Source organism: Nycticebus coucang, chromosome 13 (genome assembly GCF_027406575.1).
Source record: "Nycticebus coucang isolate mNycCou1 chromosome 13, mNycCou1.pri, whole genome shotgun sequence".
NCBI lineage: Eukaryota > Metazoa > Chordata > Mammalia > Primates > Lorisidae > Nycticebus > Nycticebus coucang.
The window spans coordinates 84861002-84984378 of NC_069792.1; the positions used below are offsets into that span (position 1 = coordinate 84861002).

The 123377-nt window shown below is 44.6% G+C and overlaps 2 protein-coding genes and 1 non-coding gene across 6 annotated transcripts; 1 reads left to right on the forward strand and 2 right to left on the reverse strand.

The window, feature by feature from the left end:
• Positions 1 to 10111: 10111 nt before the first annotated feature.
• KLHL38 (kelch like family member 38) lies at positions 10112 to 26089 on the reverse strand. 3 transcript variants are annotated; one of them, XR_008373930.1, is made up of 6 exons: positions 25873 to 26089; positions 23886 to 25449; positions 19318 to 19423; positions 18005 to 18432; positions 14667 to 14798; positions 10112 to 12537 (listed from the first exon to the last, which is right to left on the reverse strand). XR_008373930.1 is itself a non-coding variant. In XM_053559466.1 (4 exons), exons 2-4 carry the CDS (start codon positions 25233 to 25235, stop codon positions 18143 to 18145), a joined length of 1746 nt encoding a protein of 581 aa, XP_053415441.1. In that variant the 5' UTR covers positions 25236 to 25449; positions 25873 to 26089; the 3' UTR covers positions 16803 to 18142. The 3 variants fall into 3 exon arrangements, 1 of the variants encoding a protein (XP_053415441.1); XR_008373929.1 differs by lacking the exons at positions 10112 to 12537; positions 14667 to 14798 and adding an exon at positions 14878 to 17818; XM_053559466.1 differs by lacking the exons at positions 10112 to 12537; positions 14667 to 14798 and having other exon boundaries at positions 16803 to 18432.
• A 20506-nt stretch (positions 26090 to 46595) lies between these two features.
• ANXA13 (annexin A13) lies at positions 46596 to 98779 on the reverse strand. 2 transcript variants are annotated; one of them, XM_053558777.1, is made up of 12 exons: positions 98689 to 98779; positions 97427 to 97549; positions 78034 to 78109; positions 68814 to 68908; positions 64921 to 65091; positions 62529 to 62562; positions 62344 to 62423; positions 60776 to 60844; positions 60253 to 60354; positions 55236 to 55311; positions 50274 to 50386; positions 46596 to 47139 (listed from the first exon to the last, which is right to left on the reverse strand). In XM_053558777.1, exons 1-12 carry the CDS (start codon positions 98701 to 98703, stop codon positions 47020 to 47022), a joined length of 1074 nt encoding a protein of 357 aa, XP_053414752.1. In that variant the 5' UTR covers positions 98704 to 98779; the 3' UTR covers positions 46596 to 47019. The 2 variants fall into 2 exon arrangements, with proteins under 2 accessions (XP_053414752.1, XP_053414753.1); XM_053558778.1 differs by lacking the exon at positions 97427 to 97549 and having other exon boundaries at positions 98689 to 98768.
• Positions 98780 to 110820: 12041 nt separating this feature from the next.
• LOC128564092 (U6 spliceosomal RNA) lies at positions 110821 to 110928 on the forward strand. Its single transcript, XR_008373979.1, has one exon. It is a non-coding gene; the product is annotated as a U6 spliceosomal RNA (small nuclear RNA).
• The last annotated feature ends 12449 nt before the right edge of the window (positions 110929 to 123377 follow it).

Here is a 123377-nt window from a genome sequence, read left to right on the forward strand (position 1 = left end):
GCCAGAAAGTGAGACTCTGTCTCTACAAAAAAAAAAAAAAAAGTCCTCAATGATTACTACAAAACTCTATTCTCAGAAATATGAAAATCTGAAGGAAATGGACCAGTACCTGGAAGCACACCACCTTCCTAGACTCAACCAGAAAGAATTAAAAAATTTAAATAGCACTGAAATAGCATCAACTATACAAAATCTCCCAAAAAAGAAAAGTCCAGGACTAGACTGCTTCACATCAGAATTCTACCAAACCTTCAAAGAAGAACTAGTACCTATATTACATAATCTTTTCCAAAACATAGAAAAAGAAGGAATCTTCCCCAACACCTTCTGTGAAGTAAATATCACCTTGATCCCCAAACCAGGAAGGGACTCAGCAAAGAAGGAGAACTGTAGACAAATATCATTAATGAATATCAAAGCAAAAATATTTAATAAGATCCCAGCAAACAGAATTCAACAACACATCAAAAAAATTATACACCACAATCAAGTTGGTTTTATCCCAGGGTTACAAGCTTAGTTCAACATACATAAAACTATAAATATAGTATACCACATAAATAAAAAGCAAAGACCATATGATTCTATCAATTGATGCAGAAAAATCTTTTGATAATATCCAGCATCCCTTCATTATTAGAACACTAAGCCTAAGAAAATAGGCTTAGATGGGACATTTCTTAAATTGATAGAGGCCATCTACAGCAAACCCATGGCCAATATCATATTTAATGGAGTAAAATTGAAAACATTTCCACTTAGATCTGGAACTAGACAGGATGCCCCTTGTCACTGATGCTATTCAACATAGTAATAGAAGTCCTAGCCATCGCAATCAGACGAGAAGGGGATCAAGCGTATTTAAATGGGGTCAGAGGAGGTCAAACTCTGATTATGTTTGTGGATGACATAATCTAATACCTAGAAAACCCCAGGGACTCTACTCCAAAGCTCTTAGAAGTGATCAACAAGTATAGCAGTGTCTCAGGATACAAAAATCAATACTTACAAATCAGTAGCTTTTATATATACCAAAATAGGCAAGCTAAAAATATAGTCAAGGACTCTATTCCTTTTACAGTTGTACCAAAGAAGATGAAATACCTGGGAATTTATCTAACAAAGGACATGAAAGATCTCTGTAATGAGAATTATGAAACCCTGAGGAAAGAAATAGCTGAAGATGTTAACAAATGGAAAAACATACCATACCTGTGGCTGGGAAGAATGAACATTGTGAAAATGTCCATACTATTCAAAGCAATCTATAGATTTAATGCAATCCCTATCAAAATATCATACTTTAAAGAACTTTAAAAAATAGGACTTCATTTTATATGGAATCAGAAAAAACCTCAAATAAACAATATATTACTTACAAATAAAAACAAATCAGGAGGTATCAGGTTACCAGACTTCAGGTTATACTGCAAATCTACAGTGATCAAAACAGCATGGTACTGGCACAAAAATAGAGATGTAGGTATATGAAACAGAATAGAGAATCTAGGGATGAAATCAGCCACATCCTGTCATTTGATCTTTGATAAGCCTAACAAAAACATACATTGGGGAAAGGATTCCCTGTTTAACAAATGGTGCTGGGCGAACTGGCTAGCAACTTGTACAAAACTGAAACTGTACCCTCACCTTTCACTACTAACAAAAATTGATTCTCACTGGATAAAAGATTTAAACTTAAGGCATGGAACTATAAAAATACTAGAAGAGATAACAGGGAAAACACTTGAAAATATTGGCCTGGGAAAATATTTTATGAGGAGGACTTCCCTGGCAATTGAAGTAATACCAAAAATATATTACTGGGATCTGATCAAGCTAAAAAGTTTCTGCCCAGCCAAGGGCACTGCAAATAAAGCACACAGACAACCTTCAGAATGGGAGAAGATTTTTGAAGGTTATGATTCTGACAAAGATCTGATAACTAGAATCTATGGAGAACTCAAATTAATAAGAAAAGAACAAACAGCTCCACTTCTTTGTGGGCAAGAGATTTGAACAGAAACTTCTCTGAAGATGACAGGCGAATGAATGGCCTATAAACACATGAAAAAATGCTTATCTTTAATCATCAGAGAAATGCAAATCAAAACCACTTGGAGATATCATCTAACCCCAGTAAGATTAGCCCACATAATACAATCCCCAAACTGCAGATGTTGGCATGGATGTGGAGAGAAGGGAACACTTCTACACTGCTGGTGGGATTGCAAACTAATACAGTCTTTTTGGAAAGAAGTATGGGGAATTCTCAAGGAACTAAAAGTTGATCCACCGTTTGATCCTGCAATTCCATTACTAAGTATCTACCCAGATGAACAAAAATCATTTTACAACAAAGACATTTGAACCAGAATGTTTATTGCAGCCCAATTCATAATTGGCAAGGCATGGAAGCAGCCCAAATGCCCATCAACTCATGAATAGATTAACTAATTGTGATATATGTATACCATGGAATACTATGCAGCCATAAAAGATGGAGACTTTACCTGGATGGAGCTGGGACATATTCTTCTTAATAAAGTGTCTCAAGAATGGAAAAAAAGTATCTAATGTACTTAATACCATTATGAAACTAATATAGAATCACTTACACATTCATACCAATGATAAAACACAAATATAGTCCAGAAAGAAGGAGGGATGTGGAGGGAAGGGGGAGAGGAGAGGGCAGGGAGAGGGAAGAAGACGGGGAGGTCAAGTGGAGGGAGGGTGTTTGGTAGGATCTCACCAAAGGTGCACAATGCAAGGGTACATTTCAAAACAACTAAGAATATATTATAAATGTTTTACCACAGGGTCGGCGCCCATAGCACAGTGGTGACAGTGCCAGCCGTGTTCACTGAGGCTGGCGGTTTCGAACCTGGCTTGGGCCAGCTAAAACAACAATGACAACTCCAACAAAAAAAATAGCTGGGTATTGTGGTGGGCATCTGTAGTCCCAGCTACTTGGGAGGCTGAGGTAAGAGAATCTCTTAAGCCCAAGAGTTTGAGGTTGTTGTGAGCTGCGATGCCACGGCACTCTACGAGGGTGACATAGTGAGACTGTCTCAAAAACAAAAGTTCTTACCACAAAAAGTAAGTGAAAAAATTTAAAAGTAAGTGAGGTGATAAGCATTTCACGTTGTATATCAAATTATAACATTGCACCCCATAAGTGTACACAGTTATAATTTAATAAAAATTAAATTAAATAAGGTAAACTTTTTTTCTGAGACACGTCAAACTTGGGTTCTCTTTGGCAACTTTAAAACTTTTTTTATTCTTAATCATTATAGATACATAATAGTTGTATATATCTATGGGGCATGGTGATATTTTGCTATAATCATGCAATGTGCAATGATCAAATCAGGGTAATAGAAATATCTATCACTTCTTTGTGTTAGGAATGTTCATTTCTTAATGAAGGTTTATCATTTCTTTTTTCTTTTTTTTTGAGACAGAGCCTCAAGCTGTCGCCCTGGGTAGAGTGCCATGGCATCACAGCTCACAGCAGCCTCCAACTCCTGGGCTCAAGAGATTCTCTTGCCTCAGCCTCCCAAGTAGCTGGGATTACAAGTGCCCACCACAACACCTGGCTATTTTTTGGTTGTAGTTGTCATTGTTGTTTGGCAGGCCCGGGATGGATTCGAACCTGCCAGCTCTTGGTGTATGTGGCTGGAGCCTTAGCCGTTTGAGCTACAGGCACTGAGCCAAATGTTTATCATTTCTTTATGTTGGGAACATTCCACTTCCACTCTTTTAGTAGTTTTAAAATATATAGTCAATTATTGTTAATTATAGTTGCCCTGACAAATTTTTAATAATTGTTCCTAAATGATTTCTATCCCTTTAGTCGGGGATAGTCTTTGCTATGAAATTGTTTTATAAGTAAGATGCTGCACCAAGGTAGATAACCATTCTTGGTTATCTACTCAACATCCAATTCACTCTTTTTTCTTGGCAACAGGGATGCAATGAACCCTATTAAATGTTCATGTTGTAAGTCTTCCTTTCAATTAAGAATGAATTTGGTTTTAAACAATGAGTTTTATAAACAGATTCACAAGTAGTTACTTGTGAAAATTTTTCTTCTTTACAGAAGGAATGGTGCCACTCTTCCACAGTTTAACTTCTGGTCCTGGTTATGAAAGATATTGTGGCTTCCATTTTGCTTTCTTTTGGATTACTTGTTCTGAAGGACTCCAGCTGCAATGTTGGGAAGGTACTCAAGTAGCCCTATGCAATGGTTAATGCTGCGAGGATCGGAGGCTCCCTGCCTTCTGAGTGAGCCTTCTTGGAAGTGGATCCTCCAGCCTCAGCCAAGCCTTCAGATAAAACACACTGGATGACTCTTGGCTGCAGCCACATGGAAAACCTGGTGCCAGAACCATTCTGCTTGGCCCCTCTCAGATCCCCGGCCTACAGAGATTGTGCAAAGTAATCAGTGTCTATGATTTTAAGCCACTAAATCTTGAAATAATTTGTTACGCAGCAATGGGTAACTAACACATCAACTTATAGGTTGGTCATAAGGATTTGATAATGAAACACTTACAGAATGCTTTGCAAATGTCTCTTAAGGAATAGGTACTTTATATGTTAGCTGTTATTATTAATATTATTTCATAAGCCCACATGATGAAATACGGAGACAATAAAGTGTAAAGAAGTAAACCAGCATGTTAAGTGTCCATATCTCTGGGATGGGATTGGGATAAATTTTTTTTACTGCATTGTTTGATAGTTTCCAAATTCTCAACAATGACTATTTTGCTTTATGTTTATTTAATAATTATATATACTCTCAAAATATTTTCAAAAACAGCTACTCCAAAGACTATTTATGCTTTGCCTGGGTTTGTAGACTATGGACTGAGAGTCTACAAGATTGCTTTCAGGTGGGAGGGAGATGCACGAACTTTGGGTGTCCCAAGAACACAGACTCCCAAACTGATGCAGACTGTAGTCAGCTTTGGTGTTAAAATCCATGGCCAGCCACGTGTTTAGGTCTCAGCATTGTTTCTAGGGTCAAGAAGTGCCCACGCATAAATGCATATGGATATGAGGATAAGCTACTAACCTTCATATCTGAGAGGAAGGTCAACTTGGATGTGAAAAAGCAATTGGGAAACAGAAAGTAATTTGCTGTATGGTGTATGGGGTGGGGGAGATGGTGTATAGAGAAGAACAGAGGGAGGTAGGAGGCTATTAGTTGGGAATATGAATGATTAGGTGCTGGGCACTTTGCATAATTTATCTTTAATGTGTACAGCAACTCTGAAATGTAAGATTATTTTAGGTAACCAGATCCCATTGTAAACACTCTCTATATGTATGTGTATATTTCATATCTGTCTAATCTATCTAATGCACATACATGTGTGTGAGTGTGTGGGTGGGTAATAATCCTTTCCCCATTGGGTAGAAGAAAGTGTAGAGTCCTAGGATCCAGGGGCCTAGTATCTCAGGAATCTTTGTCTGAAAGCAAAAGAAACCACCTCTGATCAATGCACACAAAAAAGGACTTTGTTAGAAGGACCTGGGCTTACCTTAGACTCTAAGGGCAAACTGTGGAGTCAGGCCTTGGAAAGCCCAGGGTGGCATCACCACCAGCTTCTTCAGGGACCATGGCTGGGACCATTGAACTCTGACTCTTGTTGGTTCTTGAATAACTCCTCTGTGGATCCAGTTCTGAGGGAGAGTAAGCGTCTGCTTGACTTAGTTTGGGGTATGTGCCCTTCCCTTGCTTAGGGGGAAGTGGGACACACCAAGCTTGCAGCCTATTGGTCAGTGGTTCATAGTTTTTGGAGGAAAGCTGAGGTGCTGCTACACAAAGACAGGACTGTGGAAGGCCAGCAGGAAAATGATGGATGTTTATAAGGCCAGCAGGAAAATAATTGATGTTCATTCTAACTGGGTCCTAGTTCCAGTTTTGACAAACATGGCCTCCTTCACTCTTGGGAAACCCAGACAGTGGTCCTTTGAAGTGGTAGAAAAGCCAGAGTTCCAATTAGAGGATCTCTCCCCTTAGAATTTAGTTCTCATTTTTGGATCAGCACCTGATAGTCATGACCCCAGAGGAAACCAGTGAATCATCCAGTCATGGGGTTTGGAGATGATTCAGCATGTTGGAAGTAGTGTCAGGAGTGCTTTTGGCTGAAGTTCTCCAAGGTACTGATTACACATCTAATTATGCAACTGGCCCCGAGGCCCACATTGTGGTACAACCTGATTCTCACCCAAACTAAGCATGTGAGACAGGGCCCTCACCTGGTACAGCATGATCTCCTGGTAGGTCTCAGGCCTTTGGAGCCCAAGGAAACTGTTCCTGCCAAGATGGTTCTTTTTCTTCCCTTCATAGGATGGGAGATGGACTTAGGAGTCACCTCTGTCCACATTTCACCTCCCAACATTGTCCTTTTCCTCTGAACCAAGGTCAGGGATGATTTGGGGGACACAAAAATGATTCCCATCTCATATCCTCTTGATGTGTTGTCAGGCTTTGTGGCATGTGGGGGGAATTCTCCAAACTGAACCAATCCCTAATGCCCAACATTCAATAATTAGAGACTCATTTATGTGGAATAAAACTTTGTTTCATGTTCTTTTAGGCAGCATAGTGTACCAAGACTGCGATCATGAGCTTGGGTTCAAACTCCATTTCTATTTCTGACCATTAACTTGGCCAAATCATTCTACCTTTCTGAGCTTCATTTTTTTTTTTTTTATTGTTGGGGATTCATTGAGGGTACAATAAGCCAGTTACACTGATTGCAATTGTTAGGTAAAGTCCCTCTTGCAATCATGTCTTGCCCCCATAAAGTGTGACACACACTAAGGCCCCACCCTCCTCCCTCCATCCCTCTTTCTGCTTCCCCCCCCCATAAACTTAATTGTCATTAATTGTCCTCATATCAAGATTGAGTACATAGGATTCATGCTTCTCCATTCTGAGCTTCATTTTTAACAATTGAGTGGGGGGAGGTTGGAGAGAGGGGGCTCCACTAGCTTTAGTATTTCACAATTATTTTTGAGAATGCTATCTACATTCTCCTTTCCTTTTAGTCTCCATTTACTCAACAAATATTTCCTGTGTTCACTGTTTTAGCCTTTGAAGATACACAGTCACTGCTCTTAGCTTACATTCTAGTGTGATATGACAGAAAAAAAAATCTTAAGAGGAAAGGGGAAGTGGTAGTAGATACTACAAGGTGCCATGACTACAGTAGGTGGCAGTTAGGGAAGGACTTTTGGAGAGAGGTGACATGTGAAAAGACTACATATTTGCAAAGGAAACAGCAAATGCAAAGATCCCAAGCTGGGAATGACCTTGGCATATTTTCATAGCATGAAGAAGGCAGCGGGGTTGAAGCACAGGGAGCAGGCAGTGCTTGGGGAGAAAGTCAGAGGTGACCAGGGCCTTGTTAAGGAGTTGGATTTTATCCTGAGTGTGAAGGGAAACCAATGGCAGAGTAACATAGTTTGATAACGACATCACTCTGTAATGTGATACCACTTCCTACCCACCAAAATGGCTAAAATAAAAAAGGCAGGCAATGCTAAGCATTGCTGAGGATGCGGTGCAACTAGAACACTCACATGCTGGTGGTGGGAGTAGGGGTTGGTGTAACACATTTGGGAAATGCACAATTGGCTGTCTCTGTAAAGCTGGATATAGGTATAGGTATGACTCAGCAACGTCATCCCTAGGTATATACTCAACAGATACACACATATATATGTTCACCAAAAAGCATGCACAAGAATGTTTATAATAACCCCAAATTGGGAACTACACAAATGCTCATTGAGTCAAACATGCACATGATTTATGACGTCATATAGTTCAGTACTATATGGAACAATGAACAAATAACTTCACAACATGGGTGAGTTTTACAAACTTGATGTTGAGCAGAAGAATTCAGTCTGAAGAGTTCAAACTATTTCATTCCATTATATGAAGTTCAAAAACAGGCAGAGTTAGGGCCAGGCACAGTGGCTCATGCCTGTAATCCTAGCACTCTGGGAGGCTGAGGCGGGTGGATGGCCTGAATTCACAGGTTTGAGACCAGCTTGAGGCAGAGCGAGACCCCTTCTCTAAAAATAGCTGGGCGTTATAGCGGGCGCCTGTAGTTTCAGTTACTTCGGAGGCTGAGGCAAGAAAATCGCTTGAGCCCAAGAGTTTGAGGTTACTGTGAGCTATAATGCTATGGCACTCTACTGAGGGTAAAAAAGTGAGATTCTGTCTCAAACAAACAACAATAATAACAAAAAACAGGCACAGTTAAGGTGTTGGAGGTCAAGCTAGTGTCTACCTTTGCAAAGTCTAATGATGTGGGAGGAACGTGAAGGAGCTGTCTGGGATTCTTTAATGTCCTGTGTGTTGATCTGGATGCTGGTGATGTGAGCATGTTCAGGGGCTCTCTCTCATCAACCCTCTATTCCTGTTTCCCCAGGCCAGATAGGCCTGGAGCCTGCAAAGACAGAAGAACGTGAAAGAATATTAACAGTTGGCCATTGTAGACAACTGACTGCCTTCACATGGACAAGTACACAGTTTTTCCTCAGGAGTCTTAGGCAGGTGAGATCCATCCATTTTATAGGCAAGGATATCTTAACTTAGTGACCTGCCGAGGTCCCATGCTTTGTGGGAGAGCTGGAGCACAAGCCCAGGTCCTTGGGTGATGCTTACAAGGGCTGCTGGTGTTTCTCTGTCTTCACGTTCCTGTCCTGACTGGACCAACTGATCTCCAGGCCTCCATTTAGCTCCATGACTCAGAAATACCCTATTTGCATTAGAGAGTTTGAATCTTGAAATAATCCAAGAAACTCCAATGTTTTCTCTTTTCTCTTGGTTTATACAGCTTTATCTCCAATTATTATTTTTTTTAAGCAATGTTTTTGGTGGAGGTAATAAAAATATTTGTAAATTGAAAACCACACCGGTTGAAGACCCATTAAACTCTGGGGAGCAGACGGTGGTTTTCGTCGTCAGGTTTCCCATCTCCTTTGGCGTATGAAATTGTGTGACACATTTTTGTCCTACCCACAGAATTTCATGAATTTTCAGTGGCTGAATAATGAAATAAATCATAAGTAATCACTGCAGAAAAAAAAAAGGGGTGGGGGCAATTTTGAGGGCGAAAGTATTTCCTTGAAAACTTATTGAGGAACCAAGGCCTCGGCCACTTTCACAGGGACTGGGGCATTTGGGGATAAATGTCTTGTGCTTCTCCTTGGAAGAGAAGGTCACTGTGTCCCCATAGGATGAGGAGATGGTGCCCAAACACCCAAGATCTATGTAGTCTGTTTCTCTATGTCTACAGCTCTAGGGAAGAGCGGGGTGTTGTTTATTAGGAGGCCAATCTCAGAGTTCTTTTTCTGGCTTGTTAAAGAGCACAGGAGCGTGAGGGCACAAGAAACACTGCCTTCCCACCCAGCGCCTGGTGGGGAGCCCTCTGCCTTCATTTATTGGTTATCTAATTAAGTGGAGGCTGTTTCTTTTTGTACACATAAAGGAACTCACAGATTTTGCAGTAGCTTGTTTAAGGTGGGAAACCACTGAAGGGATTTAAACAAGGTTGAGATCTGGCCCTGTTTATCTTTTAGAAAGATAGGTGGGTTTATCCCTTCCTGACCCCTGTGGGGATTGGCCCTTCCATCTCTGTTCCTGTGGCAGGGCGAGAGTGAGTAGCAGAGGAGAGGACAGCGCCGGGGAGGGCAGCTGGGGAGGGGTTGTAGAGTTGAGGTAAGAGGTCATTGCATCTCCATCCAACACATCCGTGAAGCGTGGCCACCTCCTCCCGCCCCTCCTTTCTGCTTTCATTGTCATGCCTTTTGCTTCCGTATGGGTCATTACGAACGCCTTTTGTAGTTATTGCTTTTGCTCTAAACATTGATATGGTTGTTGTAAGTACTTCCTCCTCAAGCCTTGAGAAGGAGAATGTTACAATTCCTAAAATGTAATTTGGGTAGCCACATCCTTGTGGGGTTGAATGACTTGCCTGGAGTTGAGTCTTCCATCAGATGGGAAGCCCTGGAGAGTGACTGCCCAGGATGAGGTGGTCACGTCCACTCGTGCCGTGCACTCGCACACTTGCGCCGTGCACTCACACACTTGCACTTGCACACTCGCGCATCCACATGTTCACCATGCACGTGCTGATCACCTGCTGTGCATCAGGACCAGGGAAGCTGATGTGGACAGGGAGCAGGGCATGGAGAGGGACATCAACTATATAAACGCAGGAAAGTAAATAAACAACAAGGAATGATGGAAAAAGTTACAAGGGAAAGGACAAAGGATGAGAGAGAATAATGCAGGGATGGGGTAGGGGCTGCTTTAGATAGGGCGGGCAAGGAAGGGTGCTGGAAGGTTCTCATGATGACCGAGTGGGGTAAGGTAGGAAAGAAAGCCCTTAGCGTGGTGTCTGATGCAGTGGGAATGGGCTATAAATGGCAGCCCTCCTTGCTCACTGATTCCTTCAGTCAGTCGATGTTTTTTGAGGGCTAGATGTTGCACTCCTGTGTATAAATATCTCAGTCCCAGGTGGAGAATGGTCTGATCTGGGCTCCCTCAAATGCATTAGCATTCTTAGTTTTGTCCTTCAGATAAGTAAGCAAAATAAAGTGATATCCAAAGTGGGAATGAATTCTGTTTTCTTCTCCAACATTCCGTGGAAGATAGCTGTCTCAGAGGCCCCGCTAATGAATTCCACCGCTTCCCTCCTCAGTCTTATCTTTGGCATAGATGTCACCGCCGTGCTGCTCTTACAGCCCCTTTCAGAAGGTTTTGATTTGCAGTTGTCCTGAGGTGGCCCTCTTGTCTCTGAATGTGGGTAGGGTTGACAGGGCTTTGGGGGAAACCTCCTAGAAAGCCTCCAGTTTGAACAGGTGCCTGCGTCTTCCTAACTTACAAATGCCTCCGGTCCTTGAAACCCTGTCTGTGTCTTCAAAGCACCGCTTTCTGGACCACTGGCTTGTTATGGGAGGGTTACTGGGGCATTCTGGATCACAGGCCCTGGCATTCTAATTAAGTCAAATAAATGAAATGAAGAGAAAAAGAGACTCATGGATATCTTTAGGAAAAACAAAAACCAAATTCCTCACATGAAGAGAATGACGTGGTATTTGAACAGCAGCCTAGAATTCCTATAAGATTGCGTGCGAGCTGACATTTCAGAAACCACCTCCCTGCCCCCCAGCACCCTCTGTTTGGGATTCTGCTTTAACAAGCAGCCTCTCTTGACAAAACCCAAAGGCGTATGTGGGCAAGACTGAGAACAGGACATTGCGAGTGACACTGAGCTAACGAGATTAGTTCCCTTAGAGAATTGCTTATGCCCAGCCTTGGGCTATTCCTCCTTCTTGATTGGTATTTGGTGAACGTTGCGCCTCTAGGACTTTTGGGGAAGCTGCTCAGAATCTATGTCTTGCATACATTGGCCCTAGTCTTTGGAGTCCATTTAAAAATTGCTAGTCCCTATGAAATGGTTTAGTTTAGTTCAATAGGCATTTACCTAGTATCTTCTCAGGGCCAGGCCCTGTGCTAGGAGTGGGGGATGCAGAGATGAAAGACAGAGTCCCCACCCTCAAGATGCCTCTGATGAAAGGGGGTTAATGGGGGTGAGTCTGTGTCATGGTGGCTCAGGCTGGGGCCGAGCATCGGTAGCAGGTTGAATTCTCCCTAACTCATGTCCACTTGGAACCTCAGAATGTGACATTATTTAGAAATGGAGTCTTTGCAGATATACTAAAGAATCAAGATGAGACCCTACTGGTTTAGGGTGGGCCTTAAATCTGATAAGATGTCTTCATAGAGCAAATGACACATGAAGAGAAGGCTGTGTGAGGATCGAGGCAGAGATGGATGTGATGGAGGTGCAAACTAAGGAATGCTAAGGGTGGCCAGGAACCACCAGAAACTAGGAAGAGGCAGGGATGGCTCCTTCCCTGGAGGCTTCCGAGGCAGCACTTCCCTGCCAATGCCTTGATTGTGAACTTCTAGACTCTAGAGCCGTGAGAGAATAAATTGCCATTGTTTTAAGTCACCCAGTTTGTGATACTTGATAAAAGGAGCTCCAGGAAAAGAGTACGGTATCTCAGTATCTGAGAGGGCCCTGAAGGACAGCTGCTGAAGTCTTGCCATTGCTTTCCTGTCCTGTTTCTGGTGACGTGCATCAAGCTGGGAGACCACCCCGTAACCACTGTCCCTGTGAGTACCATGACCACATGAGCCTCCTTCTCTTCCTGTTTACTCCACCACCCCTACATTTAGTGTGATGCCTGTCACACAGGTGTTTCCGGTCAGTATTTGTTGAGTGAATGAATAGCTGAATGAATGAATGAACAGAGGGGTAGTGCTGTCAGGGGAGACCAGTCAGTAAACTGCAGGAAGTGGGTCAGCAGGTGGGAAAAGGCACAGCAGCCAGAGTGGAAGGGACTGTCCTGGGTTGTCTGGGTGAATTGCCGATCCATGGTAAAGTGGATTTTAGGGAAGTTTTCCTTGGGGACGTGCAGGCCAGCCTGTAATAAGGACAGAGAGAAGGGTCAAACAGGAAGGAGAAGAGAACTGAGCTGTGCTTCCTGCCCGCTCCATGGTAGACACAGTACCAAGCCCAGTAATGTCCATTATCTTTCTTGTCATCCTTGAAACAGTTCATTGGGGAGGTGAAAATGCCCTCATTCTCCAGATGTGAGAGCAGAGGCAGACAGGCAAAGTGACTTGTCAGAGCCTTTACTGCCAGCGAGGGGTGGAACTCGGGTCTCTTACCCGTGTTTGTGTTCTCTGCAGTATATGCTGCTCCCGTCACTGACCAGTTGTTGGGAAGGTAGCTGGAGTCCCTGAGGCTGAAAAAGGCTTTAACACCTTCCAAGTTCAGATGACTGGAGCAAAGGATTCTCTGAACAATGCAGAAGGTGGCACATGGACAGAGTTCTGGGGATGCAGAGCCCCTGAGGGCCACCCGCAGCTGCTCCTGGGGAAAAGTCTATGTCATTTTCTTTCCTGCCACATTTCATAGTACTCTAGGCTGTATTTTTCATTGTTTTTAGACACATCTGCAATATTTTGTTGTTGTTGCAGTTGTCATTGTTGTTTAGCTGGCCCGGGCCGGGTTCAAACCAGCCAGGCTTGGTGTATGTAACTGGCACTGTAACCACTGTGCTATGGGTGCCACATGATGCAATAATTTTTATAGGTTAGACACTATCTGGGTTTCTACCTGATTAAACCCTAATCTATCTAATAATTAAGGCTCCACAGAAGAGATGAGGGTTGAATAAGAGTTCACTGGGCAGGGCAGGGAAAGGCATGATGACAGAGGGACTAGCATGTGCAAAGGCACAGAGGCTTGACATACATGGCGTGCTGGGGTTGGGGGAAGGATAATGTGTTTGAGTAAAACCAGTCACAGTTTTTGTCCTCCGGGACATTACAGATTTTTTTTTTTTAAATAGTTAGTGAAGTTAAATTCAGCCTATGTTGGGACTTTGTGTTGTTCACCAGGGACAGTAGATGCTGATGAGGACGAGGCAGGAGGGGACCATCCTGAGGGAGAGTGGATGTTCCCAGCCAGGAAGCTTCACCCTCAGAATCAGATTCAGGAAGGGTCTGAACAGGGAGGGTGCGGGCTTCCAGCAACTCTGCCCTGCTGGGGACATGTCACCCTGCCAGGGCTCACTGCCTGATGCGGTATCTGGCTGGCCATATTCCAGCCAGTGAATGGTCTAATGGTGGCCTCAGGACAGCCAGGCCTTTCAAGATTCCTGAGATGGCCCACCTTCTCTGGGTTCTGCCCCCACCCCATTCTCCGGGCTGGCTCCTTCTGCTCACTGTTTCACTCTGGGACAGGGTATTTGATCTTTTTGTTAGTGTTTTCTAGCTTAGCTCTTGCTGTGCTTCCTACTTGCTCTTTTCCCACCTTCCCTGTTGAGATGATTGGTCAGTCCATTTGACTTTTTTTCTTACTTAAAATGTTTCATTTTAACTGGTGCTGGCTAAACATGTTTTGGCCTCAGTTATGGACTGTGATACTGTAATCAGCCAAAAAGGCCAAGGAAGCTTCGTGCCAAAACCATCTCTCTTTCTTTTTGGGCTGAGATTGTCCTCAACAGACTAGAAAGGATCCCTTCTATTCTGAGGGTTGTTTTGCAAAAGTTTGGCTGGTGGAAGGCTCAGGTGTGTGGCCCTGTCTGCCACCAGGCATTGGACACACAGAGCTGGCTGGCAGTGTGTTTGGCCCCAGTGCCATCTTTCTTTAGGAATCCTGGGAGGCAATTTACATAGTTCTTTTGTACCTCAGGGAGACTTGGACAAGCTTTGAGCAGCCACAGACTCTGGCAGCTTACTAAATATTGGCCTGAGAGGAAAGGAAGAGAAAGTCAAGGCAATAGCAAGTCTCTAACAAGGGTTTCTGGAGTCACAGAAGGTGTTTATAGATGGGAAGAGTCCCATTTCTAATTCCAGGCAGATCAGGCACACTGGAGAAAGCCCTCTACCCTCGGGCTCACCCAGGTGGGCTGGGCCACTTCAAACCCCATGCAGACTTGCCAGACTCTATTCAGGATGGGGGAGATGGAGGAAAGGGAAAAGGACAGAATGACCCCTTAGTAGAGGATCTGGGGTGCTCGAGCTTGTGCCTTCACACATTTACCTCTGAGTATGAGATGGAGCTCCCAGAGATGATGTACATTCAGCCTCCTCATTCACTTGCTCTTCTTTAATTCATTCATCATGTATTTGCTGAGGATCTGTAATGTTTGTGGCAGATACACTGAGGCCAGCCCTGGGAATGCAGAGGACAATAGGACATCTAGAGGGGAAGACAGTGATCAGAAAATTATAAATAGAATGAGAGGCTCAAAGGGGGAAGTACAGGGGCCATCAGTTATTTAATAAGAGAGCTGACCCAAGCTGGGTTGAGGGTGCACAGAAGGCCTCTTTGATGTAGTGACTTTTAATCTGGTGTATAAGATGTAAGTTGAAACTATGTCAGGTGAAGTGGTCAGAACATCAGGTTGGGCAAATGCATGTGCAAAGGCCCTGAGGCAGGAGAGAGGAGGATGTAGCGTGACAAAGCATGGCTGGAGCAGAGAAGGATGAGACAGAGGGTCAGGTAGGTTCTGGGTCATGGACAGCCCTAGAGGCTACCTTAAGGTTGAAGGGCTTGGTGCAGAGGCCTCTGGGAAGCTATGGATCATTATAAGCAGGAGAGTGAGATAATCAGGTTTGTGTTTTAATAAGATTACTCTGATTATTGTTCTAGGAGGGATCATGGGACAGGAGTGGAAACCAGGAGCTCCTGAAGATACTGGCCAGGGTGCAAGGACGGCTCTTGCTTATGGAAGTGGCAGTGGACACCGAGGGCTGGAGATGTCTATGATTGATTTCAGGGTGGGTCAGACAGGACCTGTGGGTGGACTGGGTGGAAGGTGGTCAGGGAAGGCATCTTCCTGGGGTAGGGAGAGAAGGAAGAGGGTGCAATGTGCAGGGCAACTGTTTTCAGGTGGTGTGGAAACAGAAACAGGGCTTGCTCAGAATGTGGGAGCCAAGAGAGTAGCACAGCTGCAGCTGAGTGAGCGGGATGTGGTGGGAAGGGACCCTAGACATGAGAGCAGAGAGCCGCAGCAGGGTGGGGCATCTCGCAGGCTCCCAGGCCCACCGGAGAGAGCTGGGAAGGCTTTGGTAGGTTTTAAACAGGGAAACAGCCTATCTGACTTATGTTTTTAAAAGATCACATGGCCTGCCAGGTTGAGAAGAGATTCAGAAGGCCAAGGTGAAAGCCAAAAGACACCATCATAACAGCTCAGATGAGAAAAGGTGATGGCCGGACTTGAGTCAGTGCCGGGGATGGTAGGACGTGGGTTGGGCTCTGATGTATCTGGAGCAGACAGAGTGGAGTGTGGGGGGAGAGGAATCAGGAGCAGCCTGCAGCTTTGGGCTGAGAAACTGAAGAAACGGTGTTGTCCCCTGCCTGGGTGGGGAAATCTTGGGAGGAGTGGGTCTGGTGAGGGGAGAGCGGTCTGGAACATGCTGAGTTTGAAGCATCTATTTAACATCACAGCAGACGGGCAGAGTAAGCAGTGAAGTCTGGAATTAGAGAAAACTGAACTCTGGTGTGTGTCTACATTTATTTGCCTGAAAAATGAGGAGAAAAGAGTAAAGCCTGGCTGGGGGTGGTCCAAGGGGAAGCAGGGGCAAGTAATGTCCCAGAGGGAGGTTGAGGAAGGGGTTTCAAGAAGGAAGGCCAGCACTGTCCTCTGCTACTGAACAGTCTAGTAGGATAGGGAAGGAAAATGGGCTCCCACTTTGGGCAGCCAATGGTCACTGGTTGTCTTTCCAAGGTCACCTTCAGGGAAAGCAGGACCAGAGCCTGAATAGAGGCATTCAAAGAGAAGAGTTGGAGTACATTGACAGCCAGCAGCTCGGAAGACAGTGTCCAGGCTGAGCAGCAGGACTGACAACCCTGGTGGGATCCCTGGACCACAGCTAAGTGGTCTGGAAAGCAGGGTGGACCTTCAGACCCCAGCAGGAGAGCCCAAAGTGCAAAACATACAAACTAGGAAGGAAAAGTCCAGAACGTGGACCAGAGAGCAGGTGGGGAGGAAGGCTACAGCTTGGGAGCGGGTAGTCTGGTGCCAGGCTCATGCAGCAAGACTCATTCCAGATGCTTCTATTGGTGGGGAGAGAATTTGGCCTATGTGGCTTAGCTTGGGCGGGCTGGGGGGGACAGGATGGGAATGGAGCCAGCCATAATCTTTGGTGCCCACAGCTAAGCAGGACAGTGGTTCTCGACCCCGTCTGCACATTACAACTATCTGGGAAGCTTTCCAAAAATAGGGAGTTCTGGGTCCCACCTCTAAAAATCTGTCTACCCATCTTGAATGGGGCTCAGCCCGTTTTCAGACATCTTCCTGAGTGATCGTAAAGTGCAGGTAGCTCTGAGAACCTCTGCTCTGCCCTTAGGCTCATCCCTGAGCCGGCATGGGGGTGCCCTGAGATGAAGGCTGCATAGGGACCGTGAACCCTGGCATCCACGGGTGGCGACGGCTGTGAGCTCTGAAGGAATTTGCTGGCTTTCCCCAGAAGAGCAATTCTCATAACATTTACCAAAATGAAAATCCCGATTAATTCTGCAGTTTTATAGCTCCTCGGAGGCTGGAGAAAAACATCATTTGGCACCAGAAACAAACTTTATTCTGGCGGTACAGGATAACTTTACAAACACCAGACACTGAATTGCACATACTTCCCTGGAATTTCAATGTTCTGCATCCACAAAATGTAGAGAAACACAGTCATGGCAAATTTCTCACGCTGCCACCTGGACCATGTGCTTCCAGGGACCCTGCTGGATCCCGCAGGCCTCCCATTCCAGATTTCAGTGGTGTCCCAGGCACATATGGTTTGTGCTTTTTAGCCCTGAATTTCTTCTTTGGGAGAACTGCTGCTATCTGGTTACCTGAGCTGTAGGTCCCAACAGTTAACCCCACCTCCGCTCACGGGGCCGTGATCCAGGATGAGCCAGGGATAGCGGCACAGTCTCTGGCGGCAGTGACCAGCTAGAGAGGTAGGGATGAAGTTCCAAAAGGGCCGTCAGCATTGCTTTTCAGTTTAACATACAGATAAAGTTCTCTCCTGAGATTCAAAGCTAGAGAATGTGAGCCTCTGTTTATCAGTTGTCATTGTCCTCAGGCGTGTGGATGAAGAAGCTTGTTTGTAGAATGAAGCTTAAGAGAAATGAGGTAGAGGGGGAGAAATATGCAGAGAAAGAAAGAGAGGGGAAGAGAGAGCTGGGGGTAGAGGCTAGAGAGGAGAAAGAGAGAGAAGGGAGAAGAGAGAGGAGACGGGAGGCAGAGAGAGAGAAAAGAAGAGAGAGATGGGGAGAGAAGAGAGAAGGGTTTGGCGGAGGGAGAAGAGAGAGACGGGGACTAGACGGAGAGATGGGGGCGGCGGTGGGGAGAGGGAGAATTCATTCTGGGAAGACTACACCTGGTTCCAGGCCTTCCGGCCCTGGTACCCCCGTCCTGTAAGCACTCCCTGTCCTTGATTTTCTCAGGGTTAAGCTCTTGGCAGTTGGTTTCCATCTCTAGCAGCAGAAGGCATCCTGACAGAAGGTTTCCTGCAACCTCATGGAAGGGTGGACGCATGGGGGATACACTGGAGCGTGAGGCAGGCGTGGTCGAAGAGTTTGTGAGGCAGCTGTCCCTGGGATATCCAGGTGTCTGTGTCGGGGTCGTAGCAATCAAAGGAGGCTGAGTCCTCGATGTTGCAGTCCGTGGTCAGCCGCCGCCCGCCTGTCACATACAGCTTGTTCCCCATCACCGTGGCCCCGTGGTGCATCCTACGGTCCTTCATGTCCGCACATTTGACAAATTTGTTGCACTGAGGGTCATAGGCAAGAATCCTCCTTGTGTAACCTGAGAACCAAATGACATGTGGGCAAGCGACTCGGAGCTGATCATCTGAGACAGGGGGTCAACCGTCCTGGGCTGCCTCTGATCTCTGCCACTGCCTAGTGTGGAAGCTAGGGCTCTGGGCTAGAGGGTGCAATGTTGCAGTAACCCGCCAAGGCCCAGCATGTGGGGGAGAGGGGGTTGGCACCCAGCTCTGTCTGACTGTGGCCTGGCATCCTTTACCCTGTGTTGAGGCAGCCTATAAGCCATTCTTAGATTGGGAGCAGCCTCCAGTCCCAGTAACTTTTTCCATCTGTTGGCATTTTCATCTCTCATGTGCCCATCCAAGAGCTGTGATGATCCCAAGAGAGAGCCTTTGGAAACTCAGAAATGGGTCCCCACAAAAGCCCTATCCGGTAAGTAGTTTCAGGATCCCCATTTTACTGATGGGCAAACCGAGGCACAGAAAGATATATACCTTGCTAAGGAGCACACGTGTATAGCCGGTTAATGGCAGCATCTGGATTTGAATGCAGGTCTAACCCCCAAACTAGTCTTCTTACCGTGACACCATAGCCATTATCAATATTAATTATTATCAATAATAATGAACCATTATTATTAACAATAGGAAGAATTTTTTTTTAATTTACCAGCTGTCTGGGATAATATAAAGTACCTTAGATAATAGAGTAATTTATTACCACAACAGCTCTGTGAATTATGTATTATTTCATCCCTTGTTGACAGATAAAGACAGAACTTCCAGGTGAGGAAAGAGTATTGTCAGATGGTCCCTGCTCCCCTGGTAGGGTGGATGTGCTGTAGAAGGACTATTTTATAGACTAACACCTGGCTCTTTGTGCCTTTTGTTTCCATGGGAGGTGCCGAGTTTCTGTTCAAACTCACCTCCTACAATGACAATCCGCTCCCCAAGCACCACTGCAGGGGCACACACGTTCTTGATCATTCTCGTTTCCATTTTGAACCATGTGTTTCTGGAAATGTGATAAACCTGAGGGAGAAATAGAACCATGGCGTTGCATCTTAAATATATTTTTTTGAAGACAGAAGTAGTAGTAATTAATAACATGAACTAGGAGTGAGGTATTTTTTCTTTCTACTTTTCTCCAGTTTAAAAATATATACCTACATTACTATTAATAAACGAAATATTATTGAATACCAGATAAAAGAATATTATTAGCGATTGGGCTTTTTGTAACCCCAGGAGATCAGCAGGTGGATGTCTATGCCGTGGACCACGAGTTCTGCATTGTAGTATATGTTTCACTTACCTTGTTTGAAATGTTTTTTTTTTTTTTTTTTTTTTCTTTTAATGAGGAAGGGAGCAGTTCAGGTATTTGGAAAACCAACTTTAAAAGATCATTTTTATTTCTAGTCCATGTTTACATTGCTGAATGTTCTACATGTATCCAAGAGGGTTTGAGAGCAGAGAATAAATTTGGAGCTAAGTAAGGAAATCTTTTGAACAGTTCATGCCTGAAAGTCATTAGAGTCTTAGAAAAAATGAAGCATGAGAGAGGGAAAAAAGACCAGAGAGGAGAGGGCAGGCTCTGAAGCAGGGTGTCCAATCATCATTCCCAAAATGTGTTTTCTGATTAACGTCCCCAGTTTGAAACCCAAATATCTAATGTGAACTGGTTCATTATGAGCAACATTTAGTACAAGAGATATGAGATGGACTTTACATAAGAAAAGAAGGAACACAGACATTTTTTTTTTTTTGCGATTTTTGGCCAGGGTTGGGTTTGAACCCGCCACCTCCGACATATGAGGCCTGCGCCCTGCTCCTTTGAGCCACAGACACCGCCCAACACAAACATTTATTTATGGAGGAAAATGGTACAGCCTTCTTTGCTGGAAATTCTTTACATATAAAATCTGTGTTAACATTATTAAAGACTTTATATTTGTTAGTTTATCACATTTTACATTTAGAACCATTGTATGAGGCACGTACTACATGGATTACATACCCCCCTGCCCCCCAGCTTCTAGATTAGACCGTTGTCCAATGAGGTTAGGTGACATGCTAAGGTCATACAGCTGCAGTGAATGGGAGAGCTGGTTTGGTTAGAGCCCAGACTTCAGGCTGTTAACCTCCACACCTGGGCCTCTGCCTGGGGCTATAAAAATGTAGCCTTTCTGATGAAGGCTTTTGAAACTGGGGACCTCTTTAGGTCTCTGCCAGTCAGTGAGGCCTGGAAGTGGCCAAGTGCTAGAGACAGGGGTAGTCATAATGGCTATGAAACCTGTTTTCATCTGAAAATTTGCAGGCGATGATCCCTCTGGAAAGTGAGATCCTTGCAAGAAAAGCAAACACTGGTTGCATTTTAGTTGCGTGAGTAATTGCCTCCTGACCTTCTGTTCTCTATCAGCTTTCGGTATGGTTTCAAAAATAGATTAAACATTTGCTCATAATCCTCATAATTCCCCAGAGAGGCTGGGGCAAGGATAACAAAGGATGATCTTTGACCAGTGGAGGAAGTGATACTTTATTATGGTAAAGAACTTGCCTAACGGCATCCAGAGGCAGGTAGAAAGGAGGTCAGGTGGAAAGGGGCATGTACACGTGTAATTTGCACAGTAACCCTATTGCAGTATAATTCTTAAAAGAACGCGTGTGTCAGATGAGCCATCCTGTGAACAAAACTCCCAACCAGTGCCTGAAAAATCCAGCCCGCTCTGTCAAGCAACCCCAAGCATTTCTTTTAAACGATATTTGAATAAGATTTCCATTTCTAAGATAGTGCTCAGTAGATAAGAAAAGCACCCAAATTAATACTTGGCCCTTCTCTCTTCCCATAGCTGCAGTGTAAAAGGCTCACTGGTTGCATTTTGCTCTTAGGAAGTGGGTGATAATTTTGCAATGTGAAATCCAGCATAGTTGTTGACTCTGAAAAATAGTCAAAAAAGAGAGAGGAGCTCTAGTTTTACATAAAAGCACTTTGCTATATTTGTGTTATGTGGTGAGAGCTTGGACAGGATGTCAATCCCAGCTCAAGTAAAGGAGTAGGGTTTGAAACAGTAATTCTGGAAAGACTAAGAATCTGCTTTCATGGTCAGGGAAGAGCTGAAAATATGGGCTGGAGAAGTGAAGGCAAGAACAAAGTCTCTACTGGCACCAACCAAGTGTCACCATCCTCGCCTGGAACTCTAGAAGAGTCTCCCAGTTCTCCTCCTTTTGTCCTTTTGTACCACCCTCCAGTCCCTTTTCTACAGAGTGTCCGGGGGAACTCCTAAAAATACAGATCTAACTGCATCACCCCTAAACCTGAAACCCTTCAATGATATCCACGAACTCTCAGACTAATCCCAATTCCTTGGCAAGGCCCAGAAGCATTGCCAGATCAGCCACATCTCCACAAATACCCATCCCTCAAGAATGTTCTAGAATTTTTATAGGAGGGACTCAGGGGTGACAGTCTGGGTAGAGGAGAGGAGGTTGTTTGGGTAGCTTGGGAAGGGGCTGGTGAAGATCACATGAGGACCAATATCCCCAACCCAGCTACCCTTGGCACACTGCTGCTTCCTGCTCTGGGCTGTTACAGACTGTCATGTTTTTAGTCCCTCCAGGCAGGGGTCTGTGCCCCTCTGTGCCTCAAGGCCTTTAGACAGGCTCTTACCCAGGACCATTCTCTGTCCTCATTCAATAGACAACTCGGATTCCTGCTTCAGGTGGCGAAGAAGCTTCCTCCTCTTGGCCCATGTCGAGCTTCTGCTACCTGCTTTGTTAGCACCTACCCCACCTTCTTCCTCCTCGTTTGTCTTCATCCTCACCTGCTCTCTCTCCTCTGCTGCCTCTCCGCTCAAATCAGCTTCAGCCACCGCCCAGGGCCCCCTCCAGTGTAGGGGGTGATAATTTTGCGATGTGAAATCCAGCATAGTTGTTGACTCTATTTTGAAAAATAGTCAAAAAATACTCTCTCTGATTCCCTCTAGAGTGGTTTAAGCCCCCCATCCGCTTAGAGAACCCCTCTATTTTGCATCTGAATTGCAGTTGTGTCATCAGCTCCTTGAGCTTTAAGTGTAACTGGCCGTTCCCTCCCTGTCCCCAGGCCCTTCACAGTAGTTGGTACTCAGCTTGACTCTTACAAAGGAACAACACACATCTCCTGGGGTCTTCTCCAGGGTCCGTAATGATAAGCTCATTACTCCAGATTTTCATATCATTAGATGAACTACAGAGATTACTAGAAACTCCCGTAGAGTTAATATTCTGAAATGTAGCCCTTAATTGCACGTCTCAGAGAACTTGTTAGTGAAATTAATATCTACCTCTCATTTAAGGGAGGGGCTCCCCATTTGGGATGCACCTTAGAATCTCCTGGAGACTTCTGTAAACGATAAATTTTAGGATCCCACATGGGAGATTTTGAGTCAGCGGACCTGAGGTCAGATCCAGGGCATTTGGTCACAGAGGTGTGGACCAAGATTTGGAATATTTGGAAATCTTCTTTTATGGATTTAGGTTATAAACATATGCCATAGGCCGGGCGCGGTGGCTCATGCCTATAATCCTAGCATGCTGGGAGGCTGAGTAGGGTAGCTTTCCTGAGCTTACAGGTTTGAGACTAGCCTGAGCCAGAGAGAGACCACCTCTCTAAAAATAGCCCGGCTTTGTGGCCGGTGCCTGTAGTCCCAGATACTCTGGAGGCTGAGGCAAGAGAATCACTTGAGCCCAAGAGTTTGAGGTTGCTGTGAGCTATGATGCCATAGCTCTCTATTGGAGGCTGAGGCAAGAGTTTGAGGTTGCTGTCAGCTATGATGCTACAGCACTCTACTGAGAGTGACAAAGTGAGACTCTGTTTAAAAAAAAAAAAAAAAGCCAGATTCCTAGAGGACTATCTGACATTAAATGTGGTCTAGCTTGAATTTTTAGATATGGTTTTTCTCCTTAAATGAAGATAAACTCTTTGTGGGTAGGGATTGTATTTGATATACCTTTGTATGTATTCATCTTGTAAAAAAGAATTCATAAATTAAAAAATATCTTGCTGAAAATTTCTTGCTTCTTCCCTCCTTTCCTTCCTCGCTCCTTCCCTTCCTCCTTTCTTTGCAAATGACAGATGTGTACATGTACTTGTGTACATATGTGCTTGTGTACATGTGTGTATGCCTGCATGTATGGGCTGTGTACATATACATGAATGTATGTGTGTAAATATGCAGGTGTGCACGTTGGGGGTATGTGAAGTACATGCATGCATGCCTATGTGCTTATGTACGTGTGTGTGTGTGCGCTTGTTTGGGTCTATGTGTGTGTATGCGGGTGTGCATGTTAGGGGTATGTGAAAGTGTGTACATTAATGCATATGTGTTTGTGTATGTCTAGGTGTGTGTGTATATGTGTAAATATGTAGGTGTGTGTGGGTGGGCATCTATTGTGTGTGTATGTGTTTGTACATGCACACACTCACGTGCTCACATGATGGGAAGAACTGCCCATTTACCTGGATGAGGCGCACAGGGTTCTGCATGATGTCCTCTCCCCCAAAGAGGTAGAGTCTTTGGTCTTTCACAGCCACTGCAGGATGGAGAACCCCCACTGGCATGCTGGCCATCCTTTCCCAGACATCAAAGACACTGTCGTACCTCTCCACTGAGCCCATGAGCTCCTGCCCTTCCCCGAGCCCCCCGATGGAGAAAATGAAGTTCTTATGGGCAGTGCTTCTGTGAGAGTAGCGGGCCGCCAGCATGGGCTCTCCCAGCCTCCACTGGTTGAGTTTCAGGGAGAAGATGTAGACGCTGTGGCTGACCAGGCTCCTCCCTGAGCTCACAGCCATGCCCCCCAGCACGTAGACGCTGCGGTGCAAGGTGACGGCCGAGGGCTTGTACAGGCGGGCCGGGAGTTTGGCGAGGCTCTGCCACTGGTCGGTCTGTCTGTTGTAGAGCAGGACGTCCCTGGTGGTCTGCTGGCTGTCCTTCCTTCCACCCAGGAGGATGAGAAAGTCTTGGTAGGAGTTTCTTGGAGGGATGTGCAATAGGGGTTTGCAGTCTGGGACGCAGGTGCCATACAAAGAGAACACCTGCCTCCTGGCCATCTCCAAGATGGTCCGGCATGCGGGTGAGGATTGGAGGAGGGCGTCGTTGGCCATGAAGTGGTGGAAGAAGGCAGGGTGGATGTACTGAAGCCGGACCTGCTCGAATAGCTCCTGCACGTATTGTTTCCGGGCCTGGAGGTCATGCTTGATCCAAGCCATGAGGGCCTCAAACACCTTTTCCTCCTCCCCACAGAGCCCGTCATCACTGAGGTAGTTTCTCAACTCCAAGGCACAGAGCTCCTTCAGGTCTGCAGATGCTGCCACCTCCGGGAAATGTGTCAGGGCCACCTCCCTTGCTTTCTTCTTGAGGGTCTGGCAGCTTAAGATTTCTGAGAGCCTGAGCATGCCCAGACAGTTGCTGGGGGTCAGCTGTCTCTGCAGGTATGAGGAGCAGGCCTCAAACAGCTTGGGGTACTGCAGCATGGATGCTGCCTCCATCAGGGGGAGGACGTTTTCACTGGTGATGCTCACCTCCCCCGTGTACACATAGCAGACGATCTGCTCCAGAGTTGGGGCGTCGATGCCTTTCAGTTGGACTTTGGCCTCTCTGTTCTCCCGGAAGCTGCCGCAGAACATGGCCCGGAAGTAGGGGCTGCTGGAGGCCAGCACATTGCGGTGGCAGGGGACCTCCCAGGCACCGGTGCAGATGCTCACGTCCGTCAGGGTCCGGCTTTGTCTCAAGGCATTGAGCTGCCGCAACAAGTCAGAGGAGAAGTCGTGGTCTTTGAAGAGCATTCCATCTGGCGACCCCTCATCCATCCTACAGAGCGAGGAGGGAGCCTGGGGAGGGAGTCCCAGTCAAGCCTCTCTCAGCGGCATGTGCTGGAGGATCCGGAGCCACTATGTCCCTTCACTAAGATGTTTGTGAGTGTCGCCAAGAATATCGCAGACACTCCAGACCTCAGAGTTGACACATCTCTTTTTGGTTATGATTATTATCAAAGGTAATAGGCAAAAAGTATCTTCACTTGATCTGAAAAACAGCAGCAACAACAACAACAACAACAACAACAACAACACAACACAGAGTTGCTGGAAGTTACTTGACTACCAGGGACTGTAATGTTATCTAAGCAAGGTAACAGCCCATGCATTTGACCGGCAGAAGTGCTTGAGACTATTTAATAAAGTCACCCAAACATCTCTTTCTGGGTGTTAATCACTCCCAGTGGATGATATCTGGGGGTGTGGCCCTCTGGTAACCAGACAGAAATGAGGGATGAAAACAGACCTTTGCAATATACATATATTTTTTAAAACATGACTTCATAGAGTCTTTTGGCTTTGTTTTAAAGGTGGAATGAATAGAAAGCAGAGATCAAACAGTATCCTGGTTTATCGGTGATATCTAACAGTCAGTCTACCTGCAGAAGTAGTAAGCATTGGAGGTATTTACCTTGTTTTCCTGTAGTGACATCTGCCGATGCCCAGTTGCACTCGTCCCTCCAGAGAGTTTCAACCTCTGGCTTGGAGAGAAACCATAAACCCCAGGCCTTTCCTTTAGTTGGCAAGTGGTTTGTCCTGGGAGAGTTCTGGATTTGTTTATGCTGAAGGCACTTTCACAGTTTTCTAGAGCTTTGTGCAAGGACTGCTGGGCAGGGAGACAGTGTATACATTCCAGGGCTAAGAATAGTTGCATATGTACTTTCCACTGTTATGACATGTGACTTTCCAGTTGCCTTTTGTAGCAACCAAGGGCCTGCAGGGCCGCGCATGCCCACACGCCTTGTTTCCTTGGCAAGTGTTTACATCGGCAAAAATAGACCGGGAGGAACAGCTTCTCCTAGACAAGACTTGGCTGCCCACTTGGAACCACCTGAGTCCCTTGTCCTAAAAGTGCCTGGGAATTCTAGATGTCTGTAAACAGGCTACTGTGACCTGTGGAGAGTTGCTGAAGAGTCTACTGGGCCATGTTGAAGGTGGCAGGTGGTCATAGGAGAAGCCAGGACGTGGGCTCGTGGGAGATAAGCAGTGGAACTTTACTCCCCACCATCTGCCTGGACGCATCATTGGAGAAGGCTGAGACTGCTTCCTCCAGGCTTAAGATGACAGAATCGTGACATACGTTGTTTTTTTGTCGAGCACCCAGGAGTTTCCAGACTCGTGAAAGACCAAACCTTTGTTGGGCCTCCTTACCCCGGGAGCTTCCACTAAAAGTGGTGAGGCTGGGCTCCTCCTGTCGCGTCTGCCTCTCCCAGACACGTGCTAGTTGCTCTTTGACTAGTTCTTTTTTGTAGTTTAGGCTTCCTTTTCTGTTTTCCTTTTCCATTTTGTCTCGTCTGGCAGGCTTGAGCTAGAAGCAGGAGGCAAGGCATGTCGCTCCAGGGAGAGAGAGAAAGGTGGGGCGGAGGAAGTGGGGAAGGATAAGGAGGGCGGTGGGGTAGGAGGCAGCCTCCAGTGATAAGAATCAGAGCCCTGATGGAGGCTTGAGAGCCAGCAGGAAGAGTGAAAGGGGCCCCAGGTCCGTCCTGCCCCTGCCTTCAGGGAGGTCCATGATTGCACAGGCCCTGAGAGGCAGGGAAGCCTGACTTCCTTTCCTTTTCAAGTCTTGTTCAGACTGTTGCAACAGCCTCTCAGGCCGCTTTTGTTCTTTGTGGCTGGTGTTTCTCCCTCCACAAAGCCATCCTGTCCTCACTGGGAGGCGCTTGGGAAGGCAAGTCAGAATTTGCCGCTTCCCTGCATCATGGTCTTCCATAGCTCCCGTGTCTTTAGGATTCTTTAGCTGGAATTGGACTGGCTCCTGCCTGCTTCCAGAACTATGTTTTCTCCCACTTACATTTTATAGTCTTCTTCCATCAGACAACTGACAGATGCTTGCATGCGGCTGGTCCATATTGGGGAGGCTCAGCTGGCCTGGCCTCCAGGTACCACAGGGCCAGGAGGAAGAAATTGCAGATCATGAGTGGATCCTGTCCCCAAGAGTCTGGAAGGTCAATATCAGGAAAGTGTATCCAAAGCATGTTATTGGGGCCGGAGGACCTGGAGGCCAGAATTAGAAGCAGAAGGCCTGAGCCAAGGGACTCAGGGACCTGTAGAGGTAGGAGTAGGACAAAGGAGCTATCCCTACAGAAGTCGGACCTGGTGACCATTGCTGGGCTTCTGAGCCACGCTGGTGGCGTACCATGCAAGTAGCCAATTCCCTTAAGCAGCCGAGGGGCCATCTGGTTTGTGTTCTGTGCAGCTGCACGAGCTCTTCCCCATGCTATGTCTGTCATTGTCACTGCTCCTGGTCAGCCTCTAAAGCTTAGTTTGAAGATCATGTCTCTGGAAGTTCTCCTGGGCCTCTCGGACCCTCTGTACTTTCCTCCTACACTGCTGATGTCATGTGCATTGCAGATGTTTACTGTCAGTGTCTCTCTTGTGACAGTGGAAGTCTCCAGACTGAAGGAACCTCAACTTACATCTCTCTGGCCCCAGCACCCAGCACTGTACCTGGCACACAGTGGGAGGATTATGTATAGTTCCTGAATCGACCTGTACCAGAGTGGAGAATGGAGGGATCAAGGGAAGCCCGATGGGGGGACTTCACGCCCCCTGCCGTGTGGGTCAGCAGGGCTGCCACAGACAGCGTGGTGTGTAGACTGCAAGGCCAGTGGTGCTTTGGAGCAGCCCTGGATGGCCTTTGTCTGAATCAAATCCAATCATGTGAGGGAGCAAAAAGTAAAACAACTGCTTCACACTGCAAAGCATGAGTTCAGTTCAGGTTGAAAACTAAAGCGAGGTCCTCCCACTTCCAAAGCCAGTGCTTTCTTCCTTGTTGAAAAAATGACTTCTTTCTTGCTCTGAAATGCCTACATCATTTCTCTTCCGGCTGGCAAATGAGCCATGGGTTTTGGTGAGGGTAATAGGTAGGGGCTCCTGGGAGGGAATTAACATAGCACTGGCAGGGATTTTAGATTTCCCAACATTTCCTACATAATTTGACCTTCTGGAATATATCCCTGCCCAGTGTTCAGATGAGCCTTGGTGTGCAATGTCCACACCTGACCAATTTTACTAAATATTTTAGTTTCTAATGTTTAAAGTGGGCCCATTCTGTTGGCCTGGCCTACTAGAATTCTGGCCTTGCATTAAACGTTAGGAAAAACCACAAGGAGAGCTGTGGTGTTTGCCACGTAGCCAACACACACAGAACCCCAAGCCCAACCTAGAAAAAGCCTCTACCACCCACATGTAACCCCAACCAGCCTATTCATGAATCTAGTTGTCTCAGAGAGTTTTATACATTTTGTCTTAACTTATTCTAGAAGATGTCTTGGTCTAGGGTCTGAACATATGGCAACCTGAAATAAACAAGGACATTCACCTCCTTGTCCCTTCTTTTGATGAAAGCCAGTGTCATAACAAATCGATGCCCAGACTTTGGGGGCAGAAGGGCTGGGAATAATCTTGGCATTTTCCTTCAGTATCTGTATGGTCTTAGAGAAGTTATTTACATTCTCCTAGCCTTAGTTTCCCCACCTGAGACAGGTAGATTTGTGGTAAATTATGGTTAGTATTATATTATTACTGTGAAAATAATCCCCCTAAATTCCAGGAGGTCTTGTGCCTGGCTTTCAGAGTCTCATTTGGTCTCCTGTGCACTCTAGCTGTTTCCCTGAGCAATTGCTGTGTTCCCTATGATCCGATCAGTCCCCAGGAGGCCTGGATTTCAGTGCAGGCTCTGCCACCCACTGGCTGTGTGTCTTTGGACAAGTGGCTTAACCTCTCTGCACTTGTTTCCTTGCCTGACCCTTCCAGCTCACCCTCCTGTGGTTTGTGCCCTGGGATGTCCTCTGTGAGCTGTGGTCTGGAGGGGGGCCGTAGAGGCTGAGCTGCAGCGTGAGGCTGCCTCAGAGCTTCCATATGTCTCTGGCACTGGAGCTGCCAGCCTGTCTTCTGTATTATTTTGTCCTTTTAAGTCAGCTCAGAGAGCCTTCCCTCTCCTTGTAGAGTTTCTGAACGACATTCCAGCACTCTTGGACTCAGGAGGCCTCAGTCCCTTGCCTGCCCCGGTGCACTGGCTTCCTGTGGAGAGGGAAGACTGGTTCAGGTTTGACAGCTACAGCCAGAAAGCCACCAAGCATGCTCCACCCCACCCCACCTCATCCTCCCAGCCCCTCTGGGGCTGTGCTCCCTTCCAGCCCCTTCCATAAGCAGTTCCCTCGCACCAAGTGGGGAACCACAATTGCAGCAGCTCTCGTGTTTCAAGGATGAACAAACACACACACAGAGGCCCTTGTGGCAGCTGCCCTCTCACTGGGAGGCTGTTTCCCAGTGGTGTCAGAGCATCTGCTGTTCCCACGGTCGGCAGGTGGAGGAGAAACTTGAGGAGCAGACAACTTAGGTTTCAGTTAGCTGGATCAGGGGAAGCTGTACTAGGAACCTGTCTCTTGATATGAGGTTTAACTTTTTTTCTATACCTGTAAAAGCCTATCTGCCTGCGTCTGTCTTCCAGCTGGATGTGTTTTGTAACTGGCCTGTGGAAAGCTGAACAAGGACTTTGTACTCCAGACAGAGGCCGAATGGGGGCCTGCTCCTTCAGCCCAGGGGTGGCCATGATGACCGTTCTCCAGGAGTGAAGATCTTAATGCTACTTTTACTAGGCCAGTAGTGCAGATGACTGCATTCCCAACTCTTCCTCTGCCCTGCCCCACCAGCAGAAAATATCTTCATATTTTTTCCCTCAGGGCGGGCAAGGAAAAAAAAAGGCCAACAGAGATGACATCAGGACTGCTTGTGGGTTGTTGATATAACCCGGCTGTCTGGCCCCCCTTCTTTCTGCAAACTCAAGTCTGACCTCATCCATCATTTATGCCACAGATCAGCTTTCTGGGCTCTCAATCAAACTGAGAAGAAAGAACAGGACTAGGATGCTTTCTTACACTCCTGTTTTAGCATTGTGAGTCACAAAGAATAATACACAGCCCTGGCCTCTTTGTTTCCCACAACCGGGCGCTCCCTGATGGTAAGAAGGCATTTAGGCTGAAGTGCCACCTCTCCTGGGCTACTCAGGAATGGTTTGGCAATTGGCTGCTTTGGGTTGAAGGTGATTGGGAGGGTGAATTTTACTACCTTAGAAGTGAGTATAGTTAGAATCCATAGGGGAAAAGGGAATTGAGCAAGGAAGGATCTGATTAACTAAGGATCATCCATCCATCCATCCGTCATCCATCCATCCATTCATACATACATCCAACCATCCATCTGTCTATCCATCACCCATCCATCATCTATCCATTAACCATCTATCATCCATCCATCCATCCATCCATCCATCACCCATCCATTTATCCACCCATGCATTAACCATCTAATCATCCATCCATCCATCCTTCTAACCATGTCACCCATCATCAGTCCATTCAGCAAGACACTAGGGAAGAAGACAAAGGCTCTGTTCATGCCTATAATATGATAGGGAAAACAGACGTAAAAATTTAATTGTTCGAAGTGTTCTGAAGGAATGCCTTCTCCAGCCTCCCTCCTGACCACGTCACCCTGCTGCCACCATGAATTCTGGATCCCCATAGAAGGAGAACTTTATATACATCTTTGAAAAGCTCTCATACCAGGCTGAATTTAAATCACATGTTTCCATCTCTCTTGTGTATTAGCTTGTAGCTCCTTGCGGGCAGGATTCAATCTGATCCATCCATCCCTTATTAGTAAAGCAAAGAAGACATACAATGGGGTTTCACAGCAGAGCCTGCCATGGGGTGCCTCTTTTCTTACATCTCCCCTTTTCAGACTGTTTATATTTTTACAGTGCCTCTCTACTAAGTTTTTCCAAAAATATTTTTTAGCTTACGTTTTTCTAATGGTCAGAAATAAAAGCAAAAGAATATTTTTTGATCCTTTGCCAGGTAGGAGAAGGAATATAGGCACTGCCACTTCTTCCATTGTCTGGCTTTTGTAAACGTAGTCTGGGGTTTAAGGCTCAGATTATGATCAAATTATTTTATGTCCTATAGCATTTAAAGATGACTTTGCTCTTTGTTTTTGAACATATGGCTCTCTATTTGGCTGATGTACATTCTAACTGTGCTTTTATGTTGCCGCTTTCTCATCCTTAAATGCTTAACTCTGACTTGCCTTTTGATTAACTAGAGTTCGTTGACTTGCAATATATTTTTAAGAAGAATGTGGGAGAGGTGCATTTTCCAAATCCTTCAGAAATTTCTCTTTCTGTTTCGTACCACCAACGAACAACAACTTGGCTAGGTATAATAGGTCGGGGTCAAAATTTTTTTCTTCACATTTTTCTGGAAATCACACATTTTATTCTGCAAGAGCTGAAGTATTACACAGTGGCAGTTTATGAACTGAGTGATTTATATCTTTCTTTGTTTATTTTTATGCTGAGTGTACTCCACCTTTCAGGATGCAAAGAGTGGTTGGCATGGATTTTCTTCACTGTCTTCCCCATCTGGCCCCCTGAAAGGATACAGAAAGATTTTTGTGCAGAGTGTGTGAGTACATTAACATGTACTCTGGCTGCCTCGAAAGATGTCACCCTGTATAGAAGAGGATCGATGGCCACTTTTAAGATTGGTTTACTCTGTGGGTCTCTGAGTCCAGGGACAGAAGTGTGGGAGAAATGAACGCTTTCTTAGTGATTTTCGGAGAATTGGATCTTCTCCCTTCCATGAGGCAAAGTGTGACTAGGCCATCCACTACCTCTCTGGCCAACTGCACCTGCCTTGTCATGATACCAGTGACTCTCAGATTCAAATAGGGTTTTTATCAGGCCTCATTTTCTGGGGTGTAGTGAGTATTTGCCATTTCTTGTAAATAATTTTTGGTGGGAAATAGATGCTACTTGAGAGACACTAGTTTGTATCAGAGCAGTAGCTTTACACATTATTCTAGAAGTTTCATCCTCAGAACTCACCAGGATTCAGGAGCCCCTTGGATGGATGACGGCTTCCCTTATCATCTCTTTACTTTCTGTGACACCTGAATAATCAACAGATAGAGATAGAGTGGGCAAAGGTAAACATGGTTGACTAACTTCCATTCCTGGGAAAGCTTGCCAAAGTCCCCAGGGCTTTGGGTAAGGAAGTAGGGAGTATCTTTATGTGATTTCCATTCCAATGGGCAGGCCAGTACAGGCCCTGAAGTTTCAGACATGAGCCCAAGGTCAGGAAGTCTGCTATTTAAACTCTTCATCACACCTAGTACGTTGTCAGTTGCCCAGAGGCATTGCACAATATCTTGTAGTAATAATAGCAACCAGGAACTGTCCTTCCCCCTGGGAGATGTGTGCATTATTATCATTATCTCTAGAATTTTCTTCAACACAAGTGCCTGCGGATCCTCAAATCAGAATATTACACAATGGAGGGGGCAGGCGGGGGTAAACCTATGACGCGACTGAGTTTTCCAGGCATCAGTGGCTGTTCCCCCAATGTAGAAGAATGGTAATAAGGATGATTTTTTTGAAGTTGGGAGAGCCATCAGGTCATACTAATTGATTGATTTCAACACAAAAGTATTGAATTTGTCCTACACACCTACTGTATTTGTTGCCCATGGAGGGTATTTGGAAAGACATACCATTTCCACCAGGCCATACCCTGGCCCTCTCTTCAGCCTGATCAGAGCAGGTAATGAGTTAGACAACAGTGGAGGAAAGTGCAGGAGAAAAGGGGGAAAGATTGTTCTAGACAGTGTTATTAAAGTATGAGTTATCCATAGAGAGGATGCTTCAGTCCTGTGATTCGTCTGTCAGAGGAGCTGGTTGGGGTGGATGAGAAGGAGCTCCTGGGACAGGTGAGCAGGTCAGTGGAGAAGCTGGTTTGGAGGTGAGTGTGAAGGTGGTGCTTCCTTTGAACGATGTCTCTGAGGTTTTGGGGGAGTGCAGGGCAGGGAAGGTGGTTACACTAAGTATTGCTGTGGAGTGGGTGGGGACAAACTTGTCCGCTTCGCAGGTGTGCTTGGGGTTGTCTGAGGACCTCTGGGAAACATCTCCCTCCTCCCAGGTGCCCAGACATTCTGATTTAGGCAGAACAGACCTTTCCACCTTGACACATCCCCACAAACTCGCTTTGGGTGTACTCTCCCTAGGCCCTGTTCCCCTTTTATTACCTGCCACCCCCCCAACTTCCCATTTCATTTTCTCCTCTTGCTTAGCCAAGTTATATTTGTTTGCAAAAACCACTATTACCTTTTCCATTATCCCTCCTCATGAGGAACTAACTTTCCTGGACCCAACTGGCTTGGCCCCCTGGCTCTACCCCTCATCCCTCCTTTCCTATTTCCGGTTCCCAAAGCAGGTGGCTGTGTGGAAAGGGCCATTTCTTTAGTTACAGTTCCTCCACGGAAGCTGCCTCTGGCCAAGGCGAAACATCTCAGAGGAGAACTGATGGACTGTCCAGGCAGAGAAAAATTCCCTGGGGGCGGGGAGAGAGCAGCTCCCCACCCTCTGCACTGAGGGAACCCTCTTTCTTTTTTTTTTTTTTTTGTGGTTTTTGGCCGGGGCTGGGTTTGAACCCACCACCTCCGGCATATGGGACCGGCGCCCTACTCCTTGAGCCACAGGCACAGCCCAGGAACCCTCTTTTCTTGAGATAAATTTGCTTATTAAGCCATGAGTCAACATTCTGTGATGGCCAATTTTCTAGTCTGTCTGAGGATCTGGAATTCTCCATGTCCAACTGTTTTATAAATGAAGAAAAGCAGTGTTTGAGCAAAGCTGGGTTCAAGCGCTGCCACTCTTGTCAGGAATATATGGGACTTTACATTCTCTGTGGTGTTTAATCCTCATGATGTCCTGTGGGGTAGTTTCCATCAAACTAGGGTGTTTTGTATAAGTTTGTCCCACATATTGCACCGTACGTGTTTATACTAAAATTTTTCTTATCTGAAATTCAAGTTTACGTGTATGTCCTGTATTTCTATTTGCCAAATCTGGCAGCCCTCCATGAAGCCTATCCTACAAATCAGGCTAAGTGACTTGCTCAGGAGGTGTGATATGTGTTAGCTTCTTGCTGTGTCCTTCCTGATCTCCAACCTTCAACTGGCCAAGAAAGAGAAAGACAGAAAGAAAAATAAAGGTCCTTCCTTAGGTGGAATGCATAAGCTCTGGCCTTCTGCCCACCTGCTCTTTCATTCTGCATTTGCGTGTGGTCAGGAACTCCCTGGCAGCACTTGGAATCAGCAGAGGGCACAGTGATGACTGGATCCTTTGACTGAATTCTGACCAGAATGTTGACCTTTCTGAAAAGGATATGGCATAAGAGAGAGCCAGAGGCCTTGGCACTCACAGCCATGAATCCTGGCCCAGGCTTTGATACCAATCCATCCATGAGTCAGGCCACCTGTTCTAATTCTTTTATGTGTTATAGTTTCTTTATGGAAAAATCGAGGATGGGAACACCAACCTCCATTCTTCATAGGGCTGTGTCATGCTGTGTGGTTGCAGCATCTGATTTAAACCCAGGCAGACCTGGGTTTAAATCCGAGCTCCGTCACTCACCAGATGTGTGACCTGGGGCAAGATCCCTAATCTCTCCGTGCCTTGGTTTCCTCAACTATAAAGCCGAGATACTGATAGTGCAAAATAGAATGAAGGCTGTGTGGTTTTGTGGCAAGTCTTACTAATTAATTCTCTCAGTCAAACAAACACTTATTGACAACCGAGGTGACTTCTCCTATAACCAGTTCTGTCCAGGGGCTGTGGATGAATACCTTGCTCTGTTCCAGGAGAAACTGGGGATACCAGACAGGAACAGAAAACCTGATCTGTGCCCTGAAGGACCAACAATCCTATGGGAGGAGACTGGTTGTAGCCAGGTGAAACAACAAGTCAATCAAATCCAGGGAGTGATGATTCAGTGTGAAGTCAGGTAAGATGCGAAGGAGGCAGGAACAGTAGCGATCATGTCTTACGCTTTATGCAGTTTACCAAGGTCATCATCCCCCTGACACTGGAGGTGAAGTACAGAGTGGTCAGAATGAGGCAGGGCTGGTCATGGAGGGCTTCTTGAAGGAGGGGGTTCTTGAAGAAGTAATAATTTGGATCAGAAGAGGGTACCTCTGGTGGGGCAAATCCAAAGAACTGGCACCCAGCATGGCAGCAGAGAAGATGAGCGGGGCCTCAGGGAGCTGATTTTGAAACTTTGCTGTTCCCTCTGCCAGGGTGCTTTTCCCTGTGGTTTTCACATGGCTGGTTCCTCATATTCAGAACTCAGCTCAGACATTATTTCATCAAACAGACCTTCCCTGAGCACTTAAGGAAGAATATTCCACCACCCACCTGTTTCCTTATGTCATATCACCCTGTTTTTATTTGCTTTATTCACTTTTCAGGTTTTGAAGCGATTTTATGGGTAACAACTCATTGTTATTCTCTGTCTCCTGAACGAAAGCTGCATGAGAACAAGAGTGTTGGGCCCATAATAAGTGCTCAATGAACGTTTGTTGGATGAATAGATGAACAGGTGGGATGGGGTCCTCAGAAAGCTAGTCTGAGGAATTAGGGCTTTATAGGAAATTATGAAGGCCTCAATAAAACCTATATAGAAGGATATTGTATTTTTCAGAAGGACCTTCTAGGGACTGGAGTTGGTGGATGGTCCCTTTCTTTCCTTTCTGCTTTAGAATGAGTCTGGAGGGTAATGGGAGTGGCTGGGGGTATCTGTGGGTGAAAATGGAACCTGGGTTCAGAGCTTCCTCAACCTGAGGCTGGGTTCTCACTCTGGCTTTACATGAAACTCTCTGGGGAGATTTAAAAATTCCCAATTCCCAGACTGCACCCCAATCCAAGTCCAATAAAAAGTGATTCTCTGGTGGGGGGCTGGGGGGCAGGCATCAGAATTCTCTGTGCCTCCCAGGAGGTGGCACTGTGCAGCCAAGGCTGGGGGCCGCTGAGCTGGGTGCCACGCACGGCTCTCAGGGGATAGAGGCATCTCTCATAGGGAAAGCGGAGCAGTGGAGAGTGACTTTTCTTTTTGTCTTCTTCACAGAGACCCCATCTAAAGCTGACGCACCATCAGCTGAGTTCTTGGTCCATTTCCAAACTTGAGAGCTTGTTTGGGATCAGCTTTTTCTGTCCACTGAACCTGTTCTGGCCAGGCCTCTCATGCCATCCTGGTGAGACAACACTTTTGGGGGGCTGGTTGCTGGCAGCCTGAGATGGCTTCTGTTCTGCTGACCTCATGGGTGGGCTCAGTCCTGGTCTCCCCTTTTTCTGCCCTGGTGGTCACCACATCGCCCAACTTCTATTTATCACATCTGTGGCAATGCGGCAGACGTAGGGTGATTAAGTGCGGGTGGCATTATTTACATGTCTGGTTTCACCAGCAGATCCCACCTTCCCACTCTCATGGCTGATGGCCATAAAGAAGGCAGGTGGCCTGAGGGCTCCCTCCTGGAACTGAGGTTGTGGAAACGCCTTTACTCTGCCTGGAATTCGCACTGGAAACCTGTTTTGCTGCCCATCAATACTGATGTTCATCTTCTTGGACTGCACATATAATGTGACCGCTGACGAAATCAAACATCTGGGCAATTATCTATAGGCCTGTTTCTAATTGAACTAGTTGGAAAGAGTTAGTAGAGATGTAGAGAGACCTAGTGCTCCTGGCTGGGCTCTCAAGGCCAAACACAAGAAACTTGAAGTCATTAATTCAGGTGGGGGGTTGCTCTGGAGTTCTTTGGAATACAATTTGCTCATTAGCTGAATCTCTCCTTGACCTCCTCCTCTTCAAACATTTGTTTGAGAATGTGATTTTCATAAATCATGTCCCTGTGTCTTGTTTTGGAAAACATGAGTAACAGCTATAAACATAACATTGAATCTCCCGCTCCTTGGGTACCCTGAGGTTTATGGCGCTCAGTGGTGGCCAATCACTTAATTAGTCCTTTGTTTAACAAACACATTGAATGAGTCATTGGCAAACAAAGCTTTTCTGAGTACCTACTGTGTCTCAGCCTCTGTTCTAGGCACTGGGGATTCTGAGCTGGAGGCAGAACAAATCAATCAATCAATGGAGACAGATGTGACTGGAGGTAAGTGCTGTAAAGGCTGCCCTGGAGAAGGGGTGGGAGGGGATGACCCGCTCAGATCTGGTGTTCAGGAAAGTGAGCAGATGAGAGGTACAGAGAATTCCTGTGTGCATTGTGGTTGGAAGTGTGAGTAAGACGTGGTCCTCGGCCTCGTAGAGCTCTGGGTCTAGTTGGAAATATGGATGAAGAGAATGACAAAGAATTATCTTGTAAGCATCACAATGGAATGGTGTGGAACCGCGCATATGGAGGGAGTGACTCCCTGCATGAGCGTGGGGACAGGTGAGTCTTGGATGTGAAAGGGTCTGATACTTGAGCTGCCACTGAGGAGAAAAGGGGAAGTCACGGGATAGAGTTGGCTGGAGAAAGGGAGGAAGGGCACTGTCAGGCGTGCACCTGTGCAATCCCATTTTATTGAGCATCTGTTATGTGCCCGCCATAGTTGTAGGTGCTGCTGTGTCAGTGATGAACTTGTCTTCTAGTGGGGGAGCAGGGTGGGGTAGACAACACATAAGTAAACATGAGATAATTCTGGAAGTGACAACTGCTGGGCAAACAATACTGGGCAGTGTGAAGGGGAGAGTTGGGTGTGTTCTGAGGGCAGGGACGGGGACAGGACTTGATAGGGTGGCCTGGGAAAGCCTCAGCGATGACATCTAAGCTGGGATTGGCTAATGGAGCTGTCAGAGAGAAGGGAGTTCCAGGCAGGAGGAACTACAAGTGTGTTCTTCCTGAGGCAAGAATAATCATGACAAGTTTGAGGTACAGGAGAAACCAGGTGGCTGGTGCCCAGAGAGCAGGCATCAGACTGACTCCAGAAGGAGTTGGAGACAAAGTAGCAGGGGGCAAGGAGCCCAGCAACGCAGGGTCCAGGCAAGGAAGGATGGAGGCTCAGCCTGGGGTGGTGGCTGGCTGTGCGGGAGGTGAGACGAACTGATGGGACTTTAAATATACATGGTCTCTGATGACCAGGGTGGGAGGAATCAAAGATGCCTGGTAAGCATGTGCCTGGAGCAACTGGGTAGTGGGGGTGGTGACTGCAGCAGGGAAGCCTGGGAAAGGAACTGCGTGTGAGGGGGCATCAGGATGTTTGCTTTGGTGATAACAGGCCATCCCAGCAGAGAGGGAGCAGGTGCCTGGCGACAGTGTGGGGAGGGCTGCAGATAGGAAAGGCAGTGCTGGCCCAGGGATGGCAGGTAGCCTGGGGGTCCCTAGTCAGACCACCCTGGTCTGTTCCGTTAGTCCAGAGGCCATCTGGCATCTGCACCCAGCAAGGAGGATGGGGGAGAGTTGGCCAGACAGCGATACAGCCAACATGCAGGGAACTCTCCCAGCACAGGCCCATCTCTGTGCTAAGGGCGTCTCATACTTTCCCTCATTTAATCCACACCAAGACCCTAGACGGTGGGCTCAGCTCCTCCACTCAGGCATAAATGCAGTTGTTCTTGCTGTTGGCAAGCTCAATATGACACTAAATAAGTGGTTTCAAAAAAACCTCTCCTGTTAGCGGGCAGAATTGCCCTGTTCTGGAAGTTTTGTTCTTATCTCTGCTGCTTTTGATCCCTAAGAAGGGGGAGCTTCTGAACTACCATCACCCCCATTTTACACCCGAGGAAGCTGAGTCTTGGAAGGACGAGGTAGCTTCCCAAAGTGACAAAACCTGTGAGTGGAGCTCCCGGCCTTGGTCCCCGGTGGAGGGTTAGGTGGAGGGAAATGGTGGCAGCTTTGACACACAGGGCTTTGACCAGAAGAGAAGCTGGTGTCATTCATAATCATGCACATATTAGTGTTTCAGAAGGAAGAAAAGATATGTATACGGTAGAACACCCTGATCTGACACCTTTCAGAGGGACGATTGGGCTTTTAAAGCCCAAAGCAGGAAGTCATTAAAATAAAACATGCGATTTTATTTTCCATATGCAACATTCAAATTAGCACGGGCTTACAGAGAAGTTTTCTTAAAGAGCAAGAAACAGATAAGCATTCATCATCTTTTCTTCTTCCTTTCCTCCTCCTCTCTCTCTTTTTTTGTTGTTAATGCAACCCAGCTTTATCTGGTCTTTCCACAGCATTCAATTTAGCTTTCACAGAAACGAGAAGTCTGTTTTTTTGCCCTTAACAATTGATTATGGTGGTGCCTGTGGCTCATTGAGTAGGCCGCTGGCCCCATATACTGAGAGTGCTGGGTTTGAACCTGGGTCCAGCCAAACTGCAACAAAAAATAGCCAGACGTTGTGGTGGGCGCCTGTAGTCCCAGCTACTCAGGAGGCTGAGGCAAGAGAATTGCCTAAGCCCAGGAGTTGGAGGTTGCTGTGAGCTGTGACACCACAGCATTCTACCAAGGGCAACAAAGTGAGACTCTGTCTCTAAAAAAAAACAGTGACAATTACAACAAAAAAATAGCCGGGTGTTGTGGTGGGCCCTTGTAGTCCCACCTACTCGGGAGGCTGAGGCAAGAGAATCACCTAAACCAAGAGCTGGAGGTTGCTGTGAACTATGATGCCACAGCACTCTACGGAGGGTAACAAAGTGAGACTCTGTTTCTAAAAAAGCAAACAACAAACAAACAAATTGATCAACGTATTTAATATTTAATTAAATTATGCAATTGCAATAGTAAGTACAACTGATAGAAACAGGTTTGCAACAAATACAACCCTCTCTTGTGAAGTTCACAGTCCAGCACAAGAGAGGAGCTCCTACCCAGCCTCTGCTAGGTGCCAGTTGTCAGTCATCTGAGCACCCGGGGCATCGACCAACAGGCTTTGCAGAGGGAATGGGGAGTGTTGGTTAATCTAGCAAATAGGTTAAGTCAGATTAGCCCCTTTTAAATAGATTAATAGAAATACGTACAGTAGAGCCTTCATAGTTGACCATCTCCCTCCATTCGCCACCTCCTTAAGTTGACTTAATTTTCAGGGACCAGACATGCACCACATGTATGCATCCGTGCAGTACAGTTGACCTCCCTATGTTGGCCAGTTTGTTACAGCTCCTCAAGTGGTCAACTTACAGAGGTTCTGCTGTGTATATTTGTGTTCGCTGGATACTCGAAGTGAATAAAGTACTTGTGTGGAAATGATTTTGCCTTTCCAATTATTACTTTTTTTCTTCAGGATCAACCTTTTCCAAAGACCGGTTCTAATTTGAACTGGTTCAGTGGGATTTTGAAAACAACTTTGATTGTGTTTTCGATGCAGTAAAAATGTTGATACTTGGGTTGGGTTCAGAGTTCAGAGAATTCATGTAGACCATTTTGGTTTGTGAGTCATATTACCCTGGTCCACATTACTCAGAGTGAGGAATGAGTCAAAACTAGGGCTTTTTTCTTCTAGCTCAGTGTCTAAAAATGCCTTGGGTCTCTTTCTCTTATTCTAAGAAAACCTGAAGTGACACAGTGGATCAAAAGTCATTGATGGGAGGAGACTGATCTAAAACTCCAGTGTTTCTTGAATCTGATGTTAAAGACAGTCACCACACTACTGAGTATAAACCACTAACTCCTCTCATTGAAATGCTCACGAAACAGACAATCCTTCCCAGCTGGGGGCCTGTTTGCTAAGTAGGGGCCCAATCCCGTCATGACAACTGTGCACACTTTCAGGGACTGAGCATGCTCCAGCTTCCTCGGTGTCTCTATTTGCACTCATAGTTCCCCATTTGCTTGCTTTTCCCTTCCTTGTGCAGCATCGGTGTTGGCTGTGCACATTTTGAACTCACTGCAGGTTGCTTAAGTTAGGAGCATTCTCTTCAAAGCCTCAGGACAGCACCAGGGAGTGGAGGCCCAGGAGCTCAGCAGTAGCTGGCCCTTTTTTCCCAGTTCTTGGGCACAAATCCTGCCGTCCAGGGTGGAACCATGCTCAGTGGCACATGCAGGGCCCTTCGTGGTTTGCTTTCACTCTTCTCATGGCCCCTTGGTATTGGGAGATCCCTCCCACTACCTTGTCTCCTTGTGTAGTTTTCAAGATGTCAAAATCCCCCTCCTAGCATGAACCAGGAGGTGTTGGATGAAAGTGGAAGACGTCGTATGGACTCATGTGTAGTTGTATGTAGACACAGATGGACCCACAGCTACATCTGTGTCTGCATCTATGTCGTCTGCCTGCACACACGGAGAAGTATTTATAGCTACGTGTGTGTACATGAGTTAGTATGCACACTTAGAGTTCCTGCTTATTGCTGTGTTGGCCAAGAAGCAAGGATACCCCAGCAATGAATATACCCAGAACCCAGATCTTTTTCTTTTTTTGGGACAGAGTCTCACCAAGTTGCCCTTGGTAGAGTGCTGTGGCATCACAGCTCCCAGCAACCTCAAACTCTTGGGCTTACGTGATTCTCTTGCCTCGGCGTCCCAAGTAGCTGGGACTACAGGCACCTGCCACAACGCCCAGCTATTTTTTTGTTGTTGTTGTGGTTATCATTGTTGTTTAGCTGGCCTAGGACAGGTTTGAACCCACCAGCCCCAAACCCGTCAGTCCTGGTGTATGTGGCTGGTGCCCTAACCACTGTGGACTCAGATCTTGATATGTCATCCAATAAGTAAAACCAGGTTTCTTGGAGAAAAGGTTCATTCTGGGACTGGGAAAAGGAATATGCAAGATGAGCCTGGATTCTCTCATAGTGCCAGAAATTAAAGAGGTACTCAACAGGCAGTAAGAGGAGGTATGTTAATGGGACACAGGAGCCAATGATAAGAGCTCCCAACAGTCAAAACTGCTGGAAAAATTTGAGCAATGAAATAAATAACGTAGCATTGGATTGCAACCCAAAGTATAAAATAAATATTCATTATCCTGATGTAAATGAATTATTGAATGCACAAATTAAATTGGAGAGAACAGACAAACCTCCTGTTTAGAAGAATCCCACATAATTTATGTAAGTTCCCCCCTCCCCCAGAAAGACAAGGCTAATCCCTGTCCCTTAAGTGGGGGCTGCACATGGAGCTTTCTTTAAATGAATGTGGCATAGAATGCGGAACAAAAGGAGCAGCTAAAATGGAAAGACCTCACAGCACTACCTGGGCCAGGTGACCAAAATCAACCTCAACAGTAAGTCATGTGGTAGCGCTACTAGCCTGGTGTGGTGTGATGAGAAGGTACCTCACCTCTGTGATGGTCGTCTCCCAAACCCATGACCCTGTTGTCTGAGAAACATCAGACAAACCCAAATTGAAAGACATTCAATCAGCACTCTTTAAAATGGTCAAGGTCATGAGCAACAAGCAGTCTGAGGAATAGTCACCATCAAGAAAAGCCTTGAGAGACTTAATGACCAAATGCAACATGGTGTCCTGGATGGAGCCTGGAAAGGAGAAACAGCAGCAGGTGGGAAGAAAGTCTGGGTCTCACCCAGTTACAATATATCAATGATAATTTATTATTTTTTTTTTTTATTTTTATTTTTTTGTAGAGACAGAGTCTCACTTTATGGCCCTCAGTAGAGTGCCCTGGCTTCACACAGCTCACAGCAACCTCCAACTCCTGGGCTTAGGCGATTCTCTTGCCTCAGCCTCCCGAGTAGCTGGGACTACAGGTGCCCGCCACAACGCCCGGCTATTTTTTTGTTGTTGCAGTTTGGCCGGGGCTGGGTTTGAACCCGCCACCCTCGGCATATGGGGCCAGCGCCCTACTCACTGAGCCACATAGAAGTTATGGACAATGTGTCTTGTTTACCTTAGTGAGATGGGAAACTGGGAGTGCGGTACCTGGGGACTCTCCAACCCTATTACGACATTTCTGTAAATCTGAACTTTACAGAAATAAAATAAAAGTTTATTTTAAGTAATGCAACCCCTTGCCCCACTGCTGAGGCACGTGTCTCTCTCTCCTGACCCTATGTCTCCTGACACCCTGCGTCCGATGCCCCAGATGTGAGAAATTGCCATGACACAGGCTTTCTTGACATCTCTCTGTGTTAACTGTGGGGGCTCGTACTCCTTGGCATGGGGAGCTGAATACCATTTCTGGTTTTCTGGCGCCCATATTTCTTAGCTTATCTCGTTTCCAAGGCATTTTTATTGGCTGTAACGTGCTTTGAGACACAGTAGTTTGTTTGCAGTCTGGAGGAGTTCTGTGCGTTACTGTCTTGCTATGGAAGGAGCCAGACTGCGTGTGCCCGGCCAGGGCCATGTTGCCCACCGGGAGAGGATGGTGGCCGTTCTAGGCACTGCCCTGTCTGACTTTGACAGGGCTGAGTTCTACCTGACGGCTGCCGTGTGTCTGTCATCACGGTCTGCTTTCCTGCGCTCCTTCACTCTCTATTTCCTTATGTGGCAAAGCTTCTGTCTCATCTGGACTATTACTTTCATCTCCTTTCTCCTCTTAATCTTCACGTTTCAACAGTTTCCTAAGGATAGGTTTATACGGGTTGATTATATGGTTACGTGGGTGCCTAGAGAACCAGAACTTAAAATGTTTAGAATAAGAAACTGGGAATAAAGGACTGGGTGCGGTGGCTCACGCTTGTGATCCCAACACTCTAGGAGGCTGAGGTGGGTGGATTGCCTGAGCTCAGGAGTTCAAGACCAGCCTGAGCAAGAGTGAGACCCTATCTCTAAAAATAGCCAGGCATTGTGGTAGGCTCCTGTACTCCCAGTTACTCAGGAGACTAAGGCAAGAGGATCACTTAAGCCTGGGAGTTTGAGTTTGCTGTGAGCTATGACACCATGGCACTCAACTCCACAGAAAGACTCTGTCTCAAAAAAAAAAAAAAAAAAGAAAAAGAAAGAAAGAAAAGACAGACAGAAAGAAAGAAACTGGTAATAAGGCATCTTGTCCAGAGAAGAGTCTTGTGAATGGCCCCTTCTAGGTCATCAGAGAGTGTTCAATGCCAGCACCAGCCTCTGTGTAGGTTACCAGAAAGAGGCCCCTCTCCATAGCTGGGGTCCTGCAGGTGGTCTTGGGGAGAACCAGGGAATAGAACTTCATGAAGAAATGTAGGCCGAGTTATACATGCACCTGTGCAGCCCTGGAGCTGGGGTTTGGACCCCTCCCCCTCCATCTGACACCTGGGTGGCAAGAGTTGGTGTTCCTGCAGTGGCCCTGGAGAAAGGAGATGGTGTGGAGACAGGGCCGTGTGGTGGGGAGATGACGAAACAGTGTTGCTGTCCCCTCTCTCCATCTTTGTCCTCTTCTTCCCCCCTCCCCACAGGTAGGCCCCCACCCTCTGAGGCTGGGGGCTTGAGGAGAAGAGAGAGAGACCCAGGCAGAGTGGGGCAGGGGTTCGTGGAAGGGAAAAGGAAGACATTCCTGAGCTGCCCTCCTGGGAGCAGGCATGATAGGCCCTTCCTGGGCAGAGCAGACCCCAGCCAAGTATGCAGGTACCAGCTCCTGCCTGCAGGGGGCGAGCAATATTCAGTAGCCACAGGGAGAGGTGCCTCCATGACTCGCTCAGCAACATTTTGGACAAAAATATTCACCGACTATGAGCTAGACTGGCAGAGCTTCCCACTGGCGAACTTGAGCAAGTCACTTTGCATCTCTATCTCATCCAGCCTCAGTTTCTCCACCGTAAAATACCTTTTCATTCTTCCTCATGTGAATTATGGTTCTGTTTTTTTTTTTTTTTTTTGGTAGAGACAGAGTCTCACTTTATGGCCCTCGGTAGAGTGCCGTGGCCTCACACAGCTCACAGCAACCTCCAACTCCTGGGCTTAAGCAATTCTCTTGCCTCAGCCTCCCGAGTAGCTGGGACTACAGGTATGGTTCTGTTTTTAACAGATCTCTTTTCATGCCATCAGTTTGTTTTTCTGCCCTTATCAAGAGCTCAGATCCCAAGAACAGGTTGTTTTGCAAAGACCAGCTTTGGCAACGAAAAAATAAACACAAATATGTTTTTTCGGCTGAGTCTGGCTCTAGAAAATTACATTTTATGTGTTAAATCTCATGATGATGACACTATTAGGTAGATAAACCAGGATGTTGAAGACACCAAGTTTAACATATGTTCACTTGTCAATCACTATTTTATAGCCACTAAAATGACACACAGGGACTTCTGTCCCAAACACTATCTATAGACTGAGTGTTTGGGCTATTTGCTGTATATTGATCAGAAAACCAAAGTGATTTCCCAAGGTCCAAATCTGGTCATGTTCCTCACTCAAACATCTCCAGTGACTGCCAAACCCATGCTTGGCAGGCAAAACCATCCCTGATGTGATCTGAACCTATTTCCAGCAGCCTCATTGCCTGCCTCCCCAGCCCACTCCTTCCTCTTACCACATCTCTGGCCCAGGAGAGGGGATTCACCTCTTCCAGAGCACACACTGCCCACTCACACATCTGAGCCCCTGCATGTGCCCTTCCTCCTTTATTTCTCTGCAGAGCTTCTATGCATTCTCCAAAACCCAGCACAAATGCATCTCTGCAAAGTGTTTTCCAGCTTATATCCCTAGAGCCCAGCACAGTGACAAACAGGCAAGTAAGCAGGTGAGGGAATATAGACCTGTTCCCATGCACTTCAAGTTATTTTTCCAAGAAAGGTGATTATTAGCATGATTTCTGGAGTTAGCCAGTCCTGGATTCACATCCTAATACTATTGCTTGCAAATGAATTTAGCCAGATTACTTACTATCTTGGTTTTCTCAAGTTATACACGAGAGTAGTATTAACTTCACAGATCTGTGGGAAGGATTAAGTATGAATTATGCCCCATAGGAGTGCAGGGACAAATAATCATCCAGTGAATGATAACTACGGTTATTGATCCCTTGCTTCTAGCAACATGGCTATGAGACCAACACCTTGGAACAAAGATTCCACTGGTGCAGAACCAATGCCCTTGAGAGGTAGACCTTTGACCTTGATCCCATTGGCACTTTGCTCAGCCTAATCACATTTAAAGATCAGGAGGAGATCAAATGTCTATAGAAGTGAGAAAACCCAATTAATCAGGTAGCAGATGAATGGATTTTTACCCCTAGTTACGTTTCACATAGCAAGTGAATTGTTTCCTTGCCCTTGGAGATTATTTTAACTGTTCCCAAATATGTCTGAATTTCCCAAGCCATTCATTTTTAGGAAAATAGCCCAAATTTATCAAGCCAATCTTTAGAAAAGCAGCTTATGGAGACATAATGCACAACTTTAATTAATATCAAGGGTTATAAATTCAACACACAGAAGGAAAATTAGCAAATTGTTTAATTTGTCTCTCTTGTACCTTAACCATTCAATTTTTACCCAGAATACACACTCTCCTGTGTGATGCATAGTCTTCTAAATATGCTATTACAAATACATAGCTTTTTCATCAACTGCTGATTTTATTTATGCTTAGAAAGCATTCAGTTACCATGCTAAAAGAAAGTTAAGAGGCAGTCTAGATCCTTGCTAAGCTAAGCCAGTGTTCAAGGTGACCTGCCCAAGCATCTTGACATGGCTGCCCTTGATTTAAACAGCTCAGCCTGGCTGTACAGCTTAAATCGCCAGGGAAACAAACCTGGACACTTGAGGGTTCTTCATGCTAGAGTCTCATTTGCAAGTTTGATTTGGAGGGTGCTCCCGACAGAGGTGATTTCTCCCTGTGTTTCTAATGCTCTGGCTTGGCTCAGTGCAACACGGCCACTAGCAGTTTCTGGAAGTCCCCAGAGGTATCTGAGCAAACCATGTCAGAGAGAGACTTCTGATACTTTTCTTGGAACTTTGCTTTGATCCCTGGAAGGTCCACCTATAAGAAACAACAGCAATGGGGACAAGAACATTTACAGTGTGTTCACCATAAATGGCAGTTCTCGGTACACCGGACTGCACTCCTTTGCTCATTTGTGCTGAAACATAGAGCTATTATTATTATTTGCATTCTGTGGATGAGAAATGGAGAGCTGAATTCAGCTTCCCAGAGCTTGCAGAGGTGTCTGCATGTGGGTATGTTCCACCAAAGCTTGATTAAAAACTAAAACTTGAATTTCATATGGTTTTTTGTGTGTTACAGCATATTTTTCTTTTGAGTTTTTTTTCTTTTTATAATTATTTGAAATGAATTTCCTTAGGTAGCAGGACTGTACAAAAACAGGCAGTGGGTCTGATTTTCCCTGTAGGTCATAGTTAGCTGATCTCTGCCTATAAAGGGAAGAAAATTGTCGGGCGGCGCCTGTGGCTCAACGTGTAGGGCGCCGGTCCCATATGCCGGAGCTGGCGGGTTCAAGCCCAGCCCCGGCCAAAAAAAAAAAAAAAAAAAGGGAAGAAAATTGTCAACACAGAGATTTGAAAGTAAGCATTTCCCCACTTATACTCTGATCAGTGACGATGTTCATGCTAGTCAACAATGTTTGAATCAATGTCAATGTGTAGGACTTATTTTGAATCTAATTCATTGAAAGTTTTGGGGAAAAACCCCCTAAAAAGTCCTGAAAGTGGGATGGGATCCGGAGAAAATCAAATAGACAGATGGCTCTGCCGAAAGATTCTTCCACCCTGGCTCGGGAGGCTAAGGGAACAGCCACATACACCTGAGCTGGCGGGTTCGAATCCAGCCCGGGTCACTAAACAACAATGACAACCACAACCAAAATATATCCAGGCGTTGTGGTGGGCCCCTGTAGTCCCAGCTACTTGGGAGGCTGAGACAGGAGAATCGCTTGAGCCCAGGAGTTGGCGGTTGCTGTGAGCTGTGATGCCACGGCACTCTACCCAGGGCGACAGTTTGAGGCTCTGTCTCAAAAAAAAAGATTCTTCCACCCTACTAAGGGCGGTGATACTTGTACTGGAAAAAATATAGTTCCGGTATGAGTCTCATGAAAGAAGCAAAGAGCTCTCTTTAACCAGGAGCATTTCTTTTCTTTGTAGGTTTAGACCCCACCTTGTACCTGGACCTAGAAAATAAGGCTCAAGTATCTTTCTTCTCCTGCCCCTATTACAGGGCTGAAGGAGAGGACAGGGGGTGTAGGGGATGGTTTGAAGTGAATGCTGAACATGGGGAGAGAGGATACAGGAGGTGAAGGAGTCTGTCCCCCTCTCTCCAGTTCTGGGTGCTCCTGCTTGGGTGCTTACCCAGTGCTGGGGGAGGGGCAGGATGGTGGGGTGCAGAGGTGGGGGTGTACCAGAGCTTTGTTCGATTAAATAGTATTGTGTGGCTTTGCGGATCAGGAGATCCAGCTTAACTGCTTTATCAAGCTGGGCCTGAAGGCCTCCAAGAAAACTGTCCATAGGATGAGATGACACAGGACGTGGGGTCTATTCTGAGGTAGGACAGAGCATCTTGGAATAAAACCCTCCACAGTCGCTTGGTGCCCAAAGCTCAGTGGTTACCACTGAGTGGCCACATATACTGGGGCTTATGGATTTGAACCCAGCCTGGGCCTACTAAACAACAATGACAACTAGAACAAAAAAATAGCTGGGCATTGTGGCGGGTGTCTGTAGTCCCAGCTACTTGGGAGGCTGAGGCAAGAGAATCACTTAAGCCCAAGAGTTTGAGGTTGCTGTGAGCTGTGATACCAAGGCACTCTACCCAGGGTGACATCGTGAGACTTTTTCTATAAAAAAAGAAACCCCTTCCCCAGTGGGGATAGGGATCTTTCCGAATCCTGGGTCAGTCTTGCTGCCAACCCACTCTCTTTAGGACCCTCAGGACCTCCCTGAATTTGGCTGGGGGGGGTGAGGATTTGCTAAGAGGCCGAGGGACAGAGAAGGCAGACACCCAGAGAGATAAGGGAGATCTCGGAGAGAAGCGGAGAGACGGCAAAAGGGAGAGAGGGAGAAAGGGACTTTAATAGAAAAAGATGAGTAGTGAAGGAGGAGGAGAAACTCCAGGAATAGAAATAAAAATGAGAGAACCATCGGGTTTCAAAGTGATATTTAAAAGCCGTGTCAGATGTTAAATATTATTTGTTCAGTAGCCAAGGATCAGATTCTGGGTTGGTACCTCTTCCCCTTCTGAACAGTTTTTTAGGGGAAGATGTCCATGGTTTTCTTTCTTTCTTTCTTTTTTTATTGTTGGGGATTCATGGAGGAGATGTCTGTGGTTTTCAAGCACTTAGTCCCACTTCATTCTCCAAGGCTTCTCCTACTGCAGTCAAAATGCCACATCCCCTTTATTTTGTGTCCTTTTCTATCTGTGGCCCTCTGTCCCAAAACTTCAGCTGAGAATTTTGACAGCTGCTCCCATGCTCGAGGCCCCTTACCCACCCCTGCCCTTTTCTTATACCTGTGTATTCTCTAGAGGGGGTGGGAATTAGATCTTAGGGGATAAAAGCAAACCTTAGCTTTTTAGTGTATGAATCACTGATATGCTTATGGTATGTAAACAGATATATAATATCTGCACTGTTAAAATGTCTTAGCAGGGAGTGGCAATTAGGAAAAACTGTCTAAAAAGGCTCTTTAGGGGGTGATAATGAAAAAAAATGGTCAAGACACATTGTCTTAGGCTGATGTGTTTCTTGTGCAAAATCGTGCCTCTGACGTGAGTTCAAGTAAATAAGGGCCTGGCTCGGGAATTAGGAAATCATTTGCTTGTTGTCTCTGCAGCTGTCCCTGAGACCTCCTGCAAGCGTCTCTGTTTCACCTTCCTTAACTTGGGGCCGTGCATAGCTGTACTCCCTCAGAATGGCTGGGCAGGGTCCCGTCTGTTCTCCAGAGCCACAGAGGACAAAAATAGAAGCAACGGTCATTATTGTATTTTCATAAAAAGAAACAGATTGAAGCAGAGCACAATGTCTTCTACAAGTTCTGGGAAGGCAAGGGACGTCTCTGTTTTACTTTTTCGGTAAATAAGCCCTTAGTAGAAAGTATTTGTCGATAACATCAGCAGCAGAAAAAAGAGAAGTTGCAGCCGCCTCTTTGGAGCTGAGTGCATCTTACCTCGGCCCTGGTCACAAGGATGCGAATCAATGTCTCCTCATCTGTCCCCGCACCCTTCATGGACTTGTACAGACGTTCAGCAAAATAGCCCTCGCAGTCCCGGGCACATCTCACTGTGGGGAAGAGGGGAGGAGACCATGAGACTTTTCACATTTTGCGGGATGACATGGAGACTACTCTGAGTATCACCTGGCTGCCCTGGGAACCAATGGAATGGTGCAGCGGTTGGAAGGGAGCTGGCTTCGCACTGCTGTGGAATGAGATTTGGAGGATTCCCTGGTCAGGGCACTGAGGATCTTTAAGCAGAGCCAGACCAAAGCCACTTCAGATGACTAAGACCCCCTCCTGCTCCCCGAAGACCCTCCAGAGGAGGAGAGCTGTGGTGTCCATGCTTCTCCCTGCAAAGTCTGTGACTCTCGCCAGCAGAAATAACTTTGCCTATCTACGTGAAATCTCTGGTGCTGGAGGGGGGTCTGAGGGGACATGCAGATTGGCCATGAACTGCCTGTAATAAAACTTCATAATCTTGAAAATTTATTCAGTTGGACCTTGGCCTGCTTTCCTGCGCTCAACAACCCCCCTTCCCTTTGTTTTTCCTCACTGGGTTTGTTTTGTGAGCCTCATCTCTGAATCTTTTCCAGGTTCCCCACGATCTTCTTAGCTTGCCATCTGGGAGGTGTGCATGATATATTTGATCCTTTCTACAGATCGCCTTCCCATCCTGCCGCTACACACCCTTTCCTGCCTCCCGTGCCCGCCAGCTGGGATGTGCCCACAGCTTAGTGAAGCGTGGTTTCTACTCATCCGCCAGGACCGGGATGCATCTCTGCTCCTGGGAACGGATTTTTTTTTTGTGAGGTTACGATATAGATATATATTTTTTATTAGATCATAGCTGTGTACATTAATGTGATCATGGGGCACCATACACTAGTTTCATAGACCGTTTGACACATTTTCATCATACTGGTTAACATAGCCTTCCTGGCATTTTCTTAGTTATTGTGCTAAGACATTTACATTCCACATTTACTAAGTTTCACATATACCCTTGTAAGATGCACTGCAGGTGTGATCTTACCAATCACCCTCCCTCTGCCCATCCTCCCCCCTCCTTCCCCTCCCTCTCCCCCTTCCCCCCATTCTTAGGTTGTAACTGGGTTATAGCTTTCATGTGAAAGCCATAAATTAGTTTCATAGTAGGGCTGAGTACATTGGATACTTTTTCTTCCATTCTTGGGATACTTTACTAAGAAGAATATGTTCCAGCTCCACCCATATAAACATGAAAGAGGTAAAGTCTCCATCTTTCTTTAAGGCTGCATAATATTCTATGGTGTACATATACCACAGTTTATTAATCCATTCGTGGATCGATGGGCACTTAGGCTTTTTCCATGACTTAGCAATTATAAATAGGGCTGCAATAAACATTCTGGTACAAATATCTTTGTTATAATGTGATTTTTGGTCTTCTGGGTATATACCTAGTAGAGGGATTATAGGATTGAATGGCAGATCTATTTTTAGATTTCTAAGTGTTCTCCATACATCTTTCCAAAAGGAATGTATTAATTTGCATTCCCCCCAGCAGTGTAGAAGTGTGGGAACGGATTATTATTCCTCTTCCTTCCTGCAGGGCTCATGCGGATCCATCATGACTAACACATCATGGGAATGAGCCATTTACTCTTTAGGTTGTTAACATTTCTCTAGAACACTAAAAGTTTTTTGATGTTCGTGATTAATAATCATAATGTGCAAGCTTAACGTGTCTTGTAACCCGACTCCCATTTTCTAGGTGACTGCCCGTGTGAGTTTTGGTGAGGAGCAGGGAAGCAGAGCTTGGGGGCGGTCAGTCTCCTTTTATAGGCCACATGGCAGCCACCAGAGTTTCCGTGGAAAAGCAAAGCCCACACCCAGATGTCTGGTCTCTTTTCCTGAGAACAAATCCCAAAGCTGCCGGGTTGGTGGTGGTGGTGGGAGCCCGTGTGCTACTTTGGGAAGTAGCATATTTGAGACTCACTGTGGTCCCCAGACAGTTTGAGCTAGTCCCCCACAGAGGTGTCCTGAAGACTCTCCCGAGCAACAGTACTAGGTGCTGAAGTCACAGCCTGCCTAAGGCCAGCGTGTCCCACACCTACACGCTCCATCTTCCTGACATTTTGGGAAGCAAACTCTTCACATTGCTACGTGTATAATCTGTGCCTGGGGAACAGCCTCTGTTATCAGCAGCAGAATCCCCTCAAAACGCTGGGCAGGGATGTCTGGGGAGGATGTGAGATAAACTGTCCATGGCCAGGGGAAGGAAGGGCAGCCAGCGGGGCGCTCTGTCATGCACCTGCTTGCTGTCAGAGCAGGGCTCCTGGAACTTCAGTGAGCACCAGACGATCACCTGGGTGGCTTGTGAAAGTGTGGGCTCCTGGGCCCCATTCCTGGGGGCTCTCGGGGAGTACAGGAGGCAGTATTGTACCAGGTGGTTCTGATGCAGGTGGGCCATGGACCTCACCCTGAGAACTGCTGCTCTGGACACGGCAGGGGGTGGGAGTCATGTGGCCTCAGCCCTCCTCCTAAATGTCGTTATGAGAGTCAGGTGGGAGTAGAGTGGAAAATGCCTAGAAAATATAGTCGTCATGAAGTCATGTCCTATTTTTCGTGTGGCTTATTCTCAAGAGTTTTTTCTGTTTGTTTGTTTTTGAGACAGAGTCTTACTCTGTCACCCTGGGTAGAGTGCCATGGCATCATCATAGTTCACGTCAACCTCAAACTCCCAGGCTCAAGTGATCTTTCTGCTCAGTTTTTCTATTTTTAGAGGAGACAGGGTCTTTCTCTTGCTCAGGCTGGTCTCAAACTCCTGAGCTCAAGCAATCCACCCGCCTCCGCCTCCCAGAGTATTAGGATTACAGGTGTGAGCCACTGCACCCGGCCCTTATTATTATTTTTGAGACAGACTAGGGTGCAGTGGCATGATCATAGGTCACTGTAGCCTTGAAATGCTGGGCTCAAAGAAGCCTCCTGCCTTGCCCTCCCAAATAGCTAGGACAAGCTGCATGCACTATCACTATCACATCTGGCTAATTTTTAATTTTTTTTGAGAGAGGGAGATGTTGCATAGGCTGGTCTCAGACTACTGGCCTCGAGTGATCCTCCAGCCTTGGCCTCTCAAAGTGCTGGGATTACAGGCACGAGCACTTGCACCCTGCCATCAAGGTCCTTCCTAATCCTTTAACTTTTCGAGCACACCCACCTCCTGAGTTCACAGTCCCAGCCTAGCCATGTACCTGCCTTCTTCTGTATCCTCCTTGCTCTGTTTTTTATTGTTCTCTTTAGCTGGATCTGTTGATTTGTGTGTATCCACCATGGACTCTAAGCCCTTTAAGAGTAAGAACTAGGCCTTATGTACCTCTGATCCCCACACCTACTACAACTTCTGAGCCCAGGCAGGTGCTTAAAAAAATGTTAAATTGATAAATGGCTGTATTACCATCTTCTGACTACATTCTGGGGTTTTCCTGACTGTCCGTACCCCAGGTGCAGCACAGCGAGGGTTTGGAGCCTCAGAACCAGGCCAGGCGTGGATGACTCCATCTGTGTAAGAGACTCTTCCTTGAAGTCATAAGGACAATCATCCCACACTAGGGCTCATGTGTATATCCAGGGTGTCCCACGAGCAATGCTAGGGACATATAGGGCTCGGTATATCCCAGTAGAGGTCCAGCTAATATGAATGCAAACTGAGGATGGATAAAAAAAAGTCAATTGCTGACATTGTTCCAATAAATCCCCCTGAAAACCAGACAAAGGAGTTTGGTAACTGCAGTTCATTTTTTAGCTTCCAGGGCTGCTTGTTTGGCTCTTCCTCTTCTGAGGATGTGACTCTCTTTCTTGTGCCATTTGGGATGGTGCCCTGGACTCCTTACCCAGGGGTGTGGACCATGGACAAAGCCTTCATTCCAGGGCTTGCAGAAAGGAAAAGGGAACCTGCCAGGCACAATCCTGTGCCCATCTCTCTGCTATTTCCTGCCTCTGGGCAGCACCTGGAGAGGAGGTCCTGGGGTTTGCTTGGCACTGCCAAGGTCTTACCTCCCTCTGCGCTTTCTAAACAGACCTCATTTTTTGCAACCATTGAAGGGAACCAAATGAAAAAGGAAATGAGTGAGTCATCAGGCTACCTTCAACTAGATAATGCCGGGCTGTTGACAGATGCTCTCAGGCTACAATCCCTGACCCGTGGGATGTGGGCTGGTATTGGTCTGTGGCCTGTTAGGAACCATTGGGAACCAGGCTGCACAGCAGGGGGTGAGCACCTTAAGCTTTGTCTCCTGTCAGGTAAGAGGTGGCATCAGATTTTCATAGGAACACGAACCTACTAAGGGCTACAGGTTACGTGTTCCTTATGAGACTCTAAGGCCAGTTGATCTGATTGAGGCGGAGATGTAATGCACTGGAATCATCCTGAAACCCATCCCCTACCCCTCTGTAGTCCATGGAAAAATTGTCCTCCATGAAACTGGTCCCTGGTGCCAGAAAGGCTGGGGAGCACTGTTCTCAGGGCCCATGATCTTAGTGGAGCTACACTGGACACTGTGGTTTACCACCAGCTGTTCTCTCCAGGATGCAGCCACTCTCTTAAGGGTTGCCTGCTCCCGTTCACACCCAAGTCTTTCCCTAGGGATCTCCCTTCAAGGGAGACAGCTGGCTCACCCAAAGTTGCAATTTCTGGTTGATGTGGGGAGAAAGCGCCTGGCCCCTTTGCTCCACTTTGGGCATTCTGTCTTCAGAGCCATGCTGTGGGCCTGGTGAGCCCCACTTGCAACTACATCACGCTCTCCCCCTTGCCCAAGGCTGCTTAGCGGCGGTGCTCCAAACTCTTCCCTCACATCTTCCTTCATGCAAACCTCTGTCTGAGTCTGGTTCCAGGGAGCCCACCCTAAGACAGAGACTCCCCCAACTCTACTTTACCAAGAGTTAAATAGGCCTTCTGCAAATCTCCTGAAGTCTCTTCTTCAATGGCTTCTTCCATGTCTTTGCCGATGAGCTGGAGAAAAAAAATCAAAGGCCAGCTGTTATTCCAGGTTTGCTTTTGGCCTTGCCATGCTTGGGGCTGTTCCCTTACAAAAAGCACTAAATGTTCTCAGGATTGGGGTGGTTGCCACCAACTTGAGTTAGTCCAGATTTGACCCCTAATGGATCTGACCTCAGTTTCCTCATCTGTAAAACCAGAGAGTGGAAGAACAATTAATAAACATAGTCACTCTAATTCTATATATTGACATAGTACTCCAGTTTCCAGTATGTACTCCATTCTTTCCAGTTTCAATGTCCCAGGAGGCGGTGGTTATAAGAGTCTGACTTGCACCTCCCTCATCTCTCTTGTCTTGGGATTGGGGACTCTCATTCACTTACACTTTGGGTGAAATATGTAGGGCTCGGGAACTTCATGATGGGGACTTGATGTAAAGTTCCTGAGAAGGTGGGTCTGCAAGGGCTGGCAGCTGGGGGGCTGGCTACCTCCCAGTGCTACTTTCCTTCGCTTTGGGGTGACCCTGAATGCCACTGTATTCACACTGGCTCACGTGTCTCTCTGCAAAGCATTACACATTAGGGTTCCTTTCAAATATTTACAGAAGCTGAATTTCAGAGTAAATTGTGACTAACTTTAACACAAATACTGCCTGGGCCAGGCCCAGGGCAGGCAAATAGAAAGGAGAGTGTTTTGCCAGGTTTGAGGAAATGCAGTTAAGCATTAGAAATATTGAAACTTCTTTCTTAGAACCTGTTTTTTGACGCTGTGACACAACTGATTCCATAAATAACTGGGGACTTGGAGTACCTATCAGTGGAGTTTATGTAGTTTATTTTGAAAACACAGGTATCAAATATTTGTGTGATGCCAGCACAACGTATGTGGGGAGAGGAGGGTTCAGATTTAAGGAAGCCCTGGTGGTTGATCGCCTTGGCATTGCTTATGTGTCTAGAGGTCTTGGTGTGTGGCAGGGGGAAGCGGATTAGAAGGAAGTGTCCTTTCTGTCGCTGCCCCGAGCCTTTCTTGGGTTTGATGTGGAGCTGGTATCTTGGAGTGACTGGTATCACTTTCCCAGAAATGGGCTTCTTGTTCTGTTATCTGAGATTGCATTTCAAGAAATTTTGTTCACACGGGTCTTTATTTTTTAAAAAGGCCTCACATTAAACCATTTTCTATTTCTACTATAAACACCAGGCTAGTAAAGGGTTTTTCAATTTTCTGGAGCATCTCAGCCTACAAAGCAGATAAAAGTAGAAAAGCAGAGCCACCTGCTGAAGACAGACGGCAGGCTCCTTACCCTGGCCCAGGCACCAATGCGGGGCTTCTGCCTCTCGGGTCTCCCCCTCGCACCACTGCAGAGGGCGCTGTTCCCATGATCTGACAAGGTAGGATTGGCCCCTCTTCTCTTCCTGCCCACCGCACTCCTGGTAGCTACTTGGGGCACCTCATGACTCCATGAAACACAGTCGGAAAACAATTGACTTGCTCAAGCTGTGGAGACTCTGCTTTGCAAGCATTTTACTTCAGTTACTGGAACACTTAATTCTCAAAGAGCTCTTTGGACAGAACCGGGCTTTCTGATCTCAGTACAAAAGTACATTATGAGGGCAGATTCCAAACAAGTCTCTAAAACTCTAGTTAAACAGGTAGCGATGTCTGTAGGGAGTTTATTGGAAGAACAGAGGAGACATTTCTCTCATTTACAAGCAATTCCCCCAAGTGGACAGCACACCGGCCCCAGTGCCCTGCTCCCTATGCTTTGACAGCAGCAGTTAAAGAGCTGAGGAGCTCGTGTGGGGCAGGGGACAAGTGAGGAGGATGTGACAGGGAGGCAGCAAGGCCAGCTGTGGGCATGTGTACCCACCGCTGGTACCGAGCCCTGTTTAGAGCCCTGTTTACTTTGGCCTTAGAACTAACTCCATAAGTCTTTCATATCTGGTAAAATCGGGGACTGTACTAATCCTGAACTGTGCATTCAGGGAAGCTCTGTTGATTGGCCTGCAATTGCTGAGTGTCCGAAGTTAAGACAGGCTTAGAGGGCAAATGAAGGTCAAAAGTCCAAGTTTTATGGCAAATATTAAAATTTAACTCCAAGCCAGGACAACCTGGGCCACATAGCACACTCTAGTAATCTTGCAATAGCATCTCTATGCTTTTGTTCAGAGACACTCAGAAACCTTGCTCCTAGGAGCAGGGTGAACTAAATAAAATCAGCAGTATGGATCAAGGTGAATTTGCTTGTTTCCAGCTCTTGGAATGGATGTGGAGATAGCATTTTAGGGCTGGTTTCATGTAAAGAATCATCAAACCCATACTTAGTGCATGCTGAGCTTTAGCTCTGATTTTTGGCAGTATTGGTTCACATAGAGAGAGTCCTCACAATTGCTAATGTTTATTTGGCACCTATTGCATGCCAAGTACTGTCTAACCACATCTATTCATTTAATCCTTACTAGCCCTGTGAAGTAGGAACTAGCATCCTCATTTTACAGTTGGGGAAACCAAGGCACAGAAGCTATAGTAACTTGCCAAGGTCATGTAGCTAGTAGCTCTAGAGCTGACTTCTCAAACTATAACATGTGTCAGAATCAGCTGGAAGGCCTCTTAAAACACAGATGGCAAGACTCCAAGCCCAGGGAATCTGATAAATCTAATCCAGTAGGCTGGGGTAGGCACTGAGAATGTTTTCTCTCTCCTTCCTTCCTTCCTTCCTTCCTTCCTTCCTTCCTTCCTTCCTTCCTTCCTTCCTTCCTTCCTTCCTTCTTTTCTTTCTTTTCTTTTTTTTTTTATTGTTGGGGATTCATTGAGGGTACAATAAGCCAGTTACACTGATTGCAATTGTTAGGTAAAGTCCCTCTTGCAATCATGTCTTGCCCCCATAAAGTGTGACACACACTAAGGCCCCACCCCCCTCCCTCCATCCCTCTTTCTGCTTCCCCCCCATAACCTTAATTGTCATTAATTGTCCTCATATCAAGATTGAGTACATAGGATTCGTGCTTCTCCATTCTTGTGATGCTTTACTAAGAATAATGTCTTCCACTTCCATCCAGGTTAATACGAAGGATGTAAAGTCTCCATTTTTTTTAATGGCTGAATACCTTCTTTTCTTTTTTGATACAGAGTCTTACTCTCACTCAGGCTAGAGTGCTATGGTATCAGCCTAGCTTACAGCAACCTCAGACTCCTGGGTTCAAGTGATCCTCCTGCCTCAGCCTCCCAACTACCTGGGACTACAGGCACCATAGTGCCTGGCTAATATTTTTTATTTTTAGTAGAGATGAGATCTCACTTTTCCTAGGCTGGTCTCAAACTCCTGAGCTCAAGAGATTCTTCTGACTCGGACACCCAGAGTACTAGAATTACTCACATGAGCCACCATGCCTGGCCTTAAGGACCCTCATTTTTAACAGGTACTCAAGTCATATGGACGCTGCTATTTGAGATGGTGGCCCATAGAGTGTGCCCCCTTCAGGTAGTCAGTAGTACACACACACACACACACACACACACACACACACACACACTCATAAGTACTCAGAAACTCCACTTGAGACCCTCATAACCTGGGAAGAGGATCTTGGTTACAGAGAAGTCCCCTACCTCAGAGGCTACTTGGCTGCCAGCACAGAGACCAGGGCAGTCTAGGCTCAGCTGCCTTTGATCATGACTCTGGGCATGATATGAAAGCAGGGCCCCAAAGGCTTATATACGGTAATGATAAAATTCCAGAGCTTTATTGTCTTTTTATCTGCTGGCAACACATAGGAAATGCTGTTTCAAGTGAGGAGTGGCCAGCTCCAGCTGAGGTAGGAGCTCCGGCTGGGGAATCTTGGAGTTCTCATCCACTTTTGCTACTGACTTGCTGTGTGGTCCTGATGAGTTGCAGATGGTTGCTTACTCAACAGACTTTGCTTGTCCAGCACTTGTGGGCCACAACAGCCGTTCGGCCTACATTATGAACACTGTGAACGGCTATTGTGAAATTGAAATCAGATAGGAGGCATAGAGATGCTTTGAATAGGGAGGCCCCCCAAATCTGATACTCCACTAACTGCTTTTTGCAATTAAAGACTGTGTTTCAGGGAAGGACTTAACTGCTCAGTGCCTTGAAACAGCTAACTCACCTGGTTGACTTAAAATTATCATGGGATTAAAGAATAAATTATACACATCTTTTCGGGAGTATATATTTTTTTCTTTTTTTCTTTTATTTATTTATTTATTTATTTATTTATTTATTTATTTATTTATTTATTGTTGGGGATTCATTGAGGGTACAATAAGCCAGGTTACACTGATTTGGGAGTATATCTTGGAGGTATATCACATCTGTCTTGAGAGTGATAGGCTACAGTAGGTTAGTCCTATGGTAAACTGGGATAATTATAATAGTGAACATTTGTATGCTTACCACATGCCCGAGACTGTTCTGAGCCTTTATCTTATTGAATTCTTTAACTCTATGAGGGTGTGAGGAGGATTGTGTTCACGGTCCCTGGTTTTACAAAAGAGGTTGGTGAGGTTTGGTTACTTGCCTGTGGTAGGACTGAGATCTGGATGCCCTAGATCCCTTGACTAGGCAGCTTTGCCCCTGACATGACACCTGTCTGCTCCCCCAGCCTCTGCTGTGAAACAGGTCTCCCAGTCTCAGCCATGCACTGGGGGCTGAGTCACTGCTGTGGGGCTGTCCTGTGCACTGTGGGTTTTGCTGTATCCTGGCCTCTGCCCAGTAGATGCTAGCAGCACGGCTTCCTCCACCACCCCCAGTTGTGACAACCCCAAATGTTTCCAGACATCATCAGATATCTCTGGGGGTGGGGAGAGTCACCCCAATTGCAGACTACTGTTGTAAAGAACACCCTAGTTCCATATCCCAGACCTTGGCTTCTTTTGGAAATAGCCCAAGACGCCCCAACGTGAACCCTTTTGCTCCAGTCCTCCTTTACTCACAATCTGATAGGCTTGAAAGGTGGCTCGTAGCTGCTTGTAGCTCCTCTTGGCCAGGACTTCATTGAAGGCAAGCTCATCAGTGCCCCAGCGGCCTTCCCCTGCCTTGAGGGTCAAGTGCAAACATTATGAAAAAGGCATTTGCACAAAGACTAACTGACCAGGCCTCAATTGCAGGAAATTATAAAATATGTCCTGAATAGGAGTCCGATGGATTAGCTAAGCTCTTTAAGCTTCTATCCCATAAACATACTTCACATATTTATTTATATTATTTATACCCTTCTTTGGTCCAGAATGGATCTGATGTGATTAACCCCAGGGTATAAGAGTAGGAATCATTCATTTAGGCTTATGGAGACTGTTAATATGATCTATAAAGACCTAAGGATATCTTTATTTCTTAAAGGTTATACTTATTTTCTTATTTCCTTATTTGCATGAAATAAAGAAGTATTTGCTGGAAATATGCTAATTAATTAAAAAAGAAAAGAATTTGCAGAGACTGGCACATCTGCTCACTTACATCATACAGATCTTTGGCATCCTGACCAGCGAGGTCTTTGTCCACGTTATCTCCTTCATCACGATTAGCCTAGAAAAATCAACACGTTGTTTTCAGCTTGACTTCTTGCTTGACCACAGAAAGCAAATAGAGAAAGTCCTAGACAGCAGGGTGACTTCAGAGGGGCAGCCTGAAGCTCAGCTGGGCCTGGCAAGGCTGCAAGGTCTGCTCTTGGCTGCCATCTTTTGGGCACAGTGGATAAACAGAGTAGCTTCTGTGGCAACACTTTTTTCTTTTTTTTCAGTAGAAACCAGTCACTCACAAACCCCATTAACTTCTGAGCAGGATGACAGCAACCTGTGGTGTCCCCTACAGTGAGTTCATTGGAAAGCAGGCAGTCTTTGTTTCAAAATATCCCATTTCCTCACTCAGGGTCCCAATGATAAAGAACCTGAGGGTTGGTCCTGGATCTCTAACTTAGGCCCTTTGTGGTAGGTGGAATTCTAGGATGGCCCAATGACCCACATCCTTGCATAATCCCCTTCCCATAAGTGTGGGTGAAACCTATGAATGTGATGATTCGTAATGCCTGTGATCACATCATATTCTGTGGCAAAGGGAATTTGTTCAGATGTAATTCAGGATCCTAATCAGTTGAGTTCATCCAAAGGGAAATGATCCTGGGTGGGCCTGACCTAACTGGGTGAGCTCTTAAAAGGTCAGAGATGGAAGAAGTCAGAGAGCTGAGCTCTGGCTGACCTAGAAGAAACCAAACAGCTATACTGTGATTTGTCCATGGTGGGGGGGGGCTTGGCAGGGAGCTGTGGGTGGTGGTCGTTGACAGCAAGAAAACAGGGACATCGGGCATTTGCCTAATTTTACAAAGAGGTGGCTACCCCATAGAGAATATTTTGTAAATATTTTGTGAAATTTTGTAATGAGTTTCTTATAAATAAAGGTGCATTTAGCTACAATTTTTTATTTTCCCATTGTATATAGACATTAGGAGCAACATTTGGGACACTGCACACTAGATCTATGTTGTTTCAAGCTGCTAAGGTTGTGGCAATTTGTTATGCAGCAAGACAAAAGCTATTCTGCTCTCTGCTGTCAGTCTACCCACATGGGGAGGAGCACAGCAGAGGAAATGCACAAAGCTCATTAATATGGGTGTGATGCCGTCTGTCTGGGCCCTGGGAGACTACATCCTAGCAGGGCCAATTCTGAAAGCCCTGATTTCCTGGCCAAGTTCCTTGCAGTTATTCTTGCAGGCCTAGACCTGGGCTGAATCCTGGAAATAAGAGTTGGGCTGTGTCTTACTGATTGTGTGAATGTGGGCAGGTTACCCACCCTCTTGAGGCCTAAGTTTCCTCATTGGCAAAATAAAGAGGTGATGCCCAATGAGCTAATTCGTTAACAAAAAGGGATTGTAAGCTGCAAATGACTAGGTATATTGTTATGATGGGAGAAATCCCAGTGGAACAATTTCACAATAGCTGGGCTGATAAAGCTGGGCCAATAGGACATTTTGAATAAAAGAAGGAAATGTTTGTTTACACTGCCTTTGGGTGAGACCTCTTCACTCTTACCTGTAGCAGAGACACCAGAATTTTTTTAAGGTTTCCATTTGTGTCATCTTTAACATCTGATTCAAGGCTCCTTTCAAATACTTTTGAGGAAGAAAACAGGAGGGAAGAAAGCAGGCTATTTAGTTTTCCACAGTTATTTTGAAAGAAATATACTTTATTCAGAGCCAGAATGAAAGGTCACTTACGTCTTTGGTAGGCCTCCTTAATGGCGATGATTTCCTATGGAAGTTAATAAAAAACATTTAATAGTCCAAGGTGGGGTTTCAATTAACAACACAGAGACATACAGAGAAAAGAGGCAGGAGTCTGTGTCTCACACAGGATGTTTTTGTGACGTCCGCTAGGGACGGTCATTCTTGTGGGTCAGGGCACAGGCCTGGAGGCATAGAGGAACCCTCTCTCTGCAAACATTGCTTACGCAAGTTCCGTTTGTATCTCCCCAAGTATTTTTCTTTGCATTTGCATACTTACATATGTTCTAAGGAAAAGATACAGAATTGATTTGTGTATGGGTTTAGGAAGTGGAATACTATATCATTCTTTGACTTATTTTTTTTTCTTTCAATAATGGTGTCCTGGAGATCCAGCTATGCTTGTACAGAGAAAGTCACCTGCTGTTTTCTAAAGAGGCAAACAATGTTACCTACAATAAGCCACAGTCTACTTAGCCAGCCTCCGACTGATGGATGTTCTGGTTACTTTCGGTGTTTCTCTCCTTCAAATAAGGCTTCATTCAGTGAAATCACTTGCTGTGTGCAAGAGTGCAGGTTTCTCCCCGGGGTAGGGACTCAGAGAAACTGCTTTATATCTCAATGTCTTTTGCCAAGTGGACCACCCCAGGAACTGCCTCAGTTTACACTTGAACCAGCAGCATACCAGAGCAGGCTTTTCCAGGGGTGTAGTGGCTCATGCCTACAACCCCAGCATTTTCAGATGCTGATAGTGGGGGGATCACTTGAGCCCTGCTGTTTGAGACCAGCCTGGGCAATATAGCAAGACTTTGTCTTTACAAAAATTAAAAAAGAAAATTAGCCGGGCATGGTGGCTCACTGCCTATAGTCCCAGCTACTCAGGAAGCGGAGGCAAGAGGATCACTTAAGCCCAGGAATTGGAGGTTATAGTGATCCGTGCTCCAGCCTGGGTGATGGAAGGAGACTCTGTCTTTAAAGACAGGCTTTTCCTCACAGCATGGCCTGCAAACTGGTTAAAATGGCAGTCAGCAGCTGGCAAGAGGGAAGAGGTAGCAGGGAACAGGAGGTGAGGAGCCTGGTGCTGTGCTCTGATGGCTGGAGGGTGGGGAAGGCCAGGTGGCGGGTGGCAGACCACCCGTGTTTGCGCAGCTCCCTCCCCTTCCTCTTTCCCACCCACCGCCAGGATCTGCTTGAACCTGGCACGTGTTCCCTGCTGGTTCTCCTCCTCTGATCTATTTGATTAAAAGAAAGATCTTGCTTGTTTGTTGAAGTTAGGGTCTTAAACTGGGCTAAGACCAAGAAAAGCTATGGTCAAGTAAGATGTCCAAAAAATAATTGAAATTAACCTATTCTCAAAGGCAGGTGCTGACTGCACTGACATTTGCCTCCTCACTACCTGGGGGGTGGGTCAGTCGATGCTGAGGGTGGAAGGTGTGTGATCCTTTTATTATCACATGGGGAAAAACAAGTCCAGGGATGCTCAGGAAAAGGGTTGTGGCTGTGGCTCGGATCCAGGCAGAGCTTTAAGAGAAATGGCCCTATAGAGTGAACTAGGCGGTCGTGCAGGGCTTCCTGTGCCATTTTGGTGTCAGAGCTGTTTCAGTTTTGCCTTGCTGTCTGCTCCAACCACTGCTCCTCTTTCTACCAGGAAGGCCCAAGAAGGTTGGGTTTTTCTGGTAGGTTCCTCACTGGGCTTCCACAGCCTACCAGGGAGAGGGTCTCTTTTGAGATTTGTGGACCCTCTTTACTCTTGATGAATTCCTCGGCCCTCTTGGCTCCTGGAGCTGAATGGACTTCCACTGGGGCCCTAATAAGTGCTCTTCTCAGCTCTAACAGTTGGGGCATGTTCCCGAGGGATAGGGAGATGTCTGCTGAAAGGACACAGAATCCCCAGGGCAGTGCTGGCAGCCACAGAGGGTGTTCCCCAAGATCCCCAGCACCACCCACCTCCCTGCTTTCTTATGGTCTTTTTTTGTACTTTATGCGGGATGACAGGCACGGCCAAGGAGTGACACAAACATTCTTAGATGACTTATTGCATTATTCATGCCAGAGAACCACAAAGTCAGGCTGGGGTCGGAGGGCAGGTAAAGCGGAACCATGCCTCCTGTGCATAAAAACTGTGCTTTGGTTTAGAAGAACAGAAGCAGGGATGATACAGCTCTACTGGAAGGATCCATTCTGTCTAGCCAGGGGCAGCAACACTGACACTGACCTCCAGAAGACTGGAAAAGATGTACCTCCCCCGGGGGACCAGACAGACACATGTCTGCCCAGACGCTTGTTAACCCCACGGGTAGGTTGGTGGGAAGCAGTCCTCTTTCTGGGGGCTGTGACCATCTCTGATGGTGCGTAGATGCTCCCTGGGGGCTTGGCTGGGACTGACCTTGTTGGTTCTTGTGCACAGGACCTCAATGAGCACAGACTCATCCGTGCCCAGACCCTTCATAGCTTTCTGCAGCTGCCGGGCGGCGTACTCGCTGGGGCGGTCCAGAAGGGCCAAGGCTGTCTTCTCAAAGTTTCCACTAAGCTCACTCTTCAACACCTCCTCCAGGGCCTATAGGAAGACAGTGAGAGCTGTGACTGGGAATGGCTCGGGCCAGGAGAGGGACAAGTTCTATTCCCACTACTGCAATGGCTCAGAGTCAGCAGTACAGCTGCCGTGGACACACAGGGAGTGAGCCAGGCACCTGGTCCTGGCTGCCCACCCGTTCCCACCCAAAGCTGGCAGAGAGGCACAGAAGAGCTCCCCTGCTTAGGACTGGAGGCCACAAAGATGAATCACAATCACAGCATCTGCAGAACATGTTAGGGTTCAGAGAGAGCTTTCTCAGATAGCCTTCAAGATCCTCTGTAAAGCTTCTAGGACAGATGTGGGCATCATTCCTATTTCCTGACCATCAGAGATGGAAGGGTTACCTTCAAACATTTGGCTAAAATGCAGGTTTTCTTATCTCTTAGGGGACCAGGTAATTAGTCATCCAAATTGAGATGCTTTTGAGAGTAAAAGGGGGCACGGTTAGTACAGGGGGGACAGCAGGAATAAGCCAGGATTGTCCTAGGAAAACTGGCTGCTTACATAGTCACTTCAGTTATCTTGTTAAATCCTGGAAGAAACACAGGTAAGGAAGAACTCAGGCAGGTGGGAGGGGAAATAGATGGAATTCTTTCCGGCACCTCATTTTGACAAGTGCCTGCCTGCATCTTTTTTTTTGAGTGGCCTCTTATTGCATATGAGCTGCCTACCCTCTCCCACCTCTCTCCTCTGATGAGATGGTTCAACAGGGAAGATATCAGGGCATCAGTCTAACTAGAGGTGTCAATACCCCCACCTAAATGAAGACCTTCATGCACCAGCTGGCATTTCGAGGCCCCAAGCTACAGCATAGGGTGGGCCTGGCGGCTAAGAACACGGCCACAGTAGCTTTGTGACCTTGGAAATGAAGATGATTTTACTAACTGTCAGTTTCCTTCTCTAAAAACTAGAAATAACAATAAGACTTCTCTCACAGGGTTGTTGGGAGAATTAAACACGACGATCCATGTGAACACAGAGCATAGAGCCTGACACACTTAAATATTCAATAAAGGCTGATTATTTTAATCCTGGTCTGAAAGGAATTTTGTGAGAGGAGGCCAATCAGCTTCTCAAATGAGCCTTTGGGGGTTGGCCTGGGAGAAAACTCAGAAGGTTTCTGTCTGAGGCCCTGGGATCTGCAGTCCCCAAACGGAGCTGTAACATTATGCTCCCCCTGAAGGCAGCTGCTGTGTCTATCGCTGTACCTTGAAGGCAGCCTGTGGTCAGCGCACTGGGGTGTGGATCTATCCCCAAACTGGAGATGGTTTTTCAGACCAGGTGGGCCTATACAGAACTGCGGAGAAGAGAAATACCAGCTGTCTACTCTTACAGCATACAAGCCACAAGCACAACAGCCAATCCTGGTGTGTTTACGCTCGCTTTGGGCAGAGGAGCAAGCTCCCAGGATATCTTGGCTCTGTTCCTGGTTTTCCTGCTAACTTGCTCTGTGACCATGAGATAGGTGTTCTCTTTGGAGCTCAGCTGACATGGGGACTTAGATGTGATAATCTTTAGCATCTTCTAGCTTTGTGATGTTGGGATTCTAGACCATCTCTTTGACAGTCTCCGCTCTCTGCAACACAGTTGAGAACCAGAAAGTAAGCAAATGACTGGGAGGCGAAGGCACCTCAAAGCTCTGTGCTGGAACAGCCCACTTTATTTTTAGCAGATCCCCTAGGCCCTCGCTTCAAACCCATTTACTCTTATTTTAGACAAAAGATTAAAAAGCCTTGCGTCTGACTTTCCCCGTTGGCAGGGTGGATATAGACATATGACTTGGGAGGCTGCTAGAATTAGGCACGTGGACAGGGATGGAAATTCAACTTCATTTCATTCAATTGAATGCAGTTGAACCGAAGATTCACTTATTTTCATCAAAATGACAAGCCCGATAATGAGGAGAGAAGCAGAAAAACTAGAAAAGCACACCCATCTGTGCCATTTAGTGTGTGAGGGAATAGCCCCCTTCTTGGCACTGGGTCCTCCAGGAATGGACACACTGGCCTTGAAGACCAGAAGATGCGACGTGAATCGTGGTTCTCTCTTTTTTAAATTAAGTGCATGATTTTACATAAGTCATTTAGACACATGAGCTTTACTTTTCCTGTTTGTAAAATGGAAATAATCATGGCTATCACAGATTTCCTTCATTGGGATGTGCTGGCACTATCTTGTTTGATTCTTCCTGCAACATGAGGAGGGAAGTAAGTGAATATCTTTGTTCTATAAGTGAGGAGAGCAAGGCCTAAGAAAATTGTTCCCTGCCCAGCGTCAAATAAGTAAGAAAAACCATCTTTCTCACTCTATCTGCACATATAGCAATTGAAGCAGTAAAGGTTTTATAAGTATGGATGAATACAGAAAAATAATGGACATTCATTTAGCATAATGATAATTCTAATGACATTAAGGAAAGGTTAAGTGGGCAGTGCCTGAGGCTCAAAGGAGTAGGGGACCAGCCCCATATGCTGGAGGTGGCAGGTTCAAACTGAGCCCTGGCCAAAAAGAAAAAAAAAGAACAGGTTAAGTTGTATTCATTATATATATATATATTTTTTTTTTTTTTCGTTTGTTTGTTTTTGAGACAGAGCCTCAAGCTGTTGCCCTCAGTAGAGTGCTCTTGCATCACATCTCACAGCAACCTCCAACTCCTGGGCTCAAGTGATTCTCCTGCCTCCGCTTCCCAAGTAGCTGGGACTACAGGTGCCTGGCACAATGCCCCGCTATTTTTTGGTTGCAGCCATCATTGTTTGGTGGGCCTGGGCTGGATTCGAACCCACCAGCTCAGGTGTATGTGGTTGGCACCTTAGCTGCTTGAGCCACAGGTGCCAAAACTCATCATGTATTAATAAAGAAACAGGGTTGGGCCCATTGGCTCATGCCTGTAATCATGGTACTTTGGGAGGCTGAGGGGGGAAAATGGTTTGAGGCCAGGAATTCAAGACAAAGCTGGGCAAAAGAGTGGGACTGTATCTTTAAAAATAGTACAAATGGGAGTATATAGTCCCAGTTACTCTGGAGGCTGAGGCAGGAGGATCACTTGAGCTTCGGAGTTCCAGATTACAGTGAGTTGTGATTGTGACACTGCACTCCAGCCTGGGCAACAGAGCAAGACCCTGTCTCAAAGAAGAGGAAGAGAAAGAGGAGGAGGAGGAGAAGAGCCTAACTCAGACTTGAAGCATTCAATACGTTATGGCATCATCAACAAAAATAATAAAGGAAAAGAAAAAATATAAAGAAAGGAGAAAAGGTGTTGATTCTTGATGAAACAGAGGGGTTATTTCTTAGCTTTCTATAATAATCTCTTATGAAGAATATATCATTCTTGAAGATGGATAAATAAATAAAAAATTCCTGTGTAAAGACCCACCTGTGGAAACTGATTTTTTCCCAATCACTAGCCTATCTGTTATATGTGGAATTAGTCCAATTTGAGTGGAAAAAATGGCTAAGGGCTTAAGAGAAAAATGACATCAATTCAAAAAATAATGAGTTAAGAGTATTGATTACGAGCTATTAAGTTCACAAAACAACTTCAGTTTTTCTGAAGTCAATGAAAGATTTTAAGTGGTTGTTTCTGTTTTTCTCCTGGCTTAGTCAACAAAGCTGTACAGATATTCTTGCTGCCTTGGGAACACCGAGGAAGCAGAGAAGATCAAAGCAAGGGCTGTGAGCATGATTGCCGGGACCCCTGGGATCACCTTGCCATATGTCGCCTTGTACTTTTGCTTTATTTGTTGCCTCTCATCGGATGTCCTGCTTGATAGGATTTCAATGATGGTTGCTTCATCAGTTCCTGAAGTGCAGGAGAAAGAAACAAAGCCAAAGTGAACATGAGACAAGATGGAGGCAAAGAACAGAACTTTTATATACCATTGGAGGGACTGCAAGCTAGTGCAACCTCTATGGAACTTTGTATGGCGATACCGCAAAGAACTTGAAGTAGACCTACCATTTGACCCGGCAATCAAACTGCTGCATGTCTATGCCAAGGAAAAAAGGCTACTATATAAAAAAGACACCTGTGCTGGAATGTTTATAGCAGCAAAATTCACGATTGCAAAGATGTGAAAACAACCCAAGTGCTTACCAATACATGAATGGATTAATGCAATGTGGTGTATGCATACTATGGAGAACTACTTAGCGGTAAAAATATATGGCAATCTAGACAATGTCGCTGTTGAAGGAGTAAAGGTTTGGGGACCACCTAGAGGGAACTGAAAACCATTCTTCTAAGTGAACCATCACAAGAGTGGAGAAATAAACAAATTTGGTATTGTACGTAATACCAAATTAGAACTCATCGATCAATACTTCAGTGCGTATATGGAAGTAAATCTCAATGAAAACCAGGCTGGGAGGAGGGTGGAGAAGGGGATGGGTGAATTCACAGCTCCTGGGTAGATTGTACACTAGCTGGGTGAGGGGCATACTTAATGTGTATAAATTTAATTCAATCTGTACCAAAGCAAAGTATGTAAACAAACAACCCCCTAACATTCTGAAATAAAAAAAAATGCTTCAGGGTGGCGCCTATGGCTTAAAGAAGTAGGGCGCCGGCCCCATATACCGGAGGTGGCGGGTTCAAACCCAGCCCCAGCCAAAAACTACAAAAAAGAAAATGCTTCAGGAGGAAAAAAAAAGAAAGAAACAAGATGGAGGTTTATGTTAGTCAAATCTGAGATAGGCAGAACTCGCACCTCAAAGGTGGTCAGATGTTTCCCCAGAACAAAATAGAGCCTTGAGCTTTGTGCTAAAAACTGTGTTCTTTTCACTCTCTCAGATAAATGTCCCTGAGGCCTCATGGAGCACAGAGCACAGTGCCAGGCATTGTGGTAGAAAGAGGAAGGAGCAGGGATGGCCTGTTCTTTAACAGAGAAACGAAAACATACATCCACACAAAACTTGCCCACGAGTGTTTGTAGCAGCATTATCCATGGCTGTCCAAAGGTGGAAACCACCCCGATTGTCCATCAACAGATGAGTGGTTAAGGAAAATGTAGGGTATCCATACAATGGAATGTTATTTGGCCAGAAAAAAAAAGAAAGAAAATACTGATAAATGCTGTCATATAGATAAATCATGAAAAACCAGTCATGGCAGGCCACATATATGATTCTGTTCACATGAAAGTTCAGGATGGGGGCACCTCTAGAGGTAGAAAGTAGACTTGTGGCTAGGGTGTGTGGGGTGACAACTAAGGGACAATATGGGACATGTTTTTTTATTTTTATTTTTTGGAGGTGATGAAAATGTTCTAAAACTGACTATGGTGACAGTTGTACCTATCTGTGAATATACTAAAATCCATTGAGAATCGTACACGTTACATGACATATGGTTTAAATCTCAATAAAACTGCTTTGAAACACTAAAAGTAGGCTATGGCACCAGCCACATATACTGAAGGTGGTGGGTTCGAACCCAGTCCGGGCCAGCAAACCAACAATGACAACTGCAAGAAAAAATAGCCGGGCATTGTGGCGGGTGCCTGTAATCCCAGCTACTTGGGAGTTTGAGGCAAGAGGATCGCTTAAGCCCAAGAGTTTGAGGTTGCTGTGAGCTGTGATGCCACAGCACTCTACCCAGGGCAACAGCTTGAGACTCTGTCACAAACAAACAAACAAAAAAACACTAAAAGTAAAAGGATGGCCTATTCCTTGGCATCCAGTTACTTATGAGCGAGTGGATGAGATTGTAATATAGGCCCCAATAGCTGCAATATCAATCCCACCTAAATTTGTCTCAGGAGAAAAGTCCTAATTGGGACCATGAAGATTGGTTGTCCCTTTAAAGTCTGATTACGCCCGTGAGTAATGCCCTTTTTAAAAAGAGTTTTTTCCCTGCTGCTCAAAGAGTTCCATGCTCATTGCAATTTGACCAGTACTGAAACCTATAATGAGTAAGAAAGGAAGGGATATCCTGGTTTGAACACAGTAATAGGATGCTAAAGATGACCCAGGTATTGCCAGTGTGGGGATGAGAAAGACCATTTACCCATCAATCCCTAAATTAGATTTCTTCAGACCAGACTCAAACCATGGCTCGGCCCTGTACAGACTATATGATGCTGAGCAAGTTATTTCCCTTTAAAGCCCTGGTTTTCCCACCGCCAAGATGAGAGTAACGTTATCTGAGGCTATTGTGAGGATGAGATGAGGGGATGCAGGTAGGGGTCCGTGGCGGCTCTGAGAGTGCACCTGGGAGACCTGGGGCACTGGGGTCTGTGTGCCCGCACTGCCTCACATCCACAGGGGCCCTGGCCGAGGCCACCCTTCCACAATCTGCTCACACAGTGATGCGGCGTGCTGGGACCTGAGCAAAGCTCTCAGCAACCATGGCAGGCCATGGGAGGCCACCTAGTCCAAATTCTCATTTTCAGATGGGGAGATAGAGGCACACCTCGGCACCTGCTCTCAGTTCCTGTGTGTGCCTGGCTGATCTGCAGCATTTGCACTTGTTGGGCATTCTCTGTGTGAGACACCTGTCTTCACGCTTTCCGCCTGTTCTCCTGGTTCTTCCTCCCACCTCCCCACCACCTTCCTCCCAGCATCCTCGACTGGCCTTTTCTTTCACCCGCCCTGTAAAGTCCATTTCAGGTCTCCGTTCTAGTCGCTGTCACTCCTCCTCCAGGTGACCATGGAATGGTGAGGAACCCAGATCAGCACCTCCAGCCCTAATCTTCCCTTTGAATTCAGATCTTGTTTCCAGTTCCTGGAGCTTGGGATCTCCGCAGGCATTTCAACTTCCAGTGTAGCTAAAACTGAACTCGTTTTGTGTATCCGTAAATCCACTCCCCAGCCTGTTCCTGCAGCTCAGGGCATGGCATCACCCAAACTGGGAAATCCGAAGTTACAGTTGAGGTCCCACTTTCTGTCTCCCTTCCTTCCCAACGCCACCAAGTCCATGTGTCTCACTACACAGCAACTCTTTCACCTGCCCCTCTTCATTCCTGTTGCTGGGGCCCCATAGACCCTGAGTGTGTTTAGTCTTCCCGAAGCTCAGCTGTGACTCCACAGTCCACCTCGGAAGCACGCCTGCCCTCATTTCATGCTGTAATTTAAATGCCTTCGGTGATTCCTCATGACACTTGGAATCAGATCAGAGTCCTGTACAGTGCTGTTGAGACTTCCTGAGTTTGGGTTTGAGCTGCTCTCTACACACACTGACACAGGCTCACTCACTTTGTCTCGGCCACGTGTGGAGTAGACCAAGGGATTTTGCAAACTTTTGAAGGGTTAAGTTTCTGCTTCCTCTGATCTTCCGAGCAGGCTGTGTTTGTGTATGTCTAGGATCTCTGCAGCGACCATATCGCACTGCAGGATGGACACCCAGAGTGCTCCCTAAAGGGTAGTGTGTGTTGTTACAGGGCCACTGGCTGCTGCCTGGCCCTGGTCAGCAGGCAGGTGAGCCCAGAACGGGGCAGCTACCCAGCTGAGAGGGCAGGACCCTGAAGGGACAGGGGCGCTACCTTTGGATTTATTTTGAAGGGAAGATTAGGAGGAGGAACAATCCAAGCCATGGAGGTAGGACAGAGATGAGGGGACCTCGCGGGAGATGGGGAAGAGAAGAAAGAGGAACTGGCAAAAACTTGAGGTGTTTTGCCCTTGCCTTGACACGGGCACCAGCCCTCAGAGCCATCTTTGCAAAGACAGAATGGGAACATAGCAAGAGGCCTGAGCAGGGGGTGGAGAGCTGCCTTTTGGTCCTGGCATGGCCACTAGCTTTGCGTCCTTGAACTGTTTGTGTAATCTCAAGGAGTATTTCCACCTCTATCATTCTGGGAAGATGCAGCTGTTTGGTTCCAGTAGCAAATTCTAGGCTAGCTCACTTCCGCAAGCAGCCTCATTCTGGTTTGGTTCCAGTGCTGTTACTGATGCTGCCCCTCCTCACTTCCACCTGAAGCGTCCCCTCTGTCATATGTATCCAATTACTTACTCTGTGATGTTATTATGACACATTTTTTAGACTTCTGAGTTCCAGAAATCTCACCCCAAAGAGATTTCTGTTTCTTGTAACTATCTCTTGCACCTGCCCCTTATTTCCACTTGGGCTGCACCTGCCCCCATTGAGGGCCTTGGCATCCCAGCCCAGGTCCTGGCAGGTGGCAGAAGCAGCTCCCACTTGCCTTTCTAATTCTTGTCCTGCCTACTTATCCTTTCCAGGGCCCCTTTCCACCTACTTTATAAATACTTTGTGGCTCCAGGAGCAAACACCACTTTCTTTCTCACCTCTGGGTCTTTGCTGTTCCCTCCACTGGAGCACCTTTATCTCCAGTCCTCACCTTCACTCCTACATCTTCAGGACTCAGCTCACCAGACTGTTCTAGACAGAACAGCTCCTTCCCTGTGTCCCTCACACTGCCTGTTCTTCCCTTCTCTGCCAGACACATGGCAAGTTCCATTAGGTGCACAGTGTTTTGTTCACTGTTCTGTTTCTCAGATGATTTGCTGAATGTATAAATGATTAACCGCATGCATATGTGAATGAATGAATGGCTGGATGAATGGCTAGAAGTTTGCCCATTCTCATGGAGAACTTTTTCTCTGCACTGGTGAAGGTGCATGTGATGGTCAGATGGGCTGTACATAGCAAGGACTGGTAAAAAACATCCTTTCTACTCTGATGCCATGTGCAACCCACCTCTAGATAACCGGGAAGACAGAGTTAATATTTAAAAGTTAATGTTTTTGAGGTTATCCTTCCCAAAATGCTTTAGACCAGGGGTCCTCAAACTACGGCCTGCGGGCCACATGAGGCTGTGTGATTGTATTTGTTCCCGTTTTGTTTTTTTACTTCAAAATACATGCAGTGTGCATAGGAATTTGTTCACAGTTTTTTTTTTAGTTCAGCCCTCCAACCGTCTGAGGGACAGTGAACTGGCCCCCTGTTTAAAAAGTTCAAGGACCCCTGCTTTAGACAAAGAGAGACACCAGAGAGCAAAGCAGCCAAGGGATGGCCCAGCAACAGCTGGGAGGCGGGAGGAGGGCATGGAAATGAAACTAGATTCCCCTCCAAGGCCTCTGAGTCCAAGTCTCGGGATTATCCAGGAGCCGTTTCCACTCCTGACCACGAAGCGCTTTACTGAACGGTGACCTCACTCTACATTTCACAATACGTGTGTCATATCAGCAGTCAGCGCTGCTGAACGATTGCCTGTGAACATTTACAATGGTTGGAGGCACTGGGGCCAGTCCCCAGTGGTTCTGGGAAAGACTGAAAAAATGAGAAAAGAAGGAACCTTGAGCCTGACTGTGGGTTGAACACTGTAATTACCCAGCAGAGGTCAGAACCAGGTGACAGTCAGCCTCGGGCAATGTCTGCCACCCCCCTTGGTTTGCTTTCCCAGCAACTTTCTGGGAAGATACTGAGCCATGTTTCAGCAGGATGGAAGCCACGGGGTTTGATGGCCCCCAAGCCTGTGTGACAGACAAGTGATCCAGGCCTGCACCAGACTCAGCCTTCCCAGCACCAGCCCGCCTTTCACAGAACCCTGGAGGCTGCAGCTCCTGCTCTGGTGACACCACTGGGCTGCCCAGTCCCCCCTAGATGAAGTAATAAATGGGGGACAATTTTGCCTGCCTACATCATTACGTGTCCCTTGTCCTGTGTCTTAACTTCCTAAGGTGGCTGTATCAATTACCACAATCCCGGTGGCATAAAACAAAGCAATCCGTTCCCTGACAGTTCTGGAGCTGAGGGTCTGAAGTCGCCTGTCTGCAGGGCCACACTCCTCCCCAGAAGCCATCTGGGGCAGAATCTGTCCCTTGCCTCTTCCAGCCTCAGCGAGCTGCCAGTGACCCTGGGTGTCCTTCGGTTCATTGCGAGGCTTTGATCTCTGCTCTGTCTCCACGTGGTCTCCTCTGTGCGTCATTCTCCCCCTTTCTCCTGAAGACGCTTGTCATTGGATTTGGGGCCCACCAAGGTAATCCAGGGTGATGGCTTCTCAGGACCCTTAATTAAATTACATCTGCAAAGACCTTTCCAAATCAGTTCACATTCAGAGATTCTGGGTGAATGTATCTTCTGAAGGCCCCCACCGTTCAGCTCAGTCCAGCCTGAGCAATAGAGGACCGGGTGGGCCTATGCATCGCTCAGCTCATCTAACTGGTTGTGCGGGGATGGTGGATACTATTGAGCAGGAGGAGATCAGCATATAACGAGGGCCACGAGGTCCTGGGCTCAGTGTCGCCTCCTTGCAAAGAGACATTATTAGCCCCATTTTGCAGATGAGAACACTAAGGTCATGGCACCAATAAGGGGCAGAACAAGGGCTGAAGTTCATGCCCATGCCTGGGCCGACAGTCACGATCTGAGTTCAAGTCTGGTCCTCCCTCTCTGTGGCTTGTACAGGGTTGCTTAACCTCCACTTGTCTCAGATGGCCCTGACCTTGCCCCTAAAGGGTGGTCCTGGGATCTACAACAACAGCATTACCTGGAAGCCTATTGAAAATGCAAAAATCTCAGCCCCTCCCCCCACATGCTAATTCAGAATCTGCCTATTAACAAGATAGCAGGATCCCCTGATGACCAGAAGCTGTGGACAACCAGATAATCTTTTTACCTCAAAGAGCCTGTTTCAGTGACAGTGCGGGAGAATGGCAAACATGCTTTTACATTTTAGAGAGTAGACTCAGGATTAAGACTTTCTCTCCAGTAGGACCTTGCTAGAACAATCCAACAAGAGGCAGGTGGGGCCTAGTCTGGTGACGGAGGGCCTGGAAGCCAGGTGGAGACAGCAGAGGGGACAGAGCCCTTCTTGGAAGGGCTGACCCTTCATGGCAGGGAACGGGGGTGGCTGTTCTGGGTTGCTCAGGGCCTTAAGTCACCAAGAATTCATGGGTGCCCCCACAAAAGAAATTAAAAATACCCCCAAATGAAGAAGTCTGCAAGTTTTGTGTCATTTTTAAGGTGTGGCATTATTATTTTCACTTGAGTAGGTGATGAGTGGGTGGGGAGTATATAGGATATTTTACAATATCTCATTAATGGTTTTTATGTTGATTACCTAATGAGGTAATACTCTGATGCAAAATCGAGTTGACTAAAACACATTATTAAAATAATAAATTTTACCTGTTTATTCTTCCTTTAAAATTTGGCTTCTAAAACATTTAACATCATCTGTATGGCTCGCCTTTATGGCTCTTGGATGGTGTGGCCCTGAGTATTTAAATCCACCCTGGCGAGGCTGGTACATCAGTGAGGCGGGAGCATGTTCTTGCAGACAAACTTTTCCAACAATGCAATTGTGGTTCAGCTTGTGGTTATCAATAGAGGGTGGGATCCTAGACCTCAATCCAATCAGAGTTCTTTAAGACAGTCCTAATTTCCAGTTGCCCCACCCTCATTTCATAATGCTATCAACTTGGGCAAGATAGTTAACCTCTGGGTTTAGTCAATATAATAACTCAACTTTGCAGTGTTGTTGGGAAGATTTAACACAATGATGTATGTGCAATGTCCAGCTTAGCACCTGGTGTAGGGAAGGTGATCTGCACAGTCACTAGGACTACCTTGCTGCCACGTTGTGGGCACTTCCAACAGTGGGGCAAGAATTCTGTGTGATTTTGCCATCCAGTAGGTGCTGAACTTGTACGGTGGCTACAAACATGGGATTCATCACTAGCCACAGCTGAATCATTCCCACACCCACCTGGGCTCCTGTCTCCACCCCACTCCCAGATGTCAAGACCTCACATGAGAGCCGCAGGAAGCCTCACCAGGGAAGCACCTGGGAGCCCGGTTCAGCCATAACATCCTGCCAGTTTCATGCACGGCCTGAGCCTGCCTCCTGGTAGTGTCATCCGGGAGTGTGAAATTGGCCAAGTCGGGACGTGAACAGGCCCTCTGATGCCTCCAAACAAGCACCTGTTTGTCATCTTTCCTCTCTACCTCCTTCCCTTCCCCTCCCACTTCTCTCTCTCCTCCCTTCTCTTTCCTCTTTCTCTCTCTCCCTCTCTCTCTGTCTCTCTCTGATTTATTCAAGAATACTTACTATGTAGAAATCCCATCTTCCACTTCCCCACCAACTCTTTCCCCATCCCTGGGACTTGTCAACAATTCTTGGGCAAGGCAGCTATTCTGTGGTTAGATAAGTTTCTTATATTAAAGCAAACTATGTCTCCTTAGAACTTCCACCATGGGTCCAAGATGTTTCCTGTGGAGCAGCGGTTCTCAACCTGTGAGTCGAGACCCACAGGAACTGCATTAAAGAGCCACAGCATTAGAAAGGTTGAGAACCACTGCTCTGGAGTTACACAAAGAATTTATGGCCATATTTTATCATGACACCCATTACCAGGAAAGTAAAGCTCCTCTAATTTATTTCTAAGTAAAAAAACTATTATTTGTTTTAATCAAACATTATACCAAGTAAAAGGAGCCACAAAAGATGCAAAAGTCCAAATATCATATGGTTCTGTTTTTATGAAAGGTCCAGAATGCGCCAATCCTGGGAGATTGTCAGGGGCTGAAGGGAGGGAGGGGCTCCTAATGGGCACAGGGTTTTTTGGGCAAGATAAAAATTTCTGGAATTAGTGAAGATGGTTGCACAGCCCTGTAAATATACTAAAACTCTGACTTGTACACTGAAGAGGAGTGAATTTTATGGTATGTGAATTGTATCGCAAAAGGCAAAAGAATAATTCAATAAAACATCCCATCTGAAACGGTCAAGTTAAATGTCACAATACCCAGCTTCTAACTGTTATATAGAATCCCCCAAATAGGGTCTGATTATAATTTCTAGAACTTTAATAAAGAGATTGTTAGAAGTGATTGACTTGAGTTAGCTTGGAATACAAAAGATAAGTGTATGGGGGGTTTGTCTCCCTAGCACCATGGGGACCAGTTGGATATGAGATCAAGTCTAATCTGCTTTGATGGTAAATTAGCAAACAGCATATCTTTCATACCCATTCCTTTGCAGGCTTTGTTCAGCTTTTTGGTGTCTCGATCCACATCAAAACCCTGATGACTTCTTGCTTTGGCCTAAAGAAAATAATCAAAGAGGTGAGATGACAGAAAAGGCTTTCTTAAATTATTTCGGGCTAAAATTGGTAGCTCATTGGAATAACCAAGTAGTCATCCAAACAGGGGACCTGCTGATAGTCTACATGTGGGTACACGTGGAAATCAGCTGGGGAGACTCTGGCCTTAGGGAGGTGGCTGGTACTCCTTGGGGCCAGCTGGCCTTAGACGGTCACAGGAGTATGGTCCCTTTTGTTCTCCATTCTGACTAACTGTGCTTTGAGGAATTTTCATATCAACCCTACCTTCGTGTGTCTGTCTCTGAAACAAAGAATAATACTCTGTACTAATGTTGGTTCTTCCCCTCTGCCACAAAACATAGCTTTGTAAAGAATAGGCTTTTCTGGCCAGAAGCTGAGGGTTCTAGCATCTTACTACAGATTTGTTTGGTGACCTGAATTTTTGCCAAGGGGAGGCATATACTTGTCAGAGATACTATATGAACCAGCAGGAGCACAGTTTTTGGTTTTTTAGTGCTCCCTGGGGAGAAAAGTCCTGATTGTGTACTGTGCTGAGCTTTTCCCACACTTCATTCCTTGGCCTAATTCATGTGCTAACTTCTTCACAGTTCCCTGTGTGTATATTATTATTTGCTTATTATTTTTCTTTCAAGTGAGCTTTGTTTTTACTTAGTCATTTTTAAAAGGAACCTTTCAATGAACACTAAAATAAAAAAAACCAGTATTTCTTGCATAAACAGAAAGTAAACATGGAAATAAATGCATCACTACAAAAAATTCAAAGCTGTGAGGTTAACTGCAGTTATGCAGCCAGCAGCCTGGAAGATACCCTAAGTTTTCTCAACTGTTTGCCTTTCCTCTTGCAGCTTCTCCTGAGTGACATGTTTGTATATTTCACATCCTTCAGTGAAAGCTGGTTTGGGTGGCAGCACCACCCACTCCTCTCTCCTACCTGTCATTTCCTTGGGTGCTAGTGGGAGTAAACAGTCGGCCACACAGGCCTGGTGGGCATGTTGTGTATCTGCGTGGCATCCCTAGTTGCTGTGCGGGAGTGCCTCTCTCCCCTCCCATGTGGTCTCACTGGGCTGTCCAGTCATGTGGCTTCAGCCCATGGTCACCAACATGGTCATTATGCCAATAAGGACTGACTCAGGAGAGGGGATAAAATTGAAGCAGGGTCACTTAGAGTCTTTCCCTTGGTTGATATTGAAAAAGATACATTATCTCTCTCTAGTGGGCTTGCTAGCCTGAGAGAGTGTGAGTCTAGGGCTGGGGGTGGCCATTTTGATTTTGTCCACTATCTAATGGGAACGAGAGAGAGAGAGAGAGGAGAGAGAGAGAGAGAGAGAAAGATGTAATTACACTGTATAAATCCTCAGATACCCCAGTGCTTGTATCCTCGGACTTCCCAGTTAATTAACAATCACCTCCATTGTTGAAGTTAAATGAATTGTGTTTCTGTCCTTGACACTCACTATCCTGGCCCAATATCTATAGACAGGAGCAGAGCTGAGTTCTAGGCCTTGGTTAATGGAGAATCATAGACTCCTAGAGCAGAGAGATCGTCAGGACTCCCTGGCACACCACGGCCTTGTGGAAGGTGAGGGGATGGCCCATCTTGAGGCATTGGCTCCTGAGACAAACCGGGAGGGAGACTGACATTTGTTGAACACCTGCCACAAGCCAGACAATTAATAGACCTTCATTGTTCACAGGGGAGAGTCGGCATTAGTAGTTTGCCTTGCACATGAGGAACCTGGGCCCAGACAGGGCAGGGAGTTTGAGGTTTGCCTGCTAAAGCTCATGTGCTGCCCAGTGCACCGTCGGCCTCGTGTTCTATGAGTAAAGCCTTCACGTTACAGCAGAGGGGTCACACGTCCCATTTCCTTGTTTAAATTCTTTGTGGGATATAAGAAAGCTATTCTGTGCTTTCAAAGGCAACCGGCGACATCATTTGTGGGACTCAGTACAAATGAAGGTGGAGGGCTCTTTGTTCAAACACTATTAGAATTTCAATATGGTGCTGTCAGAGCATTCGAGCAAACACAGGGCTCTGCACACTTGGGAAGTCCTCTTGCTTTTTTATTTGAGACGGAGTCTCAATCTGTTGCCCTGGGTAAAGTGCTATGGCGTCACAGCTCACAGCAACATCCAACTCTTGGGCTCAAGTGATCCTCTTGCCTCGGTTTTGCTATTTTAGTAGAGTCAGGATCTCGCTTTTGCTCAGGCTGGTCTTGAACTCATGAGCTCAAGCTATCCACCCACCTCGGCTTCCCAGAGTGCTAGGATGACAAGCGTGACCACTGTGCTGGGCCCCACCTGCTTTTTGATCAATTTCTGAAGGAGATTGTTCTGTGGATGCAGCAATCTTAAATGAGTAAACGGCATCTTTGCTTTTCATGGGAAATATTATGGAGGGCTTGGGGAGTGAGGTAGAATGGAACCCAGGAGGCAGAAACCTCCTCCTAACAGGCCAATTCACAAGCCGTTCTAGATGGCATTTTAGCCTCATCAGTGCAGAGAATTTGGTGGAGACATTTCCTGTCTGTCCCACTTCACAACTGTCACATTGAAACGGAGACAGAGCTCTGGGGATGGCTGTGCCCTACCTGAGGGCCCTGGCCAGGGGACCTAGGTGGGCTCCAGGTAGGGGGCACTTGCCAAGCCAAGTGCTGGTGGGGCTGCTTCCTGCCAAGAGGCACCTTTTCTCCTTTGAGCAGAGAAGCTTCCAGGGCTTGCAGAGGCCATGTGGAGACTTGTCTACAACCAGCTGGCCAGGCAATGTCTGGGTGGGTGTCAGAACTAGACCCAGGACTTTCTGACTTTGGCAGATATAAAATGACATTCCAGCTCCTCATCCTCTTCCTGTTTAATGAGGTCATTTCGTGATACAAATATCATAGAGTTACGGGAGCTGAGGGATGGGACAAAAGAATCCTCTGAACATGTCCAGTTGGCTTATCCAGGAACAAAAAGTAAAAATTAATAAACTACTGTCATTTGATCTGAAATAACTCTGGTATCTGGGGTGTAGTGGGGGAGGGTTGAAACACGTGTTAGGAATAGAGATGATAAGGGAGCTTTTTTTTTTTTTCTTTTTTGCTGAACAAATAATGTGGGGCCAGGTCTACGTCAGAGGCACAGCCATCATCAGGGCGGGGGGAAGTCACAGACCCCGGCCCCTTGTGGGACCCATGGTTAGCCATGTGGGTTATCCTTCCTAACTGCTTGAGAAGAGAATCCAAGTTCCTTCCTTGTAAGAGCAGTGTATCTGATGTTGAGCAAAATAAAACAGTCTGTGTGGCACTTTCCCCTCTATATGGCTGGGGTGGCCCCCACAATGAACATATTCACCAGGGATGCCCAGCGCTGATGGAAGGGGCATCGTGTGGCTTGTTCCTGTGAGCTGCCGGCCACTTTCTCCAGAGTGTACAGAACCGACATTCCACATCCGTTGCTCATTGTTAGCGGTAAAGGCAGCTGACCTCAGGGCCTCCAGCCTGCTTGCCAATCAGGAGACTCAGTTTTTGAAACCTGTGGCCACTGAGCAGACCTGCCACACAAAATGGGTCTGTGAGTCAGGTACAGGATGGGTACACGGGGCCCAGGGTGGGGTCAGACACCCTCCGGAGGTTCCAGGTGAAAACACGGGTATTCTGCTTGTTTTCTCTACAACATTGCTTGTTTTGTGTTCTTTCAATTCATTTTTTTTTTGAGACAGAGCCTCAAGCTGTTGCCCTGGGTAGAGTGCCATAGCATCACAGCTCACAGCAACCTCCAACTCCTGGGCTCAAGCGAGTCTCCTGTCTCCGCTTCCCGAGTAGCTGGGACCGCAGGTGCCCGCCACAACGCCTGGCTATGTTTTGGTTGCAGCCGTCTTTCGATTCATTTTTTATCAGCACTTGCACTGACACTCAGGAAACAGGTGAAGACAGCACAAGATGTTAAATGTCAATAAAAATGATTCGGACGTCTAGACTTTGAGCCCACAGGAATCGTGGTTTAAACGTAGCCATATCCCTTAGCAGCCATATGAACTCGGGCCATTAACCTCTAAGCTACCCTTTCATCATCTGGGCGGTGGAGGCTGTCCCTACCTTGCCAGGTTGGAAGCTTACATGAAATAGTTTTCCAGGTGTCGGTTATATGGGGAGCTCCACAAATGTTTGCCCTTCCCCTACCACGTTGGGCCCTCTCTTGGCTTTTTTTCTTATATTGGTATTTATCAATATAAAATTTTGTAAAGTGACATTTATGCAGATTACAATTTTGGTATTTAAATTTAATAAGTTTGAAAGATACAAATATATATGAAGATACTATGTGTATATATGTATTATATGTAACTCAGAGGCTCTTAATTCTGCATATTTTGGTTCGGTCAAAAAAATGTGTATACATTATAAACGATCTTTTTGGAAGTAAAATAGATCATTCCCCAAAAGTAGATTGCAGGGAAAATGGATGTGTGTAGTATGTCTAGATACACATGACCGGTGATGGAACTTTAGTTCAACTTATAAAAGTAATACATAGGGCGGCGCCTGTGGCTCAAAGGGGTAGGGCGCTGGCCCCATATGCCGGAGGTGGTGGGTTCAAACTTAGCCCCGGCCAAAAACTGCAAAAATAAATAAATAAATAAAATTAATACATAGATAACATCTCTTAAAATGTGTATGCATACTTTTGGTACCCTCTGTATATCTCACAATGCCCCCAAACAACTTACTATTTATAATAGTTGGCCATTGAAGTTATCTTATTCACATTTAAGAACACAGCTGGATTTGCATTCCAGCACCCCTGCTTTTTAGCTATGCCCTGGGCAAGTTAGGGAACCTCTCTGTGCTGTGGTGTGTTTATGATAAATGGGGATAATAATAGTGCCTACCTTGTAAGGCTCTTGGAAGAATTCAGCGACGCCTAGCAGGGAGCATGGGCTCAGTAAAGGTAAACGATATTTGTTGAAGGCAGATAAAAAATGAACTTTGCAGAATATGTCAAAATCCTTTCCTGCTTCAGGAATTTTCACCTTATAAATGGCTCTCTAAGGATCGATTTTTCATCTGTCATCTGCTGCTTGGATCTGGAGTTCCAGATACATATTTAACACCGGCACTCACGTGGTTTAAAATTTAGGCTGTGGAGTCCAGGAGGCCTTGTTAACACCTTGCTAACTGTCTTCTTTGACAAGTATGCTAATTCACACCTCATAGGTTGTGAGCATCTCCTTGGGATACTGCCCTTCTCCAGTGATTGCCATCACGCCCTACCCAGGGCACAGCCTGCTGCGTGAATGAGGCATGCAGGGCTTTCCACCTTGGTTCTCCTTCCTTCTAGTGTGCCTACATAACATTCTGTGTCTCTTGTGTTCCTTCATTTATACAAGGAAGTGAATGAGCCATTTCTCTAGAGGGAGGAGGCATAGAAAAGACATAGAGAAGCTCTGATCCCAGGAAGCTGCGTCATCTGGGCAGAGGCATTTGACATGACTCAGATGCCTTCCTGTTTCAGCATGACAGTTGCCTACAAGGAAGGTCATCTCCTGTAAACAGTTTCTAATAACCCCAGCCAGAAGGACCAGAGTGGAAAGACAGACTCCTGATCAAGCACCTTCTGTCCCAGTCTAATTCAAGGAAATCTTAACTCTTATTATATTATAGAAATGTAACATTCTAGAAAAATGCTCTTCCAGGTTGGCTGTGGCAAACTCTGGGGATGGAGTTTGTGAAGTAGTTTGCCAAGGTATTCGGTTTGCAGCCATAACCACTTATTATATAGTAACCAGGATTTTCCAGAACAGAGACGTAAATACGCTCAGACTTCAGTACGACCGTACCCATCAGCCCTCATGATCCAATTTTCATTTGAATAGCTTCAAGACTGGACAATAAGAAGAGACTGTCCCAAGGGACATATGTGAGTTAATTAAGAAGAAATATGTCTCAGGCAAATTAGACTCTCCTCTGAATAGTTCCTCCCTCTCTCCCTCCTTCCTCTTCTTTCTCTTGTTCCTCCTCTTTGCTCCTTCCTCCTCCTTTCTTTCCCCCCTTCCTTTCCTTCAACAGCGTCTTGAAGGTCTATTGCGCGCTAAGCACTACCCAGGCGAGGGGACACCATGGCCTATGAAGCACAGTCCTTGGCCCTAGAGGAATAAACATGTAAATAGGCACCTGACAGTTGCATTATGATACAGAAAGCACTTTGGGTACAAGTAGTTGAGAGGAGAAAGAAGAATCTTCATAGAGGAGTTGATGCTTATGCTCATTCTAGAAAGGTGAATAGGAGTTAGCCATGTAGTGCAACAGACAGGAGGGGTGGAGGTGGGGGAGGCCAAGCCAGGCAGAGCCCACAGCATGATGCTTTCAGGGTCTGGGTGCTTGTATCCATGATGGAATCTAAAGGTACCATAGAAGTCCACCCACTGCGTTCCGTTACTGCTTTGCCCTTTGCTGGTCATACCCCCTTGGGCAAGTTAATCCATCTCTCTGAGACTTAGTTGTCTAATCTTTAAAGTGGACACCTGCTCGTGGGGTTGTGCGGGGTTTAGATGCGGTTGTGTTTGTGAAGCAGTAGCACAGGTAGGATTACAGTGAGCACACGGTGGTGGCACGTAGGAGGTGGGATGCTGGTGACACAAGGATGTACGGGTCACTTGTAAACTCTGGAAGTATTATCCAAATGCAATGGGAGTGGCATCCTGCTTGTTTTATATTTCCACAGCAGCTCCTCAGAGACTCTGCCTCCCTGTACTCTGCTCAGTAAATATTTGAAAGTAGTTGCTTGGTATTCAGGCTGTGCGCCAGGAGGGCCCTCAGGAAGTGTTGGGGAGCAGAGGGCAGAGGTCTCACAGCATACTGAGCCAACAGAGCTGCTGTTTGAGCTGGCACGAAATAAGCAGGAGGCTGATGAGAGCAAAAACAAGGGCCAGGATTAGATCCAGGTAGTGGCCTGGGTTTAGGAGGTGGGAGCAAAATGGAGGCAGGAGAGCCTGGGATATGCTGGAATTCTCCTTGGTGTAAGCAATGACCATTACCACTGACCAGGGAAGCCAAGAACCCCTGCATAGCTGAGGAATCAATAAATGTTCTTGACGATGAGAAAATAGAAAATTAAATGAAAATGAACAATGAAGTCCAGTTGCCACTGTTTATAAGACACAATAGGCAGCCATCTCCCCTTGTGTGAAGGAGAGAAACTGTTGTCAGATTCTCCCAGTGCTCCTTCTGGTTCAAATGGAACCAGGTTATCTGCTTCTCGTTTGTAAACTGGGACTAACACTCGCCCAGCCGGGAAGAATCTCAGAATAAAACCATATGAGAGTGCTGGACAGGGAGGCTTCATTATCATGATCCAGGGACGGGAAATGGCCTTTTTGCCCTTCAAAGGCTCTCAGGGTTCTTCCTCCTTCTCCTCTCCTCATCTCATACCAATCTTCTGGTTCCCCGTTTTCTAAAACATCATTCCCTTAGAGTTGAGGAGGGACCACAGGGAAAGACAACAGGCTGCCACAGGGTTGGGTTTTAGCAGAAGCATTTTGAAAAGGCGGGAAGCCAGTGGCATGGCCAAGGTTCTCATTATACTTACAGTGACTGCCTGATAAATTGCCAAATATTTTCATAGGCAAAATGTCACTTTTCCTTATCTGACAGAATCTATGCTAATTGACTGCTGATTTGTCTTATTCCCAAGGGACCCATGGGTGTGAGTTAAGGGAGGACTTGGGTGGGCACTGTAAGTGTCTTCCAAGTCCTTAGAGGACCAGTGAGAGCCTGGCGACCTACCATGTTTTAAATACTTGGTGGCCACTGATTCCACTGGCAACAGCAGCAAGGTATCTACTTATAAAAACAAGCTGAAACCTCACCTTTCTGAAACCTTTCCTGACCCTCTTGGGAAGAACTGAGGACCTGAGGACTTTCTTCCAGTGGTGTGAAGCTAAGGTGGCCAGCTTTTTAACTGCCCAGGACTGAGGGCTTTCCTGGGATGTGAGTCATTCAGTGCTAAAACTTGGATAGTGACAGGGAATCCAGGGTGGTTGTTTACCTTAGCTGGGGCTGACTTTGCAAGCTTGTGAGAGCCAATTGTGTGCATGTCTTTCCAACTCTGTGTTAAGAGAGGTCTTTTGGTAACTGAAATCAGTCCTCGGTGGAAGTATTTACACTATGGAAATTGGCAAACACCACACATTAGATTTTTGTTTTTCCCTGGAGAGCTGGTTGTGAGATATTTGCTAGCACATCACTGACTTTCTCTGTTGCACTTACACTTTGCTGTCTAGAGGCTTCTATCAGAGTCCCTTAAAGATACATTATTATGCTTATTTACTTGTCTGTTTCTTTCCCTAGACTGTAAGCTTTGTGGAGGCGAGGCCTATGTCATTTTCATAGCACAATGCCTGGTACACTGTAGGATCTTGGTAACTGTTTATATATTAATGAAAGTTCAGACAAATGGATGGAGTAAGTCTTCTCTGCAGGCATGAGGCAGAGAGGAGGAGGAATCTTCTTCCTTTGTATGTTACATAATATACTAAATGCTTTTCCCTTTGCATCCTGGCCTTGCTTCAGTTTGTGCTAATGTTAGGGGTCAGTGCCGCAGGGGGGACAGAGGAAGAGAAGAGAAAACTTATTTAGCTAGACGTCTTGAGCTGAGATTGATGTCAAGCCTTCTAGCATGATGAACCAGAGAGACTGAAAAGATGAACAGTAAATGTAACTGGAGTATCCGGGAGGGCTCAATCAGACCTTACGTGCAGAAATAACAGAAATCACAAATAAAAGTGAAGTCCCAAGACTTCAGGTGTGACATAGTTGTGAGGTAGATAGAGTTCGGGGCTCATAGTGTGAGGTAGATAGAGTTCGGGGCTCTTATAACTAATACCAAATGGAGGAAATAATGGATTCTGAGGAAGATGACCTGGCCAAGATATAGATTAGCAGCTTTTCAACCCTGTTGCTCATCATAATCATTTGGGATGCTTTAAAATATACACATAAGTATGTTTATAACTCCCCAGATAATTCTAATGTACAGCTAGGGTTGAGAATATTAGACTGAGAAAAATGAGAAACTTTCCCTATTGGCATCTCAATGAAGGAGGAAGGCAGCTTAAAAATGTGCCATGGGTTTACGCAGGTAAGGCATCCTAGACATTATCCAAGATGCCAAAGCTAAAGGGGAGAGGGTGTATCACAATATCTTAGAGTGGAAATTAAACCTACATTTTCCCAAGGTAACATGGACCACTGAAGACATTAAAGCCCCCTGGACCTCCAAGTGGAAAGGAATAATTTTTTAAGTTCCTTCTCAGGTCTTTGCTTGGTGATAGTATGTCTTTCATATTATCTAACCCAGGGAGTGGTAAACTACAGACTATGGGCCATATCCAATCCATCACCTGTTTTTGTCAATAAAGTTTTATTGGAACATAGCTAACCCATTCATTTACATTTACGTTTGGTTGATGGCTGCTTTCCTGCCACGGTGGCAGGGTTACATACTTGTACCAGAGGCTACGTACCCACAGAGCCTCAAATATTTATTTTGAGAATTCATGTTCTATTCCATGCAAATGGGTCTTTTCTTTAGTCAACAATAGTTGACAAGATCTGCTGGAAACATCAAACTAGTTAGAACTTTATGCATTCCTTTTGCTTCCATTTAGTCACCTGCATTTATGTCAACTGGTATTAATGTGCCATTTATAGTACAAATATAAAATTTCCTTTTAAGATAAATTGATTTATATTTTAAAAAGCGAGTAGACTTAAAGAAAATAATTAATAGAACTATTAGAAGCAATGGTACATGTGTTTGGTAACAATTACAAGAGTCATATATAGTACTTCAGTCTGAAGTCTGGAACACATGGAATATATCCAATCCTCTCATTATACAAATAAGGAAACTAAGGCCTGGTTGTTAAGTCACCTGCCCAGGGTCACTTACTTGCTTATGGAAAAACCCAGACTCCATCTCTCAGGGCAATGCTCTTTTACTTCTAATTGGTTACACATTTGTATTAATACTTTGGAGCCAATTAGTATGAATGCAAACTACTGAACTATGAAATTTTATGAATTTAAAGCCAGAAAATACCGTGATGACATTTCCACAGACATGGTTAGTAGAGATTGATGAGCAAGTTGAGACAGAATAAAGGGGCCATTTGCGTCTTAAATCTTGCATGATTTGTGACATATTGGTTTCATTAAGTTGATGATTTCTTGGGCATGGTTTTCTTAGACAATACATTTGATAAAAAGTCTTGCTTTTTAAAAAAAATAAACCCCACTTAAATGCTTGTCAGCACAAAAAGTAAAGCTACTAAATAAAAAAAGAAATATTTTCCAATATACTTTGTGGGGTATTTTTTTTTTTTTTTTTTTACAGACAGTCTCACTTTATCACCTATAGTAGAGTGCCATGGCATCACAGCTCGCAGCAACTTCTAGCTCTTGGGCTTAGGTGATTCTCTTGCCTCAGCCTCCCAAGTAGCTGGGACTACAGGCACCCGCCATAACGCCTGGCTATTTTTTGGTTGCAGTTTGGCCCGGGCTGGGTTTGAACCTGCCACCCTTGGTATATGGGGCTGGTGCCCTACTCACTGGTGCCACCCACTTTTGTGGGGTATATTTAAGCACAGTTTGACTTTTGTATGAATATTTAACATTTCATTGTGTAGTTATTGCTCTATTTTCATTAGAAGTCTCCCTGATCAGTCCATGGAGCAAAGCTGACTTAGATCCTCTTTGCACTTGAACTCCATCATTGAAGTTTAATAATTATGGGAGTAGATCAGAGAGCTGGGAAAGTATATTAGGAATCCTGAGCTCTGCCCACCTTGGTAGGGTGCTGGGAATGGTATAGAGCTGTTCGTTGCTGTTGAAGCCTCCTTTCAGAGATGTAGCTTTGCAGTGATGTATGTGACTATTAAGTGTTTGGTCATCACTCTAAATGGATGGGAATATTTGTATCATTTCACAAGCAAAGCCAAGAGTAGTAAAACATCCATGTGGATCAAAGCTCAACATGATTTACTGTGTGCTCTGAAGAAAATGAATAAAACTTTTTAGATTAAAAAAATGACCTTTTCGGCTCGGCGCCTGTGGCTCAAGCGGCTAAGGCGCCAGCCACATACACCTGAGCTGGTGGGTTCGAATCCAGCCCGGGGCCACCAAACAATGACAGCTGCAACCAAAAAAAAAAAAAAAGCCAGGTGTTGTGGTGGGCGCCTGTAGTCCCAGCTACTTGGCAGGCAGAGGCAGGAGAATCGCTTAAGCCCAGGACTTGAGGGTTGCTGTGAGCTGTGAAGCCACAGCACTCTACCCAGGGCGACAGCTTGAGGCTCTGTCTCAAAAAAAAAAAAAACAAACAAAGAACCTTTCTCCTATATTTGAAATTACTTCTTTGTTGAGATTTTAGCACCTTTTAATGAAGATTATTTTCCAGAAAGAAAAGCTTTCTGAGGCTATGCTGTCTGGATTATACATGTTGATGTGATATTTACCCATCAAAAGTGACTTTAGAGTTGAGAAGATGCAAAGACAACTGACTTAACATTGTCTCCAACATTTAGTGCCTTAACATGGTGGGCATCATTGCTCCTGAAAGTACTCTTGACATAGTCAGAAGTATCAGCAGTGTAACTGGCCTGCCATGCGCTGAGCTCTGGTATGAGGAGTCTGCATGGGGAAGCCTTTTGGGGGGACTGTGCCCACCAGAGAAGAGGCAAGCAAACCAACTCTTGCTTCCTCCAGCCAGCATCTTCCTGGAGAGCACTGCTCATCGGGGCTAGAAACCAGCAGCCTTCAAACCAAGTACTTCTAAAGTGAAAGCTTCTACCCTGGCTTTCAGAAGTTACTTATGGGCTAACAATTTTTAGGAAAACTGCTGCCTCTCAGCTGTTGCCATCATCAATAGGAGGACAAAGGTCCGTCTTTGAGAGGAGCTGACCTAACCCTGTGATAAGGGAGGGAGTCAGTGTGGCAGTGTCTGGGCCCAAGAGCAGGAAGGGCAGTTACTGCCAGAGATCCAGAGAGACAGACCTTATGGGGTGTCTTCTGCCCCCTGGTCTCGCTTTCCCATCTAAGCTGTGGTCTTCAATCAACCAAGAATGATTTTGTCTCTCAGGAGACAATGGGAAACGTCTAGAGACATTTTCTGTTGTCACAAATAGGGGAATGTTAATGGAATGTCTGTTGATAGAGGCCAGGATGCTGCTGAAGACCCTGTAGAATAGATAACTCCCCCTACCTCCCAAGTAAAGAATTGTCTGGGTCCAGATGTCAATGGGGCCAAGCTTTAATGTGCCAAGGGTCTATAGCCTTAGCCTAATGGTTGTTGAGAAGGCTGAGCTTCTGGTGGCAAAAGGCGCACAGGTACCGGCAAAAGCAAGGCCTCCAGGCACTAAGAGCAAGTTGCTCTGTTTACACAAAAGGGAAGATTATAAGTGGATCATGGTGTCTTTCTTTAATATATATATTTTTCATATATATATAATAATTATTATTATTGGCAAGGTAACCTAGATGACAAATCTGAAAGATGGAGGCTAGAATGAGGCAAGTAGGAGGAAAAAGAGTTTGAGATGAGATCAGTTCAAGGTGAGCAGCCTGGTGCCCCTCCTGTTCCCTGTCTGCCTCATGACTGCCCTGGGCACCGGAGCCCATACCGGCAGTAGGAGATGGCTTTGTGACATCTCTCCGTTGGCTCATTCTTAGGGACCCTTTAGTGCTGTGTTGGATTGGAGAACGTGGTGTTTCTACTAGAGGCAGAATAACATTCATTATCTGGAAACAAGATTTTGTATCCCGGGGAACATGGCTCTCTGCTTTGAGGTTGTCCACAGATTGTTCTAGGAGTTAGAAACCTCTCCAGAGGACTAAACTTCCAGAAATCCAATTACTGCTGTACTGCAGTAACAAAAGTGAACTTGGGGGATGAGGGGGTTTTGGAGAGATGATGGCTATTTCTCAACTGGGAAAGGAACCATGCCTTTAGGAATTATTAAAAAAATGAAGCACGTTTCTCATTAGAAAAGAATTATCCATTTCCTTTTTACATTGCCAAAGGCTGTCTTTTGCCAACTCAATGAAAGTATATAAACTTGGGATTTGTTTCATGTGTGGATAAAAGGAGGCCTGTGTATTCTGGAATCCTCAAGAATCAATGATAAGTGGGCAGACAGGATAGAAAAGAGCAAACGTCGGGGGCTGAGCGGGGCATCGTGGCGTCACACGTGCTGTGTGGCAGGGTACAACCAACGGTGTGTGGACAAGTTCTGATTTGCTGAAAAGGAAACAAGGTGAAATGGCTACATTTGCTTAGAGCAAATTTCTGTCTCAATCTGAACAATGAATGTTATTCTTTACGTTGGTAAGACAGTTCAAATAGGCATTGGAATCCAAATCTATTCATCCTTTCTTTAAAATTCTCTTTAACACTTTCCTCTTCCTTTTCATTCCCACTACAACCATCTAAACCCCCATTATTTGGAAGAATGAGTTATTTTTCTGCCTTTCTGTCTAATCTTCAAGTCTTCATTCTCTTTCTGTTGTAGTCTACCCGATGGTGTCATTATTATTATTAGTAGTAATATGAATAAAAATAATAGTTATAAGAAAGCAGTGATGATGAAGCAATGTACCCCATGCCCAGGGATAGATAAAGTCAACCTGGGCATGGTAATCACCCAAAGAATAGGTTCATGACTCAAGTTAGCGTGGAGCTATGTGGGGCCTTGGGCCTCTCTGTGACACTTGGGCCATCTGTGGCCACCCTTGCCCTGCCCCGGCTGCTTCTACACCACTGAGAAGAAAAGGCTCATTTTTAATAAGAGAGAAGGAGGCCAGCACAAAGAAAGGAGATAGAAAAAGAGAGCACAGGAAGCGGAGAAGGTGATCTTCCCAACCCCGGACATGAATCTGCTCTTCTTTGCTAGTCTAGGGCTGGGCTTGTGAGCAGTTCCGGCCAGGGAGATAGAAGCGTGGTCTGCTTGGAGCTTTTCAGAAATCTTTTCCTCACAGATAGGGAAGTGGTACATGAAGAGATGGGCACTCTGTCTCTTTCCCCTTCCTTCTTGCTTGTGGCTTTGTGATATGAGATCAACTTGAACACATGACCATTATGGAACAGCCTTGAGAGGAGACGTTGCCAGGACATAGTGGATGACAGGATGGAAAGGCAGAAATCGCTTGGATTCTTTTTTTTAGAGATAGAGTCTCACTTTGTCACCCTCTGTAGAGTGCTGCGGTGACACAGCTCACAGCAACCTCCAACTCTTGGGCTTAGGTGATTCTCTTGCCTCAGCCTCCAGAGTAGCAGGAACCACAGGCGTCCGCCACAACGCCCGGCTATTTTTTTGTTGTAGTTTGGACGGGGCTGGGTTCGAACCTGCTACCCTCAGTATATGGGGCTGGCACCCTACTCACTGAGCCACAGGTGCTGCCCTGGGTTCTTAACTATGGTACTGAACAGCTGAACCAACACTGAAACCATCTCCTTTCAGGATTCCTATTGGGGGTGATGACTAAATGTCTTTGTTATTTAAGCAGCGGTGAGTCCTGTGGTGTGCTACTCTAAATCAAACACATTATCACTTGTTCAAAAACAAACAAAAACAATTGTGAATTTATATTACCTCAATTACTTCAAGCCCAAACTTCTCCCTTGAGTTTCAGATCCAGGTACCCACTAGGCATTACACCCAGGTGTACAGAGATGTCTTAAACTCAGCAAATCCCCAAACTGAACTTAATCTCTCACTTTGCCTGACTGCCCTGGGACGCTCCTTCTCCCCACCTGGGGACACATCAGACACCTGGGAGTCTCTGTACTCTTCCTTCCCCCTCACCTCCCACATCCAATAAATCAGCAGGTGTGTTGATTTGACCCTCCAGTTGGTCCTCTTCTCTCAATTTTATTGTAACTGTTTTACTTAGGGGATAGGGACAGGAGGGTCTTCCCTTCTCTCCAGAGCCACTACCTCCCAAGGGCATAACTTGCCCCTGGTTATGTTTCTCTGCAGCCCTGATATCACTCCTTTGTCTGAGATTAGTTAGGGCTTCCCTACGCCCAAGGCTTCCTTACGCTTCCCTGGACCAGCAACAGCACCATCACCAGGGAATTTGTGAGAAATGAACTTTCTCAGACTGCATCTTGCAGTGTCTCCTGAGTCGACCTTCTCCTAAAAGGTCTGTTTAAATAGATCCTTGAAGATAATCTGATGTGCTAAAGTTTAAAACCACCAAAAGCCTATGGTAATAAAACCCAATTTTCCTGGTGTAGTGGGTTAAACAGTATGCCCCCCTCCCAAAATTCATGTGCAGTTTTTGGAAATGGTGTTTTTGCAGAGGTAATTCATTAAGGATCTGAATATTACATCATCCTGGATTTAGAGCGGTTCCTAAATCCAATGACTGGTCCCCTTATAAGGAAAGAGAGAACCTAGAGACACGTGCAGAGGAGAAGGGTCACGTGAAGACAGAGGCAGAGGCTGGGGTTGTGTGGCCACAAGCTGAGGAGCCACCAGAAGCTGGAAGAAGCAAGAAAGGCTGCCTCCCTGGAGCCTCTATAGTGCCTGCTGGCACTTTGATTTCTAACTCTTAGACTTCAGAACTTTAAGAGAATAAATTTCTGCTGCTTTAAGCTACTCAGTTTGTGATATTTTGCACGGCAGCCCTAGGAAGTCATTACACTCAGCTAAACACTTGCTAAATGTCGGTTTTTATCATAAGCATTCCAGAAGGTCCCATTTAAAGCCCCAGTTATGCCGTCACCCCTGGGAGTTTTAGTTTTGGTTCCTGTTGCTGTGCACAGAAACACGGGCCTGTGCCCCTGGGATTCCATTGTGAGGCTAAGTGGCCCCAGGCACCTATGGCTTCAGGATTCTTAGGTGTTGAGTTTGCAGGTTCTCCCTTCTGTGAGTGTACCTGTCCTGGCAGACTTCTGATCCCTTCTTGAAAATGGCTTCTGGTTATCTACTGGAGACAGGAAATTCAAAAGGCAGGATCATATAATTGTGTCTAAAATGTTAGCTAGACTTTGAATGAGAGACTTGTCTCTAAGTGAAGAAGGTGCGCTTTTTGCGCGAGTCATGTTTGGACATCAGAGGCCTCTTCGTTTCTTGCTCTACTCATGGTGGTGTCCTGACCAACTAACTCTCCAGGAGAAAAGATCTACTGATTACAGAGGTGAGTTGTATGGCCTATGCTGGTTCCTGTTCAGGGTTCTCCGTGGCTTATTTGGGGTTTGAGATCACAGTTTAATGCACACTCTTGGTTAAGATTATGTTTATTTTATTTATTTATTTATTTATTTTTTGAGACAGAGCCTCACTATGTTGCCCTCCATAGAGTGCTGCAGTGTCACAGCTCACAGCAACCTCCAACTCTTGGGCTTAAGTGATTCTCTTGCTTCAGCCTCCTGAGTAGGTGGGACTACAGGCACCCGCCAAAACGCCTGGCTATTTTCTTGTTGCAGTTGTCATTTGTTGTTTAGCTGGCTTGGGCCGGGCTGGAACCCACCAGTCTTGGTGCATGTGGCTGGTGCCGTAACCACTATACTACAGGCGCTGAGCCAAGATTATGTTTACTTTGATTCCAGATTCTCAGCCACATTTCAACCTGCCTTCAGAGCCTCCCTTCTTTTCTCAGGAATCTGAACCTGTTTCCCACCTGTCATGCAGCTCCCAGGAATCCTTGGTCCACCTTCATCTGAGCTCTCCCGGTGTCCACCTGCCATAAATCCCAAACTAGTCTCCATTTGAGACAATATTTATGTTGGCTAAATATTGGCATAAACACTTGATAAGCTTGGCATGTTCACAGAAGCCATGGCAGGCTGCTGAACAGATGTTCTCACATTTACATGCTGGTTTTACTTATGGGCACGTACAGTGACACCTGCTTTCATCAGCAGTGCACGGAGCTCTTCTCGCAGGGCTGGTCGTGTGCTCCAACTCAGTGTTTCTCAGACTCGGCTGCACATTAGAGCCATGTGGGCAGCATTTACAACTCCTGATGCCCAGACAGCTACCAGAGCAACTATTAATAACTCAGACTCTCTGGGGACCCAGGGCCCGGTGGCTTTTAGAACTCTTCCGGTAACTTCAATGTGCAGGCGAGTTTGAGAACTTGTTCCCTTGCCCAGTGCTTCTCAGGCTTTAACGTGCAACATTAAAGGATTTTGAGGATTTTGTTAAAATGCAGATCATGATTCCATAGGTGGTCTGGGAGGACCCGAGATTCTGAATTTCTTTTCTTTTAGCCAACCACATTCTGAGTTCAGTATTTAAGTCTTTTGTTTTAATTCAGATTAATGTCAGGACACCAATGAGTAGGTTACATTTTTTGTGTGTTTCTAAGGTCAAGTTCCAGTTGTAGTTGAGGCAGGCGAGCCCTTCATCCAGGGGTGTGCTGTGCACCCTAACAATTTGTCCACCAGGTGAGAGCTCACACACCCCCTCCATCCCCTTTCCCTTGGATTCTGCATTTCTAACATGTGCCAGGCAACGTGGAGGCTGCTACTAGTCCAAGGACCACACTTTGAGTAGCAAGGCTATATGGAGAACAGTCCCATCTAGAGCCTGTTCATTAGCCTTGAAAATAACTTCCTAGAAATCCTTAGTTTTTTTGGGTTTGTGATGATTCCATATTTATCAATGGCTCCCCTCCATATTGTTCCTTCCCTCTTACTCTGCCTGTAATCCTACAGCCCAGGCCTACAGAGCAGTAATCTCAATATTGATCTCAATTCCCCTTTGCCTCTGATGATGATTCTCTCAAAAACAACCTACAAAATAGGATAGAAGAGTCACCTGGCTAAACCTAAGAGGATTTTTCTGTGGATCTTATTTTTCTGTCTATGCCCACTATCTACAAAGCTCCTTGAGCCCAAGGCCAGGCTAAACAAACTCTCGGAACACTGTGTGAGTTTGCAGAAGATAGTAACCCACTTTCTTTGTTATTGCTGCTCCAAATAGATTAGTCACAAACAATAGATCTTCAGTTAAAAAAAACTCACTAATGATGACGATGGAAGAATTAGGGAAAGCACAGAGTAAAAGTAATTTTCAATTTCAGGACTTGGCTAAGATTCCATATCAGGATACCTTAGAAATGTAATTTCCTGGCCAGTATTCTAATGACTTTTTAGCATTATTTGTCCGTTATCTACAGACCCTGGTCTGTGGACATATTCTTGGGGAATTAAAACTTTTCTGGGAGACTTTTAAAATACTGTATGTAATGTCGATAATAACAAAAATTAATATATTGCAACATGGACATTAACCTTACAAAAGCAATTTATGCAGCCTATGTATATGTGCCCTCACATTAACCCAAAATACAAGAAATATATAAAGCATACAGATTAGTAGAATGAGCAAGTGCTGGCATATGATTTCAATGCTAGCAATTGTGTTTTTAATTTATGACCGTTTATATGCCAAGTAGCCAGACTTTAATTGTTGCAGGCTAAGGATAAAAGAATAAAGAACAGAGGAGGTTTGGTAGAAAATCACGTTTGAGCCAAGAAGGGGCCCAATGGCATTACAAGGAGTCTTACAAACAAAAGTTTCTCAGTAGGTCAAATGGAGAAATATGATATAATACACATCATGTTTTAGACTTGCTGGACTCAAAAAGTCAAATCAAATCAACACAAAATGAAACAAAACCCCTCAGCATTAGAGCAAGCAGGACCATTTTATATCAATATAAACCTCAATGCTTAATCTCTGTAAAATAACATTGTCTATTACACTAAATTGACAACATATATTTAAATCATTGACTTCTATTAGTATTTAGTTTGTAAATTTGTTTCGGTTATATAGTTGTTTCAAAACCATCAGCATTCTACTTTTAAGTTTGCACATATTCAAGTAACTCTCTAAAGCAAATAATTTAAGCATTACTGGGATGATTTTTTGTCCTTTAAAAAGGTTTCGCATTCTATATTCTAAGCAGGTATTTATTCCTCGTGTCCTGGTTAAATTCCCTTCCTATTTTCTGAAATGTCCTAGTGGTTATAGAGTAGTCTTACACTTGATTCCAGGGGGCTAGTAGTAAGACACCACTCAGAACATGCACCAAGCCCTTACAAGATGACATTTTTACATTAGCTGCAAACATTGTGACACATGTTTTCCAGGGAAAAATTTCCCTGCTTGGAAGTCATGCCTCGATGATCAAATTTTCAGGCCGGTGGCTGGTGGTGGGTCCAACACGATGGGTCATTGGTGACTAACACTGGACCCTTGAGAGAGCAGGGTCAAACCTATGATTTGGAGGAAAAATAAAGTGCTTACAGGCTGTGAGACCTCTGGCTCTCCGTTCCCTGATGGGTGGCTGAGAGGCTGCAGGACTGCTGAGGGTGGGGTGTCCCTCTTGGGCAACTGCTGACTGCCTTCTGAGAGGGAGTAAGACTGGCTCTGAGAATTCGAAACAGAAATACGTAAAAATGCTGGCCCACTCTCCCTGGCTACCTGCCTCAGGGGGTTGACTTTCAAAGGACAAAATTGTCCTCCTAAGTTGCTAATGCAAGGGACAATTATTATACAGGAAGTTCTCGGCATCTTTCCCATGTATTTAAAAAATAGGTTTTAGTTTCTCTGAAGGATAAACTGAATGGATGGCTCATAATCTTGGCTGATATGAAAATGCTAGTTACAGATGATTTTCAACATAATGACTCTTCTCAGAAAATAGTTGTAGGTTTGTAAACATCTGAGGGCAGGTTTAATGTACAGTAAAGGAAAAACCTTATAGACTAACAATTTACAGAAAATTCTGGAGTTTTATTTTCTTTGCTGCTGGTGTACCCGCAATATATCATTTTTGTTGTGGGAAGCTGTAGTATAAAACTTTTTAAAAATTCATATTGGAATAGCTTTGGTATACATTTTTCAATATTAAAAAAAAAAAAGATTCACCTCTCCTCTGTCTTGAGTGTAGTTGGTTCCAATTGGTAAAGTTTTAGTTGTTTTTTAATCAATAACAATTTATAGACACACTATTACACTATTCACTCCATCCTAAAAATTTCAAAAGTACTAATTATTTAAGTCTATTTTATGAATATTTACAAATCTCTGAATGCTTGATGCAATTTAAAAAATAATACTGGGATGTTTTCACCTTTCAGTCCAAGCTGTATGGCATTATAGGAGTGTTTTCCCCTTGGTTTACTGATCCTTGCCACATGAACCTTCTCTTTCCACATAACTGAATGAGCATTGTCTATGAAGTTTTATACAACTTTGCTACAAACTAACAGCTTTCGTCATCCAGTCTACAGTTATATATTAACCATTTGCTCTCTGCAAAGCATGTTTATTGCCTAATTTTAAACACTTCTTTCTCTTTAGCCCCTTTTAAGAGACTTTTGGCCAATCGGGTAAAAAAGACATTGCAAATCCATTTTAAGAACATGGTATGCTGTTGCTAAAACCAATAAAAAAGCGTAATCATATTGATAAAGTAAAAAAGTATCAGTCATGATTTCAGAGTTTAAATTCTTCCACATGCTAACCAAAACCAAAATTGATTCCCAAAGGCCAGGAATACTTACGTGACGATTGCCCATTTTCGCTCTGCTAAGATGGCTGTTCTGTATTTCATTAAGGGATCAGCCCTCCTACAGGCAAAGTTTATAATGGTTTCCCCAGGGAATAATATCTCTTGTGTTTAATAAGTAACTTTTGGCATCGAATTTGAATACATTGTTGGGGATGGGTAGGGAGTGGCCCTAGTGACAAATGAGTTTCGACTGCACAAGTTGCCTGGGTAGGCCATCATTTTAAGATAAAATACTTATTAACAATTAAAGCTTAGGCTTTTTAAGTTGAATAACTTATTCACAACTAAAAGACTAAACCTACCTCACTTCTGGATTGTTCAAAGTGTTAAGCTTTTATATTTTGGGTGTTCATTTAAATTTTCATACCTTTTAGTAATAAAAACATCAAATAGACTGAAAAATCTTACTATTTTGCTAACATTCCTATTATTATCATGAGAGATAATTTTTTGAAGGCTTGAGTTACACTAGATCATCTTTACAATTAAATTGATTTTTAAACTTAACAAAAGTAATATGTACAGGTAGGTAAATTTTTTCTGATAATACAAAAAAAGAGTAGAGGGGTTTCTTGTGAGTCCTTCCAGAAATGATCTACCCATATACAGCCATACCTGTCTCTCTATTTACCTGTCTCTCTGTCTCTTTCTCTTTGACTTTTTTTTTTTTTTTTATTGTTGGGGATTCATTGAGGGTACAATAAGCCAGGTTACACTGATTGCAATTGTTAGGTAAAGTCCCTCTTGCAATCATGTCTTGCCCCCATAAAGTGTGACACACACCAAGGCCCCACCCCCCTCCCTCCGTCCCTCTTTCTGCTTCCCCCCCCCATAACCTTATTTGTCATTAATTGTCTTTGACTTTTTTTTTATTGTTGGGGATTCATTGAGGGTACAAGAAACCAGGTTACCCTGATCGCATTTGTTAGGTAAAGTCCCTCTTACAGTTGCGTCTTGCCCCAAAAAGGTGTTTTTTTTTTTTTTTCTCAACAAATAGGTTTGTACAATGTATGCTGTTTCACACTTTGTAAGTTTCATATACTAAAGAAAGATGTAACATGGGCACCTTCCTTTGTCCGTGCCTGCATGCCAATCCATCATGGGCATGGCATGAATCAAACTTTATTTCATCAGCCTACCACTGAAGACTGTTTTTGTTTTGTTTTGTTTTTTGCTGTTTTTGGCCGGGGCTGGGTTTGCCCCGCCATCTCTGGCATATGGGACCGGTGCCCTACTCCTTTGAGCCACAGGCGCCACCTGATTGTTTTCGTTTTTTGCATGAATATCTTACACTTATCTTTTCATATGAAATCTCTGGCCAAAGAGTATGTACATTTAAAATGCTGATAGATGTCGCCAAGTTGTCCTCCATGCAGATATAAAATGCTGAACCACTCTCAAAGACCAGCTGACCCATGAGGCTTACTTTCAAAAGATGAAATTTACATCCTCCTAGGATAATATATGCCAGTAATCATTTCTCAACGTATTGGCCTTATACTAAATATCATCAAACTTTTTCTTTTCTGCCAATTTCAAAAATAAAAGGTGGCATCTCATGATTTAATTTATATTTCTTTCATTTGATATCCTTAAAATTGTATCTCCCATTCCTTAAAAGCCATTTATGTTCATTTTCTGTAATTTGCTTACTCGCATCCTTTATGGGTTCTTTTGATTTATTAGCTCTTTTCATTTTATTTGTAAAACACTTTATAATGCATGTAAAATCTAGGCCTTTGTCAAGTGTAAGAATTATTTTTCCTCAGTTTGTCATCTGTCTTTGGTCTCTGCTTATGTTTTGAGTGTGTATGTGTAGGTGAATAAAGCATTAGTTTTTATGTATTTAAATATATCAATCTTTTCTTTGTCGACTTAGAAAAACCTCCTCTGTATTAAGACGCTTAAATCTTCTTGTATATTTTCTTCAAGTTCTTTAAAAAGCTTCATTTTCTAAGGCTTACATCTTTGATCCATGTGGAATTGGTTTTGATATGGATTAAGGAGGGAAGGGATTCAGCTTAGCCTGAGTTACTTCGTTATCCTAGAGTGTTATTGAATAATTCATCTTTCCTCTGTTGGTCTAAGATGCTGCTTTTATTTATTTGGTGCTAAATTTCCATATAACCTAGAATTAAAATTTTGTATAGGTTTATTAAATCCTGATTTTATACACTTATTCTTTTGTTCTTTAACCTTTATCTACTAAGTTCCTCGGATGTGCTAATTGCTGGAACTGCAACAATTGAAAGATGAGTATGAATTTTCTTTTCCTAGAACTCTCAGTCAAATTTCTGTATAAGAAACAAATAAATAATTATGAATTATCATATGGGCTATGAAGAAGATACGCAGGGTGCTATAACAGAGAATTAACCTGTGTGCATGTGTGTGTGTACTTTAAGTGGAGATAAAACTCTTCAAGGAGCTAACATTTAAGCTGTGGATTAAAGGATAAGAAAGAGTTCTTCATTTGAAAAGAGAAAGTGTTTCAGATTTGATGTTCTTAACCTTGTGCTAAGGCTCAAAATAAGAAAGAACTATGAATTGGAGGAAATACAAGATGTCAGAGAGCCTGAGACTATCGGGTGCCAGACAGGGTGCTGGGTGCTGGAGATACAATGGTGAATAAGACAAAATCTTCCTAGTATTGATAGTGGAGTGGGTGAGAAGATCGGAAGACATAGGTTAAGAACCAATGCTTTGACTGCTCATGATTATTTTTATCTTAGTGTTTAATTTTTACTTCATTGTCCCCTGCCTCCTTCTGCCAGACCCAGACTTTTTCTCAGGGCCAGATCCTCCCTGCCCCACCTCTTGTCACTAACCTCTCTCAGGAACTCTCATCAGCAATGTCCCAGAGATTAGAAGGGGCACGGCAATTTGATGTGAGTCGTTCATTGTGGAGCTAAGTCCTGTTCAAGGGTGCTGAGTTACTGAGCACAGGAAATGCCTAATGAAGAGATATAGTTTTATGAGTGTGTGGGTGTGGGGTGGTGAAAGACAGAGAGCTGAGAGGCAGACATGGCTTTTCCATTTTCTGTATCAGCACCCCTGGAGACACCTCTTGATTATTTATATTTGCCCACAGTCAAGCTTTGATTTGGCTGACACAGACCTTTCCCTAGTGCCATCTTCTTCTGGTTTTCTTCCCAGGTGGATAGGTACTTAAGAAGGTGGCAGGAATGAGTCTCAGAAATAGCAGCCTGGGGAAGGAAGGGGCATTACTGCACCGTTGGGCCATTTCTGGGAGCATGTGATGGTTGGGGGCCTAGAGAAGAGAAAGGAAGAGTCTGGGAAAGAAGAGTTAGGAGGTTCTGTGTGATGGCAGAGGTTTTCTCTTGTATACTTATAAATATTTACTGATTATAAATTACAACAGGTGCTATGCAATGGATTCTTCTTACTAGACTGGGCATATTTATTTACTTTCTCTTGGATTTGGGTTCTCAAAGTGGCAGTACTGTCCAGGGACGGAGAGGGCATTTGGCAACCTGAGCAGGAGTACTTGGGTTGCCAGAATGACTCACGGGTGGGAATGGGCCTGGCCCGGGGATACATGGGACCTGTATGGACACTATCACATAATAGAGAACCATCAGCCCGCAAGCCAACAGTGCCTGTGGAGAAACACCTGTTGAGGCCCTCTTCTTCTCCCTCCTTCCTTCTATGTAGGGCTATAGCTGCAGACCAAGAGCTTGTGAACTTCTGTGGTGCTCCTTGGCCCTTAAGATATATAAGATCTGACAGTTGCAATGCTATGAGCTTAATTGTGACACCAACAACATATGGAAGATGGAGGATGTAAAAATGGATAAGAAGGACTGGAAGAGACAAATCACTTGAACCAATGCCTTCTTTCTACAGACTGGAGAACTCAGGTCCTGGGAAGTTGGTGGAAAAGCTGGTGGGATGAGAATATGTATGTGTCTTAATTTACGATGGAGTTATGTCTCGATAAGCTGATCATAAGTTGAAAATATTAGTAAGTCAAAAATGCATTGAATATACCTAACCTACGGAACATCATAGCTTAGCCTCACCTACCCTCAATGTGCTCAGAACACTTCCATGAGTGTGCAGTTGGGCAAAATCATCTAACAAAAAGCCTGTTTTATAACAAAGAATTGAATAGCTCATGTAATTTATCAAATATGGTGCTAAAAGTGAAAAACGGAAGGACGGTATGGGTATCCTTAGAAGAAGTGGAAAGTGCCAGGTAAAGATGCAGATCACAGGCCATGTGACAACAGAGGCAGGGACAGGAGTGTGGTTGCTGCGGGCCGAGGAGTCCCACGGAGTGCCAGCAACCACAAGAAGGCAGGAAGCAGCAAGGAAGGATGCTGGCCTATGGTTTCAGAGGGAGAACGCCCTTCCTGATATGTTGACTTTAGACTTCAGAATTGTGAGATAGTAAATTTGTGTGGATTGAAGCTGTTGAGTTCGGTTACATTGTCATGGCAGCTCCAGGAAACCAAAACATAGAAACACCCTCCCCCCCCAAAAAAAATAACTCATCAGTTGCTGTGAGAATCACAGCAAATACATCATGCTATATATTTAAAAAAAATTCCGGGCAGCGCCTGTGGCTCAGTCGGTAAGGCGCCAGCCCCATATATCGAGGGTGGTGGGTTCAAACCCGGCCCCAGCTGAACTGCAACCAAAAAATAGCCGGGCGTTGTGGTGGGCCGGGAGCTACTCGGGAGGCTGAGGCAAGAGAATCGCTTAAGCCCAGGAGCTGAGGTTGCCGTGAGCTGTGTGATGCCACGGCACTCTACCGAGGGCCATAAAGTGAGACTCTGTCTCTACAAAAAAAATTCCATTTTGAAATACGTTGGGGGAAAATAGCACAGTATGTGATGTAAGACCACAAGTATTTCATATTCTTTTATAGCCTTCCAGTATTAATTAAAATAACAAAAATATAGATACTAATTTTCTGAATATGCATATAACAGTCAAGCTGAACATTTGCCTAATCTTCCTTTTGGCAGGGAGAATGAATAGTATTTCATTTGTGTAGTTTAATTTAGGTAGAACCCTAAAAGTATAGTTGGTTTTCAGACTGGTATTTTCTTCTGCATAAACAAAAGCACAAATATCAGTATTTCTGTCACGTTTGTTTATACCACCCCCTTTAGTTAATAAATTCTCAAGAGCAGGGACTGGACTATTGCATGGCAAATCCCCACAGCGCCATATATAATGGCTACTTGGTAGAAGTTGTTGCTTGATTAAGACAAAAAGACTTAAGTCTGCAGGAAACTATTGTAGTTGTTGAAAGCAACTCCGTTTCTATACCCTTATGGTTTGCCAGTAGTGAAAACCCTGAAAGTCACACATTTTATCTTGCAGGCAGAAAACCAAAAATCTCTCAGTGCAGAAAGTCACCTTCAGCTCCTGGATGTGTTAACAAGTACGTATTGTATATGGCCACATGCAAGACTCTACGGTGGGTTACAGGGCATATGGAAAATATGGGACACATACTTACTACCCATTCAGTTGCTCGTGTTCTAGTTGGGGAAATCAAACAATCACATAAGAAAAACCATATGTTAATTTAATGTCTTATTTTGTGGCAGAAAAACCACAGCCCCACGAAAGCAAAGACCTGAGTTTTAGGTAGGTCTCTGCTACAACTTTGGGGTGTAATGACATCGGAGTCAATCTCTCTCTTGAGATCTCAGGTTTCTACCATGTAAATCTGAGATTTGGACTTCATCTCTACATTTACTTACAGACCTGAAGTGTTATGAACAATTTGGGTTTAGGAAGATATATCAGGTGGGACTGTTTGGGTTTCAAGTGACTGAAAACCTGACCACCATGACCTTTGTGCTCATGTAATTGGAAAAGATTGCTAGCTTCAGGCATAGCTGGATCCAGCTACTCAGAATATACCTCCAGGACCCACTGTCTCTCTCCATTCCTCAGTGCCGCTTTCTCCCCATCTCAAAGGCAAGATGTTTGCTGGTGAATCCGTGTTTTCATCCTCACAATTCCAAAACAAATGAAGAAGAAACTAGAGCTTTCCTTTCCCATGATATAAATCTACATCCTGGTCTGATTCTCTGGCCCCAAATGGGACTCATGTTCATTTCTGAACTGGTCATGCTTGGGGGGCCAACCCCACTCAAACCACATGGACTGAGAGTGGGGGCGCTCCTCTCTGAACTGGTCTTAGAGCTGTAAGAGGGACCAACCCCACTCAAACCACATGGACTGAGAGTGGGGGCGCTCCTCTCTGAACTGGTCTTAGAGCTGTAAGAGGGACCAACCCCACTCAAACCACATGGACTGAGAGTGGGGGCACTCCTCTCTGGTCTTAGAGCTGTTCTGCTTGGTACTGCAGATTTGGTGGTGACAAGACCAACTCAGGGCCCTTGTGGGGGTCGTCCTCTGTGGGAAGAAACCGAGAAGCACCCAAAGGCACAAACGACACAATCACAAACAATGACAAGTGCGAGGCTGTGGCCGATATAACAGGATGACATGAGGCCAAGCAGCTGGGCAGGCCAACTGTAGTCGAGGCAGGAGGAGAGGTTGTTTGTGTGGAGGCCGGGAGGTGAGACCGAGACTGAGAATGGTGCAGTCGTCGTTTGAAGAACCAGGGGAAGGACTTCAGGAGGAGGATAAGAGGTCCTGAGGCAGGATGAGGAGCGGAGGTGTCAGTGTGGAGCCGGGAGCACGATATGGGGAACATCAAGCTGGGACTCACAGGTGGGTTAGGGAGGGTTTGGGGTTTATCTGCAGAGAATGACAAAGTCGTCAGAGGGTTTCAGATGGGGAGTGGCACGGTCTGAGCTGCGTTGATGCTGGGAAGATCGCACACCTGGAGAGAGGGGTGGGTTTCATGGAGGGGTGGAAGAGGCAGATGAAGAGGCATTTGCTGCAGACAGGTGGAGACTCAGGGTGCGGACTGCAGAGGCGGGGCTTAGAGAAGGGTAGGCGGAGACTCAGGGTGTGGCCTGAAGAGGCGGGGCTTAGAGAAGCGAGGTGTAGACTCAGGGTGTGGCCTGAAGAGGCGGGGCTTAGAGAAGGGTAGGCGGAGACTCAGGGTGTGGCCTGAAGAGGCGGGGCTTAGAGAAGGGAGGCGGAGACTCAGGGTGTGGCCTGAAGAGGCGGGGCTTAGAGAAGGGAGGCGGAGACTCAGGGTGTGGACTGAAGAGGCGGGGCTTAGAAAAGGGCAGCAGCCAAACGGGACTGAGGGGACACGCTGACCAGTTGGGCTTGCGGACAGAGAATAAAGGAAAATCAAAAATAGTTCTCCATATTTTGAAACCATACTCCTGTGATATTAACTGAGATGAAGAAGACTTGGTACCGGGGAGCAGGGGAATAAAGATTTTGGCTCTGATCATGTTAAGTTTTTTTTTCTCTCTCTTTTTAAATTTAGATTAGTATGAAGGTACACAGATTAGGTTACATCATTTGCGTTTGTCGGGTAGAGTACAAGTTGTAGTTGTGCCCCTCAGCCAGGAGGTGTGCCGTGTACCCTTACATTGTGCCTGTTAGGTGAGAGCAAACCGGTCCTCAGCTCTCCTCCCCTCTTCTTCTCCCCCCCAACTTGAGTTTGACTTTTTCTCTTGTGTCGGTGTGCATTTGTTCATCTACTGGTTTCATATTAGTATTGAGTGCATTGGATATGTGCTTTTCCATTCTTGTGATACTTTAATAAGAAGAATGTGTTTCAACTCCATCCAGGTAAATGCAAAAGATGTAAAGTCTCCCTCTTTTTTATGGCTGAATAGTATTCCACGGTATACATACACCACAGTTTATTAGTCTATTCATGTGTTGATGGGCACCTGGGTTGATTCTACATCTTGATGATTGTGAATTGAGCAGCAATAAACAATCTAGTGCATATGTCCTTTTAGTCAAATGATTTCTTTTTCTCCTGGGTAGATCCCTAGTAATGGGTTTGTGGGATCAAATGGAAGGTCTATTTTGAGTTCCTTGTAGATTCTCCATTAGTTTGCAATCTTACCAACAGTGTAAAAGTCTTCCCTTTTCTCCACACCCTCACCAGCACCTACAGCTTTGGAACATTGTGATGTGGGCTATTCTCATTGGGTTAGGAGATATCAAGGTGGCTTTGATTTGCCTTTCTCTGATAATTAGGTACAGTGAGAATTTCTTCATAGGTTTGTTGGCAATTTGTCTGTCTTTGGAGAAGGTTCTGTTCATATCTCTTGCCCAGTGAGAAAAGGGATGGTTTGATCTTTTTTGTTGTTGTTGATTAATTTGAGTTCTATGTAGATTCTTGTTATCAACCCTCTGTCAGGTTTGTAACATGCATATCTTTTCCCATTCTAAAGGTTGTCTGTTTGCTTTAATTGTTGTCTTTAGCTGTGTAGAGGCTTTTTAACTCAATTAATTGTATTTATTTATTTTTGTTGTTGTTGGGATTGCCAGTGGAGTCTTCTTCATAAAATCTTTCCATGGGCTGATATCCTTTAGTTTTCCCCACACTTTCTTCTAGGATTTTTATTATCTCATGTCTTAGACTGAAATCTTTTATCCATCCTGAGTTAATTTTTGTAAGTGGTGAGAGATACAGGTCCAGTTTCAGTATTTTACATGTGGTTATCCAGTTCTCCCAGCACCATTTTTTGAATAGAGATTTTTTTCTCCACAATGTATTCTTTTGTTTGGTTTATCAAAGATCAGATGGCAACGTGAGGTTGGTTTCATTGCTACATTTTCTGTTCTGTTCCATAGATCTATATTTCTATTTTTATACCAACACCATGCTGTGTTGATCACTGTAGATTTGTAGTATAACTTGAAGTCTGGTAAAGTAATCTCTCCAGATTTGTTTTAATTGCTAAGAATTGCTTTGGCTAAATGGATTTTTTTTTTTTGTTCCACACAAAATGAAGAACTAATTTTTCAAGTTCTTCAAAATATGATGTTGGTATTTTAGTGAGTATTGCATTAAATCTGTAGATTGCTTTGGGTAGTATAGATATTTTTCCATTTGTTGATTCTTCCTAGCCAAGAGCATGGTATGTTCTTCCATTTGTTAATGTCTTCTGCTACTTCTTTTCTCAGGGTTTCATATTTCACTCTGTAGGGATCCTTCACCTCCTTTGTTAGATATATTCCCAGGTATTTCATTTTCCTTGAAGCCACTGTGAAGGTTATGGTATCCTTGATTTGGTTCTCAACTTGATTGTTATTGGTGTATACAAAGGCTACTGATTTGTGGACATGGATTTTATAACTTATGAGTTACTGTATTTCTTGATCACTTCTGGGAGTCTGATCATGTTAAGTTTGAGAAGTTGGTTAGACACTCAGGTGGAGACATCAAACTGAGAGTTGGATGTGGATGATGCTTGGGGTCAGAAAAGCATTTGGGTGGCACCAGAGTATGTGTGAGTCATGAGCCAGGTTTAGATGACTCTGAAAATAAGAGCAGAGAGCAGGGAAGAAGCAGAGAGGACAGGAGGGGAGTGGGTAGAGCTTCCGGTGTGTGTCAACACTTACCTGTTTGACAGAGGTAGTGGAGGCAGAGAAAGAATAATGAGTTAAAAGCAGAGGAAATTAGAAGAATGTGGTGCCTAGAAAGGCAAGATAAGAGTGGTTCAAGAAGGAACGTAATTTAATATGGTGAATACTCCTGAGAGTACTTTGAAGAGAGCAGTGTCCAAAATATATTTTATTTTTCAAAGATAACCTCACAGATTTTTCAGGTATGTATACATCACATGACCAGAAGCAAGTCTTTCCTTAGAGAATTTTATTCCTAATTAATATAAATAAATTATTATTAAATTATTTTAATTTTAAAAATTGATTTAATTTGTGCAAAGAGATTTGATTAGAATCCGAATCAACTTGAGGATGTGGGAGAGCAGGTGGCTGCTGTGAGGTCACCGCAGGGGCCTCTAGGCCTCCCTGGCTACCTTACCATGTGACTGACCATGTAATTAGCTGACTATGAGTAAGTCCCTTCCTCTTTATGGGCTTCCATTTTCACAGGTCTAGAAGGGAGGAGACCAGATAGCTTCTGCCTGAGGATGTGGAGCCTTTATCTAGCTCTTTCTTACTAAAATGTATTAACATCAGTACAAAATTTTTTCTTCCTTCCAAAATTTTGCCTAAGGTGAGCACTGCTTGCATGAATGTACAAAAGATTATTTTTATTTCTGGCTTTTTCTGATCCCAGGCAAAGCAGTGTCAGTAACAGGACACAAGAGCCCTATTTGCAGACTCCTATTATTTTTATGGCATCTTAGAGCCTATTCTGTTATAAATTACATTTTCCTTTATGAGGGTACACTATGACCAAGAGGCCTAAGATAAGACTTCCTCGATTTTTGAACTTCCCCATATTTTGGCTCTTTGTTTCTGGCTGACTCTAAGATCTGAACTTTATATAAAGAAGGTCAATGTTGAAAGTTATTTGTTGTGAGGCCATTTGCTCTCCCAGGGACCTCAGCCTGTGTGGGCTGCACTCAGGAATCTGAATAAGGTTTGATTACCTACACGTGGCAAAAGGGAATGACCAAATAATACAGTTCATAAAATTTTTTTCCAGCCTGCTTCAGATCTCCTGGATATTCTCCAACTATCTTTAGATAAAGGCTGTAGAAAATTATAGTTTAAGTCATGCATAGTGATACCAGATAAATGATTAATGGAACAGGAAGCTAATGAATTACCTTAGGAATACACCATTAGGAAAGGTAGGTTCTACATGTAGTTTCTACGTTTCCTAAGGGTGAAGTGATGAAGGCTACACATCACTTTTTAGCTTTTTAACCTTTCCTGGCAATTTTAGAGACAGAATTTTAAAAATAGCCAATGGGGTCAAGCATTAATGGAAATTGAATTAATTTAGATATAGTTACTTATTTTATTTCCCAGAATTTATTGTTTTATTTGTTTTTCTATTTTTTTTTATTTGTTTTCTGTTGCCCTCAGTAGAGTGCTGTAACATCACAGCTCAAGGCAATCTCAAACTCTTGGGCTCCAGCAATCCTCTTGCCCCAGACTTCCAAGTAGCTGGGGCTATAGGCACTCGCCACAATGCCTGGCTATTTTTTGTTGCAGTTGTCATTGTCGTTTAGCTGGCCCAGAGCCAGGTTTGAACCCGCCAGCCTCGGTGTATGTGCTTCAGGCTCCAAGCCAGAAGTTTTTGTATTTAAATACTTCTTTTTAGCCACATTTTTCTGCTCATTGGCCCCCTGACAGGAGCAAGTTAAAGATTTTCCATCTTCTTCTTGGGGTGCATATTAAGTGGTTAGAAAACATGATGCCTCCTCCATTATAGGGAGTGAAGATGTCTAGGTGGGTGTGTGTGCCCAGTAGGTGTTTAACTGATGAGAAGACACACACAGACAAAAAGAAATGACCTGCTCAGCTGATGTACAAAATGAACAGTAAAAAGATGGACAAAGGGACTTCCCCCTTTAATGCTTATAAAAATTTCCATGTGAACAGGGACTCTTTATTTATTTAAAAGTTTTTTTCAGAGGTTGCTGTGAGCCGTGTGACGCCACAGCACTCTACCCAAGGCAGTACAGTGAGACTCTATCTCTACAAAAATAAATAAATAAATAAATAAATAAATAAATAAATAAATAAATAAAAAACATAAAAGTTGGGCAGCGCCTGTGGCTCAAGGAGTAGGGCGCTGGTCCCATATGCTGGAGGTGGCAGGTTCAAACCCAGCCCTGGCCAAAAACCACAAAAAAAAAAAATAATAATAATAAAATAAAATAAAAGTTTTTTTCATTGTATATACCTAAGGTATACCACAGAATGTTTTGATATACACAGTGAAATGATTACTACAGTCAAGAAAATTAACAGATGTTGATCTTACGTGGTTACTTTTGTGGGTGTATGTGAGAGAGAAATAAAAATCTACTCTTTTAGGTAATTTCTGGTACAAAAGATCAGACAATTAAGTTCAAGAACTCATCCTAGAAAAAGTACTGGATACCTCACTGCTGAATATCACTATGGTCACCAGATGGCCAAGGATGGTACTTTGAAGGTGACTGCCATGATATGCAGCAATGAGGTATGTAGTACTTTTTCTAGGATAACTTCACAAATATGCACACACAGAGGAATGTTATTCAGCCTTAAAAAAGGAGGTCCTGTTCTCACTTTGGCAGCACATATACTAAAATTGTAATGATACAGAGAAGATTAGCATGGCCCCTGTGCAAGGATGACCATGCAAATTCGTGAAGTGTTCCATATTTTCTAATAAATTGTGGTACACCATGGAATATTACACAGCCTTAAAGAAAGATGGAGACTTTACCTCTTTCATGTTTACATGGATGGAGCTGGAACATATTCTTCTTAGTAAAGTATCTCAAGAATGGAAGAAAAAGTGCCCAATGTACTTGGCCCTACTATGAAACTAATTTAGGGTTTTCACATGAAAGCTATAACCCAGTTACAACCTAAGAATAGGGGGAAGGGGGAAAGGGAGGGGAGGGAGTGGAGAGGTGAGTAGAGGGAAGGGGATTGGTGAGATTACACCAGCGGTGCATCTTACAAGGGTATATGTGAAACTTGGTAAATGTGGAATGTAAGTGTCTCACAGTAACTGAGAGAATGCCAGGAAGGCTATGTTAACCAGTGTGATGAAAGTGTGTCAAACGGTCTGTGAAGCTAGTGAATGATGCCCCATGATCATATCAACGTACACAGCTATGATTTAATAAAAAATAAATAAATAAAAAGGAGGTCCTGCTATGTGTGACAACATGGATGAACCTTGGAGATGCCTTTTCTACACTAAGTTGTTCATTGATTATTGATTCAGGTCATCAGGGGAATTCTGGGGCTGGGGAGAGACCTACTGAGGTAAGGTTTTTTAAAAATTAATTAGTACCCAAGAAACCATTAAATGGATCTTCTATTTTTATTTGGTTTTATTTGGTCGAAAAGATGTGCAAAGACCTTGTTTACAAAAATCAACTGCATTGCATAGGCTTGAGAATCCTGCTCAACATCGACAATGTTAAAACCCCACATACCTGGTTGTCAACATCAAACACAAGGCTGAATTTTAATTTGGTGAAATTAAACAGGCACCCAAGGTGAGGTTGTTCTGTGGTGCCTAAACCAGGTGCCCAGCAGCCAGAGCGGGGTTGAATGGAAGTGAAGGCCGGGACTCAGCATGTCTGGGATTGGCAAGGTTCCTTATGGCTGTACTATTGAGTTGAAAGCAGGCTTGGTATTTCAAGGTTGTTGCTACTCACCTCTGCATTTCATTTTCACTTGATGACCTCTGGGTGTCCTATAAATGTCCATCGAACTAAACCAAACTCACCTACCTGCTCCCCTACTATGTAGGCACTATGCAGATGCTAAAGACATAAATAATACATTATTGATATCATTGATCGTCTCATTAGTGAAAAAGAGGCATGAGCATCATTTCACGTGATGTGGAAGGAGCTATGATGTAGGCAAACCTGCTGTCAGGCGTTGTGCTCCAGGATACTCATTCTGGTCTGGGGAGTCACTATACCAATGACTTATATTTTGAGGTTGAAGACTGGAAGCTGCCCAGTAGAAGACTCCCCACTTCTTCCCCTAAGTAATGGTTTTGCAGTGCAGTAGTTTCATACTTCTTCTTAAGAGATGTCGCATAGGACCAAGCAGCTGACTGTTCTTGAGAAGTTATGACCAACTAATGACATAATATTTGCTTGAAGTGTATTTGCTTTTTGTTCTTTCCTGTCTTATATTGTTTACTCTCAATTTTCCTGCCCTGGGATTGTACTCCCTGTTACTGTATTAGCACGTACACTTTAGTCATCTGTTTTCTGAAGAATTTGGCCTAAGGTAATTTTTTTTAAATGTTCGTAACATTATCCTGGATATTATGGGATATCTAACCTAAAGTGAAGGATTTGAAAAGGGAGCAAAATCGCAAAAGGCTTCCAGAAGGAGGTGACCCTGGAATAGGGTTTATAAAGAAAAATAAGATACTGTCAGGCAAAGTGGGATTGATAAGAGGAGATGAACCAACAAAAGCAAAAGCACATGTATTATATTCAGGGAATAAAGTCCCTACTTGGAAAGCCAGCAGGAGAGGTGGAAGTTTTGGAGTCTTACTATACTATCATTGGGGCAGAGAGAAGACTGTTCATTCTCTTCTTTGATCAACCTTCCCCTAAGGAGGAGATAAGAAGTGAGCAGATTTAGGAACACCCTGGAGTCCATGTAGGGGAGTTACTGTACCACAGGCTCAAATTTTGAGGTTGAAGACAGGAAGGTGCCAACAGATAGATGCCTCCCCCTTCCTTCCCCTAATTGCTTCGGGATGAACACTGAAACTGTCCTATAGGCACGTGCCCATTAACGCTGCCCTATAATGTGGGGTTTTGCCTGTTTGTTTGCTTTTAACAAACAATTGATTGCCTATCAGTTTTATATAAAAATTAGAAATCTTGTTTCTCTTGAAAAATCAGACCTGGATTTTATTCCCACACAAAAACAAGTGACTGAGGATGCCCATTTTGGATGAGGCACGATGCTCAAATTCGTGCAGTCCCTGCCCCTCTCCTCTGGCTCCTGTTACTCACTCAGGTACCTGACTTACCTTGTTCCTTTAGTACTTGAGTTTTCAGCTTTGAGATCGCATTTAATATGAGTTACAAGAAATATGTCTACATGTCCAAAAGATGTACCATGCAGAGGTGAGAGTGTTAATAAACACTGTATTCAGTTTACTTGGCCAATAAGGTAAGTTGTTCTGTACAATGAAAATTATGAAACATTGATGAAAGAAATTGAAGAGGACATTAATAAATGGAAAGATATTTCCTGTTCACAGATTGTAAGAAGTAGTATTGTAAAAATGTCCATAGTACCCAAAGCAATCTACAATTGTAAACCCTATTGAATGGCCAATGTAATTTTTCACAGAAATAGAAAAAAAAATGATCCGAAAAATTTGTATGGAAACACAAAAACCCCAAATAACCAAACAGTCTTCAGCAAAAAGAACAAAGCTGGAGACATCACATTTCCTGAGTTTAAAGTATACTACAAAATAATAGTAACCCAAACAGGATGCTATAAAAATAGACACATAAACCAATGGAACAGAATAGAGAACCTAGAAACAAATTCACACGAGAGGTTGGTTAATGGGTAAAAAAGTATAATTGGATAAAAGGAATAAGTTCTAGTGTTTGATAGCACAGAAAGGCAATAGTTAACAATAATTTGTTGCATATTTCAATGTAGGTAGAAGGATGAGAAAATTTAGACTTTTCACAATGCAAAGAAATGATAAATGTTTGAGGTCATGGATATCTTAATCACCCTGATTTCATCATTATATTTTGTATGCATATATCAAAATATTACCTGCATCCCATAACCATGTATAAAAAATAAAAAGAAAGAAATCAACACATTTAAGCCAATACACACGATGCCAAGAACACAAATCGAAGAAAGTACAGTCTTCAATAAACGATGCTAGAAAAACTGTGTATCCATATGCAGAAGAATTAAACTATTCTCTCCATTTACAAAAATCAACTTAAAATGGATTAAAGAGTTAAATTTAACACGGGGGAAACACTATTACATTGGTCTGGGCAAGGATTTTTTGGATAAGACCTCAAAAGCACAGGAAACAAAAACAAAAATAGATGAATGGGATTACATCAAACTTAAAAGCTTCTGCACAGCAAAGGAAACAATCAACAGAGTGAAGAGACAATCTACTGGATGGTTAATATCCAGAATATATAAGGAACTCAAACAACTCAATAGCCAAAAGGCCAGTGTGGTTGAAAAATGGGCAACAGGTATATGAAAAATGCTCAGCATTTCTAATCATCAGGGAAATGGAAGAGATCACCAAATCCACTTAGAATGGCTGTTCTCAAAAAGAGAAACAAGTGCTGGTGAGGATGTGAAGAAAGGAAAACATTTACTACCATATGATCCCAAAGTCCCATTACTGAGTATATATCCAGAGGAAATGAAATTGTTATGTCAAAGGGAATCTGCACCCTGTGCTCATTACCATCCTATTCACAATAGCCAAGATCTAGAATCAGCCTAAGTGTCCATCAACAGATGAATGGATTTCTAAAATGCTGTATATATATACACAATGAAATACAATTCAGCTTCAAAAAAAGTAGTCCTGTCGTTTGCTACAAGATGGATGAACCTAGAGTATGTTAAGTGAAATAAGCCAAGAACGGAAGGACAAAGATTGCATCATCTCACTCTTATGTGTGATCTAAAACAGTCAACCTCACAGCAGTAGAGAGTAGAAGGGTGGTTATCAGAGGCTGTACAGGGTAGGGAGAAGGGGGAAAGGAGGAGAGGTTGGGAACAGGTACAAAGTTCCAGTTAGATAGGAGGAATGCATCCTAAGGTCATAGGGCACAGTATGGTGGCTACAGTTAACAATAATATATATCTCAAAATCACTAGAGGATTTTAAATGTTTGCATCCCAAAGAAATGATCAGTGTTCGAGGTGATGGATCTGCTAATTACTCTGCTTTGATTATTACAGAGTGTATGTGTGTATTGAAACATCACACCGTGCCCCGTAAATAGGTACAATTATTGTGTGTCAGCTAAATGACAGTTTTTAAAGAACCACCGTTTTTTCCCAGAACCAACTTTGTCAAGGTTTGACCTAGATAAAGTAGCTAGAAAGACAGTATGTTGTGGTCAAAAAAGCATCAGTCTTGGTTCTAATTCTGACTCAGCTATGGCTGTGTTGTGCAGAACACAACTTATGTGGGTCTCGATTTCCTCATGTATAAGGTGAGAGTGTATCTGCCAGGGCTTAATCGCAGGAACTGATGCAGGTTGAATTAAGGATTAAAAATAAAGACTTACTAAGTAATATTGGATAACTCCCAGAATTTCTGAGAAGTGTATAGAACCAAGTGTGGAACTTCATTGTTAGAAACAACACCAAAAATCATTCAGCAAAATCAGATCCCTGAGAAAGCATTCAGCAGAAGTCCATTGGAAAGGCGTTGGATATCTAAGTTTCCTTTCAGATCTGTACACCAGGAGTTTCCAATAACTGCTGCGTGTCTACCAATGGAACACATGAGATGGTTTTCAGAGGAATCCATACAAACTTTACTTTGATGGCATTGCATTATTTATGTGTATTTGGAAAATACAATTAAGATATTGAACGTGTGAATGGGCCAAAAGGTTTATACAAAGTATAACAATTTGAAGAATCCTGAGATGATACTCAAGTCCTATTGTTACTCACATGGCAGTTTGGGAAATTGGTCTAGATAAATGTAAATCTTCACATTTCTTTTTGTGCCCAATAATAGCAATAATGATGATGACAGTAACACTCACAAATGTTTGCAATTCTTAGTGCCGTGGGGGCAGATTCTGTTCTAAGCACTTTACTGGAGTTTATTTCAATATCACCCAGACCTTAGGAGATAGTTATTATTATTTTCCTCATTTTGCAAAAGAGGAACCTGAGACAGAAAGTAAACAACCAGAGACCACTCAGTAAACAGTCAAATGAGGATGTGAATTCAGGCCACAATCCTCTATCTGACAACCACATGCTTAGGTTGGCCATGGATTCCTATACAATGAAGGCATCTATTATCTTCAGAACGGATTTTGGATTAGGGGTCAGAAACACGGGGTGAATACTTTTAGGGTGCTCCTCTTCATGCCAGCTGGTTTGTAGTCTACAGCAGAGTTCTTATCCTTAGCACTATAGACACTTGGAGCCAGATAATTCTTTATCACGGGAGACTGTCCTATGCATTATGGCACAACGTGCCTGGCCTCTACCTACTGTATGACAGTAGCACCTTCTCCAGTTGTAAAAACCAAAACTGTTTCCAGACATAGCCATATGCCCTCTGAGGACAAAACTGGCCCCCTGAGCCCCTTGTTGAGAAGCACTGGTTTGGAAGTTCCTGAAGAATCTTGGTGAGGCGCTCATTAATAACTACCAGCCTGATGAAATGACGTGACTAAGCAGCCCTGGTATGTTTCCTAGTGTATTCCCTCCCAGTGTCATGTCATTATTTGTTAATAGCGGGTGTGTCTAGTTCTCATATCAGAAATAAATACACAGTACCAGCTGGTACCAGCTATTGGTTTTCAATGCAATCCGTGGTGAATGTTTAACTCTGCGACTCGCTTACAAACTGAACAACCAGTTCATTTTTCAAGATCCAGTGGCCATTTTTATATGCTAAAAGATTTATGGTCTTGTCAGATACGGGTTCTTTGGCAAATCGCAGTTTTGGTCCTCAGAATGAGGACTCATTCCTCATTCTGGCAGTCTGTGAAAACCTGCCTTCTCCGGCCACCACAGGCCCTTCTGCGGGGATCCCAATGTGTGGACACTGATGCTATCTTGGTGGGCAGACAGTGAAAAATTATCACTCCCCTCTGTTGTGCTGCTTATTTCCGGTGTGCAGAAAATAGGTCTTAGTTGAGATTGCAGTTGCTTTGGGTTGAAAATGTTCATACACGACTGTTCACATACACCAAGCAAATGCAGCTGCTTTTCCCCTAAGGTGGACAGAATCATTCTCACACTCTCACCCCAGTGGACAGCAGTGAAAATGGGAGTGTATAGAGCTTAAATCTACTAGTCAAAACACTATCTTAATTCATCCTCTTTATGTTTAAATACTGTCATCTCAGTATTTCATGTCTCAGGAAATGTTCCCTTTTGAAGATTTTTATCTTCCTCCCCCTTTTCTCTTTGAGATTTGCCAATGATAGCTAAAAAAATTTAGAAAGTCTTTTTTAACAAAGCCTGGCTTTGAAGAATAGTATCTTGCTCAGACCACAAAATTCTATTTTGTAGTTCAAAATCTGACCCTTGATTTTTTTCCTTCCCTTTCTTTATAATAATCCTTATTTTCTCAAAGGCAAATAGATGTCTCTGGCTTGTTGATTAGCTTTTTTCCTGACTTTTGCTTCCCTGGGCCTAATCGTAATTCAGTTGGCTTTCTTCCAGATCCTAAAATAAGGAGAAGAAAAAATATACCGTGCTTTAAGGCTACATAATTTTTAAAAATATGAGATCATTAATGACATTTAACTAAATCTAAAAGAAAGAGAATTCTTCATTTCTGTAAAGAGAGAACAAATGCTTAATAGAGCTGGCTGCTTTACATTTTCCCAGAATCAATGGTAGCTGTAGCCAAGAAAGTCTCTCACTCATATCTTACTTATAGAGATCAGGAAACAGTCCTACTATACTCGAACTTAATCCCTGATCACAGTTTACACTAGTAGACCGACTCGTATTTCTTGTCAGACAGTTAAGAGATTATGTGTTGCTAAAGGCGTAAAGTTTGAATGACATAATGTAGAAGGAAACAAAAAATATTTCATTTCAACCAACTTCTAAGCCATAGTGACAATACCCCTAAATAAGCTAAAAAGGATCCAAGGTGGACCAGTGCCATATGTGTAACACAAACTCAGATAATTTCCATATTAGTGGACTGGTGGACTGGTGGACTAATCCTTTGTCTCATGCTCTCCTGATTGTTATCAAGGAGTGCAGAAACTATGTTCCTGGTTTACATGAAAGTTGAATAGTGGCTGCTTTCTCACACTGAAAAAGCCTAGATTGGGAAATACTTTTGGTGTGTGCAAAAATCATTCAATTTGGTTATGGAATTATTGAGTTGATGGATTTAGAATTGGACATTAGAAGTTATCTTTGTTCAATCTCCTTATTTTACAAATTCATTTTAGCAAATGCTTATTGAGTATCTGAGTCCTAAAGAGTCCTGCTAAGTGGTTGTGACCTTTTGCTGCACTTTAGAATTACCCGAGGATACTTTAAAAAATATGCAGCCCTGTGCTCCAAATCCAGGAGTCCTGCCATAGTGGTCTGGGGTGAGGCCTGGCTGGACAACTTTTCAAGTGATTCTTAATACTTCTAGGACTACCCCCTCCGTTAGAAAAAAATTGGCACTACATTTTAAAATTCTATATCATATATCCTTCAGATTATCTGCATACTTAAATTAACAAATTTGATGCAGGCATGAAAAGTAATTAGAAGAACTCTCCAGATGCCTTTTCACTTGCCTTGGTTTTCATTACCTCATTCCTTTCACTTCTTTATTTTTCCAACTGCTAGTCCAATCTCTTTTAAGAAGTAAAATTGAATATCAATGTGGAACACTTCCCCATTCACTCAAAATGTGATTTTATTCCTTATCATGAGTACCGTAAAAATGTTTTCAATTAAGGATAAATCATGCTTTGCAGCTGACCAACTTATCCCATCTACCTGAGCTACCAACTGCACCACTGTCCCATGGGTGTGCCTAAGTGCAACAAGTGCTTCTAGATAACTGAAGACAAATCAGAGAACGAGTTCAAGGACCTTAAGGTTTCAGATAAAAATCAGTCATCAGAAAGGAGGAAGTAAAGGATTTCCAGGTTTTATATATAAAAGTATTGTGTGAGATCGGCCCCTGGTGGTCATCTCTCCTACTGCAACTGTTCAGCATTTGAGTTAAGGTGGTGTGGTGTGATATTGGAATGTTGGTGTCAGACCACAATGTTCTAAGCACAAACTGGCTAAACATGGCAGAAATATAATGTTCTCTATATCATACATGGATATATAGTATTAATGTTTCAAAGGCTCTCCAAGGTAAACAAAGCACAAGTGTGATGATTTTCACAACTGACAGCTTTCACAAAGGTGAGGCACGAGGGCCAGTGGGGCAGATGGCCTGTGGGAAAGCCCAGGGGAGGCATCCTCTCCTCAGCTCTGAATGGTGTGTGAAGGGCAGAGGCAATGCCAAAAAACTCTCTAAATTTTCAAGAGTATCCTCAAGACTGGATTTTTACGAAAATTCTACCCCTATATGACATTTATTCATTTTTTCATTATTTAATGAATGCCGACCATACAGGTCAGAGCAAAAGCCTTTGTTTTGGGGAACTTCCTGTCTAACAGGGGAGACAATCTTGAAGACTAAGTCATTTGTTGAATAGTAAATAGTAGATAGTAAAAAGTGCCACCTCCATTTTATGGAGAAGTATAACTCAAGGGAGGAAGATACGGAGGGCTGGAGATGTGTTATGATTTTGAATAAGATGGTCAGAGAGGGCTTAACTTAAAAGTGACATTAGAAATCTCACCTATATCATAGCTAGTTCATTCATTCAGTACAATCATTAGTACTTATTAATGCATGATTCCAGGTCCTGGAGATTGACTGAAGAACAAGACAAAGTCCTTCCTTCCATGGATAGACAACAAACAAGGGACCAAATAGGATAAAGTCAGATAGTCATTCATGGCAATGAAGGACATAAACCAGAGAAATGTGTTGGGATGGAGGAGCTGGCAGGTTGGACAGGGCAGCTGGAGAAGATCATTCTAAGTGACAATGGGGTGGACTAAAGGGAACCTGCTGTGCAAAATCTGGGAAAAGGTGTTCAAGATGGAGCAGTTAGGGAGGGCAAAAGCTATGAGGCCAGTTGGGCACACCTGTAATTTCAGCACTTTGGGAGGCCAAGCTGGAAGGATCGCTTGAGGCAGGGAGTTGGAGACCTGCCTGGGCAACACAACAAAATCCCAGCTCTATGAAAAATAAAAAAAATTTAACCAGACACAGTGCTGCTCATCTGTAGTCCCAGATATTTGGGAGGCTGAGGTGGGAGGCTCACTTGAGCCCAGGAGGTTGAGGCTGTAATAAGCTGTGGTTGGGTCACTGTACTCCAGTCTGGGTGATACAGCAAGACCCTATCTCCAAACAAACAAACAAACGAACAAACAGAAAGCTGTGAGGTGGGAACAAGGGTGCTGGGAGAGGAATTGCTTCATGTGACAAAGGAAAGCACAGATGGTTTGGAAACCCCTGACTAAGGTCAGATCCAGGGAACAGTGGAACAGAAAACATCTCCTCTCTGTCCTCTAGAAGCCATTCCCTCCCCTACAGGTGCGTTCAGGCCTCATTTGACCCTTGAGCTCTTTCTCTTTCATACTTGCTCTCAGAAAAGAACATGATAGCTCATATATACTAAAAAAATTAAGACTAAAAAGAGGTTATTCCTCCTAAAAGTATTTACATTTTGATTATAAGACTTTAGTTATGAATTTTAATGCATCAGCTATTTGTATATTGGAGTATTTGATTGTTGGGGGAATATAATAATTTTCTATTGCTGCTGTAACAAATGACATGAGCTTAGTGACTTAAAACAACACAAATTTAGGGCGGTGCCTGTGGTTCAGTGAGTAGGGCGCCGGCCCCATATGCCGAGGGTGGTAGGTTCAAACCCAGCCCCGGCCAAACTGCAACAGAAAAATAGCTGGGCGTTGTGGCGGGCGCCTGTAGTCCCAGCTGCTCGGGAGGCTGAGGCAAGAGAATTGCGTAAGCCCAAGAGTTAGAGGTTGCTGTGAGCCGTATGATGCCATGGCACTCTACCCGAGGGCAGTACAGTGAGACTCTGTCTCTACAAAAAAAAAAAAAAAAAAAAAAACAACACAAATTTATTCTCTTACGTTTCAGAAGATCAGAAATCCAAAATGTCTCAGCAGGGCTGTGCTCCTTTTGGAGGCTGTAGGGGAGAATCCATTTCTTTCTCCAGCCTCTAGAGGCGGCCCCAATTCCTTGGTCTGTAGCCTTGCATCAGTCTGGCTTCTCTTTTGGCATCAATCCCCTTCTCTAATGTTGACCCTTCTGCCTCTATTTTTTTGTTTTGTTTTGTTTTCAGTTTTTGGCCCAGGCTGGGCTTGAACCCGCCACCTCTGGTATATGGGGCCAGCACTCTACTCCTTTGAATCACGGGCGCCGCCCTTGCCTCTAATTTTTTTTTTTTTTTAATTTTTGAGACAGAGTCTTGCTCTGTTACCTAGGCTTGAGTGCAGTGGTGCCCTCATAGCTCACTACAACCTCAAACTCCTGGGCTCAAGAGATCCTCCTGCCTCAACCTCCCAAGTAGCTGCACATCACCACATCTGGCAAATTTTTTCTTTTTTCTTAGAGATAGGGTCTCTCAATGTTGCCCAGGCTAGTTTTGATCTCGTAAGTGATCATCCTGGCATGTCCTCTCAAAGTGCTGGGATTATATGTGGGTGTGAGCCACTACTCACGGGCTCCTGCCTTCCTCTTATAAGGATCTAGTGATTACTTTAATCCCACTTGGATAATCCAAGATAATCTCTCCATCTCAAGATCTTTAACTTAATCACATCTGCAAAGCTCCTTTTGCCAAGTACAGTAACATATTCACAGGTTATAAGAATTAAGAGATGGATATCTGTGGGGGCCATTATTCTTTCTACCACAGAATATGTCATTCTGGGGTCTCTGTATGGGTCACCCTACTTTCAGGCTGCTTCTGCTCATTATTTCTATTGGAATTTTAGGAATGAAGGGCAGATTGCCTAAACCAGTTGCGTAATTCTCCTTTATCTTAACTGCAGTTTCTAACCTCACTGGAATTTGAAAAGCAATGGTGTAGTGAAGCAGAAATTAGCAGGAGCTTGAGTCATGGACCTAAAAGGATGGACATTACTGTTTACCAAGAAGTCAATGTACTGTAATGAGAGCTACTCACGGGGTGGGGGTGGGGGGCTCACGGAGCTACTGTTCTCAGCCTTCTGGTGCTTGGGGAAGTAGTTCTGTAACTGAACTTCCCATCAGAAGGGGGCATTGAACCCTGTGGCTTAATTTTTAGGGTCTCCGAACTGTTTGGCTTTCAAACTCTCAAAGAGTGGTCACCTTAAGGGGCAGGAGGAATGAGGCAGATCAGTACTTGAATGAGCATTGTGAATTTCATGAGCCAAACTCTATCACCAGGTCCTACTCTGAAGGGGTTGTTTTTTGGATTCTTCTCATGCACATAGCTTTGACTTATTACCCTTTTTTCCTTCACATGTCTGTTTTGTTCAGCTACTTGCTGAGTTAGAATGTTTTCTGTTCCCCAGAGTCACATTTTCAAAGCTTTATGCCTTATTCATTTAGTAGGACTAGGTCCCCCCTCACTATCTCCTGTATATTTTGTAGTTTTTGATGTGTACATCCTATGCTCAATATTGATTGATAAATGCAAAGGTGAGATTATCAGGCATTCACCTGTTTAACTGTTATAATTCAGTAAAATAATAGTTTATGAGGATTTCCAAAGTAAGTTGACTATTTTTATTGTTAACTGATAATTGTCTTAGAGCTAAGTTAGACAATACACAACTAGAAACATTAAGTATTATTTTAGAGGAGATTTATGTAGTTGACTTTGAGTACACATTTTCAAAATTGGAACAGGAGACACAATAGTGAGAGCCTGAGCTGGGGAATCAAAAGGGTGATTTTAAAGTGAGGACAGCCATGGGTTCCAGTTTGGCTCTGTCTCTCCTATGTGATCTTAAGTAGCCCTTCCAAGCTTCAGTTTCCTTCTCTATTAAAACAGGGTGGTAACAGTACACAGTTGAACTTTCACAGGGTTGTGAGGAGTAAAAATAGGGCTTAATACATGGGGCAGGTAATCACTATTTCGTGAATAGGTTCAGTTAGCCCTAGCTATGCTGATGAAGGCCTGTAACCATAGGATTCAAAACACTTTCTTGGATAACGTGAGAACAAGACATCTGAGCAAGGGCAGTGTGTACCTGCCACCTTTGTTTCCATTTATCAGGTATAATGGTGTTTATGCTATG

Coding starts and splice junctions, on each gene's coding strand:
- KLHL38 (XM_053559466.1), bottom strand. CDS start 25,235: ATGGATGAGGGGTCGCCAGATGGAATGCTCTTCAAAGACCACGACTTC. Junction 19,424..23,885: donor ACCCTGTGCGCCTCATCCAG/GTAAATGGGCAG, acceptor TTTCTCCCTCAG/GTTTATCACATTTCCAGAAA. Junction 18,433..19,317: donor GCGGATTGTCATTGTAGGAG/GTGAGTTTGAAC, acceptor TTTGGTTCTCAG/GTTACACAAGGAGGATTCTT.
- ANXA13 (XM_053558777.1), bottom strand. Junction 62,563..64,920: donor TGTGCACAAGAACCAACAAG/GTCAGTCCCAGC, acceptor TAACTTCCATAG/GAAATCATCGCCATTAAGGA. Junction 62,424..62,528: donor TAAGGAGGCCTACCAAAGAC/GTAAGTGACCTT, acceptor CTTCCTCAAAAG/TATTTGAAAGGAGCCTTGAA.